This window comes from Magallana gigas, chromosome 8 (assembly GCF_963853765.1).
Source record: "Magallana gigas chromosome 8, xbMagGiga1.1, whole genome shotgun sequence".
Taxonomy (NCBI): Eukaryota; Metazoa; Mollusca; class Bivalvia; order Ostreida; family Ostreidae; genus Magallana; species Magallana gigas.
In genome coordinates, this window is record NC_088860.1 from 20,484,836 (window position 1) to 20,619,975 (window position 135,140).

A 135,140-nucleotide genomic window follows, 5' to 3' on the forward strand; every position below is an offset into this window, starting at 1 on the left:
ATCCCGGCAAAAAATTCATTTTCTTGTGTTGGACTTGATGGGCTGTTCATACAACTGAATTATAAGATAGATGAAGATAAAAAAAAATTGGTAGATCGGATTTATATACATTGTAAAATATAAAAACATTCAAAGGAAAAACAGAGCAATGATTTTTTTGGAGTTAGGAGATTATATTCCTCAGCTGTAGCTTCTACTAGATATAACTTTCTTCATCCTTACATGTTGCGTCTCAGTACTTGGCAGTATAATAAAGGTTATTTAATTATATAATTATGACTGTTATACTATTAGGTTTGTAGTTTTTAAGTTGATGTTTCTGCTTCTAAAATAGGTCAAAACAAAAACAGATGTGTCCTTGGATATCTATGTTATTGGGTCCTAGTTGCTCAGTAGCATTAGTTTTATGCTTCAGATACAAGGTAAGGGTGCATTAAGTTATACATGTATCATGCACAAACATCGTTTGATAACAATAAAGATACATAAAGATATACTTTCATGACTTTCTTTGTTACCAAGGTAATCATGGATGCCTGTTAGACGCTGGTTTTGGTCATATAAAGAAGCCGTGTGCGAGAACAGACTGTGGTATTCTAAGGGTTATAGAGCTGTCATCAAAGTCAAACAGGACTTCAGGGACTCCAACAGTACAACACTACATATTTAGTGTAGATGTTCCAGTAATGTATATGATAATAACCTTGTTAGAACACTTTCCACTTTATATACAACAAAGAGTTCATTAAGAAGTGTACTTTTTTCAAACGTAGTATATATAAATAACAAGAAATCATATTGACGCAAGCGTCAAATGGGCCGCAAAAAATATAATTGTTGTATGAATCATTGGTTGTTTACATAAAAAACACAACAAAGAGGAAAATAAAAGTTGGTTGTACTAATTTTTATATAATTATTAATAATTTATAATATACTTTCAGCAACTTGTTTTGAAGTTTAACATTTTACTATTATCATAAAGAATAGAGTTCGTTACTGAAAGCATTTCTAACGGTAATCGTATGATCATTGCCATAGTATGAAGTAATGGAGAACACGTTGATTTGTACATTACTCTAATACAAAGTTCAACTCATCATTTTTCTCTTGGAGATTATGTATTTCAAACCATTTTGGTTTTTTATTGTTGCATTGTATTGAATTAAAACTTAATGCATTAGTTTATATGATTTCAATGGACAACATGATAAAATAAAAATGGATTACTTCAAATTTTCCAGTCAATTCAAAATTTCATTTTATATGTCATATTTTTGCGTAAATAATTGATATGTATGTCATTTCGTGATATTTTCTACCACATTTTACATGGAGATGTAATAAATACACATACAAAGTCATTTTATTTGACACGGCACATAGAAATTCAAATAATTACATCATTTACATAAAATTTAATGACATTCAGGTTTTTAGTATGTCCTGCATACCTATCCCGAGGCATTGTTTTGAAAAGAATAAAGAACTCCGAAATTTTCCGAATAGATTATAGTCTCGATAAAAACGCGCCAAGCACGACAGTCTACTAAGTATGACCTATTTTTCATTTACGAGTAAAACAAAAATATGTAATATTTTTTAAAAGGCATAAAACATATTTCTACAAGCAAATTTATTTTTAATTCATAAAAAGAAGCTAGGTGAGAACCTAGTAAGTTGCAAGAACTTGTGTTCGAACCCTTTGTATATTACATATACAATAAAATATGTTCAAACATTAGAAGCATAATATTAATTCTATTAAAAAAGAACTAACCCGCAGAAACTCAGTAACAATACTTAAATGTATATCAAATAACGGACCGCCTTCCGGCGGCCCGTAATATATGTAATTTAGTAACTATCGAGAAATTCGATTTTTAACCGATAAAAACAAATTGAGAGAAATGGTACTCAAAATAGAGAAAATTTAATATCATTTCAGAAAAAGACGTATTGCGAAAAAATATATTAAGGCAAAAGTCAAAGTGAGAGAAAACAATCAAATTTTGACAAGTACAAAAACAAAGAATCACATCAGGCAATAAAATGGCGTTTTACAAACAAAATTTGGTTAGAGGAATGGTTCTAAAATACGAAATATGTACATGTACCCTGTTATGTCAACAGATGAATTCGTAATACATCATTTTTTTCATTCGAGTTGATATTATGTCATTACTATGATCTTTCAATGGAAGATTTATTTAAAATCATCACCTTCAAGCATTGCCTACAAGGGAAAAAAACTATCGAAATTGCTTGCATTATAAAGTGCTTTTTTTTTTTTACTAAAAATAAAGTTCATTTATTTCCCTAATCAACAATATGTATGGTTAAAATTGTGAAAATCTGTTTATAGCTATAGAGCAATAGTCATATTGGTCATTATTTAATCATGCTAAAGGTGAATTGCCGCAAAGCATGAAGCGTAGACAGCAAAACATGCAACAGCTTTAAACAACCAATGGTAGCCAATCAAAACACGCGAAACTTGAACAAGAAGCACATCGTAACAGCGCCCACTAACAGATTAAGATGTCTACTGTATGTAGAAGCTTTGGAAATACACGGTGCTGCAGTAACAGATGACGCCCTCTTGGTTTCATCAATCCATTGGTTGATGTTTTTCGTTAAAATATCAAGGGGAAGGGCTCCATCTTTAAGAATGATAGAATGAAAGTCTTTGATGTCGAACTTCGATCCTGCCAAAATGAAAATAAATAAAAGGATCAAGCAAAAATGATAATGCAACATGATCATTAATCAAAAAAAACCCAAACATTAGTAATTTATTGTTTTGAATTTTTGTTTAGTTTAATAAAATGTTTGTATTGGAAAAGTTCAGCTTTATAATTTAAAAATACATCGTATCTTTGTCCAGATATTTGTTTGTTGTTGTTTTTTATGGTTGTGTTCATTAATTTTTTGGGGACAGGGGTAAAAAAAAAATGATTTCTCAGTGACAGTATAAGGGCGTACCAAGCGTACATCTCCCTTAAAGTTCATGTCAACGAACATGACATGCGTTTTTTTTTATGAAAAAAATAATCGTTACATAGATGCTGATATTGCCAGAATTGAAGAGATAAATCGAGGCATGTACAAATTACCCAAATCTTTCTGTGCCTTTGCCCGTAGTTCCTTTATTTTCAGTTCGCCAATCTTGTATCCGCACGCTTGGCCTGGCCATGTTAAGTATCTATCCACCTCGGTAGTTATTGATTGCTCACTGTACGCGGTGTAATTCAACATGAATTCTATTGCCCTATCCCTAGTCCAACTGCAATAAAAAAAATCTATCTAATCCTTTTTACCATACAATATTTGGAAATGCTATTTGATTTAAATCAATTTTAGGCAAGCAAAAAAAAAACCAACTCAGAAAATACTCAAACAACGTGAGAAATTGTAACTAAAAAATAGGTAAACTCTTTCGTGAGGTATGGATGCAGTGCTAAAAGATCCTGGCAAAGCTGAGGCTCAGTTAGTCCAAATGTTACTGAATGATTTAACTGATTCAAATTTCAGGCTATCGAGCAAAATTTTAAATACGCATACCTGTGTTTTCATATTGTAAAGAAGTATTGAGCAATATTGAACGGAAGGTTTGATATGATAATATAAAGGAATCAAAAATGTCATTTCAAGAAGCTGGTTCGAATATTGGATAATTAAACCAGTTTTTAAAAACATTTGTAATATCTACGATGAATCTATCCGAGTAACGTGTGAAACAAAAGTACAGAAATCGGCATAAAAATCTGGGTAAAGTATACTCAAGTTGATTTAGTTGGGATAAAGTATTTTGCTTTGAAATATGCATTTTCCTGACGGTTAAAGTTGAAGAAATAAACATTTTGCAATTCAACTTGATAACTTTATTAACATGCAACCTAAAACATCTAGTTATATGAGTATCATAATGCATTAAAATACATTCATTTTCATCTATATACTAAGTGCATAATTTTTCAAACAATGATGACAATGCATAATAAGTCATTGAATACATGTACTCACTTGAAGTGATGCAGTCCGGTATCAACCACAAGACGACAAGCTCTGAAGATTTCCGATCCATACCTACCCATACTGTAGAAAAAGGAGTAACGTTTAACTTCTATTACTAACGTTTTGCAAAATGCACACAGGTAAGGCTCGATTTCGTAAATTTTGAACAATCTATGGTTAAAACGGCCTTCACGTCTGTGATTCATTGTATTAGCAACTTAATGATTGGATAAAGCTAGATTACAGTTACATGGAGTTTGTATTTATATCATCTTTTATTTTCATATACTAAAGATACAGGACTTTCATAGGATCAACCTCTGCCACTTAGTAAAGTGAAAGTCCTGAAAAGTTGACTGAATGGCAGAGCTTCAGTCACAGTCTAGTTAGCTTTCAGTCACCTTCACTTGACTGAATGTCAGAGTTTCATCTTGTGTTTTCTTATATGGATAGAGTTACTTACAGTTCATAGTCATCCTCGTACAATCCCATTTCTTCACCTAGAGATTCAGCATACAAAGCCCATCCCTTGATGAAATTAGACAAAATATACATTATGAATCCATGCATTCTATTTCATGCAGATTTTCATCCTTCATTCATGTAAATAAACACTTCGACAGGCATCGTCACAATTTTGGGCAAATTTCGTTTTCCTTTTTTTTTTATCGTTTCTTTTTTATTGTCTTTTCGTCCTGCGTAAAGTTATAAGCAAGATACAGAGCTATAAATTCATTCTTTTTTATGTAAACAAGGCTAGTGCCAATTCTTTGTTACAATAATTCATTACAGCTTCAAAGTTCTTCCTTAGGCCGAGTTTTCTATCAAATATAAATGAACATTCCCTGACACTCAAATTTTGGTTGACTGGTAGAATTGCCGTTTTAAAGCTTTGTTAACATTAAGAGTGTTGAGTTGTCGTGGCTATATAGAAAATATTTGTTTGAACCTAAATTTGTCGGATGCTTTTCTTTTCTATTGAATAGCTTAGGGCCAAAAATATATTATTTAAAATTTAAGGCAGATCTGAGGAATAATATGCCGACCATCAAACATCCGTAACAAAAATATTTAATTGAAAAATTTTTATAGCTTGGTTCAAACTGCATGTAATCTGATTAGATAACCTTAACAAATACCATGTACTTCAATGATTATCATTTATATGGCCATTATTCTTACTTAATGAATTACGCAATTACTAAGCAGAATAATTTTTACTGTCATGAGATGGTCTGTTCTAAAAGGCAATTTGCATAAAACTGCATTTCAATTATTTTAAACATATTTTCCAATCAACTTCTACTAAATATACTAAAAAAAAAATTTAACTTTGAATAAACTGTTGTTCATATTAATATGTTCGAGTGAGTACCTCAACATATGCTGTGTAAAATGGAACTTCATAAGGAACAGTAAATAGATAGCCAGCCATGTACTTTCTATAGTCAGGTATTTTTACTGTGGATGCAACACTAATCTGCAATTCAAACAAACATACAATTAGTCTTACCTCAAGATATGCAGTATAAAATGGGGGTAGAAAGGGCGGTTGGAAGTATTTATCATCAAGATTATATCTGCGGTATGCGGGACCAACGTTTGTGGACTGCACACTCCCCTGTGAAAACAACTCATGAATTAACGAGGCTGGATGGTCATCATTTTAAAATCGTTTTCTACCTCCGACAAATAAGAGTTTTCCTTTGTTGACGACCCAACTTCCTTTAACTCTCTCTTAGATATATGAAAAAAAGGAAATCGAAGATTTTTCGACTAAGTTCCTGTAAAACTCATTTACCGGAAAAAGAAAGGGGCAATCATTATGCTTTCACAAATATAGAGGTCTCTGTTACAGTAATCAGGGGAGAGTTTACTTAAGAAATCAATTATCAATTTTAAGTTATGCATATCAAGATGTAAATAAGGGTTGGTCACGTGCATAGCCTACAATAAAATCTGCTGTAAAGCATGATCTCTGTTAATAATTGTTAAGAATCGCATTTAATCTGCACCACATGCTAACCAATGCATGATGGCTTGTACATGCAGTAACAAAATATAGCTGTTGACTATGCTAATGATAATCTGTAATTCATTTAATATGTGATAGCTGATAACCTATTTGTAGTGATCATAATTTATTTAATGTAACAGTTGAATTACCGGTAAATGATTGGTTCTCATTAATGCGGCATTCCAGTTTCATTTTTCGCGGGCATCACTTTCGTTGGTTTATTTAAAATTACAGTTTCAATGATAAATTAAATAGTAGCCAATGGTCTTATCAATATATCAATGTTTTAAAGGCCGAACATTTTAACACTCCGAAAATTGGTATTCAACGAATTTTGATAAAACCACAGGATTCAGTTTCTCATTATTTTATATTTACATCTACCGAGTATGATTCCCTCTATTTCTTACGGAAACTTTTGTTAATTCATAGCGCTATAGAAACTTTAGAACCGAAATCGTCACGCCCCGTTTATCGATTGGTCGAAGCCTACAGCAACTGAAACTGACAGGAAATCGAAAGGATTGAAATCTACACGTCCCGTTTATCGATTGGTCAAAACCTATCGCGACCTAAGAATAATCACGGACTACATAACATAATCATGATGATGTCAGACTCAAATTCCCATAGAAGACGATTAGGCTGTATCTTTTAACCAACGTACTGATGTACATTAACAGTAATTTAGTTTAAGATGTAAATATAAACATTAAAATGCTTTTCTCGCTGATTTATGCGGGTTATGAAGGTAGCGACCATTGCATATTTTTTTTTGTTATACTTTCATGTTAAATACTGAAATCTGATTGGTTAAGACGCAGTTAATAATATTTTCTATTACCCTCAGCGTTAGCAACGCACTTAGCAACGGGTAACATTATACAAATATTGACTGGGGTTGAGGGCAACATTGATTATATTAGCCCCCGAGGGACGAAATATTGCCCGACGCGAAGCGGAGGGCAATATTTTCGTCCAAAGGGGGCTAATATAATCAATGTTGCCCGAAAACACAGTCAACATTTGTTTTGTTATATGAAGAAACAAACCAAAATTTAAGAAATTAATTGAAAACAGATCGCCGTAATTTTCTCAGCTCAACAAAGAATTCACGAATTCAATTTTGTGCAAAGTTCATTTCCAAAATATCCTCAGCATCAAACGGTCACTTGTGATATTCCGCCGACCGTAAGAATTTACATACAGATGTTCTACCTGATTTTACTTCACAGTAATTCGCAAATCCTTATATCCGTTATGATAGCAAACCGTTGCATTGCGCGTTCGTTGTTTACTTGCCTTGACTGACTGTCTATTATGACGTCACCTTGTTTTGGAGTCGCGAAGAATTATTTACGTCACCGTTTACGAATCAACAAATCAGAGGCGATTATTTGAAATAGAGGGAATGTTCTCTAGATATTATTCCTAGCCGGTCAATATCTAAAAAATATTGACCGGTCGATATTTTTCGGACGAGCTGATATTACAATTATTGACTATTCGTCTATATAGAGTTATATAGTGAGAATATACTACTGAATATAACAATAAAAAATGTTACATGCGCGAAAATTATGCGCGTACGGTTCGCTGTAGAATTCACGTTATTCCTATATAAAAGCAGTAAAATTTTCTGAAAAATTAAGACATTCAGTATAACAAAATAAATAGTGCCTGTTTGGGAGGATAACAGTTGAAATTGACACCCCTCGAAAACCATTGTCAACCTCCGCTTCGCGTCGGTTGACAATGGTTTTCTCGGGGTGTCAATTTCAACTGTTACCTCCCAAACAGGCACTATTTATATAACATTACTCGCTAACGCGGGTTATGTATTTTTTCTGCAAAGTCGCCACCTTCATATCCTGCATGTATCACCAATGAAAGCATTTTATTTTTTAAGTAAATGCTGACTTGGATCTGAACAGTCACTACTGGAAAATCTAACTTATTTTTAAATGACGCCTTGTAATAACATTACATACAAGTACTCATTATAAAAAGTAAAAGAACCTTGCCCCACCGTCACCGATGTTTTAAAATCACTCAACTCAGTCCATAACTCAAATCATTTAGAGAAAAAGTGCATAAATTCGAGGTCAAAACTCTGACATCTTTTTAAGACTGCATGAAGTTTAACTTGAAAAAAAAGTTGGTGACGGTGGATCCTGGCACACCATTAACTATAACAAAAAACTTACCTTTAAATGAAAGCTTCAATTTGTATATATTTTAAAGGATAGAGCAGACTTTATACTAATAAATGACCAAGAGCTTCATTAAGCGGTTACAGCCCACTTACCTGCAAATGATGGCCTGGAATTGTCTCGTGGAGAAGTAACGCCATGAAGTCTATGGTTACACTGTAAAATTTCAAAGATGTCTTTTGTACTTCACAATGATATCACCAGTTTGTGATTTAAGTAAAATAATCGATCTTATATTAGTCGTTTCTTTTCCTTCATACATTTTGAATGGAAATTTCTAAAATGGTTTTGAATCTTTTTCTAAAGATAATTTGATAGTCGTAGCAGAAGTGTCTTTGATAAAATTTGATTAAACAATGCTCTTGATTAGCTTTAAAAAGCTACATTTTGCATTTGCATAAATAAATGTGGGACTATGTGTGAATTCACCTAAATTCAACAATAAATCATGACGATATATATGATACTACAATGACAAATTTGAAAAACATCTGAATTTAAAACACCGTAATTACTACTTCATGTACTAAGGGGCTTACGACTTTTCGGGATGGAACACATTGACTTGAAACGTGCCAGGCCGTGATCCGTCAGGGGGTCCGGCCAAATACTGACCATCGATGCCATCGATGGGGTTGGGTTGTACGCTGTAACGTGAACACAAAAGTGCAAACAATATGTTATTACTAAGAAAATGTTCTATAATTTGAATTTGTATTGCAGTACTAATACTTGGAAATGGCCAAGAAAATGTTCACTTACTCAACCGGTAAATTGGGAAGGTCCTTAAAGAACTTTGGCAACTGGGGCTCAATCTTATTTTTAATTCGATCTTTGTACCATTTAATAATTTCTTGCTATAATAAGAAATAAAGAAAAATAGTTACATCAATCCATGATTTATTCATCGATAGCTTTGTTTTTTTAATGACATGTATGTTAACTAATAACTAATTATCATTACTAAGTTTAACAACATATTGCATTTTTTTTTACTTTAAAACATTTGAGATAATCCAAACATCAACATCTTGGTTGTAGCAGGGAATACATATTGTATGGAAAATTTTTTGAAGATATTATTTAAATACGTATATTTAAATACGAATAAGGGAAACCAATAATCCACTTGTATTTTATTTCACATTTGTTGATAATTTTGGGATAAAAAAAAAAACAACTTTACTACCATGTATGCCTTATATTCTAAAAAAAAATATTATTTGTAATTCTTACCCCATTCTGTAGATAGAAACTTTGATTTTGTCTAACGTTCGCGAAAAATTCCTTAACTGAGCCTTGATGGTTAAGTTTCACCATAATCTATAAGAAATTAAAATGTAAAATACAAGGAAAAAACTTCGACTGAAATAAAGATAAAATCATTCAGACTGTAATTAACAATATTAGGTTTGCTAAAGTGAACGTTTGAAACATGTTAAAAATTGGAAAAACTGCTGAAAAAAACCCACTTGTTTATCATATTTTATTCACAGAAGAACAATGGATACCTTTTTCATTTCCGATGAGATTCTTTCTACTTCCTTGCGACCTTTTTCATGAACCTCATCTGGTGTTATATCTAGAGACAAATGCCATCGCAGACATGCTTTGTAAAATTCGGTTCCATTATCCCAGCTGTTGACCCCGAAATTTGGTCTTAGATGTTTAAAATATGTCTATTTGAAATATAGATAACTGTTATTTTTTTCAGTTGAATAACATGAGAGAGAGAGAGAGAGAGAGAGAGAGAGAGAGAGAGAGAGAGAGAGAGAGAGAGAGAGAGAGAGAGAGAGAGAGAGGGGTGGGGGTCAATGTATATGTTATTTAATTTATTACTTTTGATTCTGCAAGTTTGCTCACTTAAATATGAAAATACTAAAAGTTAATAATTCTTACAAAAACCGTTATGTATCACCATGTGCATCAGTAACATGAGAGAGAGAGAGAGAGAGAGAGAGAGAGAGAGAGAGAGAGAGAGAGAGAGAGAGAGAGAGAGAATACAATACGTTTTCTGTTATTACCACAAGGGCCAAGCCCGTTTTTACATTAATTTCAATGTAACCATAAATAAAGAAGGGTCGAACTCTGACCCAAATAAAAAACTACCAGCTAGCTTCAAAGCCTAATAAATCAATTAATTTTTAAAACACTCGCAATATGCATGTATTTTTCGGAGAAGTAAAAATAAACTGGCGACTTCGAGAGAATAATGACGTATATCTCCGCTATTTTAAGACCCATCAACTTGAAATTCGGCTGTATCTATGACATTTCCTCTCCGAAAAATACATGCATATTGCGAGTGTTTTAAAAATTAATTGATCTATTAAGGCTTTTGAAGCGAGCTGGTAGTTTTTTATTTGGGTCAGAGTTCGACCCCTTTCTTTATTTATGGTTACATTGAAATTAATGTTAAAACGGGCTTGGCCCCTGTGGTTATTACCACCATTCCACTTACTTGATTAAAGTACTGTTTTAAATGTCTATACTTGTCTATTATTTTAGATACTGCTGCTTGTGCCTTTCTGTCTAGATCTTGTCTAAAATTTATGTTATAAATTAAAACAGGACATAAAAACAGTCAATAAAATAAATTTGAATAAAAAAATGTCTATTCGACCCAAAGATTATTTTGTCTTAAATTCTATAGCAAAAAATGAGAGCCAAACTGGTTCTTCACACCTTCTTTAAATTCTTGCTTTACTCGAATACTGGTTTTGATAAAGGATATGAAGTATTTAAACATACAGTTTATCTTTATTGACAGATCTTCAACGAAGCATTCGTTGCACATTTTACTGCGAAACCAATTAATAGTACTTGCTTTTTGTTTTCATCAATACTCGACTTTGGCAAACGATCCTTAAAAGGTAAGTACATTGGAAAAGTGGTTGGTTGTGCATTTTTCAAAACATCGTCAATTTGCCCTGGGATTCTGTTCTGAAATTTTATATATAGACTGTTAAGACTGTGTGATATTGCACTACCTGTCTGTTTCCTACGCATACAAGAAAATACATGTCAATGTGTAAAGGGACCTAGGCACCATTTGAGATCAAAACTTTATTTTTTGTGTTTAAAATTGTCAAGTTACAAGCAAGATACAGACGTGAGCGATCTTTGTTATGTAAACAAATCTGGAGTCTTATATTTGTTAACAAATAATGCAAAATACAGAAATTACCATTTCTTAAACAAAATGACTCGTGGCAAATATGATAAACTGATTCAATGTGTTCATGATTAATATCATCAAAAAAGGCCATATTTTATTGGAACTCATAACAATATCACAAGACTCGAGGTTTGTTTACATATAGACATAAATAAGTCTCTCTCTGATGATCATGTCAACAAAATTATCATCGCGTTGGGTACCATGTTGAAACAATTATCTATCATGTTCGCTTTATTATATTCATGCTTGCAGAAAGAGATTGTTTACTCGTATGTTGATAAAAATAGGTAGCATTTTGACATAAATAAGTAGATATCTACATTGTTCGTATGTCATTGTTGGCATGTCAACAAAACAATTGTTGCATCTTGCATGAAAGACGCAAGATGTCAGATAATATTGTTAGTATGTAAATTCTTAATTTTGGAACTTTTTCTCTTTTAAAAAAAAATTCAATTAATCCTCCATGTCAAGAAATGTATTTTGCATGTAATCTTATCATTTTTTTCAAATCCACACCCTCTTCTTGCATGTTTTATAAATTATCTTGCGTGTAAGTGTCGGAAATATGCCACAATAATTTTGTAATTATTTTCCAAAATAGGAAAAAGAACTTACAACAGAAACCAAATGGTAAGTATGTTTTTTCTCAATTGCTTTATTCATTCTTTCTATCATTTCGTCTATCTGAAATAAAAAGAAAAACTCTTCATAATCCATTTCTCTTACTCTCATCACCACTGATAATCATTATGACTAAATCTGACTATTGTCGTTAACCCTGTATTAGAATATTTCAAAATTCCAAATATCTTTTTATCTCATTTCATCAAACGTGCCTGGCTGCACATTTCCGGGGAAAAAATTGGGTTGACAATGTTCACACAGATTCTTTACACACTTGCAGATGTACATGTAAACCTGCCTGTTTCGGATAATCTTCCAGACGTTTCAAGTAGTTTTCAAAATCACCAACTGTGTCAAAAGGAGTTATACTCTGTAGATAGGAAGGATCGATTTGCGGGCCCTCTAGAAAGTTGATTGGATTGAGGGCATTGTAACTGTAAATGGAAATCGGATAAATGAGAGAGAGAGAGAGAGAGAGAGAGAGAGAGAGAGAGAGAGAGAGAGAGAGAGAGAGAGAGTATGCCAAAATCAACCACCCAATTCCATTCTTTGAAAATAATTCATGTAATTCAGTTACTAAAAGCATTTTTCGGAGTAAATACGCCACTACCAAGGTAGCACGTTAGCATCCGCTTAAGATGCAGTTTTGTAAAAAGAAAATTATACTCATCAAATTATAAATTATTGCCTAGAATGCATATATTTCAGTAAACTGAGAATCCACTGTAGTATACTTTGTATTTATTTAAATTAAAAAAAAATCTTTATTTCGTTTGATCCATTCTTATTTGAAGTAATGATATATTAAGAAGGGGGGTGAGTACTCACTCTCTCCATTTGTATCCGTTGATCATGGTTGTTAATGTATCCTTGAAGATGTCATAGTCCGTCTTCTGTTTCGGCGAGAGCTGATTGTAGACTACATTGTTCATTAGGCCATTCAGCAAATTAGTCGACTTAGTCTAATAGAGACAACAAAACCGGAAATTATGGGAAAAACAGGAAATTATGGGAAAAACAGGAAATTATGGGAAACAGGAAATTATGGGAAAAACAGGAAATTATGGGGAAAACAGGAAATAATGGGAAACAGGAAATTATGGGAAAAACAGGAAATTATGGGAAAAACAGGAAATTACGAGGAAATGGCATCTGCGAATTCGAAATTCTGATGGTCAATGGTTACAAAACAAAAACTGATATTGTATAAAGAGAGCATTTAATTGGGTTTTTTTTAATTTCTCAAATACTGTTAATATATTAAAGTATATTGCATAAACAATTTTTTTTCTCGCTAAGTTCATGCTTTGTCCCTCATTACCCCTTCCTGTTTAAAATTGGCACCCAACAAAAGATAATCCACAACATAAGCTCTCTTAAATTAATGTATTTCTTAATGGATACTTTGATAAACGTTCTAATAGTGATAGGATATATACAAATTCCTCGTCGAATCCGTTGTATGCGAATGTCTCCGTTTTATCGTTGTATTTGTGAAACTTCATGGCCGTGGAGTACTCGGGAGACCTCTGGAGACGCCATTCCCCGTAGTCTTTCTGTAGGTCATCCAAGGTATTTGGAACACATACATCTTCATAAATAAAGATAAGAGTCACACAACCGGTGATTCTTGTCATCATGTTAACGCGGTCAATGGATTTACTGGTGGAATTTATTTTTAAAAGTCAAACTTACAAGACGTTGTACTAAACAAACTGAAAACAAGGTTCATGGGCACAACATGTGATTGAACCATTTTTTAAAACTAGACCTTGGAATTGGATTAGGAGGTACCTATCTATTTTTTGCATCAAAACAAGTTTGAAATGACGCTGATTTCAAGAAAAATATGCAGAAATTGCGTAATTTTAGCTCAAAATCCAAACAAATCTTTTTGATTTCAAAGAGCCATGGTTTAGTGCCTGCAATGAAAGCGACAGACCTTCATCACATACACGTACACGTAAGTGTCACGACTATCCAAAGTCCAAGCTCCTGTTCAAGTGGTTATAGCAAAATTCGCGGACATGTGTGTGTGAACATTATTACTGAAAGTATCCATTCTTACCTCTATTTTGTAACCAGTGTTCATATGATTATTAACCTTTCGTTTATTTTTGAAAGGTATACACATATATGATTTTCTCTAAACATTTCCTTAGAACTGAATGAGATTATTCAATCAACATTCGGTTATCCATTCGCGGAAATGTTTTAGATTTAAAAGTAAATGTTGGAGGGGGACCGAGGGGCTGAACTTGGAGAGAAAGAGAGTATGATACCCCATTTAAATGAAAACGTGTGTATGGGTGTTATATTTTTTATGCCCCCCCCCCCCATTTGACTTTTTAAAACATACATTTTTGTTATACCCCTGTAAAACAGTGACTATAAAACTCTATACGAAAAAAAGTCAAGCATTTTGACTGTTGGACTGGAACTGTTAGGTTGGAACTGTTAAAATCGACTGTTAAAAAAGACTGTTGACCGGTGACGTCACATTCCGCGAAAACGTGTTATTGGTTAGAAGGGGTATAACAAAACAGTCGTTGACTGTGTCTCGGGCAACAGTTGATCTGTCGGACCGGCTCGCAAAACTGTTGCCCGTGGCCTTAGGCCTTGGGCAACAGTTTGCGAGCCGGTCCGACAGATCAACTGTTGCCCTCGACCCAAGTCAACAACTGTATACTGCTACCTTGGATCATATAGAATTTGCCGCCTACCGCCCCATCTGCCATTGGTGCGTGCGCATTATCTAAAGATTATTTCACACGTTGCTAGTGTGCGCACGTAGCTGTTTTAAGACATTGCAATGCCGAAGCAGAGAAAAATATAAAATATATGAAAGGCGTTCAGATCTACAAAACATGCATTAATTTTAAATTCTTATACAGGTGTAAGTGCATTTTGTTTATTTTCAATATTAAAAACAATTTGTCTGCGGTTTCCGCTAATGGAACTAGATGGAATATTAAATTCATGTTATACGTTCATGTTATGAAGTTTGGACTAAAATTATAAAGGTTTCTTTTTTAAAATTTGAAATTTAAGAAACAGATTTGAAATAATTTTGGAGAATATACGAGAATACTATCGATAATTTTCGCAAAATTACAACATCAAAAAGTTAAAAAATCAATTAATTATTAAATAAACCAAATATGGTAAAATCTTACATTTTTTGGCAAAACATAATCAAATATTCAGAATAAAAAGAAAAAAGTTCATTACCTAATCTGAAAAGAACAACAATCACCAGTAATTGAAATCTCAAATCCATTTCGATCAATTACCTGCAAAAATAAAGTTACACTCTTTCTGAATTTGAAATGCTCTACACCACAAAGCACAATTAATGTACTCCATTTAACGATTATACCTACATGTACATTGAGTGTTTTAAACATTCAAGTAAAACGTTTCTTGAAAATGTCGATTGTTCGCTCTGACGGTCTGAAATGAGCACTTTAAAATTGTACCCAGCAACGGTTTGGGTTCTGAAATATGTGCTCTAGAAAAGTAAACTTACTTTTATCTGATGGAAGAGAGACATACATCGTACACTTGACCTTAAATAGATATATAGGACATTGGGGTGTTTTCTAAACTATCCTACCGATCAGATTCAAGTTTGTGCTACATGTAATAACGTTATATCTGTTATGCCTATTTGTCGTTAGAATTTCACCGAGAGTGCATTTGTTTGAATTTTAAATTTGATAGCGTATTTTTTCTAGGGCAGAATTGGAATTCATTATTGCATAAATTCGGTTTCCATGCAACATAAATATTGCCATTAACTTGAGGAAACAAAAATGTCAACCGTCGGGAATGAATCACGTTAAGCTTGTGTGTTAGTCTTCATGAAAGAGCTCGGGAGATTAATGGTTTCAGCATTGCATAATGAAGCCACTTGTTCTCTTTTTCATTATCTACTGTGGATTTTTTATCCCCTATTTGCTGCAAACCTGTAGCGCCATAATGGGAAATGGGAACATGTAGGCTGAAGGACAATGCTCCATTTTTCTTTTCGGGAGACAGTATCAGCAAACCATCTCTGAGCTAGAAAAAAACCAATAGATATTACATTTTTAAATGTTAAATTAAACTTTAATTAAAGTGTGCAGGTAAAAATAGCACTATTCACTTTGACACATTTGACGAGACCATTCAGTTCATAGGAAGCACTTCTATTACTATTCCCCTTATCAGAAAAGATATTAATACGCGTACGTTACATGCAAAGTAACATTCATTGTTTTTAATATGTTTGTTTCGACATCCATACATTTTTGGGGCAAAAAGAATTAAGTCAACATACCATACTAGATCACAGGGGCTCGTCACGAAGTTTTTTCAACCTTTTATATATACCACCTCTATACTATAAAATACACAAGGGAGGAATCAAAACTCGGAAAAATCGCTACCTCCCGATTTCGGTCGCCTCGAATTAATTCTTCTCGGACGTTAAACCCTGCACTCTAGGTATCATTAGATCGGGAAAGGACCATAGTTTTTAGGAATACCTGCAAAATTTAAACATCGGCAACAATTTTAGAAGTTTTCACGCATTTTCTTCCAGTTTACTCTCCGGTGACACTTTCTTCGATCAGATGTTGCGCTCTCATTGGTCAATTCAATGTTGCTCAAGATAACTCGTACGCGGACTTGTATTTTAGAGGGATTTTCAAACGATATTCAAACTTGCTTTGATGCAAGAAATACATAGTCACGTCCTACCGAATGTCCGATGTATGGTTAAAATATTTCTACATAAATATGAAAATTAATACATATACTCACCACGTAATAAGAACTTCTTCACTCACCATTTGAATATCCCTCTAAAATACGAGTCAACGTACGATTTATCTTGATCAACAAAATTAACCAATGAAAGCGCATGAATAAATTTGGTGCGCAACATCTGATCGAAGAAAGTGTCACCGGAGAGTAAACTGGAAGAAAATGCGTGAAAACTTTTAAAATTGTTGCCGATGTTTAAATTTTGCAGGTATTCCTAAAAACTATGGTCCTTTCCCGATCTAATGATACCTAGAGTGCAGGGTTTAACGTCCGAGAAGAATTAATTCGAGGCGACCGAAATCGGGAGGTAGCGATTTTTCCGAGTTTTGATTCCTCCCTTGTGTATTTTATAGTATAGAGGTGGTATATATAAAAGGTTGAAAAAACTTCGTGACGAGCCCCTGTGACTAGATGAATAATTACAACACAAGGTATTTAACTCCGAATTTCCACCACATGAAATACCAAAGAAAGCATTTTATTGTTTAAATATACATTATATAATTCAATCACAGTCATGTGACGTTAACTGTTTTTCGGCAAATGATAAAAATGTTCACTACCTAAAAAGTTTATATAACTAACGGCGCATGTGGTTATTTTTCTCTTTTACTAGAAAAAAATATAATTAATATAACTTCAAGTGACTGTAAGTGTAAAGCATTCTGTAAGGTATAACCTTTTGGAATGAAAAGGCTTTTTTGGGGAAATAGGGCTGTTGCTGCGATTTCAAAAAAAAAAAAAAAAATTTCAGATGATAAGATTTTACCTCAGCCATTTTTTTCTACAATAATGCACGTTTTATTATCGAACTGGTGTGTGATGATGACAAAATTGTTAATCTAAACAATACAAAATCGAATAAATTGCATAAGTAAACAAACAAAAATAAAGTAGACTTTTTGGAACACGCTGAAATTGCAATACTGATATTGAACAAGACTTCAAGAGATTGAAATAAAAGAACTTGATCTAATATCTAAGGACTTTTCTGTAGAGAGATGATTTTTCTTAATTATATTTTGTGACCGTTGGGGAAATGTTTATATTTTTTCAATATATAATCAAAGCACATGCTATGTAGTCTCAAAACTGAGTTGTCTTTCGTAGCTCTCATGTAAGTAATTGTTACGTGACCATAATTACCATAATAAAAACGTGACCATTATTAAAGACTAGCGAGTCTTATAACCATTGAAAAATTACATAGTCAAATAAAAATGAAGCATTAAAGATAAAAAATAAACTGACTTTTTAATAATCTTATGCATGTAGGTATTATAAAGATCAATAGCTTTGAGGTTTTTTTAAAGAGTATGTCAGTATTTGAGGAGAGAGAGAGAGAGAGAGAGAGAGATAGAGAGAGAGAGAGAGTCACTAGAACTACATATGATTTACTCTTCAGAGGGAAAATTGACGAGGAAAATTTTCAAAGAACTATATATGATAAGAGTTAAATTTGGCCCCCATAATTCGCCATTTTTAAGTGTTTCGGGTACAATAAAATGTTAACTAATTTTTTAGAAGAGTTGATATAAAATATATCTTTCATCTATTTATTTGATTTGTTTGCACTCACTGGCAGTATATGACGTCAGAAGTGACGCCATTTCTATAATTCAATCAAAATCAGCCAAAAATTGACATTTTTCTTGTCTATTTACGAATGGGAAATATAGAGAGCATGCTTGAACAAGGAAAATATTTTTGTCACTTATTAGTCTTGGCTAGATACATCTCTGATTAAAATATTTCATTTGTTCAAGAATGCGCTCTATGTTTTCGGAAGGAAAAAATGCTTGAAAACAAGCTGTTTTACGCTAAAAATGCAAAAATGGCGGGAAAAGGTTGTCTTTACAATGTCATAATTCTAAATTGTGGGCACTTGAACCAAAATGAATATTATGTAAACACATCACATACGTATCTGTACTAAGAAAACAAAGAATGATAGTAAAATGATAATGTTCATCTTAAGGGGCCATTTTAGGCCCTTATCATATATAGTCCTTTCAGTTTTAAAAAAAAAGTCGCATCCGAGATGTTTCTTTTTATATTTTTTCCAGATCTACTTTTTGTCTTGACTACAGGGACATGTGAAATATCATTGGGCTCGACTTTTCCTACTTGTCATGTATACATATACATGAACATGTTTTGGTGCAAATAACGTCAAGGGACAGTGGAAGACTGTAATCATATTTCATTTTAAAACGCATTTAAAGCATGGTACAAAGGCTACATATTGATGTAATGTGTTCAATGATGCTAAGTTTCTGACAAATTAATATTGTTCGGTATAGAAGCAGTTTCCTGGAGAGTACTTTATTATGGGGAATGGCATACTATAGGAAATTGTTCTGGTCTATTGCTCTTGTCTTATGCCTTGCATTGGAGTATCATACAATAAGTAGTTCATTTCATAGTAAATGTAGGTACATTTATACTAGAATAACATCATTGAAGAATAATAAAAACAGTTACTCTGTCTTTTTGAGAAACTGTAAAAAAAGAACAATGTTTTTTAAAATTCGTTTTCATAACATTTATTTACAACAATTATTGGTACAGAAATATACAAATGTTATTAACAGAAACAAAAGTACTGTAGAATCGATCACTGCTCCGCTTCAATACACTGATTTTGATGCATGAAATTCAGTTCATGTTGAAAAGTAAAAAATAAAAATCCTGCATACATAGGTTAAAAATTTAAACATTATTTAATTATACATACCATTGCATATTATGCGAGATACTATGTACATTACATATCTATGCAAACCAAAACATTTTATAATGAAATAATGTATATAAAAATAGCATACACTTCAAGATGGCTCCAATCACATTATACGCGTGTACTTATAGAAATAAAGAATTGAGTATCAAGTCCGGTTTAAATTAGTCATAAAAGATAACAAGAGGCCCAGGGGCCACATCGCTCACCTGAGCAACAATTGCCTTAATTCTGATCAAATTAGCATTACAGTATCAAAATATCTTGACAACTAAGTACAGTAGATCTTGCTAAAAAAAATAGAAAATCTGTCAATTTTTATCCACCTCTTTTTTGGGGTAAATACCAAGCCCCTTTTGTTGTTGTACCTGTAAGAAGATTTTTCTCTATTTCAATTTACCCCCCCCCCCCCTCCATTTCGTGGCCCCCCTTTTCTCTAAGGAATCATGGTTTCATCAAACTTAAATCTGCATAACCTGTGCTTTCACACTAAGTACTGAGTTTTGGACCGAAAACTTTCCCAGAATATTTTTAAAGATTTTTCTCTATATATTCCTATGTAAAAATTCAAACTGCCGTCACGGCCCAGCCCTATCACTAGGGACTGTGATTTTGCAAACTTGAATTTACACTATCCGAGGATGCCTCTACACAAGATTAGGCTTTTCTGGCCAAATAGTCTTTAAAAAGAAGATATTAAAGATTTTCTCTATATATTCCTATGCCCCATTGTGGCCTCACCATACCCCATGACTATTATTTAAACAAACTTGAATCTTTACGATCTTGGGATGCTTCCACTTAAATTTGGGCTTTCCTGGCCTTATAGTTTTGAGAAGAAGATTTTTAAAGATTTTCTCTCTATATAAAAATTTATCCCCCATTGTGGCCCCGCCCTACCCCCAGGGACCATGATTTGAACAAACTTGAATCTACATTATCTGAGGATGGTTACAATTTGAGCTTTCTTGGCCATAAAGTTTTGAAAAGAAATTTTTTTAAAGATTTTCTCTATATATTCCTATATAAAAATTTATCCCCTAATTGTGGCCCCACCCTACCTCTGGGGACCATGATTTGAACAAACTTGAATCTACACTATCTGAGGATGCTTCCACTCAAATTTAAGCTTTTCTGGCTTTATAGTTTTTGAGAAGAAGATTTTTAAAAAAAATTTCGATATATTCCTATGTAAAACTTGATCCCCTAATTGTGGCCCCACCCTACCCCCGGGGACCATAATTTGAACAAACTTGAATCTACACTACCTGAGGATGCTTCCATTTTAATTTGAGCTTTTCTGGCCTGATAGTTTTTTAGAAGAAGATTTTTAAAGATTTTGTCTATATATTTCTATGTAAAACTTGATCCCCTAATTGTGGCCCCACCCTACCCCTGGGGACCATGATTTGAACAAACTTGAATCTACACTATCTGAGGATGCTTCCACTCAAATTTAAGCTTTTCTGACCTTATAGTTTTTGAGAAGAAGATTTTTAAAGATTTTCTCTGTATATTCCTTTGTAAAACATGACCCCCCATTGTGGCCCCACCCTACCCCTGGGGACCATGATTTGAACAAACTTGAATCTACACTACCTGAGGAAGCTTCCACTTTGATTTGAGCTTCTCTGGCCTAATAATGTTTTAGAAGAAGATTTTTAAAGATTTTCTCTATATATTCCTAAGTAAAACTTGATCCCCCCATTGAGGCCCCACCCTACCCCCGGGGACCATGATTTGAACAAACTTGAATCTACACTATCTGAGGAGGCTCCCATTTTTATTTTAAGCTTTTCTGGCCTGATAGTTTTTTAGAAGAAGATTTTTAAGGATTTTGTCTATATATTTCTATGTAAAACTTGATCCCCCCATTGTGGCCCCTCCCTACCCCTGGGGACCATAATTTGAACAAACTTGAATCTACACTACCTGAGGATGCCGCCACACAAGTTTGAGCTTTTCAGGCCGAATAGTTTTTGAGAAGAAGATTTTTGAAAAATACCAACAAATTTTCAATAATTCTCAATTATCTCCCCTTTAAAGAGGGCGTGGCCCTTCATTTGAACAAACTTGAATCCCCTTCACCTAGTGGTGCTTTGTGCCAAATTTGGTTGAAATCAGCCCAGTGGTTCTTGAGAAGAAGATGAAAATGTGAAAAGTTTACAACGCCAACGACGACAACGACGACAGACAACGGACAAATTGTGATCAGAAAAGCTCACTTGAGCCTTTGGCTCAGGTGAGCTAAAAAGCAATTCCACGCAATTACAACTAGCATGTTGATGTAAATAAGAACACAGGTTAAATGAATGACAATTAAAAAAACCTCTCAAAATCAATTTTTACAAACAATGTCCTGTTTTAAAGGAAGTTTTTGAAAATCTAGAATGGATGGACTAATATTTTCTCCCTGTATCAAAGATGCCCTCTGAAATCTGGAAAATCGCCTGGCTCTCATGAAATTGGACGACTCTTCCCGTGGAACTTCCCCTCGGCACTTTGAAGAAGAAAATCCAGATGTTAGAAAAAGGGAAAAATATGCACGGCACACAAACATGTAAAACATCAAAAAAATTTGAAAAAAAATACAGATTTCAAACCAGACAAAAGTAGTGAAAACAAGTGAACAGAATATTCACTTGGATTTCAGCTAGACTTGTGAATGACGATCATATTGTGGAATACTAGAAATATAGTATAAAAATATCTTTTTAAAAGATAGACAGATAAATGGCTGGAACTAGAGCGTCTGAAATTATAGTCAATAATCTGCATGATAAAGTCAAACATTTATTAATCGGCCGAGACGTTTGAAAAATCGTAAACAATTGTCTGGCTTGTTTCGTACAACGGAATGTCATCCTTGGATTTGTCTGTAGACTCCCGTTGCCGATATGATTTGTTAGAATATGGAATGGTACTGAAAGTTGAGCTTGAGCGCAAAATTTTAGACATGGTTTTACGCCTGCAACGATTCAAGAAGTCACAACCGCTAAAAGAGCCGCCGTGTCTGTTGCGACGTCTAGATGACGACGAGTAGCAAGACTTGAAGCAAACATCAACACAGGAATTTACCTCTTTACGGAATGATTCGTTCATCCAGCAGTAAACGAAAGGGTTATAACAAGTACTGCTGATAGCGATCCAGTGGAAAACGAAAAACACCGTACTGTCGTATCGAAAGACCGTGGCGTCAGGATGAAAATCCGTCAGAATATGGTATAAATTTAGTGGCATCCAACACAGCGCAAATATGACCACTACGGTTATTAATAGTTTTATGCTTTTACGCTTGGCCCGGTTCTGGGATCGTTGCTGGGAATGCGTTACTGCTCCCAAATGTGTTCTCCGCCACAATTTTCTCACTATTCGTCCGTAAGAGAAACCGATAATAGTCAGAGGAATGAAATATTGAATAATCGTGGTCGTTAGTGTTAAAGTCATTTCAAATTCTGCTTTGGGTTCTGGAAACACTGCTCTGCATCTTTTTACAAATCTAGACACGAAAGAGACTTCGGTAACCTCGGTGTAAATTCCATAGGGTAGAGACAAGAAAAAGGAAATTACCCAGATCAAAACGAGAATAACAATTCCCGTGCGTTTTGTAATCCTTGGTTTCAATGGGTATAGAAGTACATATTGGCGATCGAGTGCTATCGCCGTGAGCGTAAATGTGGATACATATACAGATATCATCAAGGAAAAGTTCACCAGATGGCAAATGAAGTCACCAAAAGGCCATTCATCCAACACATTTCTCGCAATGGTGAAGGGAACGTTCAGACACGTAACAAACAAATCTGAGATCGCCATGTTTGCAATGAAGAAATTGGTCACGGTGTACATTCTCCTATTCCGCATTATGACGTAACACACTATACTGTTCCCGAATAAGGAAATACAGATTAGAATAGCGTATGCCGTGATTAAAATGATACTACCCACGACATGTCTTGTTGTGTCCCTTTGTAAGACGGTGACGTTTGTCTCGTTTGTCGGTAGTTTCATGTGTAGATTGAAAGCGGCCACGGCAGACAGGTTCTCAGACCTGTTCACGAAGCCTTTTAGAAAGTCTTCTATATGTTGAATATGGTCGTAATAATCCATAATGGAAACAGTTATCTTTGTGACCACTCTTCTATCCTTTGCACTACTCAGTGTTCAAACATGATGTCTTTCTTAGATCATGCCAACGTTCTTTGGAATATTTTTTTAAACAGGTGGTTTCAATATCTGCTTCACCTGAAATGAAATAAACACTTTGTTACATACATAAATATATCACCTGATAGGTGCTGCATCGAACCTATACAGGTGCACGTAATCCTTTTAAAAACTAATTTTAAAATTCATTGGATTAATAAATAAACTTCAATTAACTTAGTGTAATTGTCCCATAGATTATATTGAAAACAAAGAAATATTTTTGTCACACGTTGTTCCGTTTTCCTCTCAAGGGTTTTGATATATTTTCCGTGACGAAAAAATGAATTAAGAATTTGTCAGTCTTAGTTATTTCGTGGTAAGGAGATCAAGGGACTAGAAAGTATCGTTAATGAATACAGATCGATTATTAATAAAACATTACGGACGATAATGTGTCGAAAAATCAAAACAAAACTACGATGTCATTTTGTCCTGTCAGAAGAGACAGTTCATAATTCATCATCTCAAAAAGAGTGCATGAATGGAAAAGCATGACGTGTTATGGTTCACCTATTAAAGAGTTTATTACATCATCAATTAATAATTTTTCATACCATACCTTATAATTATCAACTAATTAAAAAAATGGAGCTCGGTTTCAGATGGTTAAATGCTATTCATCATATTTATTTTGGTTTTGTTAACATTTAAATACATTTATTTTCAAAACTTCAAACTGGAATACAAGTTGTTGAGCTATATATAAAATACATAACACATTACTCTCTGGTTCGCACATGTATATTTAAACAATGCTTTTGTACGAAAATTTATTATGTATATACGATGTTATTATGATTTATTTAAAAATATGCTTATTTTATTTTTCTTTTGTTTTTTTTTCAAGATTGATACAGACATGAAATATACAGCGCCTTATCGGTGGAACAAGCCATTGAAACAAAATATGGATGAGCACTTCAACTGTTCAGAAAACTTGATTGTTTATAAAAAAAAAATAAAAATCGACAACTGACTATATTACTAGAAATTCCAAATTTAAGCCACACTGTCAACATAAAAAAGTGAGGAAAAAGGTAATTGAAGTTGGATTTTTTTCAACTGAAATATGCACTTGAATGCATTTAAAATACGACTTTCAAATATATAAAATACTGTCTTGGGGGGGGGGGGGGGGGGGGGGGTTATGATTCCGAACAGTCAGATCAAATCTACATCAAACGTTTTATAGAGATTAGGGTGAAATCAACCTTACTTTTTGTTATTATCATAAAATTCTCCTTATTGTTGTTGCCACGAAAGATATGAAGATTTTTTTATCTTGCAAACCACTCCGAACAATTCGTTTTATAATTGTAAAGGCCTTTCATGCGTAAGCAATTTATACTGGAATTAATATCGGAAGTATTCCACGAACCACCTTAAAATGATCTAGGAAATATTGAAGTATTAATTCTAGAAGGTTTTAATCTACATTAAAGAGTCTTAAGAAACTTGCCTTAAGATATTGCCCTGCAATCTACATAGAAAAGTTGATTGCAAGCTTTTATATATATATATATATATATATATATATATATATATATATATATATATATATATATATATATATATATATATATATATATATATATATATATATATATATATATATATATCTCAGAAGGTCTTTTTATTTTAAGCTATATTGTTTAACATACATGTAGCTATGTAGCTGTTAATGTGAACGGAATATTTTATTCGTATGAATAATTCATTCATTTGGGGGGGGGGGGGGCTTATACAGGAAGGATCAATTCAAAATTTTTGTAAATGACATTTTTATGATATAATGCATGTAAGCTGTGGTTTGGAAAAAGCTGCGTAACCGATTTTCTGTAGAAAGTTTAAGTTGGTTCTTTCAGGTATGTTCACGGAACGAAGGGTTAATGATATGTTATGTTCACAGAACTAAATACTTATTATATACTTTTTATTTGAAAAGAAACAATATAAAAATATATTAAACTTTTAAATTTCTCGATGGAGGTATTATAACTTCATGTATTTTCTTAATGATGTCATTAACCTTTCAAGTAGAACCCGCCTTACTCTTTAAAGTGAGATCTTTTATTAAATAAATATTTCATTTAATGCAACTGCGTCATTGAAACGCATTTTTAATTTGCATGATGTAACAACATCTCATCAGGAGAATTAGCTGCTTAAAATCGTTAATATGCATTAATGTGCAAGCGATTTATTTCTGCGTGAGCAGAGCAGAATGCCTGTGAAAGAACTTTCGTGTAACGAGGGTAGAAGGAACCTGGGGAGAATTTATTATACATGGCTGCCGCCGTGAAAACGATTTAAAGACGGGTGCCAAATGTTTGATCTAATAGAGATTGAAGACAAGAATAACAATGAAAAGCATTGCTGTGAATTCAAGAAAATGTGGGATTCTTTAAATCATCATCATCTCTCTCTCTCTCTCTCTCTCTCTCTCTCTCTCTCTCTCTCTCTCTCTCTCTCTCTCTGAGATTTAAATTTATTATTTAAATTAAGAAAGTGGGTGGATGGGTTAGGGATGAAGAGATGGAATAAAATTACTGGGGTTGAGGAACATGTAAGTGGAAAATACCATCCATCTCTCTCTCTCTCTCTCTCTCTCTCTCTCTCTCTCTCTCTCTCTCTCTCTCTCTCATCTGTGCGGGTGAATGAGGAATTAGGGGATTGGAGGGCTAATTGTTATTGGGCTTGAGGTAAGTGGGAAATACCACTGGTAAAAAAATTGGAAAAGGGGGAAAACATACCGACAGGTCCGAAGGAAAATGGATGAAATTAAATAGTTAAGTACAAATATTATACCACTGACAGCCTATTGATTTTCTTTTGCTAAAAATGAGTTACAACTGTTACATTAATGTTATTTTAGACTTGGTCTCAGCTGGAACAGACATTTTCACACCATTGTTTGATTTTTAGCTGGTCCCCAGAGCAACCGGTTCGTGTATCGCCGTATTTCTTGCTGTCAATGGGGACGGGAATAGCCAATGGGCAGAAGATGGTCATTTTAAATGCAGCAAAACCTCTAAATCAAATACCAGTATATATCTAAGAAAAATTTGGTCACTATCAAATTGATATTCTACGTAGTATAACTATCATTATTTAGGTTCGTGTTGGTCGCGTTATATATCACCCGTATTCCGGTAGATTTGTTATCTTTCAAATGTGACTAAACCCCGGATATTATTCCAGGAATAACCATGCTAAAATCGGTTTTCTGTAAGTGTCAATGTGTGTTATTGGATACATATCCATTAATGATCACATTTGTTTTTATCTAACAGATATATATGCTCCTGATTTTATTCAAATAAAGAAGCATTACAATCACCAACCTGGGACAAAGGCAGACATATATATCACTTTAAAAAGATTAATGTTAATCTCTTTAAGGACAGAGCCCAACATATTAGACAAGTCTCTTTGAACGAATGCCATAACTTGAAAATACCGTAAATCCGGTGTTTTGTTTTTTGCGTGTTCCAAAATTTGCAAAATGGAGAAAATGTGTAGTATTTTTTTTATTTGCGTCAGTCATGTTTTTGCGATTTTAAAAGTTTCTCGTGAAAAATGATACAGATTATAAAATCTGCCCATTCAATATTTTGCGATTCAAAAGAGATCGCGAAAAAGCAAAAATTAGATCATCGCGAAAAATACCGGATATACGGTAGACTATTTTTGTATTCATAAGCCCGAAATATTAGACACGATCTCTTTTGAACGAAACTTTTATAAGCTTATTACATGTACACATCATATTTAAATGAAATCCAGCCCTAAGACTTGGAGCATTGGATGAAACTTAGTTAAATAAAATACCGACGTCCCATGTCAATGTATGCGTGAGCACGATAAAGATCCTTCACTCCAATGGTCACGTGCTCCTGTTAATAATGACGCAATTACATCTGATGACAGATGCTGTATCCTTAATACATGTACTGTAGCAAATGTCCAAAGGGACATCGTCCAAAACGAGGCTAATCATCAGGTGAGTACGTCAGAGAATGGTCTTGAAAACAAAGCAATTACGCACCGATTACTATAAACCGAACCGTAGGTTTTAAATTGAATACTAGTACAATACGCAAAGGGTGATGAACTTAAACGTAATTAATGTATTAAATACATATAAAGAGCGTTGTGATACTATCATTGAATCTGAGAAATTGCATGCATCCTCCACTTTTTTGAAATTTGATTTAAACTCGTTAAACCGTATCTTTGTGTGAATAATGGCACTGAAGTCAATAATCTGATAAACATCTTGCGGTGAATCTTCAGGGATGAAATTATCACAATGGTTTATTATTTCTGCTAACAGTAGAATGCGATAATTATAGCACATTTTCCATAGAGAATTTTTTTTCTTAAAAAAAGGGGGCAACATCACTCTTAAAGCGCCACCGCTGATTGCTTGGGTTTAAAATTAACGACCAATTCAGCAAGATTTAACGTCATACGGCAGGTCTCAATCGGCGTAATTTCGAACAGAATAATCAAAAGCTGGAGTTTGCTCTTTCGTGATTTTTTTCTTCCAAAGACTTATCAAATAGCAGAGACATGTTCTTCTTACTACATGTAACTTGTTTTATCAACAAAGCATTATATGTAGAAATACATATACATGTAATATGAAAAATTATGAAGTCTATTTATTTTTGATTTTGAGAAATAACTGATATCTTGCAAATGGTTATATCAATACATATCTTCTTGATTAAAATAACTATTTAATTAGTGTTTTAAAATGATAATATTTCAGTGTAGCCATTGGCAATATCATCAGTCTAGAGGACTTTGCCAGCTATATCTATGGACGATTTTAGAGCTTAATTTACTGGGTGGGTGTAAATACAAAATTTACAACATGATGTCGTAAATTTTGTATTTACACCCACCCAGTAAATTTAATATTTACAACATGACAGTATCCTTATACATGTATTGAAGTTAAGCCGAGAAAAACAACTCCATTATAAGTGTAGTATGTAGTCCCTTTGCGGAAATGAACCCATTTTTATTTATTACATATAGAAAATTAAATTTTTTGGACCCCCCTCCCCCTCCCCTTTCTTTAAGGATTTTAAAGTTTTGTTTGTCTGGTTTATTTGTTGTTGTTGTTTTTTGGTTGTTTTGGGTTTTTTTTTATATGTCTCCCCTTTATCAAATAAAGCAAAGTGTCTGTAGTTGAGGTTTTACATAATACCATCTACCATAAAAATCACATGGGATGCTTGCGGCATTTTTTTATTCGCTGATGCCAGACCGCAACCAGATTTTAATCAAATCCTTAGTAAAAGCAAACATTGGGGTGCTGTTACCGTTAAAAACAAATTTCATTTTAAAGAGAAATAGATTGGGTACAAGGCTCTGAGAAAAACAAACTAATATCGTTATACACCTACAAAACTCTTTCAGAGTCAGACTAGAGACTCCTTTACAGAGATAATGATCTAAGTGATAATAGTGCTTGAAACAATGAGTTAAAGTAATTATTTGTTGTCTGGTGACATTTATAATGTCGAACTGCTGGAAATATATACCAAATAACCCTTCAGCCCAAATCATCATTCTATAATCATCATTCAATATACAACAATTTAACCAAAATATAACAGACAGGCAATGTACATGACATTCATTCAAGCAAAAAGCCAATAGACCACAACATTAACGCCTCCAAAATTCATTTCTTTTTCCTTCATAAATCTCGTAACTCCCACTGGGACCACATTATGGCATTAAGATCTGGATTCAACCATTTATTATATAAGGAAGAACTCTCAGGTATCAAGGTAGTATTGTAATCGAGATGCTGACGTTTGAGAGAGAAAAAATGCATTTTTAAAATTACCAAATGTAGAATTTTAAAACACTGATATAAAGTACAGTGTTCACTTTAACTTACATATAACATTTCTGTCTACCCAGATGTTTATCATGGAAATTTTTAATTATGATCTAATCACTATGTTAATATAAGTTATTGTCTATGCATATCTACGAAAAATAGCAAAGTTGTTAAAGTCCACAGTCAGCAGCAAACAACAGGCATGTTATAACGGGAGGGGGTGGTCCCCCACTTTTTTCTCAAAGCAAGGAATTATCTGAAAATTATTTGTATAGTGTTAAATTCAATTTTTTAAAAGTTGTTTAAAGTTGGAATTTCCAACTTTTATCTTGGAAACTCCAACTTTAAAATTGGCTTTTCCAACTTTTAAGTTGGGATATTGCAGAAAAAAATCCGAACGTGGCTCCTAAAATTCTAAATATAGGTTTTTTCATGTTGATTTTAATGACCGGTTATTATAAAAATCCGCGTAACATCTGTATAAGGTATTATAATAGTCCTCTGCTTAGTAACTAAAGAACTGGGCTTGGTATTGATCAGATAGATAAACACAAAAAAAAAAGATATCTTGAAGTAAGAAGTATATGACTTTGTTCTAAATCACTTATATTTACATGCGCATTAAAGAATACAAGACCATTCTAACTTGATTGCTTCTATACAGTTTCCAGTTCACGCCAAAACTTAATGTAGCTACCATCAATCTTACCAGCTGGATATCTGTAAAAACTTCTTAACTATTTGTTTCTTTTGTCATGTCAATTAATAATCATACCATCTTCTGAGCCATTGACTCCAGAGAGCTTCCCTTCAGGTAACGGTTCATTTGTGTCACTATCATTGATACAAAGGAACCGTTTCTGTGTGAATTGATGAGCATCTTTATTTTTATGACAGTCATTAGTGTGGCGTGTACAATTGCCAGGCAACCATACAATACCTGATAGATAATTGCTTCATTGTTCAGGTCACGATTCGCTGCCGTTAACGATTCTGCCACTGCTGTCTCAAGTTTGCCTATTGCATATTTACCCTACACCCATTGGAAAAGAATTTCTATTTCATTTGCACTGAGTATCCATGATTACTTATTGATATTTTTTAAGGGATTGGGTGGGTTGATGTAACAGGTTCATTTAAATTTTAAACCTCTCCCCAAAATAATTAAAAAGTTCAAAATGTTCGTAAATGAAAAGAAATGAAAAGGCCAAATCGTAAGAAGTTACGGGGAGGGGAGGGGGCGTCCCGAGCTTGAACCAGAAGGTAGATTCCTACAAATATTCTGGGGATCTAACTACTGATGTCATATACTTTCAGTTTTGGTGTGGGGGTGGAGAGGGTGCTATGGTGTTTATGTCTCATACGTTTACATTGCAGACTCATTAACTTTGCAAATTCCAGACTGGACCTCCACCTTCTTGATGCGCATGTGCCAAACATTAAACTTGTAAAAACATAAATGATGATTGGAAGACTGTTCGATATGCTATTTGATAACAAAACTCAAAAGGGCTGATCATCAACGCAAACCCAATTTAATTTCATCATCAACGCAATTCAATTTAATTTCAAATCAATATGTCTCCCAATTGCTTTGGTGTTAATGACATACTTTCAAAAGCAATTGAAAACACCTGAGTGGGTATCAATGAGTGAAGATTGATACCATCTCTCTCTGGGGCACATTTTGTATGTACAGGTCAAATACTTAGTATTATGCACATCTGTTTTTAAATTGAAAATATTTTTATAAAGAATAGACTCTTTCATAACGCAAAGTGTTTCTAGCATATGTAAACTACACATCGTAATTTATCATGGCTGATAAACTGATTGATAGTCTACGAAAATGGCTGAAAGGTAATTGATGATCTGCTCACAGACAGAGACCTTGGTAATTTACATTAAACTGTCCAAGATCAGATGATGGTGAATGAAAATAGCCGAGTATTTCAATAAACTACATTTAGACGTCGTTCACATTTCAGTTAACCGAAATTTCATCGCTAGCAAGATAATAATTTCATTGTCGTGAATTTATTTGTAGATATTTTTTTCTTCTTTTTTTTCCAATTATTGAACAATTGCTTCTTTATCTCTCTCTGTTTGATGTTGGTTGTCTTTTATTGCTGAACAACACGACAAGGTTATGGTCACTAAATATTTTTGTCAAGGTTTAATCATATTATTCTTACCATAACACGAATTATTTGTTCTTTAAATTGCAATTATATGTATGTAAATACAAGTCTCATTAATTATTTGTTTCAGGGTATGGCGGTTACAGTGGTTGTGTCTTTGATCAGAACATGTGCAAAAACGCCTTCTTTTACTTCCGCAGTCAATCAATTTCGATTGCACACAACATCACGGTATCCTAGCTAAAATGAAAAAAAAAAGTAAATAAATATTCGGTGACATAATTAATACCATACTTGCGACCATGCATGCATTTTTGGGGCACTTTTAATGATTGAATGAATGCCGCATGTTTTTAATCAGTCAAATCCACTGAGGAAATAATACACGAGGGATGTTGATTCGTGTGCAAGTAAGTCAGAAAGCGCATTTAAAAAAATAACCCTCCAACTTCAGTCCCTAACCCCCCCCCCCCCCCCCCAAGCACACAAGCGCACTGCCCATAAATGTTCACGTTTAAAGTCAGTAAAAACAACAGTATAGTTTTGATTTCCACTTTAGACAAGATATATTTTCACATTTTCCAATGAAACCCTGTCCATTATTTTGTACTCTCTACAAAGCATTAGGAACTGAAAATTTAAAAAAAAAACCCAAAAAACCGAAGCTCTTTAAGTTGTCTTGAGATGAAATATACAGATATGAAAAAAAATCAAATGTCATTTATTATGCATACGATATCTCGTTTGAGCAATTAATTAGAACAACATTGTTAAGTTTGAATTCATTTATAATTTTCGATGAAAAAGTTCCTACATTTACTAATTGTCTTACAAAGCAAGTTATTGAAAAGGCTTTCTAACATCATTATATAAATATATAAAGTTTTGACTTACAACTTACAGTATCGATACAAAGCCTTTGTTTAATCGATTACGAAGAACATTGCATAATGACAATTTTCTCCCTAAAGATTCTGTTAATTCGGTAATTTGTTTTGCCAATTCGTGTTCAATAAGGGAACAAATGAGGTCCAAAGATATGTTTGCAAGATATAACAAATTCTGCACAGAGGTACTTTTAAGTTCTGCTGTCACGAAAGGCTCAGACACGACATAAAAAAAAAACTCTCATAGCTCAGCGGCTCTGGATAACGAGCAATACCTAAATTTGAAAATCATCGTCCTCTAGTAACGACTACAAAAAACTTCATGTAGGGAGAGGGCTAAAATGCCTGCTGCCCAAACCCCATCAATATATTATATTGAATGAAATATTGTTTGAATAAATGTATACTACAAACAAGGTTGATTTGAATCAAATCACTCATCAATCAATTAATAAAAGGAATCAGTTCGTTCAATTATTGTTCTGAAGGAAGTCAGTTGCAAGCTGTTTTATTATCAAACCACGAGAAATGTGGTGTCTATCGTCGTTGGTTGCATGTTTTAATCTATAGCTAAGGACCATGAGGATGTACTTCCCTAAAATAAGTCGATGGCAGCAAAAAGCCATTCATTTACCGAAACGGTTAATCAAGAGACAATCACCCAAAATATTCAAACGAAAAATCAACCAGAGAACGTCTGTGCAAATATCAGGCTAAAAGCAAACATTATTTTATCTTCATTAACTTGTATCACCTTACATTAATCTTTGTGTCCAAAGGACGCCACTGTCCTTTAGCTAAGCTAAAGCTATTGTTTGGTCGATAATTTGCCGAAATACATTCGCACGCTCTTTAATAATAAACCATGCATGTAGATAAGGAAAGGTTAGTTGGGTTTTTTTTATTCCGAACGTTCTGATTCTAAAACCAAACAGAACATTTTGTTGACTAAAATATCCAGCAAAGGAATTTTTAGGTCCTTGACTTTGTAAGTTATAGCTGTTCATTCTCCATTATGACTCTTATCTTATGTAACTAAAATTGCTCAAGATTATTAATTCTGACAGAAATGTTAACTACCGATTTTATTGCGTTTGTTTTTTAAATGTTCTGTTTCTGACGTGTTTTGTGAAACGAATTACGGTTATATTATTTTGTTTTTATTACATCGGCTTTAATTTACCAACAGTTGCTATGATAACACTTGTCCTACAATGTATATGTACATTGTATACAAACTAGATTGGGGACAACATTGCTTACAGTTGCATGTGTGTGATTCCACGATAGACGAAATATTCTCCGACGCGAATATATGATATTTTCATTTTTAACATATAGTATCATGAAATATAATTTATTGAATTATTTTGGAAACATTTCTCCCATTTTGTTCTTAGACGGTCAAAATCAAAACAATTTTGACCAACCAAGATTAATATTTCGGAAGAGCTAACGTTTCAATTGTTGACCGTTCTTCGATATATAAATGCATAGTGCGAATATATTACTAAATGTACATGTACATGTCGTAACAATAAAGATCAAACAGCATACACGGTGATAACTGCCAACCACAATGCACTGAAGTCAAATAAAGACACGCTAACTCCCCTTATCGCGATAAATAACCGTCTGGCTTATGAGGGCTTTATATGGTCCTGGCTATTTTTTAATCAATTAATAAATAATATCCTTAAGTAGAAGAGATCTGTATGCAGGTATAGTAAAAAAAAATTCAATTTTCAAAGCCAAAATATATTGGATTTTTCTTCTTCATTAAATGTTAGTTCATCGCAAAAAAGCCCCATAACTAAATATTTTGACCACCCATCCTCCAAATGCATCGAACCCGCTGTGCTTTAAATAAAGGAATCTCAAAGCTTGGTTTAATCATTATATTTATTTTATCGCATGTTTGAAAATCGTTGACTGACAGTGTACCAAAGTGCTTTCGATTTATATTAAACAAATTACATTTGGGAATTCTTTTTTCACAAACAAGCACCTAATGCATGTACCATTATAATGATCTGATGTAGTAGGCTTCATTATTAAAAAAAATCGGATTAATTTTGAGAAAATCTCACTGCAATGATGCGCTACTTCAAAATTCTTATTCGGTTGGAGACTGGTATTATTATAGATTACGAAATCTGAGGTACGCCTGGTACAAAACACTAGGTACGAATTAATCTGATCCTTTAGCAGATAATGTAGTGCATTATGTACATACAGCATACAAAACAATTGGAAATGTTAATCGTAAATGGAAAACTCTAATCTCTCGGAATTAAATTGAACGAATTCACAACTCTGAGATTAGTTTTCTGCCTGCTGCTGTTTGAATTGCGGGTGTTTAATCGAAATTTTAATGTAGGAGCCTATAATTTCGTTTTATAAAAAAGAATGCGGTTAGAGAAAATGCCAAAACGAAAAAAAAAATCACATATTGAACAAGTGGTTCACAGAAATATGATACAACACATACGGTTGAAAAAATTGTCATTGTTGGCTTATGTTCCTCACGGAACGACAGGCCTAAGTAAGTAAATAAGTAATACGGTTTAAAAAGGAGGCACTGCATTTTATAATAACGTACGGTCTTGTCGCCCGAACGCAGGTCTAGATGTACAAGTAGAGTGTATAGATTACTGTATTTAATGATAAGGTGCTGGATTCATTACGACTTCTTAAAAAGTGAATCATCTTTTTCCCTTTTTAATGGCTAAGCATGAAATCAATTGTTAAGAAAATTTTTAGAAAAATTGTCGACATTTTATATGAAATCATGTGAAAAGTAATCTGGATTTCTATTTACAACTTAATCTTTTAAAGAAGATGAAAATCAGTACTTTTCTGAAAAAATGTAATCAAGTTGAACTTGCATCGACAGACAAGGTAAAAAATCTAAATTTTTAACATATTTGCGTCATATTGCATTGAAAATGAAAGTTCAAAACACATACCAGTATTTTTCATTAAAAAAAACACCAATTACGATAGATCTTATATTAATTAAATCAAACTTTTATTGTAACGAGCATTATTTAAGGCCTAGGAATTCCTATCTCAAACAGACGCCTGTAGGCTTTTATTCACTAGATATTAATCCTAACAGATCGCTGAAATATTATACCATTGTTTAATTTTGATTATTAATTGAATGAAAATTTAATAAACTCAAGGCATTGAAAATTAATTTAGCTAAGACAAAGTTATGTCTTACAGAGTTTTCTAAATGTGCTTATCTCAAATTCACGTAAAATGGATAACTATGTAGTCTTAATTGCATTTGAAATAGATTTAGTTAATACATAATAAAGTTCTGTCAATTTTTTATTTAAAAAAAAGATATAGAGAATATCTTAAAAATACGTTTACCTGTGTTTAGTAACAAGACAAATCTATGTATGTACATGAATTTGCATGATTAAGGTGAGCGCATACACTTTTTTTTATTCATATTCTTATTAGTAAGAAAATGTTTTTGATATAAGTGAAAAAGAATAAATTTACAACAGCAACAAAAATAAGACAAAAGGCATTTATCTTAAGATGTTCTCCAAACAGTTAATCAGAAGATTTTGTATCATTGTAACTGTGCTTATTAAGTAAAGTTAAATTCCGTCGTTGCGTTTTCGTATTTTATCAAAAGGCTACTTATAACAGTATAGGAATGTAATAAATGTATAAATGCCGTAATAGCCGAGATCTCCAATACCATTACATGTACTTTTCTTGTATACAAATTTTTCAATTCTTTTCAAAACAATATCCTAATAAAGACACTAGGTTTCACATTTTTCTGTACATTCTGTTTCGAGTTCAGTAAAATTCACGCAAACACCTTTTTAAAAAAAAACATTTAAAAAATTTATAGACTGTAATATCCTACCTTCCTTTTTTTGCGCCAATATCACAAGTATCCTAACTCTACGTACAAAACACAACTATCGCGGACGGCAACTCGGCAATCTTGTTGTGGTCGCCTTTGCAGTCTACATTTCACCAATAATCATTTTATGCTTAGCTATAAGAGCCCCCAACTTTAGAAGTTCCCTTGATAGAATCTTTAATAATTGAATCCATGCGTATAATTATGCTCCTTTCTAATGCACCGAACCGACACAGAATATATGCCGTGCAGAATAAAAACTCAAGTTTTTAGTATTCTCTCGCTTTCTTTTAATGTGTTAATAGATGTCGAATTAGACCAGGTCGATGAAGGCATTCCGTTCATTCATTTAACGAGAGAGAGAGAGAGAGAGAGAGAGAGAGAGAGAGAGAGAGAGAGTATGGGGTGTGGGGGTCTGTGTCTACATTTAATTTATTTTCTTTGAGATAACCTATATCTCGGTTAACGTTAGAATTAGATTACATGAATCTATTAATCAGACATCAGTACAATCAAGTATGCACATATATACATATAATTAAATAGGGGGATGTACAAATTCATTTTTGGTTCAAGAAATCAAGGTTAATTGATTAATTCATTTTATTCTCCACTGTGATTATTAAAGTCCACATCATATCGTCGCAAGATGGCGGCAATTGACTTCAAATACAAACCAATGATTAACATAATTTAATTTTTGAAGTACAAGCGCCTACCCTGAAACTTCAACATTTGCGGCTTTCGCGCACTTGGCATATACAAATGTACCAATTTTCCTTTCAGAATAACTGAAAACAACCAGTTGCATTTATATGCCCATGCATGCAGTTATTCCGATTAATTTTAAAAAGTTTTTAGAAAACAAAGTCATAACCCTGAGGTCAAACTATTTTACAGTAGCAAACAACGTTTTCTGCAAGATTGTTTTGCAAAAATTAAAGCAAGTTTTCTGCTAGCGCATTCTCTATCACGGTGCAATGTTAATTTTCTGTTTAACCGTGCATGTAGCAACTACCTTGCGGATAAGATTGGCACCTGACGTCATTTTTTTTATAATTTGATATAAAAGATTATTCCATGTACTACATGTATAATTCAAACTGTAACTGATATTACATGTATCACGAATGATCTTATTATAAAAAGAGATATTTCAACGTCCAGCACCTGTGGTCACCAGACAAAATTAAACGCATACTGGAAGCATGTTTAATTTTTTTTCAATCTTTTTTCTATGCATAAACATATATTGTACATGTAAACATAGAATCGTACATGCATAAAACAGTCTCTCTCTCTCTCTCTCTCTCTCTCTCTCTCTCTCTCTCTCTCTCTCTCTCTCTCTCTCTCTCTCTCTCTCTCTCTCTGTGTGTACAGTAGACTTAAGCGCCCGATCTGCTGCTGGTACTGTCATGTTGTAAATTATGAATTTACCGGGTTGTTGTAAATTTGTATTTAGACCCATCCAGTAAATTCAAAAGTTACAACATGACAGTACGAACCCCGCGGACGACAAGCCCAATTTGGCTTTCTCCTATGTGATGGAGTAATAGGTTCCTAGAAAAGATTATTAGGTCCTTCTTCTAAAGAGTTTAAATCGATGTTTCATAAGATTTGTCATGATTTAGACTCTCTGTGTTACAGAGACGTGATTGGTATATGACTATATACATGTATAAATGCTCCAAATATTCAATAACGAGCGGCGAACAAAAAACCCAAAACAGACGTATATGTAAAGTAACCGTTGTTCCATTTTTTTATGGATATTTCTCGAGGATTGTTAAGAAGTTTATGAGCATTTACGATTGTCATTTACACTTAAAAAGCAAGTGGTCCCTGTGATTGTTTTGTTTCGGATCTGAAGCACAAAATGATTTACAGAATTTCTTCCCTACGAAGACATTCTTAATAAAAAGTGGAAGATGTACGACTAAAACTCATGGAATCATTTGCTTTTAATCACAATTTCCCAATCTATTATTTTAGAGAAAAATCTTAGCTCAATTTTTTTTTTTTTAAAGTTAAAGATTATATAAAGATTGATGAAATTACGTCAATGACATCGACCAAGCACCTACAAGATGCTTAATAGATTTAAACTCATTTCATATCATAATACTTTTCATAAAGTAACGAAATTCCAAGTGTGTCTAGCACTTCACAAGATGAAAACATTGTTAATAGAAATTGCATAAATTCCTGTCTTGAATGTTTTGCAGCACAATTTTCCTGCTTTTTGTCGTTATGACAATAAGTGATTCTCTAGAAAATGACAAAATTATGGATTGTTTCCTACAGAGACTATCATTATTATTATTTTTTTATCATGAAATACACTTTCATTGCAGGGACATCTGACAAGGACATCAGATTTTAGTTTTACTACTTCGTAATCTTAATGGCTGTAAATTGGTTGGCACATCGTGGGGAAACGATTGCAGATCATTGAATGCACAATACACATCAAATCCATTAGGCTTATTGCTCGGTTATATGAAACTGCAATGTGAAAAGATTTGATAACCTTTTTTTTTTTTTAATTTAACGTTAAATTAATTGATTTCATCTCAATCTATTGAGGAGTTTTTTTTAACTAAAACTTGTTTTCTTTTCTACATTGAATTGATACGAGGGTTATAATCGTGGTGCAATACAATGTTTTTAAATCATCGTTTACATAACATTTGTTTAATTAAGTTCTATTATTTCTTCTTAATCTTTTATTATTTCAGATAACACGTTTTTAAATTTTATTTACGTAATAAAATGATTTAAAATCATCAATTTTGATAATATCAACACATACAATTTAAGAATAAGTTTGGGGGTAAAGTTTGTCAGTGACGAGCCAGAATCATTTTATCAGAAGGCAAATCTAAATTAATTGAGGTTAAGTTTCATGAAATTGAACCTGTCTCATTATATTACACAAATAACACAATGAAAGAATTGTGCTTCAAATTTCATGCACGTTTATACATTATGATCTCCTCTGACGAAGTTATCATCCACAAAAATGAGGCATTGTTATTAAGACATAATAGAAAACAGGCAAATAAAAAATCAACTTCGTGGGATAAAAAAAAATGGTTAGAGTAATGAATTGGTGATATTGGCTGAAACTATACAGTCAATTACTCATTTTTTCTGTCCCCAATTATGGTACAGCTCTGCTCCTACAGTAAATTCTCCATGGATATAACTCGATAAACAATGGCCAAATCGTTTTTCTGTGTATATTAACGCTCAGTGTAATTGTTTCTATAAATGATTAACATAGGATCGGATGTTTTCTCCTTCAGATTGCCTTAGGGTAGGCACTTATTTGACTTGAACGTTAAGGTAAAGAGACACTTTATCTAAATCCGACTCATACGCACTGGTCTGCTTTTTGGAATTAACCGTATATTCACGCCAACGTTGAACGTTGACGCACTGAATACTTTTCTAGTATTGCTTTATAATCCAATGAAGTCACAATGCAAAAACAAAGGATAAACATTAATGGATATGATGATATAAAAACACGAGCCCACAATGTCCAATTTATCTCAGTCGTACTGATTTTATGTTAAAAAAAAAATGTAAACGATTGTCTTTTTGCTGATTTGTTTAAAGAATGTTGTCGGACACTGGGGTTTCAAAAGCTAAAAACATCGTTTATTAATATAATACACGCATGAACTGTGGTTTGTTTTTTTGAAACCAAACAATGCACGTTACCAAACAAGTGAAAAGCTGTCAATGTGACAGCAAACCGGGTTTTCTTTTATGTGAACTGTATCCATAATCCATGTCAACCCGTATCGAGTGAAATGGAGTACCCTATATGCAACATTTTGCCAAAAAATGACCAAGTTCAAAAGCTAGTATTTTTTTCATAAATAATCAGTAATCAAAATCCTAGCAATATGCACACCTCTGATATATGTACAATTGATATGCAAAAGAACAACTTCCTATCTTGAGAACTGTAGGAGGAGTTATCCGTACAATGAGGGTACCCTTTTGGCAGCCTCCCGCCATTTTCACCATTTTAAGGTCAGACGACACGTTCCTCAAGAATCATTTTTGTATCTCATCGTAATAAAGAGTTCCAATAAAAAATATTAATTTATGATTATTTTAAAAATGATTCAAATTTAATTGTATGTGGTTATGTGTCTAGATAGCCGAGTGGTTAGAAACGTGGCCGCTCACTGCCAGAAGCGTATCGGTTCTAGAGGTCGTGAGTTCAAAGCCCCGCCCCGGCCGAGATAGAGTTCCAATATAGTGAATTTTGCTGTGCTGTATATGTATTTATTTTATATTTTTTATATCAGCAATTCAAGTGTATTTTCAAGAAGATTATATAGGAAATTGCATACTCTAGTATTTTGCAGAAATGTCTGGTAAGGTACCCTAATTTTTTGCAAGAAAGTTTGTCAAAATAGTAGTAAACCATCAACAAATTCCTGGAAAAAGTTATATAAAATTGAAGAACGTGTCGTCTAACCTTAATAACCGGATTTTTCCGTTGGAAAACCTGGTTAAAAATTGTAAGGTTGACCGTTCCTAATCCCTCCCGAAAGGAGTAAGTTTTACAAAGAGGCAAAGCAATTTAATTTAATATCGTTTATTGAATTCTTGATGATAATAATTAGTTTTTTATAATGTTTTAAAGTATTTTCACAATGTGTGCTTGAAGATAATGTATCTCAGTCCAAAACTATCGCAAGTGTTTGTGTGCAATTTTGTTTGTGATGCAGCGCAGCTCTACTGCACGTAAGTTCTCTATAGTTATAGATCTGAAGCTGCCTTAATCTTCTCCCAATACGCCGACCACATCCCCCTAAATGTAATATATTTTGGAGATTTTGATAAAAGACAATCTTGTTTCAAATGCATAGAACCATTCTGCTTTTCATTGGTATACTGATATGTTGACTTTTATTGGTTTATGGAATTGGTTAACTAATATTTCTGACTCTAAGGGCAGCCTTCACTGTTTTGGCTCAATGTCGTATCTGGATGAATGGGTAAATACATGCTTACCACAAGAGTAACTTTTGAGTTGGTTCCATCTGTTAGTAATATTCGATGCACACAAAAGAAATTCAAAACTCATTAGGCCTGTATGTGCGTAATATAAATCTCACAGCAGTACAATAATTTAAGAATGCCATAAAACAGGACGTCAAGGATCTTTCAATTGTACAGGTCATGGAAATGGTACCACTAACCATGAACCCCAATAACACCAAAATGACACATTTACCATTTCAATATTCAGTACATCTCCCAAATCTGAAATTGATCGTAGCCATTTATATCAATGTATTTTATAACCAAAATATGACCCTCTCGTTGTAATGAGTACATGTACCAAAATCTCCACGAAAAATTTAAACAATGGGAACGATGAACTATGCATGTTATAATTAGGCAAAACAGTTCCTTATGGATCAAGTAAAGTAGGTCTGTAGACGTAATCGGGACATTTTTTATCTTATTATTTTTTTCTTAGTGGGTATAGTACATTAAACTTCTTGGATTCATAATTGCCATAATCTTTCGCACACTAGCACAAATTCCACATTATGAGTAAAGGTCTTCTATTACGTTCTCACGAGAGAAGCGTTAGTGAAAATATAAAAACTCGAACATTTGAAGCCTTTTCGGAAAATGTGTTATCTTTTAGATATAGTCTGCGATAATAATGATTATTTCATCGCTTGTAACAATGCTTTGTAAACCGGGGCTTGATAAGAATTTATGGCATACTTCTTAACCTTTCTGAATTAGTAATTGGAATAGGTTCCTGACTTCTGCTATTGATCCCGCTAGGATTAGACATTATACCACGTCTGCGAGTGATGGATCCAGACGAGAAATTTGTTCATACTCATATCCTAAGAGTAAAAATCGCTGCAGTTTGATGTATTTTTAATTTTTCAAATAATTAACTTTAGGAAGCTGGGTGGTCAGCAAATTGAAAGTCAGATTTTTTTTTTTTTTTTTTAAATATGCATATTAAAAATCATTTGATAAAGAAAAAATCCATATATTATAGCTTTGAAATCTGAATATTTTGCTTTATTTTCAAACAGTGTTCTTCTCTTTAAGGAGATTAATATAGTGCTGAAATGGCCACAACCATTAAGCCCTATAGCGTACATTAAAAAAAATCCCTCATTTTAAGCAGTGATTCAATTTTCATTAGGACGTATGTAGAAAAAAGTTGGCTTTTTAGAATCGACAGTTTAGGAGGAATGGCTACGATTTGAGATGAACATTTTCAAGTTTTACTTATTTTATCTTTATTGCTCACAATATTTTAATACGGTATTGTTAATGTGTAACCAACACAAGAATGATGATAACACTGAAAATCAAAAATCAAGATTTTGCATAATTTAATTGAAGAGATTGAGAGAATGAGAACTTCGAGGGTGAAAAAAACCCCATTTTGAAATCAAATTATTCAGATAGGTCTGTACTTAACCTTTTGGTTTGGCTGAAATGGACATATTTTTAATATTCTATTACAATGGAACTGGGTACAAGTTTTATGTAGGTGTATCGCCCTCTACTTAAAACTTATCAAGGCTGAGCATTATATCTTTATATATTTCTTACGACGAAATACCAATGTTCTGAAAGACTAAGAATATCTTTTCTTCTTTATAGTGTATAGCATGGTCTGAAATGTTCTTGACGTCACATGACGTGCATATTTCTTCGAATGAGGTTCAAGACCGAGTAGCTTCTAGATCGGCCTCGGGACCCCTCGGGATGACAGTCAGTCGACGAAGATGACGTGTAATTACTGGGTATGAGGAAAACGAATTCCGCAGGAGATATTGAACAGACTCAGTGTGACAAAGATCAATAAATTATCCCGAAGGTAATGATTTCTGGTTTAAATAAAAAAAACCCCGTCAAAATCAAAGACGCGGTGGGATTCATTAAATGAAAGGCACCTGGTGCAAACTATTATTTAAATTCAACTTTAAAAAGTTGTGATGAATGTTGATTTATTGATGGGTTCTAAAATGATTAAAATGGTTTTCACAATATTTTTTTTAAGAAACCCCCACCCTACCCATTTCCTGTCAGGTGTTGTTTATTAGATAATATAACTAAACTCGATCAAAGAAATGTATATCATTCAGAACGTCTGATATTTAAATTTAAAACATAAAAATGTTATTTTTTTTTACATTTTAAGGACTTTAAAACGTTTGAAGACGAAAGTTGATATTCTTTGTTGACGTTTATGATGCTTGTTTCGGGGGAAAAAATGCATTTTATTATTTCATCATTTTCTAGAGATTTCAAAATACGTTTAGAATTTTTACCACACCTTCTATGACGATTGATGTTTCATAAAGCGAGTTATCTTTATGCTTTTAATCGGCATTTATCTTTCATGCAATCATTTTGAATGCAGCATAAAATAGATTTCAGGGATATTTAGGATAGAAATATTACATCAAATGAGAGAGAGAGAGAGAGAGAGAGAGAGAGAGAGAGAGAGAGAGAGAGAGAGAGAGAGAGAGATTGTATCGACCACAATTATCACAGAAAATAGACCCAGTCATTATGCTCTCTTTGGGGGGAATAATCTTAATGCCATTATTAAGCTTGATCTCCACAAAACCCCTCACTAAATCTCAAAAAAGGGGAAAAAATTCAAACCCGAGAACGCCTTCTTAATTTACTCAAGAGAACAGAGGAAAATTGCAAGAAAAAAGTTCCCCATTTCTCTTTGATTGTTTAAAGGTTATCGATTTCCCGTATATTAATGAACATGATGGAAAAATAAAGGATTTGACCATAGTATGTTGGCTTAACTACTCAACTTTAATTAATGATTGCTAAAAAATAGTTTTTCTGCGAAGGATGACAAAATTTAGAACGACTGCTCTTGATCATCACTAATTCACAGAATTTTCCATAACTTGTCACTTTGTTTTACATGTTTCTTCTTTCGGAAAAGCCAGATTAATGAAAGGAGAATAGCAATCTCTGCGAATTTTTCCCAAATGAAGTTCAAGTTCGAAGTGACAGGTATAATTATGTCATTACATTACAGTATGCTGTGAAAATACATTTACTTTTAGGCATTGTATTAATGACTTAATAAAATCAAGTCAGATATATTTCTGTCCTTAGAGTATTAGATAATTATTTAGAACCCATCGTTGGAAAGCTTTGCATCCGTTTACTGATCGTGGGCCTATTCGCATTTTTATCTCGTTCTTTTAAATATTTATCACTCTCAATTCACCAATGAGTGTGCGAAACACCTTGGGTTTTTGGAGGTCTAAAATCGGCGATCATGTTATGAAACATGATACATGTGAAAACATTAACAGGATTGGTAAAATTTCCTTCACGAAAGTGTGAACAAGCCAATCGGATTGGAACATAATTCTAAATTACTCATGAAAATTTTTTTGAACAAAAAGATTTTTTGCAATTCCATATAATTATTCTCGGATTAAAGACACACTCTGCTTGAATATATAATATAAACCCTTGAAAATAAACTCGACTTCTTGAGCCAGTGTTCATCGTAGACTATCGGCGTGAAAGGTTGTAGGAATAGAATAATTGCAATAAAATGTTATACATTCAATTAGAACCATTTTAACAAGAGCTTGGACTTTGGGTAGTTGTGTCAAACAGCAATGTGAAGTAGACCTGTCGATTTCACAGCTGGCCACTCAGCCATGGCTCTTTGAAATCAGCAAGATTTGTCTAGCTTTTGAGCTAAAACTACGCAATCGGTGCATATTTCACTTGAAACCGCGTCATTTTTAACTTGTTTTGACACAAGAAATAGATAGCTACGTCCAACCGATAGTCCAAGGTCTTGTTAAAATGGTTCTATTCATCTAGGAACTATTGTTATTGCGATCAAGAGTATTTGTTTAACAAACATTACTTGCATAATATGTATAGTTGCAAAAAATGCTTTGTAATCGTAGTAATATTAGTTTTCCGGGTCGGGGCCATGCGTCTTACGATATGATTAACTACATGGCTGTTCATCGGACTGCATATCCATAACCGTTCACGTTTTTGTCCTTCTTAATTAGCACAATTTCGACCCTTTTTAACAGCCAATTTAACACATAGTTGCCTAAGGAAAGCCAAATAAATGAGAATCCAACTAGTTTTATACATCAGAAAGAGTGGGTTTCTGTAATCCGAGGAAAGGAAATGGATGTACCTGAATTAGAATTTGAAATGTACGATAGTGAAAAACATGTTGCATAGTCGTCTAAAACCCAAAGGCTTCACAAAGGGAATGCGAGGCTTGCATTCCGGTGATTTTACATGTACTTTTTCTGGAGATAAATAATTCCATATTTTTCTAATTCAGTTTCACGTTTGTGTTGATTTTTCAAACATAATTTTTTAAATACAGAAGCAATTTTTAAAAAATAAATTTAAAACTCTCTTTATATGAATGAAAGAAAGCCTTTATTTATCAAATCTTAAACATTTTATTCATTCAGAACTTTTTAGAACATGTACAACTTAATCATTTGGATCATAGTTTGCATTACAGTATCATTAAAAAAGATTTTTTTTTAATTCTCCAACACAAATAAAAAATGAATAAAGAGAAGTCTAATGTACAAATACATTCATTATGGATACTGAAATGGAAAAGCAGAGCAACAAATTTACTAGGTCAGAATATACAATATACAATCCTTCATTATTCTAAAAAAGGCATGCCATGATGCGGATTGGTTTTGTGATAATGAATAAATTTATATGGACTTGTTTAGTCCTCAGAATTTTGATAATGTGTTCGATTTATCATCCGTATCCATACACTGTATGTATTGTTACAAATTTCAAATGATACATGATAATGTTTGGATTTACTAGACTAAGTACTGTAAAGGCACATATATTCGTTGGGTTAAAATTTCGTTGTTTTTAAACCAACTACAATTTCATTGGGATTTAATTTTGTCATATTGTAATTTCTAAAATGTATTTATTTACGTATCAACTCTGTATTTATGAATACTTGGGTTAAAAATTCGTCATGGATTTAATTTCGTTGATAAATACTGCCAACGAAAATAACGAAATTAATTCCTCAACGAATATTTCTTCTTCTACAGTATTTAGAATCTTTTGGCTGATTTTTCTCCCGCTTGTTGGATTGTTTTTCATTCTTTTTAAAAGAATCGAGAGGGCGATATGTTCCAAATTTCACTGACTACAAATTACAATGAAAACACGTTCCAAATTTCACTGACTACAAATTACAATGAAAACACGTTCCAGCCAGATATTTGCAATTTTTACTTAATGCCTACGAATATAATGCTATCAAGACACCTAAACAACGCTAGTTTAACCTTTAATAAAACTATAAAACATCAGTATCAATGCAGTGATTGATTTGTTTACAAACTTTGGCGACATAATTGACTTTTATGAAAACTCCATGAAGACAGAAAAGAGACAAGCTCCATATCTCTGATTCTCGAATGTGGTTTAATATCGATTTCAAGGCTAGCAAACCGGAAATACGGAAGCTTTTTCCGACAAATCACTTCCGGATTCAGGGTAGAAAACTGTCGCTTTTATTGACAGCAATTCTAATCGCCATTTTCCGATAATGACTGAAATTAGATGTATCGTGAAATATATTGAAGAATTCTGGTGAAGTCTCTTGGGTAATAGAAGTATGTTCTAAAGAGTAACATTTTAGCTGTTCAATTTAAATCCCATGTATATACCCGTTGCATGGCTGTTTTTCCTATTGTGAAAATGTCATCAATAACTTGATTATAATAAATTAATTGTTTTCTGATTTTTTTTCAGTTGTCATTGTCTGTCTTACAGATGAAGTAAAATCGGGGTTAGACCCATCAAGATTGAATAAAACAAGACCACTTGTCGGGGAGAGAGATTAAAAACCAGAGATCATGAGATCATCGAACTTATGGACGAAATTACAAAAAAGTTTTGGTATTTTCATATTTTAAGGGTTAAAAATCCACCAATATTAGTATTCATGAATCAGTATGTTTATTAATGCATTGAATTGGTTACTTAATCTTTTGCATAAAAAAATATCAAGGTTATAGATGAATGATGATGATGGTGATGATGATGATTTTACCACCATGTACATGTATCTTTAATTTAGCTCATTGCAGCTGGTTGTCTAGTTCGGCGCCGCTATGAAAAAAATAACCAAAGAAAAACGCGAAACGATTATTTACCAGTAAAGTTTGCTCTAGTTTGTTTTAGGGGATTCATATATTAATCCTTTGGAAATTAACAAGTCAAAATTTTAACTTCAGCATGGATGAATGTTTCAGAGCCTAAGGATTTTATCAAAAATAGAGACGTCAATGTTTTAACCCTTTTATGACACGGTTGTTGGTGTAATCTACAATTGGGTCGCGTGAACAAGAAACCTTAAGCCAATTGCAACACTCTCTCAATCGTAAAATTATTTTTTTTATTTTCCCAGTGTTATTGTTCGATTCATTCTAATAACGGAGAGTAACGCCTAAATGGCGCTTGGGTAGGTTAATTTCTTTGTCTAGATGCCATTTTCTTCTTCCCGACATGACTAGCAAAAATTCTTGATCAGACTCGTCATGAATGATTGCATATTAACTGTTTCTTTAAAAATAGTTGTTTGTCGTCATGCATTTTGCCATTTTCTCAAATTTTGTGATACCAATTAAAACAAACTAAACTCTTCTAAACATTAAAAACCCAATGTCATGTCACTCAATTAACGGAATTACAATGTTCCTAACAGTTGTTAAAAATGATGGACGAGTATTTTGACACATTTGTTATTTCTGAATTTACCTGGTGGGTGTAAATACAAAATTTACAATACGATGTATTTTGTATTTACACCCACCCAGTACATTTATCATTAACAGTATGATTATATAACGCCCACATTATACATGTACATGAAGTAAACACAAAAATATGACACCATTTAGGTTTTATATGCCATTAATTTTTTTCACATTAACTACACCAAGCAAACATACGTAGAATAGTAATGAAATTGGAGGTATTTCAACAACATCATTAGTAAATAATGAACAATCCCTTTTGTTTAAAAAACCGGAATTCACGAGAGAATAGTGTAAAGAAAATTAACATCAGTATTTTCGAAAATATAAAACATTTTCAAAAGGTTGACTATGCATTAAAGAACAAAGCTTTATGTTGATGCATAAGAGTGCAATTGAAATGAAAACGTAAATTGATAGGAAAAAGTGTTTATCCCACCGGAGCCTGAAAGACATTGAATGGAAATGACACTCGATACATGTATAAACCGGTAATTTCTGTTTTGGTATTATAATTATCCGCCAGTTTCTGCTGCCAAGGAAAGAATATTCAGAAAATCCAACAAGGCAGAAATTGTTATTAGAAGGTTTCTGATCATATAGGATCCCTAAATATAAAGAGTAGTACGAAACAAGATGTCACGACTCGGAAAGGTACTGTGTGTGTTGACGAATCTTAAAATGTACATGTATTTGTATATGTGTCGTCAGTACCAGTAAAAAGGATTTAAAACTTTGTCCTCCATACGAAAGACAAACTATAAGCTCTGATTATTCCAATATTTTAAGCAAAAGATTTTTTGTCAGCTTGAAAAGCTAAAAACACATGATTGTACACTGTAGCTTATGATTGGAAACGAGGCTCGAACTCATTTGTAGTAAACACACGTTTCCTTTGCAAAAGTACTACCAAAGCAATAACAATGTCAATGATGATTTGTTTTAAATAAGCCCCTATTTTATGTTTGCGTTTGCAGTTTTTTTTTCTTAGATACATTGAATAGTCCAAATCTCAAGATACTGTACTTCCATCTAAACCAATATCACAATACATGTACTGGTTTCACTCACTGATGTCACCTCAGGTTTACGTTATAATCGAAGTTTCCAGATTTGGAACGATTGAGTTAATTACGCGTCGTTTCCCTTTCTTTTTTGGACAGAAATGTATAACAATCAATATAGTACAGTAGGTGCGGGTGATATAAGTTTTGTATTCGTGGAAATAACTTCTCTCAAGGGACACCGTTGTGAATAAACTTCCAGAAAATGGTAAACAAGAGAGAAGGTTGCTCTATTGTTCTTTGTGTTAATTCTTTTGGTATTAATAAGAAGTTTTACCTAGAGTCCCATGGGCCACATCGCTCACCCGAGGAATATAAGCCACAACTCTGATCTAAGTAGCTTTTGGGAATCAACTACAATATATCTTATCATTTTAGTAGAGTATAACTTATTTATTTTGAGTAAAAAGATTTTCAAATCCTTTCCTTTATCTTCATTCATTAATCATTATTTCAACAATAAGAATAAATACTATATTATCATGCTTAAATAAATAATAATAATACAAATTGTTGTATTTTATTGGTTGTCTTGGGGGGAGTGGGGGGGTAGGATTTTTACAGATCTTCTTCATATATATATTCATACGCTGGTGTTTAAACATCTTCAAAGATCCCGTAATAGTTTAGAGGTCATACATGTCGCTTGAACAAGTATATTCCAATACTAAACTTTGAAATTTTCTTTGGGACCAGTTTTTGTCTAGAGTTTACAGTTTGATCAATTTGAACTGGGATATTGCATAGTTATTTAATGCTGACAAATATAGTGCACGGCGTTTTAAATTCTAATAACACAATTTTATTTTTCATTCTGTAATTTGATGAATTCACTTTTGGTATTCTAAGAAATTCATCAATTGAATTCATTTAACTGTCAAAAAATATTTACATCAATGAAATATAAATCAGCGTAAGTATAATATCAGGTCGTGATCCGGTTTGAAGTTGTTTTTTTTGTTTTTTGGGGAAAATACTGAAGGAAAACTGGAAATATTCATTCACATCAGATTTGGTGATTGGGTCTTCTGTGTTATACGTAAATATCACTCAAATCAATCGATGCAATTTAATAGGGGGAAAAAGTGAATGTAAATATTCTCATATAAATTCATCGTTTGGCTGTTGATAAATGACACATATGTTTATCAAACAGAATGCTATCATCAATCTGCAAAAAATAACTATGCGGGGACTGCTCGGAAATTTTGAAATGAACATCTAATCTTACTCCTAAGGTAAAACAGATGAAGTTAATTATTACGTCACATACTGCCAATGAGTGCAAATACAGAAAAATGGATGAAAAACATATTTTGTATCCACTCTTCTACAATAACAAAATAATCAATCACACCTTGTAAAGAAGTTAATATATTTCATATAGATATTAGATATACTTAAAAACCCAACTGGCTGTGCGTGGGATAGCCACATTCCAACAGAAACTAACCCCCGAGGATTAATTTTGCTAAACAATAATAATTTAATTTCCTTAAGAGAGTTTCATGTTAGGCTGTCCCACTCACAACCAGTCGGAAAGTATAATATACTTATTATGTTATCAATATCTGAATTAACTAGAGTTGATTAACATTTATTTTGATTAACAAACTAAATGAAACAAATGATTGATTTTTACATTTATACCGGGTTTATGTTCAAAGCACTATCAACACACGACATTGCTGTGGAACTCTTTCGGGAAGGGAAATGTCAATCATTGTGAGCAATGAAGTATGTAAGTAAACAGGCAAGAGTAAGCGTATTGATGTCATGACAATACTACACAATCTTATTAAGATATAAATGATTATAATTGCACCCAACATCTACTATCATATACTATACACCGTTTTGACGGATATGTAACTAAGATTTTTTAGCAAACAGTAACAAACTAGACATGCATGATTTTCCACTGACATGCGCAGTGGGGTAAACTTAGATGCGAACTTTCTTCATCAATATTCATGGAAAGGCATCACATTCCTAATTACAAGTAACATATATTTCTTTGTCATTTATATTACAATAATTTGTTTCTAATACTTTGTGGATAGCATTTAATTCATACAACTGAACCTTTTTCTTAAATTCACACAATCGAAAATCATGAATTTTTTTTTTTATCGCCGGTATAACCTTGGCCCTGATATTAAATAACAGTTATAATTGCGTTTTCATACCGACATAATGGGGATAAAATAGATATACAAGTCTGGAGGCACTAACAATGTTACTGACGCATTGTAATTCGTTAATTTCCGTAAACATTTTTAATGGATGACGGTGCGATTAAGAACAATGGCTGACTGATCTGATCAATGTTGTTGAACGCTTTATTCGTTATACTGAAATTCAAAGGAACTTCGTTATGGGGAGAAAGACCATAGTGACTATAGGGACCTCGCTTTTATCAAGACATTCAATCATCGTGATACATGGCTTTTGCACTTTCACGTTAGTTCCGGTTGAAAAGACAAGGCGTGAACTCGAGATCCGTGTTCTGCAGCATTCTTGCATATATCACGTGTGGGATTTGAAATATACATGTATTAAATATATAAAATAATTGCTAATAAGCTTACATTGCAATTGTGTGATACAAAGTGTTTTTCTATCAAATAAGCTGAAGTTTTGTCTTTTTTGGTCGATGGTCCTCACTCTAATTTTTGCAAAATCTAAACACAGAAATAGATGTAATTTCATATTTTGCATTCTGTCCAAAAATTGTACATATAATAGCGTTTTGTGATATGTGAAACAACTTTTCCAGGCGACGAGCAATGACGCCTAAATGTAAGATTTTCTAGTTTTTCAAAGGAAATACATGTACTAAAGTTACCCTCATTGCTTTTAATTTCCTCTAAAATGTTAAAATTAACGGAAGGGTCGAATTCTACATATTTTGGAGTTAAATACCTTGTTTTATAATAATTAGACTCCAAGGCAGTTGTTTGTTTACAAGTTAATAGTTGACACGCTAACAGAGAAAGAAAATAAATGTTTTGTAAAAAAAAAAAAAAAATGCGGATCTGCCTATAATGGGCAAATATAGCATTACGCATGCACGGAACTTGTCTTTCGTAATAAAGGGTCATTATTTAATTATATTATAGTCGCTTTGACAACTAGTTATGTACATTCGAATTCTGCGAAGGACTTGTAAATTGCTATACCTCTACTTCGAAAGCGTGTAAACTGCTAATCAACTTCTGTAGACTGCAAGTGAACACATTGATCACGTGACATAACTTTTGTGACGTATATACCCTGCCGTGACCTCGCCTGTAGCGAAATGAACTTGAAACCTATTTCAAGATTATTATAGCAACCAAGCCATAATTATATAAAAACGTTATTCTTGAACTTTTGCTTTTTGGTACAATGAGTTTTGATGAACTTAGAACCATTTTAACAAGACATTGGACTTTCAGTAGGACGTAGCTATCTAATTCTTGCGTCAAAACAAGTTAATGACGCGGTTTCAAGCAAAATATGCACCGATTGTGTAGTCTTGGCTCAAAAGCCGGACAAATCTCAAATCTTGTTGATTTCATAGAGCCATGGCTGAGTGGCCGACATTGAAATAGACAGGCCTACGTCACATTGCTGTTTAACACAACTACCCAAAGTCCAAGCTCTTGTTAAAATGGTTCTAATACCTATACAATGAGCTCGCCTTCCAAGAAATCAACTAGATTTTGGACAACAGAAAAATTACATGTAAATTAGCCACGCATTATGATTAGATAGTTATAAATTACAGTTTAATTCAGGCTCTTTTTAATTGAATTGGTGGCGTACAGACCAGCTGATTGAACATGACTGATTAAGTTATGGTTGACTTGAAAAGAGTGTAGTTACGATAGTGATAAATCAATCGTTCAAGACAACTTTCCTACTTTATTGTCAGTATATTGGAGAAATCAAATGATTAATGTCGCGGGATAAAAAGCGTACTTCATATAGTTTGGAAGGGGGGGGGGTGTTAAGGAACTAGTACCAAAAGATTATCCGACATCGATTATTTCACGTAAATATAAAAGACTAGATGTAAACATCATCATATCTTAATATCTTCATATTAAGGGCACAGTGACCTTCTTTCTCTTTTTATAATTATTTATAGTTCATTTGCTAATTTTGTATAAATCTTTGGTACGTTGAAGCCTACAATTGGTCAGTTGAGGCATCTACGATCATAGGATATTGTCTAAATAAAAAGAAGGCTTCTTTTAATATATTGTTATTTTTTATGTATTGTATTTTGTCAAAACTTAGCCTTTGGGAATATTTGTGAGTTTTACAATATTTTAGAAGAGCTTTGTGTTTAAGTAAAATTAAAAAAGATACAAGAACTATTGTTCAGGTGAGCGATGTGGCCCATGAACTTCTTGTTTTTCTCTTAAAATTTTTTTATAGCATTAATTGTTGTACCTCTGCAATATTTTGTCCTGCTTTTCACCATCACCTTTTTAACCATAATTATTAGCGCAAAGAGAAAAACCCGCAAAGTTTTAATAAAAATAAAAATGTAACTACATTTTTTCGGGCAATTTATTAAACATATTCCTTTTAGTCCCTTAAGATGTTATCTTTAGACGTGCCTCTCAACCTTGAATCTGTGAATCTAGTTTTGATCTCTCGATGGCTGCTTCTTAATACGCCTAACCCTCGAAAGTGTTGGCGTTTGTCTGCCTTGATTAAATTTAGAAAGCGCTATCGAGTATAAATCTATCAAATATCCAAGTAAGCTAAGTCAAGATAGTTTATTAATAATTATTTTTCTGTCATCTAATAAGAAAAACATGCAGTAATTTTTATTTTTGGATATATTCAAGAAATATATGGTTGGTTATAATACGTGAAATCTCCATTGATCTACGAAGGGTCGACGTTATGGCGGATCTTATCGCATTAATTTCATTATTACACTTAGACAAGAAACACGGGCAGTGCAGTAAAATAGCTTTATTACATAAGACGGCATGACTTTCAGAGTTTCCGTGGTAATTTATTAGATTAATGCCTATTTGGATTTTTCCAAAAGTAGCCACGGTTATCTTTAAAGTGTTTGTTCATTCGCTATCGTAGGTATTTTAAACCCCATTATGGAATCACTGGTGGATTTGGAGCTAACTTTGTATTTTCCTCCCAATTATTGATTCCAAATTTTTGTGCGTCTGTTTAGTTTTATATGCATTGCTATGTACGTACAAAACTATCTCAATTACGGCATAAAGCACTTGACTTTTCGAGATACTAGTACATTGACTACCATTACAAAAGCCGTGCTATATACATGTTCTTTTAAACGTATGGTTTTAAATAACTTGAAATTATCGAAGCTATGTTATGATTCCGTAGTTTTTTAAAACACCAGCTGTTGCCCGTCAGTCCTTCTACTCATTTGTAACATTTATAAACTATGAACTACTAAATTTCAAATTTTGACTAAAAACGTCTTTGGTTGAAGGGCCTTCAAATTTCATAGGGAATTGGGGGGGGGGGGGGGGGGGGGGTACGATAAGAAATTTTTTTTTTAAAAAGGCGTGTTTCAAAAACTTCTCAAGTATCATTTTGCCAGGTCGTGTTTAAAACTTGCTTAAACTACATATTTGCTCCTATTTGCTGTATCCAAAACAATTGTTTAAAACCTGATCTTCGGGGTTAAATCAGATTTAAACCCAAATTTGGATTCAATGTTCATCATAAAACTAACAAGAGACCCATGGGCCACATCGCTCACATGAGCAACAATAATCAGCTTAAAGAGTCATAATACAAAATATCTGGACAATGTGGTATTATACATCAAGGACCTGTATAATTAAAACTCCATTTCCCCTGAATATTCTTATGTTTATAATCAAGTCCCTTTTCTATCATGATGATTTTATAGCCATATCAAATGTTGAGCATTGCAGTTCTCAAAAAGATCTTAAACAATTGTTTACATACGGGTTATAAACCTACATCAAACTCTGAACCTCTTGTGAGGCCCAAGAATCATCCAGGGGCCAAAGTTTAAACAATTTTAAAGAATCGGCAATACGTAAAAATGCTTGCATATAAGTAAATTCATACATAATAACATTTCAGTTTTTGTGAATAATTAAAATGTTTTCCTTTATACAACTGATCCCCAAAGTGGCCTCACCCTACTCCTAAAGATTTTGATTTTAACGAATTTGAATCTACACTATCTGAAGTTGTTTTCACTAAAGTTACAGCTTTTCTAGGCAAATGTTTTTTTTAAAGTAAATGATTTTATTATTTTTATCTATATATTCCTCTGTAAAAATTTGTCCCCCCCCCCCCCCCGATGTGATTCCACCCTACCCTCGGGAATCATAATTTGAACAAGTTTGAATCTTCACTACCTGACGATGCTTTCAACTTTCCTGGCTGATTGGTTTCTGAGAAGAAGATTTTTAAAGACTTCTTTATAAATTCTATTCTTATGTAAAAATTCGACCCTTTATTGTGGAACCACCCTACCCTGGAGGGCGTAATTTTCACAACTTTGAATCTACGCTACCTGAGGATACTTCCACACAAGTTTCAGCTTTCCTGTCCAAATGGTTATTAAGAGGCAGATTTTTAAAGAGTTACTCTCTACATATTCCTATGAAAAAAATCGACCTCCCATTGTAGCCTCACCTTACCCCCAGGGGTCATGATTTTCATAAGTTTGAATCTAAACTACCTGGGGATGCTTCCACACAAGTTTCAGCTTTCCTGGCTGAATGGTTACTGAGAAGAAGATTTTTACAGATTTACTCTATATATTCCTATGTAAATTTCGACCCCCCCCCCCCCCCAGTGGCCCTATCCTACCCCCGGGGGTCATGATTTTCACAACTTTGAATCTACACTACCTGAGGATGCTTTCACAATAGTTTCAGCTCTCCTTGTCAAATGATTTTTAAGAAGAAGATTGAAAAATTCGCAAAAAATTTCAATAATTCATAATTATCTGCAATTGTAAAAAAGCGTGATCCTTGATTTTCACAACTTTGAATCCCCTTTGCCTAATGGTGCTTTGTGCCAAGTTCGGTTGAAATTGGTCCAGTGGTTCTGGAGAAGATGTTGAAAATGTGAAAAATTTACAGACGGACGACAGACAAAATGTGACCGGAAGAGCTCACCTGAGCTTTCAGCTCATGTGTGCTAAAAAGGGATTACCTTTTTAAATAACGTCTGATGAAGAATGCAGAATCTTCAGTTTTTAAGGTTCTTGTAGAAGCAATCATAGACAAGTAATTCCAAGTTTGTACCATCTACCCTGGGGTTAGGGGAGGGGGTTATGTGATGTGTTGATGGTTCCAATTATGCAAAAAAAAAAAAACAACCCAATTTCAGTTTGAATAAAATTACTGAGGATCGTGGAGATATAAGAAAAAGTACTTGGACGCGTTATAGTTCTTAATGCTTTTATAATTTATAATAAGTAATAAAAATTAAAATAATAATATTTATTTCGTAATAGACGAGGACAATCATGGGTTATATCCATCGGAACATAACTCAGCATTTTCCGTTAAGTTTTTTCTCGAGTTGACGGAAAAGGCTGAGTGATATTCCGATAGTGGTAACCATTGACCAGAGGAAGGAAATCAATTTTACTTCTACATGACAAAAAAACCCCTAGTTATTCATGTAAAGAAAATACACCAGAAGGAAATAACGACTCTTATGGAAGGTAGTCAAACAAAGGTGATCAAATTCATGAAAAAGTTCCAAGTTCGATAAAATTACTTTGGATCAATGAGAGGTCACTGTTTGGGGAAGAAAAAAAAGGAGGGAAAGTTTGACTATACAACATTAGTGATAAGTATAGGTGAATTCATTTTTGGGAAATAATAAAAAAGAAAGTTAGCATGAATTTTTCCAAGTTTTTTTTTCAAGCAATCACGGTTAAGGATCAGAGAAGGACCACAAAACATAACCCAGTCACATATATACCATTAAATTATGATAATTAAAAAAAAGCCACGTATAGAAGAATGTCACAACTTATTCTTTTTTAAATTTATTTGACTCGACATAAAAATTATTTTGGAAAATACACTAATTGCAATATCTTTTTCAATGACTGTATATTCTGGACTTTCTAGGCGGCGAATTGATGTATAAATATACATGTAATTCATCGTCTACATGTTTGCCTAATACTTAATTTAACTGAACTGATGGCATATTGAAATGCTCGCTTCGTAGTAAAACTCGTAAACTAGTATATAATTAGGGTGTTGTCTGCTGTTTTCGGTGGAAAAAGAAAAGAAAAAAGATAATTTCATTTTCTTTGTTGATTTTTAATGTTAAAGGGGCATGGTTACGATTTTGATCAAAAATTATTTTTCCGATTTTAATGTTTACAATGTTTTAGAAAAGCACTTACAAAGGGCAACTAAAATCTGAGTGTCATTCGTTAAGTGATGATCAAGTTACAGAGCTTAATTGCAATTCATTGCTATATACATGTAAATAAAGCTTTTGTTTACATTTTGAATGCTGAAGTGAAAATTCAAATTTTAGACTTAAAAGGAATGTGTTAATCAGTAGGAACTGTTTATTTATGCTTTAAATGAATAAGAAGATAGACAAATCAGCTTGAAAAAGATTTGTTACTGGTATATTGAACCTATGTAAACAAAAACAGGGCACGAGCCTTCAAGTTGTTTAAATGACAAAGAATTGTGAGCCCTGTGTCTTGCTTATGACTTAACGACTGACTCTCAAATTTCATTTGATCATTAGAAATGCTTTCCTAAAGCATTGTAAATAATGAAAACAGAAAAATAGAATTTGACCAAAATCGTGACCATGCCCTTTAATAAAAAATAAAATGTAAACCTATAGAAATATTGTGCACACATGTACCATATAAAAATGGTTAATGGCATGAATTTCTACATGTATATGTATCTATTTTTTGTGCATTTTGATTTAACATATTGCACGTTTTTAAAAAAAAATAAATATAAATTGTAACGTTTATTTTTCCGTTTAACCCATAGGTTTAAGGAAATAGATAATTTTTTCTTAAATTTCGATGTGTTTTTATAATTTTTTATTGACCCAGTTTTGAGTATATGATTATTAATAAGTACTTTAGGAATGCTTAAACATACACAATTTTAGTTTTCAATTTCAACAAAATTGTGTGCATGCATGAAAACTAATAACCTTTAAAGACATAATCAACTAGTTTGTTAGGTATTCTTACAGATGTTTAAATGACTGTTCCCTTGACTGATGATATTGAAATTTTCATTTATTATGTTGTTTAAAATTAATATTTTAAAGATGAGAGCAGAAATTCGTTAAAAGAGAAAAGAAAAGTCTATTGTTTGGGTGTTACGGTGGCTCGTGTTAATACCTAATAAATGGTGTTGTTCTGTTGTGCACTTTAGATGTATGAGATGAATGCATGCATGATAATATGGGAACGCGGGTGAATGAATATGTGGTTTAAAAAAAAGTTTAATGTATGCACGGCATTTCCAGGGATAGGTATTCAGGATTGTTGGGATAAACACGGTGATAAGCAATTATACATATGAACAATTTTATGGTGCATGCAATAAAAGAGTGACAATTCAAATACAAGTACGTTTTTATTTTTCAATTGATTACGAATATATTTACGTACGAGTTAGTTTGTGGTAGGGAAAAGAAGAGCCTTTCCGGTTTACTCGAGTAAGGACATTTTCTTAATACTCTTTTAATTTTAGGGAATATATTATTCCATTATGCACGTTTTCAAAGTAATATATTAATTTTATACAACTTAATTATGCATCGTTCTTTTTATTTTAATGGTCCCTGTGATATCAAAAGGATCAATGTTGTACGGCGTTACTCGATTTGCACTCTAGATAGACTTCCAGTCACGAGTTACGGAAAGTAAAGTGAAGTAACTTCAAATACTCGCGGTGTATGTGAATGACCATGCTAATTTATACTACAACAATAAATTGTTTATACTGCAGTCCGCGAGTGTTGATATTGACTATGATCGTCGTTTGTTCATTGTTGTTTGCAATGGCAATTTGTGTCGTAATGCAAACTTTTTAACGTTAACGTTACCCTCTGAATAGTTCGAAAATACATAAGTATTTGCAAGTTTTTAAAGAAGAGTAAGACTATTTTATTTACAATGTATTGCTTTCTTTATAGGACATGTACATGTAGTATAGCAGTGGCGTTGGAAGCAAATTGAAAGGGGGGCTAGACTCATCAGAAATCCTAGAAGTAAAAAAAAAAGCGGGTTATGGTTATGCCTAACTTTGCAAAAAAAATTGTAGCCCCCCCCCCCCCCCCCCCCCATTCTGATGCCTATGCATCGATTTAAAGCACCTTTATTTTCTATTAAAGTACCTTTATTTTCTTTTAAAGTTACTATGGTGATCGAATGATCAATGCATCTAGAGTAACCACACCACAGGCAGTGTAATCATGGATGACCAAATAATCAGGGATTCCAAGTCTTTGGTAAATCTTGTGCATTTGTTTAAAGATTTGACTTGAATACATGTATATTGTCATTAAATGCACATTGATACCACTGCTTGAAATGAAATTTCAAATCACCAGAGTACAGTGCATATGATATATTGCATTTTATTTTATTATGAATCAGTAACTATTTCAAAAAATTTTATGTATTGTCCAGTAACTTAATTTGAAAAAAAATGAAAGTACATTTTTAGAAGTAAAGTCCAAGAAATGCCCCCATAGATTTATTCTTTAGTACTTTTAAATACATGCAATGACAGCATTAGTAAGAAAATTTTTTTAAAAAATATATTGTAAAGTTTGAAGAATTATAATTAAGACAGTAATTTTTTCTGAACTGGATAGGTTTTTGGAAACTGTTAAAATGAAAAACTGGTTCTCATACATATACATTTCTTCACTTTCTATTTAATAATATTTGAACAACCATATAAACAAATATAAATTTAATTTTCTCTTAATTTAATGCTATTCTTTTTAATTGTGATTTAATGCAATTGAGGTCCCTTTTCAGTGCGAGAAATTTCTCAAGAACAACTATGAAGTACTTATTTTGGCGGCACACAAAACGGGGACCTCAAAAACTTTCCTCGAAGGAACTGATAAGGGAAGAAAATTTGCAGAAAGTTTCATCTCCCTTATGAATAAATTCTCCAGCTTCTGTTATGAAGGTATGACATTTACTAATACAGTCAAACTTCGTTTTCTCGAACTAGATGGAATTGTTTAAATAGTTTGAGATATCTGAGTATTTGAGATATCAAGGGTAAAATACTTAAAAATAAAGTGGTTAGGACTTACAAATTACATTGACATACATGTATCTATTGTCTTTGAGATATCAGTGTTCGAGATATCGAAGTTTAACTGTATGTCATTTTATATTGTAGAAAGAATCTACATTCTTGTAACAATGAGTAGACCAACAAAAAGTAGTTGGGAATTTTTTCATTCCAAACCTAGATATTTTTTTCGTATACATGTAGTACCGTGAAATGCTTTTAAAGTTCATCTGCATTAATTTACACTATGCACAGAATTTTAGCATTTTTTTCCCTTTATGTGTGGTATAGAACTTTTGCATTGATTTTTAAGGGTATTAATAAATGCTGATTAAATTCTCAGGAACTTCCAAGTTAAGTAAGGAGGAACATACCTATGCCTCACAAACATCATTAAGGAATGGGGTCACTGATGTCAGTAGAACCCTTAAGATTAAAGAAGAAATTGAAGGTAAAACATCTACTTGATTCATTATTAAATATGAATTGGTGAATATATGTATTTACAATGACATTATCTCAAAGCCAATGTTGCATTCATTAAAAGACCTTAGACCAACCCTTGAAATTTTATAAAATGTAAAACATCAACTTTCAAATGTGTACTACTGTACCAGTGAAAAAGCAAATTTTGTCTATTTATGGAAGTGAAAATGATGAAAATATATATGTCAATTGTCATGTCATAAATCAATTTTACTTCATGAAAGTATGAAGGAGCCAATTGAACAGGGCATGAATTCATGAAATTGAGAAAAACTTTTGGATTAAAGTTGGTTAGCATATGTGAGACTGGCTTTAGGCTTCAAAGTCAGAATATTGAGAAACAATCTGATAACTACCATTCTGAGGGATGAATATAAGATTTATAACATTGACTTTTTGACATTTTCATTTTGTAGAATAGGCCAGATACTTCTAGGGAGAAAATATTTTACTTTCTAAGTACATATAGTATAATGTTCACAAAATGGAAGACAAGCCAAGAAATGTTCATTAAAATTTCCATTATCAAATAACAATTTTTAACTACATGTACCTGGTGAAAATTTTGGCACTTTGAATTGTTTGCTCAAATCAAAGGTTTTACCATAATTGTAGATGGTTTTTTGTGTATAATAATGTTGCAAGAAAAAAGGTTTGTATGCAATGGACTTTAGAGATCATGCAAAATTATAGAGCTCTTGCAAAAGTTAATTATTCAGAGTAAGCATTTTATCTGAAAAAAAAAAAACCCACCACAACAACGATGTAAGTACCAGCACACATATATGGTAAAGCATAGAAATATACAATTAAGAACCTGTGTATGTAGATCATGAAATCCATTTCAGACCCCCCTGAAGATTCAGAGCCACCAGCAGTGTTTGGCAGACATGGCCGTAAAATCAAAGTCCCAAAATGGAAAGAGGATTACTACTACCCAACAGCTCCAACAAAAAGGGCACACAACTCTGACCAGGAGAAAATCATTCCAGCTAAAAAATGTGAGATGATGTCCTTTGAAAAGTGTGGATGTTCAATTTTTGTTGCTCTTTGTTTGTTTGTTATCTGATATTGGGCAAACTAAATATCACTGAGATTGTTATTTAGATTGCAGGATTGATGATTTTCTCATAGAAAGGTTACAAGTTATTAAAAATAATAATTGATGTGATTTACTCTTTAATAGATGAATAGTCAATCAAACTATATGTAAAGAGAAAAAATAGTTTATTAAAGAGAGAGATTTTTAACAAATGTAAACAAAGGCTGATAAGGCCTGAAAGGTGAGAGAGATACCTATTTAAGATAAGGCATTTAATGTAAGAAGACATTTCAGTACTCCAAGGCTTACATACTCAAATATTGAACAGAACTAAAGGTTCTTTTCTGAGACTATAGTTACATTCAATATGACCAGTTAAAGTACATGCACATATATATGTTTAGCTGTATAGCTACATGTATAATGTGTAACTGTTTCAAGAAAAGCTACAAAATTTTATTATATCATTTGAATGTGTTTTGTAGGTATTAAATCAAAGGACTTTGACTCCAGAAAAGAAAATGATGTAAAAGGGGCCATGGTGAAAGGTAGAAAACACAAGTCAAACAATCACAAACACTCAGGAAAACCCACAGATAAACTTAAGGGAGATAAATCAATTCCAGATGAACAGAAAATTCAGACTCCAGAGGCCAGCAACCCAATGTTGATCACTGCCTACACCTGCTGTTTTTGTAGTGAAATTTTCAGCTGTCAAGAGGACATGGATAAGCATGAAAAGACTCACACTGTGAAAATGTCTTGCCAGTTGTGTCCAGAGGTATTTGTAAAGGCAGAGGATATCTTTTTTCATTTGAATAAATTCCACAGCGAAAACTTCTGCTTCTGGTGCAACTTGTACAAAGATGACTCAGTTGAAATGAAGGAGCATAAAACCGGTTGTCCACCAGAGGGAGAATCTAAAAGGAAGTGCCATTTTTGCTCCACAGTCTGCAGCTTGGGTAACCAGTTTGAAGACCATGTCATCAATTGTCACGGATTGAAAGATCAATGGTGCTCCCATTGTGGCAAATGTTTTTCCTCCCTGCTTGCTCTGCATGACCACCAGAAGGAGCACAAATCATCTAAAGAAAACCGGTGCGAAGAATGCAGAAAAGACTTTGGAACAGCACAAGATTTGATTGATCATGTGATAAAAGAACATATTAGTGCTGGGACTGATACTAAAGTGTCCTCTGCTGCAGTTGAAGGATCCTCAGTTGGAAATATCAACAGACAGCAAGAAAACAGTCAGGATGAAAATGATGAAACTAAATGTAGAAACATGTCAACAGATACTGATGGCAAAAAAGAGCAATCTAGTGTAGAGTCTGATGATGAGAAATGTAGCGATGATGATAATGATGATTATGATGATGTTGATGTTGATGATGATTATATCAAAGAGGAAGAAGATAGTGATTCAGATTTTACAGAAGCAACAAACACAACCAGAGTCTCAAACAGAAATAAGTCAACAAAATCTGTTAAAAATTCAAGAAAAAGGCTCCTTAGCTCAAAATTTTTCAAGAACTCAAAGCAAAGCACAAAGAGGAGACACAGAGTGGTTAAAGAAAAAGTGAACTTGTCAATCACATGCAGACTATGCAACTTAACATTTGCAAATAAGTACACAGAACTTAGACACCTAATGGAAAGCCATAAAGACAAATTCTGTCTTTGGTGTGATGTCACTTTTGAAAATGATACAGAATTAGAAGCTCACAACAGAATTTGCACAGAGGACACTCAATTAACAAGGAAAAAATGTCACGTGTGTCCCAAAAAGTTATTAAACAAGGAGAGATTTGAGAGTCATTTCACTGTAGTTCACGGACAGGAGCACCGCTGTGAGCAATGCAGTAGCACTTTTGCTTCGAGTTATCTGTTGTTGCGTCACAAAAGAAATCATGGTCCAGACGAGGAACATCCATGTCCCAAGTGTGCGAAGGTGTTCAGTAGGAAGAAGAACATGGAGAAACACCTGCGAGAGGTGCATAGAGTGAAGAGGCCAAAAATTGTGAAAGAGGTTTTCCCGTGTGAATGTCATGTCTGTCAATCTGGGTTCCACTCTAGAACTGAGCTTGCCGAGCACATTAAAGTTTCACATATGGATGAAATCAATGAGAAAATTGTCGACAATCCCAGATTCACTATCAACTTCCATGAGAATTACTTCTTGTGCAAGAAATGTGGCAAGAACTTTCCCAATGAAGACGAACAGGCCATCCACTTAGCAAGCCATCTTGGGGTTCTTAATAAAGACACATCATTCGTTTGTGATGTATGTGGCGATATCTTTATGAAGAAAAGCTTATTCAATGCACATAGGGCGAGGCATTCGAGTACCAAACTATTCCCTTGTACCAAATGTGACAAGAAGTTCCATGTCCGCTCCGCTCTTCACTCCCACCTTCAGACCCACAGAACTCACAAAGAATTCGTGTGTGATATCTGTGGGAGCGCATTTAAAAGCAAACCGAGTCTTAGAATGCATACGAAGAGGCATAATATGGACCGGTGTCATGTGTGCAAGTATTGCAATCAAACCTTCCGATGCTATGACGGTCTGAAATATCACTGGGTGGTGTACCATCCTGAGGAAGTTAAGAAAAGAAAGCTGACTGTCTTTCCGTGTCCACATTGCGAAAAGGTTCTGGCCACCAAAACTCAGCTTGATAGGCACATGGCCAAACATGGCGTCAACAAAATCCACAGGTGTGACATCTGCTTCAACAGATACTGTACGGTGGCGCAATTAAATGCTCACGTTAAAAACACCCACTCTCGCCAGGACAACATATTCTGCCATGCTTGTGATCTCTACTTTCACATTCCATCCAAAATGCTCCGACACATGAAGACACACAAACACAACGAAAACTGTTCCAAGAGGGGAATAGATCGTGGCCTCTTCTACGAGATGCTGGCAAAAATAGAAAAGGACATGGTTGATTCAGTTGAACTCACGCAGTACAGAGCTGCCAAGAGCAGCACTAAATACCGTGCATTGTATAAGTCTATTGGCAGGGAAGTGGCGGACTCGGAAGCAGACGCCAAGAATGAACTAACGGGATTGTTGACCAGCGGTGAACCCACAGAAACAGTGACGCTGGACCTCTCTAATGTTCAGTACATCTCACAACTGCCTAAAGAAGTTCTACAAGAAGTGGAGATATCTGATCATAACTTGAAGCCGAATACCGAAGTGTTTGTTGTGTATGACCAGGGGACCGGAAGTGACGACGTCAGGAACTTGGGCCTTGACGCCCAGGCCGTAGAGACGCTACAGTCCATACTTAGTCTTAGTAACCAACAGTGAAATCAGTTCGTAAAGGGGGGATGTGTTAGGTTTGCAAACTTTTTTTTCCAGTTTTTCAAATGTCAATCCAGCATTTAAAATTTCATCTTCCAAAGTCAAGGTTTTTTTATCCGCACCGCTTAGAAACCCTTGACTTGGGAAGATGTTAAATTTGCTTTATCAACTTTTTCAAATGATAAAATCATTTAGATCTTTGTATATTTTTATATTGCCGTTGTAATTCTTTTTTCACCTGCATTCAGTCTTAATGAGCAATTTGTTTTGCATATCGTTATTTCAATTTAACAATTCAGTTTTAATTTAAAAACGAAACAGTATTTCAATGTTATGCACACATACATTGATACTCATGTGTATGCCAACTATTCTTCGTTAATAAAAGTTAATAAGGAAACCGAACACATGTTATTCTGTTTAGATAAACATTTATTGAAACCACACATATTTAGTGATTCCTTTGGTTTAAATTTGGATAGCATAGAAAAACGAAAAACTTCATTCGCCGAGAAAAGACAAACTGTTTGCAACGAACGATAATTCTCTCATATATTATGAAAAAGGTTAATGATAGTATCAAGAGTTATCTCTCTTTTTACAATTAGATACGTGTACTTGATAAACATTTTGTTTTCTTCGATCATGAGAGTTCAATTTCAAAAAAAGCAAATACTTATCTAGTTTTTTATTTTGTTATACATTGTATCCTCCATATAACTTTGGTTTAGTTAGTGTACATGTACTGTACATGGTTACAATTGAACTATCCTGTACGTACTGGTAGGAGTACAGTGATGTCAATGTGTGTGTATAAATCCAATGTATATACACACACTCGACGTACCAGTCACCATCCACGTAGTATAAAATCGGTAATTTATAACTTTTGTCCAAGTGCAATCTTATTGCATTTGTCCATGATCAAGATAAACTTATTTGAATAAAAACTCTTTAAAATCATCCTTGCACTTACAAGTTTGTAAACTTGTAGTAAAGATACCAATAGATATAGAGGTCAGTGGCTTCCGGTCTGAAAAAAAGTCGTCCATCCAAAGTTTTCATTCAGACCGGGAGCTACGTACAAATTTGCAGCTATAATGGATATCTGTTAAACTTGCTCTGATCCAAAAGATAAAAAGATAAACGTCTTGCCTGATCAACTTGAAATTGGACAGACCTACAGTTATGGTTCTTCGTCACCTTACGACTAAGTACATGTAAATTACAAATTTATGTGGCATCATGATATAGGAATGCAGTTATTTTTTGACACATCGATCACCATAAAATTGATCAAAATTATTAGCTTGATTGTGGTTTCTAGTACTTACCCGACTTTATGATTCGTGAAGTTTTGTTGTTTGGACAATTATTATACATGTGACCCGGGCGGTAAATAGCACACCTATAATCAATTTATTTAATATATACATGTACGAAAAACTTGAAACATACAACATTGACAATTATCTCACGGTAAAATTACTTATATAAAGGTTATTTAATACATAACATTGAATTGTTAATTTATAAATAAGAAAATCATAGAATATATTTTATTACATTTATATAAATACATGTAAGTACTGAATTACACAAGCATTACCAGACACCGACAGCTATCATTCCAGAACAATCTCACGCTAAATTTTAATATAATTCAATCCCATCTCAAGGTACATGTAAAACGAAGTGTGCGTGGGCCCCTGGTAAATGTAGGGGGAAAATGGGTTATTAGTTGAATTTAGAATGTTGTCAAACTGGTAGTCGAATGAATGGGCGGCGGAAAAGACATTCATGCAAAACGAACAGTTTATTTTTAAAAACGAGCTAACATACGAAACAGACCTACTGCCTCTTTTGCAAAATCAAAAGACACCGATGCAAAACTAGTAATCACCGATGCAAAACCAACAGTCATGCACTGAATTAACGCTAAATGTAGTGCAGAGAGGTATCAGGAGAAATGGTACCCTGGAGAAAACGCACACTTGAATTACAGGGAAGGTTTTCATTTGCGGATCAGTTTTTTTCCCAGGGAGAAGGGGGGGGGGGGGTCCGAGGGATATTTAAGATTGCCACGGATGGAGTGGTGGTGATTGGGGGGGGGGGGTCCAAGCCATGTATTCGGTAATTTTACGGTGTAAATTTAAGAAATTTTATTTTTCCAGGAGTGGAGGGGGCGGACTTCAGCTTATCTACATTGCAAAGACTTTTAGCTCTGTATTATTTCGTTTGTAACTTGACTTTCAAAGTTTGTTCAAGTTTATAAAGCATCAATTTACCATTCTAGACATAAAAATTTGAAAAATTTAATTTTAATTTTTTTAGCCGCAAATCGTGTCCAATTTTGAGTCACTTTAAGAAATTGATTCTGAAATTATATTTGCAATGGAATTATTTTTATATATGCTGTCATATACAAAGAATTTTAAATATTTATTGTAAATAATCGAGACATTAGAATGAACTCGCACCAAAATAAAATCAAAAACAAAAAACGCGCTATCGTCTACTAATTGTAACGGGGCTATCTATGGGGTTTGTCCCATAGATAATCCGAGTTCGGAAGGATAAAAAGAATAACAAGAATTTTGGGGTTTAAAACGTTGTATTTTTATAAATAACAAACTTGCAAAACAAACGTAAAAGACATGAAACTATATCAACTAAAATCCAAGAATGTGTTTATTGCCATTATTGTAGATAGAAATTTAGGCTCCAAACCCTTCTTTTTTTTCTTCAACTGGTTTAATTAACTGCTGTGTGTATACTCGGCCATTGCAGGTACGAAGCATCGGGGGGGGGGGGGGGGGGGGGGCAATGGAGGCCTGCAATTCTCACCTTTTCTTTCGCAGCAAGCATATTTTTTCTTAAATTAACATTAAAAAACCGAATTATCAAGGAGTTGGTCCCCACTTTTTTCGGAGCATGTAGAAACTGAAAAACTGAAAGCAAAAATAATGAAAACTAGACACGATCTCGTTGCGAGCAACGAGGAGGTCTTCCTTCTGATTTTAGAATTTGAGATACATGTTCGATCTTGATTTTGCTATTTAACAGCTAAACATGATTTAGAATAGAAAAACGGGGTCTACATTCTAGGGACCAGATACTATTTAGTTTCAGGGATAAGAGCTTTGTTCAACAAGTGTTTAGAAGGTCGTCACCGTTCTTGAGATATCTGAGAAAAAAAAGTTTTAGGGGCCAGTCCCTTACCTCCTTATTGGAGCCGCTGAACCAAATTTTGAAGGTTGCATTTTGTAAAGTACATCATTTTGAGCATCTTTTCTTCTACACTGCATTTCAAAATATATTCCTTTTTGAGATATAGCTGGTCATAGTTTATGGACTCATGACCCCTAAAAAATTCTTATTCCATATAACATATGAATAAATCATTACATTACTTGGATACAGAACTGTAAGATAAACATATTTGCTCCTATAGCCTTTCATTAAATTTCCCTCAGTAAAGAGCTACAGTTAAAAATTTTTAGAGCCCTTTAGTTCCCTAATTCTAGGGGCCAGCCCCTTTTTTATATCAAATAAAAGGTCATTTAAATCTCAACACATTTTGTGCAACAACTGTTTAGAAATTCGTTACCGTTTTTGAGAGATGTGGGAAAGAATGTTTAAGGGACTGATCCCTTAACTCCTTATAGGGGCCGTTTAACGAAATTTTGAAAATTGCATATTATTTAGTACATCATTCTGAGCATCTTTTCTTCTTTACTGCATTTCAAAATATTTTTCCTTTCTGAGATATTGGTGATCAAAATTCTATACCTTTTGCTCCTAAAACCCCCTAATTACGTAACACATGACAAAATCATTACATTGCTTTGATACATAATGGTAAGATAAACATATTTGCTTCTATAACCGTTCACAAAATATCCCTCAGTAAAGGGCTACAGATGAAAGACTTTAGAGCCCTTTGGTCCCCTAATGTTAGGAGGCAGCCCCTTTATCTCGATATCAAATAAAAGGTCATTTAAATCTCAATACATTTTGTTCAACAACTGTTTAGAAATTCGTAACCGTTCTTGAGATATATTGGAAAGAACATTTTAGGGGCTGATCCCTGAACTCCTTATAGGGACCGTTTAACGAAATTTTGAAAATTGCATATGATTTAATACATTATTTTGAGCATCTTTTCTTCTATACTGCATTTCAAAATATTTTTCCTTTCTGAGATATATGTGATCAAAATTCTGGACTCTTGGCCCCTAAAAACCCCTAATTACGTAACACATGATAAAATCATTACATTGCTTGGATACATAACTGTGAGATAATCATATTTGCTTCTATAACCGTTCACAAAATATCCCTCAGTAAAGGGCTATGAATAAAAGACTTTAGAGCCCTTTGGTCCCCTAATTTTAGGGGTCAGTCCCTTTTTCTTGATATCAAATAAAACGTCATTTAAATCTCAATACATTTTGTTCAACAAGTGTTTAGAAATTCGTTACCGTTCTTGAGATATATGGGAAAAAACATTTTAGGGGCCGATCCCTTAACTCCTTATAGGGGCCGTTTAACGAAATTTTGAAAATTGCATATGATTTAATTCATCATTCTGAGCATCTTTTCTTCTATACTGCATTTCAAAATATTTTTCCTTTCTGAGATATATGTGATCAAAATTCTGGACTTTTGGCCCCTAAAAACCCTAATTACGTAACACATGATAAAATCATTACATTGCTTGGATACATAACTGTGAGATAAACATATTTGCTTCTATAACTGTTCACAAAATATCCCTCAGTAAAGGGCTACATATGAAAGACTTTAGAGCCCTTTGGTCTCCTAATGTTAGGGGCCAGCCCCTTTTTCTCGATATCAAATGAAAGGCCTAGTAAATATAAACTTTTTTTGCATTACATGTGTTAACAAATTATTTTTCAGAAAAGAGATAAACTAAGAAAACCAGTAAAAATTACGACTTTTTTTAGTCTCAATTTTCGGGACCAGGCGAGCTTTAACGCGTTTTGAGCATGACAAATATGAATGCCAAATTGCACATCTACAATCCCTTGTCTACAATCCCTGAAAGTTTGAACTCAATATCTTTTACCGTTTAGGAAGAGATCCCTGGACAAGCCGACCCTCTGAAAATCACTAAAACGTCATTTTCTCAAGAACAGAAATGACGTCATCAAAATAAAAAAATGTATATTAAGTTCGAACTAATATCTATTAGATCTGAAAGTTTCACGAAAATCGGTTCAGCCATTTTCGAGAAATCGCCTGCACAAATTTTGTAAGAAAAAAAAATAATAATAGGGAAAAAGAAACCGAACGAAAACAATAAGGTCTTCCGTTGGAAAACGGAAGACCTTAATAACAGTGAAACACATACTTCTCCCCCTCAACGGATTTGCGGGGGGGGGGGGGGTTTGCAGGGGGGGGGGGGGGGGTTGTCAATGCATTTAGGACGAGTCTGTAACCCCAACCCCCCCCTCCAAAAACGATGCTACGTGACTGTATTATGTAATTATATAATGTGATTATGTACACAATGACACAAACATAAATGTACAAAATTTAATGTTTATTGAATAATTGTATTACATTGGAACAGTTTTTATAAGAATTTTAATTTTTGTTATGATTTCTATATTTTACGTTTTCTCTCGGAGATAACGCATCAACTGATGAATGCGGTTTCTCCGGGCTACGTTTTCTCCAGGGTACGATTCCCCCTTGATACCTCTCCGCACGCTATCTAGCGTTAATTCAGTGCATGACTGTTGGGTTTGCATTGGTGATCGTTTGTTTTGCATCGGGGTCTCTTGGTTTTGAAAAATTAATGATTTGTTTTAAGCTAATGTTTGTTTTTTACATTGTTTTTGAAAATAGGTTGTTCGTTTTGCAATAGCGTCTATTTTTTTTACCCTTTCCCCGCCCATGGTCAAATAAAAATAAACGATTACATGTGCATGGAAAATCTCACCTGGAGATGTAAATAAAGCACACACATACAAACAGAAACAATTACGTGTACAAAAATTAAATATTAACTAGACACGATCTCGTTGCGAGCAACGAGGAGGTCTTCCGTCTGATTTTAGAATTTGTTCTATCTTGATTTTGCTATTTAACAGTTAAACATGATTTAGAATAAAAAAAAAACCAGGGTCTACATTCTAGGGGGCCAGATACTATTTTGTTACAGGTGTAAGAGCTTTGTTCAACAAGTGTTTAGAATTCGTCACTGTTCTTGAGATATCTTAGAAGAAAAAGTTTTAGGGGCCGGTCCCTTATCTCCTTATTGGAGCCGCTGAGCCAAATTTTGAAGATTGCATGTTGTTAAGTACATCATTTTTAGCATCTTTTCTTCTAAACTGCATTTCAAAATATTTTTTCTTTTTGAGATATAGGTGGTCATAGTTTTGGACTCTTGACCTCTAAAAAAACCCTCATTACATAACACATGACATTACATTGCTTGGATACATAATTGTAAGATAAACATAGTTGCTTCTATAGCCTTTCACAAAATATCCCTCAGTAAAGAGCTACAGATGAAAGACTTAAGAGCCCTTTGGTCCCCTAATTTGAGGGGCCAGCCCCTTTTTCTTGATATCAAATGAAAGGTCATTTAAATTTCAACACATTTTGTTTAACAATTGTTAAGAGATTTGTTACCGTTCTTGAGATATATAGGAAAGAACGTTTCAGGGGCCGATCCCTTAACTCCTTATAGGGGCAATTAAACGAAATTTTGAAAATTGCATATTATTTAGTACATCATTTTGACTATCTTTACTTCTATACTTTATATCAAAATATATTTCCTTTTTGAGATATGGGTGATCAAAATTCTGGAGATTTTGGCCCCTTAAAACCCCTAATCACGTAACACATGATAAAATCATTACATTGCTTGGATAAATAACTGTAAGATAAACATATTTGCTTCTATAACTGTTCACAAAATATCCCTCAGTAAAGGGCTACAGATAAAAGACTTTGGAGCCCTTTGGTCCCCTAATTTGAGGGGCCAGCCCCTTTTTCTTGATATCAAATAAAATGTCATTTAAATCTCAACACATTTTGTTCAACAAGTGTTTAGAAATTTGTTACCGTTCTTGAGATATAAAGGAAAGAACGTTTTAGGGGCCGATCCCCTAACTCCTTATAGGGGCAATTTAACGAAATTTTGAAAATTGCATATATATTATTTAGTACATCATTTTGAGCATCTTTACTTCTATACTTTATTTCAAAATATTTTTCCCTTCTGAGATATGGGTGATCAAAATTCTGGACTTTTGACCCTTAAAAACCCCTAATTACGTAACACATGATAAAAATCATTACATTTATTGGATACATAACTGTAAGATAAACATATTTGCTTCTATAACCGTTCATAAAATATCACTCAGTAAAGGGCTACAGATGAAAGACTTTAGAGCCCTTTGGTCCCTTAATTTGAGGGGCCAGCCCCTTTTTCTTGATATCAAATAAAAGGTCTTCTAAAAATTAATCTTTTTTGCTTTACAAGTGTTAACAAAATATTTTTCAGAAAAGAGACAAACTAAGAAAACCAGTAAAAATTACGACTTTTTTTAGTCTCAATTTTTGGGACCAGGCGAGCTTAAACGCCTTTTGAGCATGACAAATATGAACGCCAAATAGCACATCTACAATCTCTTGTCTACAATCCCTGAAAGTTTGAACTCATTATCTTTTACCGTTTAGGTGGAGATCCCTTGACAAGCCGACCCTCTGAAAATCGTTAAAACGTCATTTTCTCAAGAACGGAAATGACGTCATCAAAATAAAAAATTGTATATTAAGTTCGGATTAATATCTATTAGATCTGAAAGTTTCACGAAAATCGGCCCGGCCATTTTCGAGAAATCGCCTGCACAAATTTTGTAAGAAAAAAAATAATAACTAGACACGATCTCGTTGCGAGCAACGAGGAGGTCTTCCGTCCGATTTCTAGAAGAAAATATGACATCATCGACTTTGATTTTCGACAACAAAACATGATATTGAAAAAGGAGTGAAGTACTTACATGTATGCTTCATTACATCGCTTTTTATAAGTTCTATTACATTGCTTTTTTAAATGCTTGCATTTCCTCCAATCAAGATTGAAAATATTAATTTTGTTTATATCTGGTCCCTAAAAACCCTAATTGGGTAACGCAAGAGAAAATCATTATATTGTTAGGATATAGAAACGTATTATACCTAATCTAGAATTAATAACCTTTTACAAAATGGCTCTCATTAAAGGGCTATAGATAAAAACATTTTAAAATTAGAAAGGACATTTAATTCTGAAAGCATTTTGTCAACAAGTGTTTAAAAATTCGTAACCGTTCTAGAGGTATATGAGAAAGGGGCCGATCCCTTATCTCCTTATAGGGGCCGTTTGGCGAAATTTTGAAGATTGCATATGGTAAAGAACATCATTTTGAACAACTTTTCTTCTGTATTGCATTTCAAAATATTTTTTTCTTTCCGAGATATTGGTGATCAAAATTCTATACCTTTTGCTCCTAAACAACCTTTAATTACGTAATACATGGCAAAATCATTACATTGCTTGGATACATAACTGTGAGATAAACATATTTGCTTCTATAACCTTTCACAAAATATCTCTCAGTAAAGAGCTACAGATTAAAGACTTTAGAGCCCTTTGGTCCCCTTATTTGAGGGGCCAGCCCCTTTTTCTTGATATCAAATGAGAGGTCATTTAATTCTAAACAAATTTTATTCAACAAGTGTTTAGAAATGTGTTATCATTCTAGAGATAAATGAGAAAGAAGGTTTTAGGGACCGATCCCTTATCTCCTTATAGGGGCGTTTAACAAAAGTTTGAAGGTTGCATATTGTTAAGAACATTAATTTGAACAACTTTTCTTCTGTATTGCATTACAAAATATTTTTCCTTTCTTAGATATGGGTGATCAAAATTTTGGACTTTTGGCCCCTAAAAACCCTTAATTACGTAATACATGACAAAATCGTTACATTGCTTGCATACATAACTGTGAGATAAACATATTTGCTTCTATAACATTTTACAAAATATCTTTCATTAAAGGGCTACAGATTAAAGACTTTAAAGCCATTTGGTTCCCTAATTTTAGGGGCCAGCCCCTTTTTCTTGATATCAAATGAAAGGTCATTTAATTCTAAACAAATTTTGTTCAACAAGTGTTTGGAAATTTGTTACCATTCTGGAGATATATGAGAAAGAAGGTTTTAGAAGCCGATCCCTTATCTCCTTATAGGGGCCGTTTAACAAAATTTTGAAGGTTGCATATTGTTAAGAACATTAATTTGAACAACTTTTCTTCTGTGTTGCATACCAAAATATTTTTCCTTTCTGAGATATGGGTGATCGAAATTTTGGACTTTTGGTCCCTAAAAACTCTTAATTACGTAATACGTGACAAAATCATTACACTGCTTGGATACATAATTGTGAGATAAACATATCTGCCTCTATAACATTTCACAAAATATCTCTTAGTAAAGAGTTACAGATTAAAGACTTTAGAGACCTGTGGTTCCGTAATTTTAGGGGCCAGCCCCTTTTTCTTGATATCAAATGAAAGGTCTTGTATATATAAACTTTTTTTGCATTACATGTGTTAACAAAATATTTTTCAGAAAAGAGATAAACTAAGAAAACCATGAAAAATTACGACTTTTTTTAGTCTCAATTTTCGGGACCGGGCGAGCTTTAACGCCTTTTGAGCATGACAAATATGAATGCCAAATTGCACATCTACAATCTCTTGTCTACAATCCCTGAAAGTTTGAACTCAATATCTTTAATCGTTTAGGAGGAGATCCCTGGACAAGCCGACCCTCTGAAATCGCTAAAACGTCATTTTCTCAAGAACGGAAATGACGTCATCAAAATAAAAAAATGTATATTAAGTTCGGATTAATATCTATTAGATCTGAAAGTTTCACGAAAATCGGTTCAGCCATTTCCGAGAAATCGCCTGCACAAATTTTGTAAGAAAAAAAAAATAATAATTATAGGGAAAAAGAAACCGAACGAAAACAATAAGGTCTTCCGTTGGAAAACGGAAGTCCTTAATAATAGGGAAAAAGAAACCGAACGAAAACAATAAGGTCTTCCGTTGGAAAACGGAAGACCTTAATTACTTACACTGGTTACATACAGCCATCATATCTCGCATATAAACATACATTTTAACCTCATATCCCTCCTGCAATACAAGTTATTTCACCATCAAGATTCAAAAAATCTGTTTTGAAATATTCCTAGAAACCAGTTTCTCTTGTACGAAAAATTGTTATTTTGGACCAAGCCGAACTGTAGATTTTGATTTTGCAATATCTCAGTCGTACTTGCAAGAGTCAGGAACTGAATTTTTCCATCTGAATTTGTGCAGACATTTGTGATATATCATTGCTAGAATTTTTTATTTAAACATAATGTTTGAGTGCTGTGATTCCTCCACAAAGGTGCAATAATGCTCACATTAAAAGATTTAACACAAAAATAAAGTTATAGACATCGGTGGCCCGAAATGTTTATGTATACGTACATGTACGTTAATATCACAAATCATGAAATCAAGTAAACTTTAATTAATAGTCAAACGGCACCTCGAGAATGCTCGATATATCTTTTCCTGAGCGAACAGTCAAAGACGAGTTGATCAAGTCAGGATTGTACAGTCCAAATACGGGCCACAATGGTTTATTTAGGTCTATATTTTTGAATCGCAGAATAAATCTTCTGTTCTTGGCATCAACAACGACCCATTGACGTTGACGCGCGTCTAGCAGGAACCCGTATGTAGTCTTGAAGGAGGTTCCGGGAGGGGAATTTTCGGTGATAGGAGAGTGGTAAAATCGCTGACCGTTATTCCAACCTTGCAAACAAATCGTTTGGCAGATGTGACATTTTCTTGCGCAGACGACATAAGAAAACGCATGGTTGTCGATCGTGTAATGCTTGTCTACATCCGACTTCCGGCAGAGGCCTATCTCGAAAACAAGGTCCTGACGCAGGGAGCGTTTGATGAAGAAGCTGACGTTGACTTCAAAATAATATCTTCCAGTCCGCCCCAGGGACCGGTTGCCGATGGTTCCCCGGAAGTTCTGAAAAGCTTGGGACAAATTTCGCGGGGTGCGGTGACGGCTTTTCTGGTTATTCATGGTTTTTAAATTTTCCAGAACTTCGTTTTGTGGATGGGCTGCCAAGGGATCAAGATTGAGATCAGGACCTACGGATAACAAAATCAAATAATTGATATGATCTTCATTAGTTTCAGTTAAATCGCATTCCACTTATATAGGAAGAGTGTGTGTACAAGAAATAACTTACAAATGATTTCCCCGACGGCAGTTTTAAACTCACTGGAAGCCAAAGGTTTGCCTCTAGAGGTTGCAAGAGCTTGAAGATTTAGTTTCTCAACTTTAAAAAAAAATAAACATTAAGAATATGCATGTAAATATCATACCTAAAAAAACAAGGAACATTTCCAAACTTTCACAAAAAACAGATATTTACTTTCGTTCGCACCATATTTAATTTCTTGGCTGTCGCTGTCAATAGCATCTTTTGCTTCTTTTTTCTCGGTGGCGGCTATAATAGAAATAGAATTTAAAAAAAAAAAGTTTGTCTAGTTTAATGCATTAAGATTTAAAAGTTTATCAGAGCATGAACTCTGTAGTATTTACTGAGATAGGCTAAGCTGCTTTCGGATCCTATGTCGTCAATGCGTTTAGCTTTGAACACGTATCCCTCTGGTTCCAAAAGCATCCCCATTATTTTGACTAGAGCTCTATATTCCCCGGGTTTCGGCGCTGTAAACACCGCCTTGTAGCAGCCCTGTGACCGAGTCTTATCCAGGACCACAGCCTGGCTCCTGTGGTTCTTGCTGTCGAGTATCTCTACTTTGATGTCCAAATCGGCCTCGGACAATGGACGGCTGTGGTTATTGTTCATGGTGATCAGCAATGGAGACTGTTCCTTTCCTACTACGATGTCATGAACCTGCACACGAGTGTTTGGAAGGAACGTTGAGGACGTGGCGACGCTTACGCCGCCCATACTTTGACTGAAGTTAACAAAGTCGTCTCCCATGTTTGTAGCCTGAAATTGTATGTCTGCAGATGCGTGGGGTGGAAACACGTCGACGGGTTGATTCTTGAGTTGTGCCATTCGATTGAGAACCTGGTCCTTCATGACCAAGAACTCAACTGCATTGCTATATTGTAAAAGGTCATCGGTGAATTTGCAGGCTTGTTCTAGTTGTCCTTTTTGTTTGGTTAAATGATCGAGTCGGCCTTCAAGATCCTTCTTCTTTTCTTGGGACACGGAGGCTAGTTTCTCTTTCAACTCTTCTTTCCTTTTCTCAAGAATTTTGATACATTCACTGAACTGAGCCTCTATCTCCTCATCTATCGCGCTCTCTTTCAAATAGAGATTTTGTATGTTGTCTTCAATGAGTTCTATCGCTTCATCAGCAGAAGTCTTCTTGTGTTTGACGTCGAGCAGTTGTCCCTCTATAAGCCGTTTGTTCTCGACGTAAACATCGTTGATATCGCGGACTTCATGTCCGCCATTCTGTTGATGGCTCCTTACTACACAGACGCTGCAGACCGGCCTAGCACAACCTTTTGACGTGCAATAGAAAGAAAAGGGTTGACCTTCGTGACCTTCTACAGCACACGTCTGCTTGTTATGGAACTCCTCTAATGGAGAATTCTTCAGTTTCTCTGAAGATATCAGTTGATGTCGCCTCGTAAACTTTGTTCTTTGGTGAGCATCGGTGCATTTCTCGCACAGAAACTCGTCGCATTCTTTGCATCGCGTTGTCGCACGCTCCTTAACGGACGAAGTTCCGCATTCGTCACAAAGGTATTCCTCGTTCTTCTTCTGAATTCTGTAGCAATCTACGATGTGTTTTCGCGCGTTGTCGACAGGAAACCCACTTAAGTCGTTGTTAGATGCTTCGAACTTTTCTCGACACTCCGGACACTGAACTTCGTCCTTACTGGTCCGAGATTTCAGACACTGCGTGCAGCACGTGTGAAGACACGGAAGGACGTGAGGTGCGTGCAAATCCCCGTCGAAATATTCCTTACACTTAATGCACGTCAGACACTGTTCCATCATGTTGGAAGCCATTAATTAATTGATGGTAAATTATTTAGAAATGTGTAATTTTTGTTCACTGGAAATTCTCTTCTCCTCTTTTACTTTCTGTGAATTAAAAAGATTATATAGAATATTAATCTCATGAATATATTAACACACTGCATCTATTTTAACATGCGTGTACATGTAATTATAACTAAAGGTTTAACAGTTTATTTAATTTGCTGCATAAAATGCATAACACCATTTAAATAAAAGTATTCATGGTGTGAAAATGTTTATTCATTGTACATTTACAATATTTATATCATTGCAAAATGAAAACTTAAAATGTTTTAATTAGTTTGCGTTTTTTAAATATGAGATTTACATAAAGAAAATATGAGGAGTAAGAAATCAACAGTACTTTTTACTTATATCTAATTCATATATAAAATGTAATTTAAACTACTATTTCTTAACTTTAAACAACAAATTTTAAAAGATTTTAAGAAATAAATTAATAACAGAGAAATCAGTAAAACTTACCTTCCCTTACTGCAAGTTGTTAAATGCGACGCCAACCATGTAACTGTTTTAAACCAAAGATTCTATTGTTTTGGTTTTTTTTTTTAAAAGCAAAGTACATTAAAGTGTAATTGTGCAATATTTGCCCATTGTTAAAGAACATTAATGCGTCCCTTTTTTCCTAATGAACGAACCATTATGTACGTCTTTTTGAATATGTCGTGAGATATTTAAGAGAAAAGGCGATAAGAGACAATGGAATACGAGTGTTGACATAGTGCCGAGTCGCGGTCTTGTATATTTTATCTGTCAAATCGTCCTTTCATTTCGTATCTCCTTTCGGTAAACAAACAGGAGTTAAGAGTTACCGCCACTTAGAGCTATCACAATGTTAAATGAGAGACGTACGGTACATGTTAATCAAAGATTGATTACGATTTATGTGTATGGTAAAAGAAGTAATACATGTACCTGTGCAATTCTGCCTATTTGGTATTCCTCAATCAGTCTTTTTGATTTACATGTTACGGATTAGACTACCTTTGTACCTTTGAATCTTTTTTGAAAAACGGAATATAGTCAAATGGTGTGTCCTTTCAAGTTTCGTAGTGATGTTAAAATTAGAATATCCACGATGTGGACAATTTCGTTTTACAAATCCAAAGAGATTTATCACAAAAGAATAATTATACTATTCCGCAAGTTTTTGTACAAATTGATAATCGTACCAGAAAAAAAATCGAAGCGATGATGATCGTCTTCTAAAGTAGCCTTTGTACTGTTATCTTGATGAAGTAATTGAAAATCTTAAGAGTCACTTAACAACTAATGAATAAAAGATCATTATTCTAATTACTTTTCCAATACTGAAGTAGATCTTTCACCGAGCGAATCTTTATTGAAAATTATCTCTCCTCCATCTTAGTTTTACGGTCGGGCAATTTCTGATGCAGATTAAACCATGAAAAGATTTTAGGACATATTCCAAATACAGCTGCTATAGAAATATAGGAAATCGAGGAGAGGGAAAATTTTGTCATAATTCGTATAATTAAAAAAACAAAACACTTCGTGTTTAGGACTTAAAAATGAATTAAATTAATTGTTAAAATTTTGCTTAAATCAGAGTTTATCTATTAACATTGATAACAACATGTTAGAACTTGAAAAAACAGTGTCACTAAATCACAAAACACTCCTCTGCTGAATAATAGGAACGTTTGAAGACAATTTTAAAACATTCACGTAAAGTCTACAGACCCATTTATGGCATTCAATGTAACCATAGGTACTATGATGGAGAATATCGTGTTCAATTTTTGTTTTACGTCATTTGCTCCAAAAAAGAAACAGTCTCTTTATTTATTATCATATAATCATTGCCACAATTCCACAAAATTAGTGTGTCCCTCCTATTTGAAAGTACACGTGTTATTGTGAAAACTGTGCTGAAAAGGCGATATTTTCTCCATTGCGCTTTCTCGGAATTGAATCTCACGAAAAAAGTTTGATGATTTACGCTATTAAAATTTCATATTGCACATTATTCCCCGCGCACACATCATTTACACACAACGTATTTTCGATTAAATCAGTTTTTTGAAAGTGCATCCTCAAGAGGTTTCAGCTCTAAATTTAGAGCGTCATCCTTAGACTGCGATTTACTTTCTTTGTCACCGATTTTCTTGCTCTTCCTCTTGCAGCACTTGTTGGCAATGACGTCGCATCGGACGTTGGTCAAGTCCATCAGACAGATAGAACCCATGATCACGCTTAAAATAACCACGCCCAGCGATCCAATGCTGGTGGCGGAAACCCTGTGATCCGCCACGCTGATTTTGCTACGTCGGTGAGCGGAAGTGTTCTGCTTGTTCACTGTAAGTTCCTTTTTCAGTTTCTCGACTTTCTCTTCTATCGTTAACACAGAATCAGAAACATTTGTGACACTGGAGCATGGGCATTCACAAAGGATCTGGGAAGTTGTCCCAAGATCGGGGATTTCCTCGGTTGTGAGCTCGAGTTTCGAATTCGCTGTTGTTTCTATTGTCGTCTGCTCTGTTGTCGTCTGCTCTGATGTCATTTTGAATGGTTCAGTTGTCTCTTCTTGTGTCGTTGTTTCTGCACACAAGTCTGTGACAGTTGCCTGGTTGTTTGGTGTGTAGGATAAATTAAACGGATATCCTGTATAAAATATGTATACATACACATAATCAATATAAATATATTCACTCTATACTATTGTGTCATATAACAGTTTTCCACAATGTTTTATGATATATTTAACATTTTTCATTTCGCCTCTGATAACACTACGTATCGGTTTTGTATTTCAAAATCCAATAAATTCAAATGACGTATAATTGGGGCGCAAGCAGGGTTTGCTTATTCACATTCAAACATTTAATTGTACAATTGCTGAAAATTATATAAATATAAGTAATAAGGAATCATTCTTTGAATATTATGAGGTGATCATTTCGGTCGGGGCGTGATCAAATCTATCATAAAGTCCTTTGGGCTTTATTGGATTTAATCACACGCCGACCGAATTGATCACCTCACAATACTCAAAGAATGATTCCTTATTTCTTAAATAAAACCAGGAATGAAAAAAGTAGTTTTTGTAATTAGGAAACGTGGCTTTTCTTGATATGCAAGCTTTTACAGTTTTTAGATCAAAATTCAAAAAACGAGAAAGATACACAGACAGACACACAGACAGAGCAGAAAAGACGGACAGTCGGATTGATTGTTAACCTTGAGTTCACCATACAATACCGGAAAAAGCAGTTATAAGGATGAGAAAGATAGAGAGACAGACAGACCGACGAACAGACGGATTGATTGTAAACCTTGAGTTCCACAAAAAGTAAGTCCACCATACAATGTCGGAAAGAAGCAGATGTTGTAGGACGGATTCGACGTGTTCTTGTGAGATTTGATGACGTGGCAGATGGTAAAACTATCCAACGTCAGAAATCGTGCTTGGCATACCGACCCAAGGTTGCCACACAAACCAGTACATTCAAACCCATTGTTGGGAAACAAATAGATCGACTCCTCACAGGAAGTGACGCATGGAAGCTCTGTAAAACATTGAAATACATTGAAATTGTCAGACCTTGTTATCTCGATCGAAACAAAACTTTGAGATATACATGTATTGTCATATTCGAGATAAAAAGGTTGAAATATATTAACAACTGGGTTTTGCTTTTAAATTATCCCACTCTTAGTATTCATGAATGCCAAAATAATTTTTTTTTTGTCTTTTTTACAATATTATAGATAGTATATTATTTCCATGTAAATTATCAATGTCTTAAGTATAGCAAACAACAGTTGCTATAAAAAAAACTTGTCACGTCATACCATCCATTAGCTTTAGGCAAATAAAGTAATGCCCATTCTGGCACGGTACTCCAAACCAATTCTTGAGCACAAGGTCAGTGAAAGGTCGCCAGTAGGCATCGAACGCTACACAGGGGTCCTCTATGACGTACGTATGCCGATACGGGTCCGCCCACCATTCCGTGTAAGACACCTGTGAACAGTTGTCATGGTAGAGGTCAGACATGTTGCTGGGGTAGCGGGCATGGATGTCCATCCAGTACCTCACGTCGTGTGGTCTGCGGGGGAGGCCCACACTGGGGTCCCTAGGGATGTAAAATTGATGCCATCTTAATAAGTGCTAGCTGCAGATATGCATGTAGGTCCAGGTCTGAAAAATCCTGAATTTTTTTTATAATGCTTACATTAGATGTTTCCACATTGACCAGGCGTCTGAATCCTCCATAGACAGTAACCAGCGCTCATTGTTTCGGCAGACCTCCCGAGCCTCGTTCCAAGTGTTGTTGACCTCAAATACAGTGAATACAAGCCTCTGATTGGCCCATTGGGGTAAACACTCAGAAAGGGCTGTAACAAAGATTTTAGATCTATTACCAGTAGTTCTTGAGAATAAAAGAGTATCTAAAATACAATCATGACAACTCCTTTTGTGTTATCTAAATTCGTTCACTTTTGAGTCTTTATTTTGGAAATGTTCAATAATCTTTACATCATATAAGCAAACATATTTAAATGATGCACTATATGCATTGAATTGTCTGAATTGTACTCACCAACACAAAACAAAACTAAGATTATCCCATAATAGACAGTCTGCTGCATCTAGAAATGTTAAGGTGAAAACTATATGATTAGGATGACAATGACGATGATAATGATGGTGGTGGCACATATACATGTACTTTTAGGTGAAAGAGTCTGAGATGAGTGGTTGTGTAGACAAAGACAAAAATAATGATGATGATGATGATGATGATGGTTGTTAAATTAACGCCAATAAGGAGTAGGCAATGCATATAACATCCCAAGGAAGGGCTGGGTTGAACAGTATTTGTTTATATACATTGTATATATAGACACACTCTTTTTTACACGATAATCATTTTCACACATCTAAAGTTACTTCTTAAATAAAAATATTAACTTCTGAAAAATGAAAATAGTAAAAATAAAACAGGCTTAGGGTCTGGTCATACACAAGTACGGATTCATTGATTCAAGATCACGCATGCTCAAAGGATTATTAAATACTACTAAATTACGTTAACTATTAACAACCAAGATGTCATTCATATGGGCAGATGTCTTCCTAACAATGGATTTTATTGGGGGGGGGGGGGGTTCTTTAAGGTTTTTGTGAGTTTAAAAGCGAACATAGTCGTGGAAATAGTTTTTCCCTACACATCAGTTCTCACATGAAGAAAAAATAACATATTATCCTTTTTAAAAATGTTAAGTTGAAGCAATATTCCACTCTTTTTCATTTTACTGTACTGGTAGATATTTTAATCCAGTCTTGGTTAATGACATCTTCTCGTTAAAAAGATAAACGAAAACGATTTCCATCGTTAAGTAGTGCTGGATCTTTTCGTCATAAATATTTAATTCATGGAAATGACGCCATTATAGGGATCGATGCACACAACTATTTCTAATTTTCGTGCAAAAAACTCTTCAGCAAATCACAAAAGTGACACGTGATGACTTGATTTAAAGCGACTTGTCGATCAGACGACCAAATACTTTATTGATATTAAATGCACTGGGATGGGGAAACTTGACTGACTAAACCATGAATACAACCTGGGTCCTCGACTTTCTACCAAGGTGTTCTACCAGCCGAGATATCTGACTCGGGCGTTCGAACCGATTTGGCTGTCATCAGCCCTCCTTTTCGATTATTTTTTCCCGCGAAAACCGTCCCCGTCCCAGATTCTTCAGACCTTATAAGTAGGTTCTCTGTAATTGTTTCTTCGTATATCAAATATGAACTATTAATCAAAGAAAGTATCTTATTGTTTATGTTTAAATGTTCGCCTTTCTTCAAATCTCTTTTACTATACTAGTATTCATGTTAAATGAGTGAAAGTGTGTGAATTATCGTTTGACTTGTATTATTATACTTTTGACTTCAAAATCTGTTACTCTCAGGTATACAAGTAAGAATTAAGTTTAAGCAAGAGGCGTAACATATAACCAGTTAGATCTTCGTTAACATGTTTGATATTATCTTTCAGCCATAAAGCATGCTACATTATGTAAAAATAAGAAAAATTCCATGTCCCTTAGCGTTAGACTATACAAATGAAAGCTCTTCTCTCCAAGGAGATAAATTTAGTCCAAAAATGGCCACGACCATCCAATCCTCTGAATTTAGGAACTTTTTTTTTTATATCAAACAAAATAAATTCTCTTTCTGATCAATCAGCCGTGGATTTCAGTCAACCGAAGACTTAGTGAACACAGTCATTCATGTACTACAAGCAGCCATTTATAATTGTTAATCCTATAATAAACACTGTATGCTGCCACGGATGAATAGTATTTTTTTTAAATTAAGGTTTGTTGCTTAGGTTCCCGGAAACCACAAAAGTTCATCTACATCAATAATGGATCAATGTTATGGGAAAAAAACAGATGACTCAAAATATTGGTGTGTTGATGTCTGATAGTCATGGAAATGGAAATCAATTTTGGGCCAAACTCGCCCTTATTAATATATTGCATCACTAGTACATTGTGTAATATTTTTTCATCGAAAAAAAATGTCACTTGCAAAGAGTACGTAAGTAAAATGTATATGTTCCGATGCAAATTATCTGTTTTAGGACACAAAATTTCACATCTGATTTTGTTATTAATGAAGGCTGAAATTTCAAAACCAAAAACCCAACAAATATGAAAAATTGGAATCATCTACTATAACTTTCATTTCAGTTGAAAAAGGTATACATGACTGCTGCCTTATTTGCCCACTTGATTATACTGAAACCAATGCTTCCAATGAACATTTGCCAAAGCGTTGTACATGATAGAGGGAAACAATTTATAGTACATTGATATATACACCGTTTTGTCATATTAAGTATTTGATTCGCACTACAGTCTGTCCTAAGATAGTAATGCAACACATTTGGACGATTTTTAATAAAAATGTACATAAACCTGTGAAAGTAGTGCAATTGAAATCGATGAAAGGAAAAATATCCAAGATATCTTCATTAAAGCATTACCATTTTTCACCCGGAAAAAATGAATCATTGCAATTGAGCACTTTACATATAATAAGTTATCTGAACATCTCTGTTATTGGTCAACACGAAAGACAGCCAACCATGGAAAGAAAAATCGATGCAATAAATCGTTAATTGTCTACTAGAACCTTAATACATTCCAGACATGAATATACAAGGTGACTACTTCTTATTTTAAACCAAATTGTTCTATATCCAGCAGTGAGTCCTCTTTTTCAAACATGTTAATTGTATATAATTAAACAAGAACCATTTTAACAAGAGCTTGGACTTTGAGTAGTTGTGTGAAACAGCGATGTGACGTAGGCCTGTCTATTTCATTGCTGGCCACTCAGCCATTGCTCTTTGAAATCAACAAGATTTGTCTGGCTTTTGAGCTAAGACTACGCAATTGGTGCATATTTCACTTGAAACCGCGTCATTTATAACTTGTTTTGACGCAAGAAATAGAAAGCTTCGTCCAAACGAAAGTCCATAGTCTTGTTAAAATGGTTCTAAGTGATAACACTCTCTCTCTCTCTCTCTCTCTCTCTCTCTCTCTCTCTCTCTCGTTTGACTGAATGAGGTTAATCAACCTTGAATGCAACAGGGTTCCTAAATAAAGTTCTCAGCATGAAAATTCCATTTTTCATCAAAACGGCATTTTATCATTGATTAACACTGGCTAAAAACTAATTGATTAATGTTTTCCTTAGTAATGATTTGATCCGATACTTTATGGAAAGGAAATTAATATTTTTCTGAATAGATTTTATTTAATGAAGTTTATATGATGCCAGGTAGGACTGGCAAATGCATGTTATATGAAATTCGAAAAGTTTCAACAAAAGCTTGCTTCGTTTAACTTTTGAATCGGTTTTAGACGTTAAGGCATAAATAGTTTTCAAAACTTAGACATATTACTATCGATATCGTAAGTGAGAGTGAAGATGTTTATATGTCCTTAGTTAATCAAATGGTCATAGTCATTTCAAGAAGTTCTATGTATTAGATTATTGAAAATTGTTCAAAGAATTCTGCGTACAAATATTGAGCATTATTCAAATTAGATTAATTCTCAGATTTAAAGCATTGTGCGTCTCCATATTCAAATAGGCCTGATGATTTGCAATTCTATCAAAGAAAAATCAATTTAAAAAATATCAGTTGGATCTGGAGAATATTTCATTGAAATCCTGTCTCTTTTTTCTTTCTTTTTCTCTCTTTATTTTGCTGTATACTACAGCTTAAATGATAAATTTTAAAGCGGAAGTGTGTTTATTTTTGTTATCACCAGGTATATAAGGTGTATGAACGTGCAATACAACAATATGCCGATACGAAATAATATACCTAATCAACGAAAAATTAAGTGTGATACATTCCCCCCCCCCCCCCCCACTTTATAATAATTATTGGAAGTAGATACACACGCATGCTTATATGGTCATGTTCTGATGGCATATATCAGGTTTAACAGAAATTTGACATGCTAAGAACATTTTTATCAATTTGAATAATTAAAAACACAATCAAAATCTTAATTTATATATTCCCAAAAAGTAACTAACATGTGCATTTATTTTTATTTTTGCACAAAATTACAAAAAATTGAGTTTATTTGACAATTTTTAAAGATGTACCTTGGTGTACGTAGAACTAAATTTCTAATTCAGTATCATTAATAAACACTATATTTTATATTCATTTTAGATTGTTTTAATTCACACTTGGTTAAAATCATTAAAAATTGATATACAAATTCTAGCAGAGACAGCTCATACTTTTTATGATTCGCCTAATTGACTGAAATATCACTAAAATATTTCAGATTTTAATTAAATTTTAAAAAGAAAAAGAGTTTACCAACCTTATCCATGCACTGGCAACTATACATTCCACAACTCCATGAAGTCAGTTCGGAAATCAAGGATTCTTTAGTCCCATATCGGAAGGAAATCTTTGAACTAAAACACCATCATGATGCCATATTATATGTTTTAACCAACACAAATTTATTTTTTAACTAGAGTGACGAGGCTAAATGTGGAGTTCACTTCGGGAATCATTTCATTACTGACAAAACCAACGCACCCTAACGGTCACCTGCTATTGGCGTGCTAATTATTTTTCTTTCTGTAAATCAGACACCCAAGAGTACGTATTGTTGATTGTCATTAGTTCATTACGGTTTGCTCGATGGCTTAATCTGCAAGACTGACAGATCGAGTTCGACTTTTAGTATGAAGCTGCCCCCGGAACGAGCATTGACTTAGCGGTGTATTGATATAACTGCTGGTACATAAAGTTGTATTAATTAACAACAATTGTTGCAAGAGGTAATTGTAGGAAATGAGAGAGCAGTAGAATATAGTCTTAATCCTCTCATCAAATCTTAATGGTTTTAATCTTCTAGCCCGTTAAACATTTTCAATAAAGCCGCTCAAATTTAACTTTATAGTACGGATACATGTATTTATTAATGATATAGTTTGAGTATCCAAATATATTGCTTTTCCTGTAAACAAAAAGAAATCAATTCTTCTGAATTTATAGTTCATAGTCTGAGTATTTCTGTATTTTACATTCAGTAGATTCGCCATCAATTATAATCGTTGTGTTTATTTCAGGTGGGGGAAAATATTAAACTAACTGAAACATGGAATACTCTAATAAGTAAACTGTAAGGAGAATGGATACTATAATTATCAATGACGTCATTACTATCCTTCTGAACGAAGTCGCAAAAGGTATTTACAGCCCTCATGGCTCAGTGGTTAGAGCATTGGTCTCGTAAACCAGGGGTCGTGAGTTCGACTCTCACTGAGGGCATTTGATTTTTTTTTTCATATCAATCTATCTTACAAAATATTTAATAAAATGGAGCATGTAGACCCCAATCAAAGATATTGATTTGTCACCATCGATGTAACTAGGAATACCATATTTATTACAAGATCATACACACAATCATACAAGAGATACATTGAATATCTAGACTACAATTGTAAGTATAAAAGCAAACGTTCTTCACAACATTTTTTCTGAATCATTATTTCATACAGATATTATGAATAATTATATGGTCTTGGATTAATATCTATGCTTTTCAGCCAACAGTCTTTACAAGTGAAAAGCTGATCGCTGATCGTATTTTAAAAATGTCAACAATCCAATTTTATCCAAAAAATAATCAACGAGGATAGTTAATCGTTGCAAAGTCATGAAATATTTGTGCCTCCAAATGTAGAGGAATTTCTGGAATTTTGACTATTTTGTAATATGTGATTTTTACCTTGAACAGATGCCATTGGAGACAAGCTAGGCCCTAGTAAGTTGATTGTTGGTTAATGACCATTAACCACCTAGTCTTTTTTTAACAACAGAGGTCAAAGCATATATTTTTAAAAATATGTGAATACATCAGTCATGAAAAAAAATCGTCATGTGTATAAATATTAGATATCGATACAATTGTAATTATGGTTAACTTTGCTCTTTCAATGTAAGTGTAAAACAAAAAGACAAATAACATATACACATGTATATTGTAATAATAATGTAGTAAGCTTCCTACAATGTTGGAACAATGGTGGACACAAAGAAACTCGGAATGATTATATATAAGGTTCACTTCGACACAAATAATTCACCAATTTATGTAAGTCTTATCTTGCGCATGCGTTAAACTGTGATGAATCTTGGCAAGACTGTCTTTAAATCCTGTAGCGATATTGGCTTTCCTCTGCACAATGCATTCATTGTAACTTCTGATTCGTTGAAGCTGTAAAAAAAATCATTGGAATAAATTTCTTAGAATAATAAAATAATTATGTACAGTGTATATTGAAACTTTAATTATTAATGTAGAATGAATACATCTGAAATATTTTACTTCTATCTATTGATACACTAATAACTGACAATGAAATCAAAATTAAACTGTAATGAGAGGCCTATGTGCAACATTACTCATCTGAGCAACGATATCCAACTTTTGATCAAAGTAACAACCTCGTTAAAATACAATTACTTCATTAAAACATTTCACAGGTGTTGAAGGAGGGGTGATGTAATTTATGCTCAAACAAAACTGAAACTTTTATATATCAGCTTACTACATCAGTCTAGATTTCACACATTGTATCTTCATCTTCTTCAGAAGAGAATAAGTTTTTGCACTCAATTTTGAGACCCAAATTTGAGAGACGGACAAACCGAGAGACGACGACCTACATCTTTATCGATAAATCCCTGCTATGTTCTAGTTAATTTAGCGATCGTGAGCCTACAAATGCAGTATTGTTTTCTTTTTTAAAAAATTGAAATTTTCCAACTTTGAAATGACAATATGTAATGTAAGTAACGTTTCTTAATGAACTACAATTCTCTAAAGATGCGCTGAAACATATCAATGAGATTTTTAATTGCTGACTTAGAGAAATTAATACTCACTTAAGAACAAGGAGACCGTGTCACAAAAGGGTCGTAAATCGTACGTAGTACGTAAGTGTGACGTAGGCAAGTGCTTTAACTTTTCATGAAAGCGAAGTACAGTATATATAGAATGGTGAAATGTGGTTCTAATCAATTACAGAGAGGTAAAGACTCACTCAAGATCCTGCTCGATGAGCAACACAGAGACATCGACGTTCTCCTCAGAGTCGCAGATGGCCAGGTCGACCAGTCCATGTTTCAGGGCAGTGATAAAGGCCTCATAGTTACTGCCGGTCAGTAACACTCCCAGCCTCAGCTTGGAGGAACCACTTCTCCTGCCTTAAACATACAACAAGTTTAAATGAACAGATTGGTAGCCATATGTATGGAACTGAATATTGTACATGAATAAAATAATTGGTTGTGAAATTAAACACGGTTATATTTATGCAATTTAATTTCGCACATATTTTATAAACTTGAACCCGTATTAAATTTTGTAATTTATCTGCTCAATGCTTGTGTTATGTTAACTCATTTTACCCTCTCAGGTTTGTTTATTACTGCTAATACTCAATCAGCTACAATTTTAAGAATACTATAATATAATAATATGTAATGATGACGATGTTTATGATTATGATTGTAGCAGCAAGATCGAAGAAAAAATAATACAATACCAGCAAATGACCTCGGATGAGCTTGCGCTGGCGGCTCGCAATTATAAGATCCCGGTGTATTCTTACAAGAAAACATCGGTGGACAATTATTTTGCCCTGCACACTCATCAATGTCTTCTGTGCAGTTCAGACCCGTATATCCTGCTGAACACCTGCAGTAAAATTGGCCGGAATAAGGAATACATGTAGCTCCATTGAAACATTTCGGGGGATAGCAAGGATCAGTTTCGGTGCAGTTGTCACCCAGCCACCCATCTGCGCATGCGCAAGAGTATGTTTGGTTATGGTTTGTACAGCTTCCGTTGTTTGCGCACGGAGTCTGACTACAGAAGTCTTCCATCTGACACCTGTCTCCATACCACCCAGCTTTACAGCTACAGTTGTAGGTATTGTTGGAAATGGAACATGATCCGTGGACACACGGGTCAGGGGCACAGAAATCGGTCTGGTTACAGTTAGGTCCGGTAAAACCAAACGAACAGACGCATGTGTAGTTCTGAGACCCGGTTGCATTAAGCGAACACGATCCGTTATTCTGACAGGGATCGGACTCACAGTAATCAATGATTTCGCATGCCTTTCCAGCGTAACCCGATGGGCAAGCGCACTTAAAACCATTTAGTTCGTTGCTGCAATTTCCAGAGTGTTGACATGGCTGGCTGTTACAGAAGTCCTTCTGTTCACAATTTGATCCTAAATATCCACTTGAACAATTACATGCATGAGATCCGTTGAAGGCCCTGCACGTTCCGTTGTTTCCACAAGGGGATGATAGACACGGATTATGACAACGGAATCCGTCCTCTTCGTTGGTACATCGGTAGCCATTGGTACATGGATTGGAATTACAGTTATCCACCAGATCACACTTTTCGCCCGCCCAATTTGATTCACAGTTACACACCGTTCTAGAAGAATTCGCATCAATAGAACAGTTACCGTGGATGCATGGATTAGGATTGCAAGACAGACAATCGAAGCCACCCATTCTGTTAATACACTGTTCTCCACTTTTGCAACTGCTTGTGCTATTTGCGCATTCGTCAACATCATCTTCACAAGCTAAACCGGACCAGCTTGAAGAGCACTCGCAAGTAAATTCATTTTTGTCTTCCTTGCAGGTACCGTTGTTCCTACACGGATGATACAAGCAGAAGCTTTCATATTGACACATTTTACCATGGTACCTGGGATCACAATTGCACCAAAAGTCATTTATTTGGTCTTGGCATGTTGCATTGTGTTCACAAGGGTTGGAAGCACACTCATTTATATTGGTTTCACAATGGTCGCCGCTATAACCAGCCGTGCAATTGCACTGAAAACTCCCTGGTGAGTTTTCACAGTTTCCATTGGTTGAACAATTTTCATGCATACATTCGTCGATATCAAGCTCACAATTGATCCCTTCCCATCCCAGTAGACAGGAACATGAGTAGGCACCAATGAGATCGGTACAGTTTCCGTTTTGACATGGACTGCTGGAGCATTCGTTGGTTTCATTCGCGCAAAATTTACCCACAAATCCAATCGAACAATTACAAAAGAAATCGTCTACGAGATCCACACACGTGGCGTTGTTTTGACACGTGACATTTTGACAGTCATCGATATTCATACTGCAGTTATCGCCTGTGTAACCTTTGGCACAGTGACATTCATATGTGCCGTTCATGTTCACGCAGGTTGAGTTGAACTGGCAAGGGTTGTTCTGGCACTCATCGATGTCTTGATCGCATGACGGGGAAGTCCATCCAGGTTCACAATTACACATGTAACTACCCGGGGTATTGGAACAGTTGCCATGTTTGCAAGTATCGTTCTGACATTCATCGATGTCCGTTTTGCAGTCGAATCCCGTCCACCCTTCAGTACAATGGCATATTACTTCGGACTTGTTCTGGATACACGTGCCATTGTTTTTACATGGTTCGTAACTACAAAAATTTGTGTACTGGCATTTGTCACCAAAAAAATTTGGAGTACAGTCGCAGCGGAAGCCTCCTATTATATCAGTGCAGCTTCCGCCATGCATACATGGTAAGCTAAGACATTCGTTGAAATCACTCTCGCAATTCTTTCCGTAGAACCCACTGGTACAATTACACGTGTAGTCGCCCATTTCATTTGTGCACGTGGCATTGTTTTGACAAATATTTTCTGCACATTCATTTATATCATTTTCGCATATGGTACCATTCCATCCTTTCGGGCATTTGCAGGAAAAACTGTTGATTTCATCCATGCATGTTGCCTGATTTTTACATGGAGAACTTTTACATTCGTCTATCTCACTGTCGCAAAAACGACCCGAATATCCTGGTCTGCACTGGCAGGTAAAGTCGTTAATCCCGTCCACACAAGTAGCGCCATTTTTACACTGTGACGTTGCACATTCGTCAATGTTCGTTTCGCAGTTATACCCCGTGATACCGATCGGGCAAGTACAATTGTAAAACCCATCGAAATCCATACACGTTCCGTTATTCTTGCAAGGATGAGAATTGCATTCATTTATCTCCGTTTCACATTTTTCACCGGTCCATCCTTTTTCGCAGAGACAGCTGAAGTTACCGGCGGTATTCGAACAGTTTCCTCTTACGCACGGCGTTTGGAGGCATTCGTCAATGTCAATGTCGCATCTTGGACCCGTCCATCCTGTCGAACAGATACACAGGTACCCACCCTGGCGATTTTCACACCGGATATTATGAACACACATGACGGTAGTGTTGCACTCGTCGATGTCGACGGAACAGCGCGGGCCCGTCCAGCCCGACTCACAGAAACACTTGTGTCCGGTCGGGCTGTTCTTGTCTTCAAAACTTACTCCATGTTCACACAGTTTCTGAACAACTGAGCAATTTTCACCAGTCCAACCTGGAAAAAAAATTCAATTTTTTGTCGTCTCCGAAAAATGAGTTAAATGTATATTAGAGGAAGAGAAGTTTCTTTTATTACTGACATTTCTAAATAGTTTGGACTGATTTACTAGTAATTAATCTCATTCCCGGATTTCTTTATAAACTCTATACATATACATTTAATCATCTGGGATTTTAAATAATTCTGCCCTGGTTATACTTGTATCAAATTTAACACGTGCTTACCTAAGTTGCAAATGAGGGTACCGTTGGAATCACAGTATCCGGTTCTGTTTTCTGGTGTGAAACATAGCGTGTCACATTTTTCACCATAATAATGATCGTCACACATTACAGAGCCATTTCTGTCACACATTCCATGCAATGGCGGCTTACAGTATATGGTGCAGTTCTCTCCAAAGTAGTTGTCATTGCATACAATGGTGCCATTTGTGTCGCAATGCATATGTTGCAAACCGGAAGGAACTAAGCAATGAGTGCTACATGCAGGCCCAAAAAAATTCGGAGCACAGGATGGGACGCCATCTTTATCGCAGACTAAATGGCCATCGGGAGATGAATTACATTCGTAATAACGGTATGAGATCTTCACTCTGTAAACATATTTATTTTTAATTTATAGATTATTTTAACATTCTCTTACAATACTGGATATACGTTCATGTAGTCGCAGAATAGTTTTTTTTTCCATAAAAAAATCCATCATTTTTTCTCTTCAAATTCACATGAATCGTCAAACATTTCTTTACAAAGTCGAGAATTTTCTTTTGACCGCTTTGCTAATTGAACAGTCACCCACAGTTGCTTCCATTTTTGTTTGAATGAAGAATGACTGATTACTTACTGTTGCACTCATATTACTGTCCGAGATAATACTGATTTCTTTACCTTGCGCCCGTATTTTTCTTGTCCGGGGTAATATTACTGCTTACTTATTCGGAGAATTATAATTATTGCTTAACGTACCTTGCACCCGTATTTTTGTCCGGACTATTACTGATTACTTTACTTCGAGCCCGTATTTTTGTACGGGGTATCATTAATTCTTACTTTACCTTGTGCTCGTATTTTTGTCCGGGCTATTACAGTTAACGTTTACCTTGCGCCCGAATTTTTGTCCGAGCTATTACTGATTACCTTGCGCTCGAATTTGTGTCCGGGATATTTCTGTTTACCTTGCGCCCGTATATTTGTCCGGGCTATTACTGATTTCTTTACCTTGCGCTCGTATTTTTGTCCGGGCTATTGCTGATTACCTTGCGCCCGTATATTTGTCCGGGCTATTACTGATTTCTTTACCTTGCGCCCGTATTTTTATCCGGGCTATTACTGATGATTTCCACCGCCTCCTTGGCACTATCCGTGGTGGCACTGGTGAAATGTTGCTGGGTTTCAAAAATGGTCTCAAAATGGGAACCGATGTCATAGAATTTTACCTGAATATTGTACTGATCCTTTGCCTGTAAAATCACATAAGTTTTTGTTTTTAAATTATCATATGACATAATTTCTTTTAGAATCAACTTACTATGTACACCTGTAGAAAGTTTACTCAAATATATTTGCTAACAATTTAGTTATAGGTTCTAACATATAATTTTGATTTTTTTTTAATGTAAGATTGAAAAATGTCCCTAGAATGTGTTAATTGAAAATAGGCATTGTCACTTGTAAAATTGTGGTGCTTGGTTACCTTGCAATTTTGTCATCTAACATTTGAAAACAAGTTTGAGATTGCATACTATTTAAGTACATGTACTAAAACACTAATCATTTACTTACCGCCCATGTTGGAATGCTTAGTATAATCGGGTTGCTCAGATTTCCAACTTTATCGGTAAAATTCATCGCTTGGTTTTGACCGAGGAGACTGCTTATTGCTTCTCCTACACACGTCTTGTCTGAACTTTTGCTGTATGCAAAGATTGTACATGTTAAAGATAAAGATATATAGATTTGTCGCTGCCTTGTATCTGAGTATGAAAATTAAATATATCACCAAAACTTATCCGATAAACATTGATTTATTAACATTATTTAATTTAAAATATTATTTGTGAAGTGTTAAGATTATGTTGTTCATACAACATATACATATAACAGTACTATAGAATTTTGCTTTAAAACAGCTTTAGGGAATACTAGTATTCGTTATTTTTAATCGTTTTTAGATCAATATATCTTTTTGACCCTGTGACTTCATGTTGAGCTGCTAACAAAAGAACAGTCTTTTAAATAAATACACCTACCGTTGCAAGATTGAGATGTAAATAAAGTCGTAGAATAAAATCACACTAAACATTAAGATCTCCGCTTTGATATTTCAGAAATAAAGGAGTGGTTTACAACCTTTAGTAGAACATGTACAATGTGTCCTGCACAGAATTATGTCAGATTGAGATGTGTTAAGTTCCCTATGTATAAGTCGTAAATTACGAAACATTTCAATCATATTCAAAAGTTGATCCAAGTTCTGTTGATAAAACACCTTCGCTACCAATTCTTATATCTAATACCGATTCTTGTGATGAGAATTAGAAAGTCGAATCCTTGGCTAGCGAAGAATTTGAATCAGTTTAATTTCTTACAGCACAAACATTTCCATTAATCAACATTTATGCAAAATGTATGTCTATCTTATCGATTAAATATTTTCATTTTTTTTTACTTACAATAAACAAATACGGACAAACGGAGAACAGGCGACAGGACAAGATGTCGTCAATGGTTCCCGATGACAACATATGACGTCATGATTGAGTCCATGGTTCAGAGTTACAAGATTTTTTGGATTCTCGTAGGATTGTACAGATACGGCAAAATATGTTGTACCGCATGCCAGCTATAAAAATAACGGAGGAAAATAGAATTCAAAGCGGCATGCCAATATTTAGTTTAATACTCATATCTTAGACCTACCCCTGTACTTGCCCCAGCAAAAAGTATGGATCTAAGTATGAACGGAATTTATTGTAGAGTTTATAAAATTTACAAAATTACTGGCGTTTGCTCGAGTGCAAAATTATTTCAGCATTTGTTTACGTGATTTATAAAAAAAATCTTCAATGCATGTGTACAGTTTTATGTACAAGAATAGTATAATAATATCAATCTGAAAATGCTGGATTGCCTTTTCTCTCAAATTTTGATTGTAATTCACTGTGATCTGTAAAACTCACGAGACTGAAATAAACACGACCCATTTATGATTGGTCGAAAGTTGCGTCAACCCAGGATAATAATAATCATGATGATGTCCGACTGAAATTCCCATATAAGACGACGTAGCTATTTCTATTGTTAAACATACTGACGTATATCAACAAAAAAATAGCTTACTTTACTTACTCTTTACGACCAATTCATTAATTTGTTTAAAAAAAAATAGATGTAGATATCGATATAAGCAATAAAATAATCTTTTAATGATTCATGCGGGTTTTTTTTTCAATGTCGCTACCTTCATATTCCGTATGAATCAAAGAAAGCATTTTATTGTTTAAATAAATCTTGAAACTATTTCATAAATTTCGAATTATATCAATTATCAATATTTAAAACGTTCAAACTAGAAAGATACACTAACTCTTTAACATGGTTTCTTGAAACGTACTCAATTTCTACACGATTTGTATATAACTATTCAGATTTTCAGCCAGAGCAACAAATAAATAAAATACATGTATAACTTAAAGCTTATTCAATAGCCCCAACTGTTTCTTACACCAAAGAAATTAGCCAATAATGACAACTCTTCATTGAGTTTTTACTTAAATAATTTAGATATTAGTACTTAATTGGTACATTTTATACATAAAAACAAAATGTTGCATAAATCCCCAATTTCAGAAGAGAAAACTTGTGGCATGTACAACTTGTATTTTTATAGGTATTAAACATATTATTGGCAATAATATGTTTGGTTAAGTTCATAGAAACCAATACATATCTAAGAAAAACCAAATGAAAAACCCGTTAAGTAATTCATAAAATTAATAATTACATTTGTAAGAGTTAAAGGTAAAAAAAAGTTGCAAACTGAATAATTTATGGGTTTTTTTTACTTAACCATGTAAGAATGTCATCTTTTGCAGTAGAGTTATAATATTTGCGCCTGCAAATTATTTCGTAAAGTATTGAAAATATAAACCCACCTTTGGTATAAAACCGAACAAGAAAGCCGTAGTCAGCAAAAGTTCCTTCATCTTTCACCAGAACCAACGATTGATAATTTGAGTGAACGTTGTTTAGAAGAATAAATTCAACTCTCACTATCTTATCTCTCTCAAACAAAGGATCAAATGACGCAAGTCAATTCAAAATCACCTATCGATTTTCTTTATAATCTCGGTCATTCTAAACTTTATTTTGAGTTGTTTATGTATACGACTCAGTCCCAACAGTCTAGCTTAGATTAAACTTTTGGCCCCCACATACCATTTTCGATTGGATGTCCACACGTTCTCCAGATAAATGTACTTAAATATGTTTCTTTTCTTGTTTTGTCAACCAAATGACATCGGAAATGCAGCCAGCACTAGTTGACTCTAATTTCTGAGTGACTTGTTTATACAATACACTCATTGAACTGAATTTAACTTTGTAAAAAAAAATATTAAGGATAAGCATTTATAATTTTCGCACCACTTGTTTTTCACTTTGGTTTTTAGAGGTATGTTACCCGCGTAGTCCCATAGATAACCAGGTGGTCGGGTCATTTTGAATTAAGGAAGTGAAATTCCTGACTGAGAGTACAATCAGTCCCTAAGACACCGGATTGGCGTTATCTTGGTCAGTATTGTATATTTTGATAGAATATTTACCCAGGATTTCTACGGGTAAAGCAAGTACAGACTTATACAGATCATTGACATTTGACATAGAAGATTCCAGTCATGTAAAATTCGTTCTGAATTTTTTATTTTAAAAACACTTGACGATTTCCATTAAGCAGAGAGAAAAATCGTCTTATCAACTGCCATTTTGATAAGTCTTCGACATCTGCATTTGTTGTGGTTTGTTGTGGGAAATTATAAGCATAAGCTTATTTCTAGACTATATATTAAATGGCTTCGAGTATTGAACTATTGGATGCCATCTTCTGACACGTGACGTAGTCGTTTGGATATCTGCAATCGGAATATGTCAGCCTTTCCTATTTAAAAACGGAATGAGTTGTCCGTATCAGTCTTGAGATACCTGAATATTCTAGTATTCAAAAGCAACATCCGAAATTACGAAAAAGAGAAATGGTAAAAGCAATCGGTTTGAGTTTTGGTCGATGACAAGGAGGTGAATATGTTATTTTATGGGATAAAATGATAATTATGTTTTCTCAAAAAAGAGCAAATATTTTTTCCTATCGTTAAAAATAAGAAAGGAAAAAAAAGTGATATTATTTTATGTTATTTATGCATTAACAGTCTGTTGCAATGTACCAATGAACTACCTACATAGCTTACTGTATCTTTACGTCGTATGTAATACAGGGCAGTTATCAGCAAGCATGGGGTTCTTATACGAGTACGTAGCAAGTAGTAACAGTGCTGATAGAAGGACATAGAGTTCCGTATGTATTTTTTCTTCAATATTGTAACTGTGTTTTGTTCAGTCTTAGACGTGCCTGAATAAGTCTTTCCGTGCTTTGTACAGTTTTCAACAATGGTAATACAGAGTTGCAAGAGCCGGATCCACAAAGAGCCGAAACCATAAGAGCCGGAGTCATAAGAGTTATAGCTTCTAGAGCCAAGTTGTATGAGCCGGAGCCTTTCTTACTTATGCAGTCCAAGGGAGCAGCTAGCGCTCGATCTATGAGCCGAGCCTGGAGACTCGGAGACACAGCATCCGATCATTCTTTACATACTTGATCTACAAGCAGTCGAGTTGGTATCAATCATTATTTGCATAAGTTGAATTAAACTATTGGGTCCTCGGAAAGATAACTGATGGCCTTAATCCGCTTTTATATAATATAGCTGTTTCAAGATTTATTGGGTTGCACGTGTACTTTTAAATAATACGTTTATCTAAAAGATAGAAACCGAGTGGAATAAAGACAGGAACTCCATTTCTGATGATTCTGTTTGTGCATGGTGTCAAAATAACAGAATGAAACTCCCCGACCCTGGAATATAATAAAATACAGTAAATACAAGAACGATAACCCTTGATGCAAATTCTGCGTGCATGACCTGATATTGAATTTATAATAAAATTTAACAAAAACAATTTTAAACGCAAATTCTAATTAACTATTATCTTTCTTTTTAGCTTATTATAAATATGCTCAACTCATATAAAGTATCTGTTTAACACAAACTGAATAATTTTAAAAAACATGTAAGTCATGCAAATCAGTTGAACTACATGTACATGAACAAAACATATAGACAAGTTATGTATATAAACTCAAATTAAATTAAATTATGAACAATATTTAAATGCAACATATATATATATATATATATATATATATATATATATATATATATATATATATATATATATATAATATATATATATATATATATATATATATATATATATATGTGTGTGTGTGTGTGTGTGTGTGTGTGTGTGTGTGTGTGTGTGTAACAGTCCTCGCATAGAACAAATAAGTCAAGGCTGTTGAGGGTTCGACTTGGCTTTTTGTATTAAGAATTTTGACCCTGTAACAATTGTATAACATATATCAGGCATAAAATAACATAAAATAGACATATTACTATAATTGAATTTTGATATACAATATCAGTATTATCAATAATAATTAAATCAATTACAAGGGAGATAACTTTATCCTCCCAATATAAGAACATTACATAAAATATTATATAAATAGTGCCTGATTGGGAGGGTAACAGTTGAAATTGACACCCCGAGAAAACCATTGTCAACCGACGCGAAGCGGAGGTTGACAATGGTTTTCGAGGGGTGTCAATTTCAACTGTTATCCTCCCAAACAGGCACTATTTATTTTGTTAACGTTATACTGAATGTCTTTTTTAAAATTTTTAAGAAAATTTTACTGCTTTTATATAGGAATAACGTGAATTCTACAGCGAACCGTACGCGCATAATTTTCGCGCATGTAATATTTTTTAATGTTACCCGTTGCCAAGTGCGTTGCTAACGCTGAGGGTAATAGTAAATATTATTAACTGCGTCTTAACCAATCAGATTTCAGTATTTAACATGAAAGTATAACAAATTAATCATACCATTCTGTGGGAAAGGGCCTTTATCAAAAATCTGATTATTGCCATATGATGTAATGTCATGTGAATCTGTAAATTTAGATATGATAGATACCTTGTTTTTGTAATAAATCAATATTTACATATAAAAAATCACACAAGTAACTTTATCGTTGATGTCTCACTCTCACATTACATTTATTCAGGAGAATTATGTGATAAGGAAATTATCTATTGCAGAATTACTGGATAAACATTTTAATAAATTAATTAGATATATCGTTAGTATTAATAATAAAAATATTAACTTACCAATACAGAGGATATGTCAGTCTTATATCAGTATAAGGTTGTTGTCAGGTCTGCCATAAATATACTGTGACTGCCCAAATCAAGATCATGACAAAGAGTTACTGTAACCAAAATCTAAGAACTTTTGGAGGGAAAACCTTACTAACAAATCCAAACACAGAATAGGAAACTTAAACACCAGTAGGATTAAAAGACATATCTATTATTTGGCCAATACTTAATTATATACCTCAAGCAGTTTCACTGACCAGCCAAGCATTATGCTTGACTGCATACAAATGTACTTACTGCAGTGCTTAAGTAATATCAAAGACTACCCAGGCTGATGTAAGTAAAATCTTTTTAAATAATAACCTTGATATACACAGCATAATTATATTACTAGAATACATTATAGTAACAATACACTTATCATTTATTTAAGGTCTTCCGTTTCCAACGGAAGACCTTATAGTTTTCGTACTGTTTCTTATTATTATTATTTTTTTCCCAAAATTTTGTGCACGCGATATCTCGAAAACTATTCGGCCGATTTCCACCATTTTTTCACAGATGATTGCCAGTGGTTATAATTCTAGAAGTTTTTTGAAATTTTGAAATCGGCACTTCCGGTTCCGATTTACGGCCGATTTTGTCAGTTTTTACGACCCATTTTGTGCAGACATAAACTCAGAGACTATCAGAGATAGGAATATGAAATTTTCAGGATAGGTAGACCATAGGTTAAAGTTGTGCACAATGTAGTTTTTTAGCGCCAGTGGCGCCATTCCTATGAGCTCGCCTAGGCTCGAAAATTGGGTACGAATTTCGAATCAAATTTTTCATACGTTTTGATCTGTATCTTTTTATGAGTTGATATTTTGTTAAAACAGATATAACAAAAGTGGTAGATAATCAAAAGTCCTTTCCAACAAAATCAAGAAATAGGGGCTGGCCCCTTAAATTAGGGGCCAAGACACTCATAAACTCTATTACAAATAACTTCAAAACGATAAAGATTTTGTAATGCATTACAGAAGCAAAGTTGTTGACCGTAACAATATCTATCAGGCAAGATCTTTGCCACGCCCATTTATTACGTAATTAGGGATTTTTAGGGGCCAAAGTACTAAAACTTTGACACAATTTATCTAGAAAAATAGACATATTTTGTTAAGCATTGTTGAAGAGAAAATGCTTGCATTGATGTATTTAATCGATTCCAGTAATCAAAACACCAATGTCTGTCCCCATTAAGGATCTAGAGGGCTGGCCCCTAAAATATTCAATCATCTGTATCTAAAAAATGAACAACAATTCTAGATAAGTGTAAGAACAAAAAATGTTCGTATTCGTGAGACCGTTCAAATGAACTCAAGAAAATAGGACTGGCCCCTTAAATTAGGGGCCAAGATACTCGTAAAGTCTATTACAAATAACTTAAAAACGATCAAGATTTTGTAATGCATTATAGAAACAAAGTTGTTGGTCGTAACAATATCACTTTGTAAAACTAATTTCTAAACCAATTAATAACGTAATTAGGGATTTTAGGGGACTAAAATCTTAAACCTTAAATGTGCTGTATGTGAAAAAGCAAAACGCTTTGTTAAGCATTTCAAGGGATATTGACAATCGTATGCATTATCTGAAAGGGAGTGGTTGAGGGGGAAATTTGAAATTTCATTTATATTTTAATCGTATCGTTTAAAAATTGAACGGAAGACCTACTCGTTACTCGTAACGAGATCGTATCTAGTATATTATATATAATGATTCTGCCACATTTATTATCATATCATACCTCCCATGAGGTGCAAAGGTCATGGGAACTTCTACCAGTATAGCGTGTATAGGTTGTAGAACGTGTATATGTCAAAACTTAATGTGAAACTACATATATATCAAGCAATGTGCTATAAGACAATACTTAACTGCACATGCTTAAATATCATAAATAAAATTCTTATTTTTAACCCTTTATATTGTGCACGCGCTATTTTAAATAATATGAAAATGTAATATCATTTACTGCGTCAGAAAAAATGAAGTCAGCGCATCAAAAATATTGGAAAGTTGTTCTTAACCTCATCTAACGAAAAGAAAATTCTTGCATATGCATACTTGCCAACCTCCAACATGTGAAAATCTGGTCATGACCAGATTTGGAAAGTAAAAAATCTGGTCATAGCGCGTAACGACATTCACGACATATTTACCATGCATTTCATAGGTATATACAATAGAAATATGTGTTAAAAACTTATGTGTAATGCTTTATTGCAAAGAAGCATTTTAACTAACAGTTGCTGATTTTGAATTTTGCAAAGTGATCTGACACAGAAAATGGTAGGTTGTGTTCAGCTAAAAAAAATGCAAAAAGAGTTTCTGCTACATTAACCTTGCTTTTGAACTCTGTAAATGATGGCATGAAAGTTGTAAGTGACTTGGAAGAGTTATGTGTATTAAAAAGCATCCTATACATGACTTAGCGTTTTTGAATGTTTAGTCAGATCATTTTGGGCACAAAATCCAATATTCAAATGTGCGTTATATAGAACATAAAAGCCTCGTTTTGTACTCGATTACTTTGTTTTACTTATGGGAATTCATTTTCCCAGATATGTTGATAGGTACAAAAATATCGTTTTCTTTTTGTTGGTTTTGATTCCGCTGGCCCCGATGAAGACCTTTTCTTATTGGAAGCCATCACACTTAATGATTTAAACCTTCGCTTAGTCAAAACAACTCACGATAATAATTACACATAATGTGTCTGTTATAGCCATCGGCATTGTTTACGCGTTACGTAAATCCAAGCTCAGCTTGGGTTCATAACTGGAAGTCAAACGCGCAACGTAATTTACGAACCAAATCCGGAAATCGGGAGATTTTCGGGTTGTTTGACAAAAATCGGGTGAAAAGCATGACCCGCCGGGTCATAAAAAATAATCGGGTGAAGGGTTGAAAAATCGGGTGTGACCCGACGAAATCGGGTCAGTTGGCAAGTATGCATATGCTATAAAATTTGATTTTGCTGCATCTCAGGACTTTCAGTACTTTGATGACTCCCTGAGGCAGTCAGTGCCATTCCAAGTTTTAATTTCACCTGAGTTGATCGCTTATCGCTGTCAATATATATTAAGATCCCGATTGAAAAAATAATAATAAGGTCAAAAGGGGCCAGGGGGCCGGACCCCCCCCCCCCCCCTTCCCCAATCTTTCCAATTCAATTCAAGGGTTTCTGATCTGCAACACTTTTCACAAAGGTGAAGATCAGAAACCCTTGAATTGGGAAGATGTGGCCTCACCAGTCAGGGTAGCACAAGTCTTAGATTGGACTTTTAATCGGGATCGAGGTGCTCTTTTGAAAGTAGTCGATAAACTTAGGGGGGAATTATATTAGTTTCTGTTTGACATTGATGTTTCCGGTCACTATGCCGGTCACCACGCTACTTGTGCAGTGTTTGTTGTAGTGGAGGCGGCGTCGTCTTACGAACTGTCATTAGATGGAGACCACGTGTTTTTCTTCATGATTGTAGTGGTACTTGCTGCTAAGGATAAGGTAAAGTCATTCTTATTCATTTTTGGATGTTACAACATTATGCTCCTACTTTTGCGGTTTCCTTAGAAAAGTTGAAGAACATGTACTGTAGTGTTGTACATGTGCTACAAGGCCACAAGCGCTTGTTCCATACACAGCATGGCAGTTTCCTGTGTTTTATTCACCACTTAATGTGGTATTTGAGATAGGAAACCAAGTGACATCTGCCCAAAACTAAAACAAGCGGATGTATTACAGCACCTATACAGTACTGATATAGTCCCATACATGTAAATATCTACATATATGGCCAGAAATTAGTCCTGACTTTTACCCCTTTCTATTTGTAACCAGTAACATTGGTTACATCGGTAACAATGTTTAATTATGAATGATTTTCAAACTTTGATGTATCTGTGACTGGTTACAGTGGTTACTGGTAACATTGGTTACAAGACAGAGTTAGGTTTGGGTTAGGGTAAGGATTAGGGTTAGGGTTAGGGTTAGGATTAGGATTAGGGTTAGTTTAAGGTTAGGGTTAGTTTAGGGTTAGGATTAGGGTTAGTTTAGGGTTAGGGTTAGGATTAGGGTTAGGTAACCATTGTAACCAATGTTACCAATGTAACCAATTTAAAAAAGACCCCCTGTAAATCATGAAAATGACTGTCACCTCTGTTACCCTATGTCACAAAGAGAATATAGCTGTTACCATTGTAACCAAATAAAATAAGACCCCCTGCTAAACAGAAAAAGGCTTGTCACCTCTGTTACCTCTTGTCACCAATAGAATATAGCTGTAACCATTGTAACACATAAAATAAGACCCCCTGCTTAACAGAAAAAGGCTCGTCACCTCTGTTACCTTTTGTCACAAAGAGAATATAGCTGTAACCATTGTAACCATTGTAACCACATACAATAAGACCCCCTGCTAAACAGAAAAGGCTCGTCTCCTCTGTTACCTTTTGTCACCAATAGAATATAGCTGTAACCATTGTTACTGGATGAAATTAAACCATCCAGCGGAAAGAAAATAATCAGTTTTGTCATATATGTTACTTTTGTCACCAGAAAACAGTGCCTTGTTACTGGTTACAAATGAAATGGGGTAAAAGTCAGGACTAATTTCTGGCCATATCTAATGTAAATACATGCATGTACTGCTAATCCTTTAATCATGCATGTCTTCAAATTGTAGACAATATGAATTTTCTGTCCTTATGTATGGCATGCTTAATTCAAATGATAGTGTTCCATATAGTGAATAGTAGATTTACTGACAGCTGTAATCGACATGTACAGTTTATAATAACTTTTTTCATCTGTTTGTCTGTTGCTGTAAAACTTAAATTTAACGGTTGTAAAATGTAACGTTAGTTAATGAAATAAATGAATGCTTTTCTTCAGCTCTTCTGTGACTGTAATTAAACATTAAATATGAATTCAACCCAGTAATTAAGATTTAATTTAATAAAGGCAAAGAGTTATTAAATCATAGTTTCATAAATCATGAAATTTTATCTGTCAGATAAACTATGTATAACATTCATTAATACTACTGCACATAGCTGCAGGTCTGTTAATAGCTCTCCGTCTGAAAAAAATGGATGGACATGACTACGTGGGAATTACAGTGCCACCCATTGAAATAATTGTATATATTTATTGCGCACAAAAATGTGTGCTAGTTTTGGACAAATTAACCTTATTTATCGAAAATTCTGTGAAAGCAATTAGTACCATTGAATTCTTCATGTAATTTACTACTGATTTGTCCCTCTACTTGAGTGGTGCTATATATATGTAAATTTTGAAATTACCAAATTGAAAAAAGTTCCTCTAAATTTGATTACACAGTAACCCAATTTGTGCTCTCATATATTGCAGCTTGCCCTTCCATCTCCATGAAGATGCAGCATTATAATAGAATTAAATCATATTTTCAACGCAAAGGTTAGTTTTTATTATCAATATTAGTTTTGTTAATAATTAGTTGGACATGTAATGCATAAAAACTGTTTGATTCCACATGATTAATATTAGTGATGGAACATCATTTTAACTCACATTATTAGTTGTTTTTTTTCATTTATTTTAAAACTAAAAACATTTGGAAAGGTTGGATGAAACCATATAACAAATACAACAATCATAAGTAAATTCAGATTCCTTTTCATGTGTATCATATGTTTTATATTGGTCTTTGATATACTGTAAAAGTGGTAATTTACGCGTTGGGGAAATTTACACAAGTTTCGCAGTAAGCAGAAAGAAATCTGTGTAAAATCCCCCCCCCCCCAATCCGCGTATGGTAAAAAACTCAAACAAGTGTGGTCAATCACCATCCGCGTATTCAACACCTATGTGTATTGTTTGATCAAAGAAAGTGCGTACATGTATTTATTACTTAACCATCAGCATAAATAACCACTTTTACAATTTTTATACAAATATTTTGGCATTCTCTCACCAGAGGTCTTGCTACACAGGCTTCGCTTACACCTCTGTCAACGCCCGATGTACAAGATTCTTGTACAAACTTAAACGATGGGCAAAATGTAATTAAAATCTATGTAATTATTCCTTTTGTCTAATATGAATATGAATAATTAAATTTAAATTTTAACACCGTTATTTATTTATATTTTGACGTTACCGGGAGAACTATTTTGCTGAGGTAAACATTAAAATATGATCACATGATCTATTTTGACAGATGTTTGAAAAATCAGTTTCTGTACTCTACCGATTTAGCGATGATTTTACATAAATCAGCAGTAATGTCATCTCATGTGATGTTTTTAAAAATGTCCTCAAAGTCATCTCCCTTCGATGACTTCCCTTCAAGCTGATTGTACAGAAGAAGCGAATCAACAATGCCATGTGCTCGCCATGCTTGTTTTGATCATGTGACAGACTATTTTTCCGGCATTGACAGAGGTGTAAGCAAAGCTTGTGTAGCACGACCTCTGATGAGAGAATGGTATATTGGTAGAAGGAATACAAAATGATATTAGAGAGAATACCTGGGTGCTAAGTTATTTGCTTTTCCTTTCATAAAATTTTTTGGTTGCTAAACATTTGTAATAAAGATTTCTGTAATTAATAAAATAGATGAGATTTTTTTATCGTATAAGGAGGAATATTACATACATTCCCTTAAAACTCTTCAATATTTTGCAACTACGAGGGTTGTTCGGAAATTATTGAGACATTTACTCTTACTCCCATGGGAAAAAAGATGAATCATTGAAATTTAACCAGAAAAAGTATGTCTTTTATTAATGTACACATTTTGAAGTTAATTACATCATTTTTTTATTCCTGGTAAGCTAACAAAGTTGCCTACTTCCAATGACCTGGCGCAACCACAAACTCATTGTAACTTCATTTTAACAATTTTACTTGGTCCTGTGTTAAAAACACCTCACAAACGAATTGAAAACATGAATTATTATTCATTTTTCATATTTTCTTTATATTTTAAAATGGCAACAGTTGTATATATTTTCCTTTCTTGATTTTTTGTGAAAAAATTCTCAAAATTCAACTTACTGTGAAACGTCTCTTACATTCATTCCTTACATATCTAAGAAATGTTAAAATCTGTTTGTGTGAAAAAAGTAATATTTAGTCCCCTTGTTTTAATTTTAGTTAAACAAACAGTAAATAAACTCCAATTTACTGAAGCTTTTGACCTCTTTCCATCGTATAGTTTTTAGCTCACCGAGACGAAGTCAAGGAGAGCTTATGCTATACCCTCTGCGTCGGCGTCGGCGTCCGGACCTGGTTAAAGTATTTGTTGCAGGTCCTGTATCTAAGCTATTACTTGTCCTATCTTCACCAAACTTGCATGGATGATGCATCTGGACCTACTTATGGACTTGAAAGACTTGGATGCTGAATCTGGGTCCTAAATTTCAGATGCTGGAGGAGGTTAAGGTTGTTGGACCAGGTTAAAGTTTTTGTTGCAGGTGCCCTTTGATAGCAGTATCTTAGTTACTGCTGGTCTGTACTTCACCAAACTTGCATGGATGGTGTGCCTTATGATACTGATGCACCAGACAGGCTTGAGTGCTGAATCTGAGCTATAGGTTTCGGATGCTGGAGGAGGTTAAGGTTTTTGGAGCAGGTTAAAGTTTTTGTTGCGGGTGCCCATTGATAGCAATATCTAAGTTACTACTGGTCCTAACTTCACCAAACTTGTATGGATGATGCGTCTTATGATACTGATGCACCTGACAAGCTTGAATGCTGAATCTGAGCAATAGGTTTCGGATGCTGGAAGAGGTTAAGGTTTTTAGAGCTGGTTAAAGTTTTTGTTGCAGGTGCCCTCTGATGATTAATCTTATTTACTACTGGTCCTAACTTCACCAAACTTGTATGGATGGTGCGTCTTATGATACTGATGCACCTGACAAGCTTGAATGCTGAATCTGAGCAATAGGTTTCGGATGCTGGAAGAGGTTAAGGTTTTTAGAGCTGGTTAAGTTTTTGTTGCAGGTGCCCTCTGATGATTATATCTTAGTTACTACTGGTCCTAACTTCACCAAACTTGTATGGATGGTGCGTCTTATGATACTGATGCACCTGACAAGCTTGAATGCTGAATCTGAGCAATAGGTTTCGGATGCTGGAGGAGGTTAAGGTTTTAAGAACTGGTTAGATAAAGTTTTTGAAACAGGTGCCCTCTGATGATGATATCTTAGTTATTACTTGTCTTTACTTCACCAGACTTCCATGGATGGTGTGTCTTATGATACTGATGCACCTGACAGGCTTGAATGCATAGTCTGGTTTCGGATGCTGGATAAAGTTAAGTTTTTAGGAACAGGTCACATGTTTAATAGATGATAGTACTATTTCAAACTTGCATAGTTGATTTAACTGTAATATGAATGAATCGCAGAGGTAGCTTAAGATGCAGAGCTTGATCTCCATTATCAAGGATGCTAAAAAATAAATCTTAGTTATTACTGGTCCTAACTTCACCAAACTTGAATGGATGGTGTGTCTTATGATACAGATGCACCTGACAGGCATGGATGCTGAATCTGAGCCATAGGTTGCGGATGCTGGAGGAAGTTAAGGTTTTAATTGCTAGTGCCCTCTGATGATGATATCTTAGTTATTACTGGTCCAAACTTCACCAAAATTGCATGGATGATGCGTCTTATGATACAAATGCACCTGATGGGCTTGAATGCTGAATCTGAGCCATAGGTTTCGGATGCTGGATGAGGTTTAGTTTTTTGGAACAGGTCACATGTTTTATAGATGATAGCTTGCATAGTTGATTTAACTTTATTATAAATTAAATGCAGAGGTTGCTTCAGAAGCAGAGCTTGATCTCCATTATCAAGGATGCTAAAGAAATCTCCTACCTCACTCAAACCAGCTCGATAGATAGATGTGTTTGTTGATAAATGATATAACATGATTCCTATGATAAAGTATTGTATGATATGAAACAATATTGTTTGATATGATACAATATGATATCATATGTTATATTATAAAAAGTTATACGATATGATATTGTATCAATTTTTTTGATATTTTATGATATGATTATGTATCATGATATTGTTATGTATAGTATTGTATATTATGATACAATATTGTATAATATTATATTGTATTTTAAATTTATTATTTTATCACATGATACAATTACATAAGATATTGCAAAATATTATATTGTATCCTATGATACAATATTGTATATTCTATAATATTGTATCATACAATATTGTATAATATGATATTGGTTTCAGTAATATAGAATTATATCACATGAAATTGTATTATATGATATTGTTATATTATATAATATGGTATCATACGATATTGTATGATATGATATTGGTTTATATGATATATTATCATATCACATGAAATTGTATTATATGATATTGTAATATATTTTATTGTGTCATATAATGCAATATGTATGATATAATAATGTATTTTATAATATTTTACGATATCACATAATATTGTATCATTTGATAAGATACAATGTTGGAATCAAATTATATTGTATGGAATCAAATTATATTGTATTATATGATATAATATCATATAATGTATCAAATATGTTTCAGTTTCATTCAATACAATATCATTCTATATTATACAATATAATATCATGTTTCAGTGTTATGATGTATTATGTAATATGATATTGTAATATGATACTATATTGTATTATATTTTATGATATTGTATTATGTGATCAAATACAATAAGGTATAACACAATACAATGTCATATCATACGTTACAATATCAAATCTCATTATTGTTTATTACGGTATTTTATTTATTATATGATATATATTATATTAGAAATATGACATGATGCAATATTTAATTTTATATCATTGTATTGATTAACATATTAACATATGATTATCATAAAAAAATTTATCAGATGATATACGATATTTTGTCAAAACAGAATCCATGAATATCCAAGATCATAAAGTATGATTTTCATATAAAATGATAAAGGTGGTCTTATGAAGGTGATGTCTCATAAGGGTGATGCTCCGTCTCGGTGAGCTTAGTAATCTATGATTACCTATGTTTAATACAAGCAATTTCTTGGCCAAAAAAGGTCTTCTTTCAAGATTTACACCGATTTTATGTATATTCGCTGCACCGCCTTGATGTCAAACTTCAACAAACCGTCTCAGCCAAATTTCAATAGCTGGGTACATATTTTAGTACTTTCTTCGTATTTCAACTCGAACACTGGTAAAACTTACACAAAAGTGAGTCACAATAAATAGCAAAATGAACATACCTAATTTGATTTCTTTTTTCAAGAATTGTAGGTCCAACCACACTTAAAATAAAGATTTTAAGTTTTTTAAACTCAATTTTGTGCCTGCGCCTGGTACTCCAACCACTGACTTGTTTCTGTACTAGCTGTCATAAACGAACTGTTAATTATTTTGTAATATTAATTTGGTTAATTATTTGTTTAGGGTTTCTTCAATTATAATGCCAATTTTCATTAAAATTCGTCACTTAGAGAGATATTTGTGTCAAGTCTCAATAATTTCTGAACAACCCTCGTATTTGACCTACCGTGATTCTTTAATGCTGTTCAATTTTAAATGTGAATATATTTTGATTAGAAATTGATTTTAATGAATTAGTGCAGTGTATTTAAACAAAATAAAAATCATACAAATATGCCTGCAAGTACCCTCGTATGAGTATAACTGGAACTTTCACATAAGATTACCAATATTACTTCACCACCACCCCTCTCTATCCTCCCCCTTTTCCCATTTGAATATAATAATTTTGATTGTGCCTTGAAATTAAGATTGGGTTATTCCCCTTGCAATATGGCAGTAACATTCAATCATTAGTGCAGCAGCATTTGATATGATGTATTGGAACCTGTGTCTGAAAAAACTATTGGTAAACAATAATATTTTGGGGTTTTGGATTTTGATGTTATACATTTTATTCGTAAACAGCTATTTTATAGCCATAATTTTTCGGTCACCTGAGTAAACTCTGGTGACCTATTGCTATCCGTTTTCGTCTGTCGTCGTGCGTTAACAATTTTACATTTTTAACTTCTTCTTAAAAACAACAAGGCTGATTGTTACCATTTTTGGTGTGAGGCATTTCTATGGCAAGAGGAATATAAATTGTGAAATTAATGGCTCAACCGTCCACGAGGCGCCACATGTAGGGCCAAATATGCAAAAAAAAAGCCAAATTTTCTAAAATCATCTTCTCTACTGCCACACATGTGAGGAAAAAATGGTTGATATTTATGATGTCCATGAGACCCTCTACCAAAATTGTGAAATTCATGACCCCTGGGTCAGGGGTTCATGCTCTAGGTTGGGGCCAAATTGGCCATATACATGTAGTTAAAATGTATTAAATCTTAGAAAATCTTCTTCTTTACTCCCATATGTATTTTTTAAAAACTAAATGCCTGGTTATGATGTCCATGAGGCCCACTACCAAAATTGTGAAATTCATGATCCCCTGGGTCAGGGGTTCAGGCTCTAGGGTGGGCCCAATATGGCCATATAGTAAAAATGTATTAAATCTTAGAAAGTCTTCTTCTCTACTACCATATATATTTGTTAAAAACTAAATGCCTGGTTATAATGTCCAAGAAGCCCTCTACCAAAATTGTGAAATTCATGACCCCTTTGTTAAGGGTTCAGGCTTTAGGGTGGGCCCAATATGGCCATATAGTAAAAATGTTTTAAAGAACTATATATGATAAGAGTTAAATTTGGCCCCCACAATTCGCCATTTTTTAAGTGTTTCGGGTACAATAAAATGTTAACTTATTTTTTAGAAGAGTTGATACAAAATATATTTTTCATCTATTTTTTTGATTTATTTGCACTCACTGGCAGTATATGACGTCAGAAGGGACGCCATTTCTATAATTCAATCAAACCCAAAAATTGACATTTTTCTTATCTATTTACGAATGGGAAATATAGAGCGCATGCTTGAACAAGGAAAAATTTTTTGTCACTTATTAGTCTTGGCTAGATACATCTCTGATTAAAATATTTTATTTGTTCAAGAATGCGCTCTATGTTTGCGGAAGGAAAAACTGCTTGAAAACAAGCTGTTTTACGCTAAAAATGCAAAAATGGCGGGAAAAGGTTGTCTTTACAATGTCATATTTCTAAATTGTGGGCACTTGAACCAAAATGAATATAATGTAAACACATCACATACATATCTGTACTAAGAAAACAAAGAATGATAGTAAAATGATGATGTTCATTTTAGGGGGCCATTTTAGGCCCTTATCATATATAGTCCTTTAAAAAATCTTCTTCTCTTCTCCCAAAATGTGGGCAAAAAACTGAATACATGGTTATGATGTCCACTAAGTCCTCTACCTAAATTGTGAAGTTCATGGCCCCTCGGTCAGGGGTTCAGGACATGGAGGGGCAATAAAGTGTTAATTCATATAATGTTTAAAAATTTTCTTCTCTATTCTCACGCATCTGTATTAAAAACTGACTTACAATTGTGTTTACCAGGAAGTCCTCTATTGAAATTTAATTTTCATGTCCCCTGGAGTATGGGTTTTGCCTCTAGGGCAGGGCCAAAATGGATGTATTGGTGTTAATACATATACATGTAATGTTAAAAAATTATCTTCTTTACTCCCACGCACCTGAAAAGAAAACTGAATTCATGATTTTGTAGACCAGATCTTTAAGTTTTTCACCAAAATTATAATTTGGTGAAACAGTTCTTTTTGAAAGATTTCAGCCAGGGAGGTGGTCGTCATTACAAAATAATTTTTCTACTCCAGAATGAAACCTAATTAATTAAATGCATGTATAAGACTCCTCAACAAGTTTGTGTATGGGTTATATACTACTCAGGTGACTGTTAAGGCCAACTGACCTCTTGTTTCCTTTTCTTTCTCATATATATAGGTAGACAACTCATAAAACTCGTAGCAATTTCCCTTGCCATCTGCCTGTTTTTGTGGAAGTTAAATTGTTTGCTATTCAAATTAGAAAATGTGATCTGCATTTCCATTACGGGGCGTTTGGCCAATGCCATGTTCCAGGAAGCCTTTGTGTTCACCTTTGCCAAAAACAAAGGAAAACCTATGGTCATCTTCAGCAGCGAAAACCCTCTTACTGATATCTTTACCTTGGAAGGGTTAAACTGGAAATACGATTCTACTCATTTATGTCGCTGTTATCCTAAATATTCTGACAGATGGGATTGTGCCTTTGACGACCAGTACGAAAAACTCCAGCTTTCTTCAAAAGATACCGTTCAAATGTTTGGATATTTTCAGTCATGGAAATATCTAAAAGGCTACGAGAGAGACATTAAAAAACTGTTTACCTTTCAGCCATCAATTAGGCAAAGAGCAGACAAACAGTTGCAGGGCATTATCAAGTCTTTCCAGGACAAGGGAGTAACAAAGAAGACAGTCTTGGTTGGAGTCCATATTCGACGAGGAGATTATGTGACGGAGAAAACATTTGTAAATTTCGGTTACAATGTAGCGACCGAAACTTACATTCATAATGCGGTGAAGTATTTCCAAGATAGATATCCTGACGTTCTGTTCATCGTCTGCGGAAATGACCTGCCTTGGGCAAGAGAGGTGATGCAGAAGTATGAGAGGACCTACTTTGTAGAGGGCAACTCCCCCTCCCAGGATATGGCCCTTCTCACAGGGACCCACCACACTTTGATGACCGTCGGAACCTTTGGGTGGTGGATCGGGTGGCTCACCAATGGCACCACCGTGTACTACAAGCACACTTACAGGGAAGGAACAGACTTCATGATGGAGTTCCATGGCGGAACCACCGACCACTTTCCTCCTCACTGGGTCGGCTTGGATTGATTATTGTTCCTCATTGTATGTAATGCTCAGCATCGTAGTCACTAGCCAGGTTATTATATAATCTTGTTAAATCAAATTTGTTTATGCATATCTAATGTAATGGCATTTGCATATGCATGTAGTTAATATGATCAAGAAATGTATTCTATAAGCTGATATTGCTTCCTCCGCAATAATCGTGATGGATGCTTGTCAGACTGCATCTCCATCATTATGTTAATGCTTTCAGATAGTTGCCGTGTGTCATTATACATAAAATTTTCCTCAAGCATCTTTTTTGCGACTATAGTCAAAAATTATACTCAGGGTTTTTATTAAAGACTATTTAAATTTTTTTTAAAAAGGTATGACTTTGAACCAAAGAACGAATTGTTTATTGTTTGAATAGAATGACGATGGCTAAAAAAGTGTTAGTCTTCCGTGTATTGTCTATTGATTATGATTAATGTGAGATGTTTCAACTAATGCTCAAGCCAAGATCTTTTGATGACCCTCTATTTAATACTCTTTCGATTGGATTTCTATTACAGAAAGATGTATTTAATAAGTTTATCTATATGTATAGTTTATTTTCAATGCAAGGAGTATGACTGTATGCCTCATTTTTTTAAAGGAAAAATTATTTAAAGAAATAGTTTTTGTATACTATGAATGAAAAACTTGGTCTTCCATAATGTTTAGAATATATGTCCTCAAAAGCAATAATTACAAGTATTGAAGGGTACAAATGTTCATTTGATGAATGTATGAAAACTTAAGGCAGTTTTGTTACAAAAAAAATACCATTGCCCATTGGTAATAACTTACTAAAAAATTCTTTATTTTTATTCAGGGCTCGACATTAACGCTTGTCCGCTTGTCCGGTACCAGTTAAAAAAATATGCGGACAAGTGAATATTGCTGGCCACTTGTCCCACTGGACAAGTGCATTTTTTATGTAAAGAAGTCTCCAACATTTAAAAAAAAGAAAGAAAGTTTTGAGATAAGTTTATCCTTAGTCTCGTTATAAGTTTATTGATTAGTTATTTTGAATTTCGATCCCGACATCAAATTGCAATGCAATTAAGTTACTCTTGATCGGGATTGAAGTTTACTAATTTCAAACAACTTTCAAGGTGTGGATCTTAGTTCTTACAAAGTACCAAACACATATGTTAAAAAAAGAAAGGAAGAAAAGGTAGCAAAGATAAAGGATTTTGAAAAGAAATGTAACTTATTTTAGGTTTCATTCATCATTGATAGACTATGATGACTTTCCATGTTTAGTTTAAAAAACAGCTGAGAAATCAATATAACAGTTACATGTATTTTTAAACCTGATGCTAAATTTAAAATGTCTTGTAATTTGCCATGACAAAGCTACAGCTGACAAATCATGTTTAATGTTATATAGAACAAATACATGTACATAATTATAGGAAAGAAACTTTAAGTTTCCATTTAAAAAGTCAGGTTATTAATTATAGCTAGAGTAATCAAATGATTTTATTTCAGTAATAGAGTACTGTAGTTTTCAAGTTGACAATATTTGATCTTTAATATTGAAAATTTTTCGGACAAGTGAAGTTGAAGTTTGGACAAGTAAATGTTTTGGTCACTTGTCCGAATGGACAAGTAGGAAAAAAAGTTAATGTAGAGCCCTGTTATTATGTTTTTGAATAAAAATCAAAAAACATGTTCATGACAACTCTTCACCAAACACAACTACTTTAATTTCATATCATATATTTGAAAGGGTGAAAAACACGAAAACCTTTTATATTTTGCATTTTCTTAAAAAAATTTTATTTACATGGAACATGTTCACGTCAACTGCACAAACACTCAGCTACATGTATTTTGACTTTCATATCAAATGCTTAGTAAACAAACATGTGATTATGTTATAAAAGCATTAACCTCTAGTCCATCCTCGAAATACCAATCTACATGTATTTTGACTTTCATATAACAAATGCTTAGTAAACATATATGTGATTATGTTATGAAAGCATAAACCTCTAGTCCATCCTCGAAATACCAATCTACATGTATTTTGACTTTCATATAACAAATGCTAAGTAAACATATATGTGATTATGTTATGAAAGCATAAACCTCTAGTCCATCCTCGAAATACCAATCTACATGTATTTTGACTTTCATATAACAAATGCTTAGTAAACATATATGTGATTATGTTATGAAAGCATAAACCTCTAGTCCATCCTCAAAATACATCAGCTGATTGCATTTTGCATCAAAATGTAAGGATACTTAATCAAAAGTGTGTTATTTCATAGATAATACTTAATTTCAATATTTATAGATGATTTAGAATAAAATGTGTAAACATTGTACAATTGTACATTTGATTGATTTGAAATAAGTATGATGTTAAAGAAATAATGTTTAACATGTTATTGTACAGTAATGTATAAAACACATACCGGTACATTTTTTTTTGGGGGGGGGGGGGGATTATCTGAATGTATGCATTCATTAACAATCATGTTACTGCAAACTATAAACCAACTTTTATTTGCGTGCCAGAAATTTTCGTCAGGTTAATGAGAGCCTCGTCACGAATATTGTTCGCTGCGTACCAGTCCTTTTCCTGTGGTTTTTATAACTTAGGCTTGGTCTCGTTCATTAGTAATCGCAAAACAGTTTATCGAGAGTTAATTGTGAAATAAAGTGCTGCAAATAGAAGTTGGTTTACAGTATATATGATATTTTTTCATTATTTTTATATTTGTTATCATATTTGAAGTTTGTGCAAGATATCTCTTTTTAAAGCAGTTATTATTTCAAGTTATCTTTTAGGGGAAAATACATGTATTTGCATTGTTTTATACCAAAAATAAAAATTTAACAGAAAATTTTACATTTGATTTACATGTTTTTCAGTTTCAAACTTGCTTAAGTACCTAAATGCATGGATCAAGAGAGCCCCCCATCCCATTTTCATGCAGGGAAAGATCCTTTTTAACAAGACCTTTGACCCTCTGTATGTACACATCTAGACATCTTATTGGTATGCACACCTCATTGTAATTACTAGGACCCTGCTCTGCTGGCACTCAATAGCGATCAGTCTGTCTGTCCATCTGTTCGACCGTCTCTTTATCCGAGATCGCTTGTCCAGAGCATATCTTCTCTTCCCTTGGCCCAATTCTTTACCAACAGAGTGCCTTTGGGTATAGAGTGTGCAATGACTCGAGCATATTCTTAGGTCAAAGGACTTAGGTTAAAGTCATAGCAGAATTATATGTAGCATCCTTTCACTGGGCATATCTTCTCTACCCTTTGTCCAATCTGGCTCATACCTCACGGAGTGTGTATGGTAAAAGGGAGTGCAGTGACCTTAAAAGAAGTTTGTAGGTGGAGGGTCAAGGTCATATTAGACCACACAATTTTTTTTTTTCCAGAGCATACAGTTTATATACTCTCCACTTAGCCCACTTTGGCTCATACTATACATACCAAGATCTTTTGACTAGAGGGTGTGTAATTTTATGCTGAAATGTGAAGGTTGTAGCAGAATCATGTGAAAAATCCCTGTCTGGAACATGTCTTCCTTCCCTTGCTTCAATCTGGCTCATACTTCACCTACATGGTGTCTTTGATCAAAGTGTGTGCAGTGACCTTGAATGAGGTTTGTAGGTCAAGGTCATATGAAATCACACAAAAATCCTATTTTGATGTAACTAAACGTGTAAAAATTATATGCCACCTGGAAAATTTCTAAGTTAAAAGTCAAAGTCAAAGCAAATTTCCAACTTATTGTCCAATGGACAATTATTGAAGCGGGGCCCTTTGAGATGGTCACCATCTCAGTGTTGTCTAGTTATTATCACATGCTGATTACAATTACAGCTTTAAAAAGAGGGTAAAATTAATATGCACTCATAACTACCGTGCAGCTTAGAGAGTAAAATTAATTTGAGTTCATTATACCCCCAGACAAAGTTGGGGTGTATATAGGAATCACCTTGTCTGTCCATCCATTTGTCTCTCTATCCTTCTGTGTGTGCAATCGTGTTCGATCCATATCTTATAAACATTGGAAGTTCTTACTTTACACAAAGATTGCTTATGACCTGAGGGTGTGTCATTATTTTGATTAAAGGTCACATTGGCAAGTTTAAGGTCACTGGAAGAAAAAGTGCAAAATTTGTGTCTCGTCTAGATCTTTCTTATGGAGAAACATTGAGAGTTCTTATTTCACAGAAAAATTTCTTATGACCAGAGGGTGTGTCATGACTTTGACCCAAGATCATTTGGGTAAGTTCAAGGTCACTGGAAGGAAAAATGCAAAATTTGTGTCATGTCTATTATTAATCTTTCTTATGGAGAATCATTGAAAGTTCTTACTAAACACAAAGATTTCTTATGACCTGAGGGTATGACATTATTTTTACACAAGAACATTTAAGCAAGTTTAAGGTCATTGGAAAGTAAAAGTTTATAATTCATGTCCGGTCAAATATCTTTCTGATAAAGAAAAATTGGACATTCCTACTGCATATAAAAATTGCTTATGACCTGAGGGTATGTCATGAACTTGACCCAGGTTCAGTTGTACAAGCTCAAGGTCACTGACAAGAAAATTGCATAATTCCTGTTTAGGCCAAATCTTGTAATGGTAAATTATTAGAACCTAAATTTTGACACGAAGATTGTTTGTGACCTGTAAAAATACCCTGATGTGAGTTTTGGTAATTTTTTGCAAGTTCGAGGTCACTTTAAGAAAAATGGTGCATCAATTACTTTTCAATAGAGAAATACTTGAGTTATCATATTTTCTTAGCGGGGGTATCATTTGTGAGCTTGCTCACAGTACCTATCGTTACAGTAGGCTCTCCTTGAAGAGTAAAAAGTCGTGCTATCATTGTAACAATTTCGGCTTAATAGAGTGATATTAATATGCGCTCATTACAATAGGCACAACTTGGAGAGTAAAATTTGTGATTACATGACCAATAGGCGCAGTGTAAAGAGTTATGACATTGCGCTCATTGATAGACGCGTCTTAGGAAGTGAAATTAATATGCACATGTTACAATAGCCGCAGCTTAGAGAGTGTTATTAAGCATAGGCGGATCTTTAAGACTAAAGAAGATGGGTGGATAAGGCGTGTAAAATGCCCATACACGGTCGGACAAGCTACCGAAAAATTAAGATATAGATAAATCTGATTTTTTTAAAAACAAAAATCATTCAAAACAACATATATTTAACGTATCATTGATTTTAAACCTATAAATATGTTCAATACTTGGAATATGTTGACTCAAACAGGCGTATACGTATCAAAACCTGCAAATACTGTCATATTTTAGAACTTCAAGGCATTTTCTTTTATAGAGTTGACCTGTGCTCCATATTTTTCTCATATTCTAAAATAATAAGGTCTATTGGAAAACAAACGGATTTCAATCAACAAAAACGTGGAGAGATGACCCACTATACATTAAAAATATCATTTTGTATCTCAACAGTTGAACGTTTTGAAAAAATAATACAAGTCCGTAATTTCGTGGTCAAAGTCACCCATAACGTTTAAACAGCCTACTTGGTTGTGTCTGAAATGGTCCAGTGGTTAGGGTACCTGACATAAGCTAACCTTATGTATCTAGGATTTTTATGTTATGTGTTCGATTCCACCAACATTTTTATGCCCCCCTTCGAAGAAGGGAGGGCATATTGCTTTGCTGCTGTCTGTCGGTCAGTCGGTCTGTCGGTCGGTTGGTCGGTCCACTAACAGTTTTCGTTCATTTTCTTCACAGAGGATGAACATGTTGAAATGAAATTTGGTATACAGCCTTATCTTGATAATATCTAGGTCAACTTCGAAACTGGGTACGATCGAACAATTTTCGACAGAGTTATGGCCCATGGACGTAGAGAAATTCCAGTTATTTGCAGTTTCCGCTCATTTTCTTCGCAGAGGATGAACATATTGAAATGAAATTTGGTATACAGGTTTATCTAAATAATATCTAGGCCAAGTTTGTTTTTGGGTATGACAGAGCAATTTTCAACAGAGTTATACTCCTTGGACTTAGATAAATTCTAGTTATTTGCAGTTTACGTTTATTTTCTTTGTGGATGTTTCCAAGGGAGGGGGGCATAAATGTTTCACAAACATCTCTTGTTTTCTTATCTTTTGTTAAATATATCAAAAACTGAATATAGTTAGAAATTGTGCTTTTGCAAACTTGTATTATAATTTGTCATAAATAGATTTAATTGGGAAAAATGAATTCAAAATTGTATTTCATTACTAAACCGAATGGGCATTTGCGCCATCTTATTCCCCCATCTTCTTAATAATAAACAGTATGCAACTCGGGGAGTAAAATTATTTTGTGTTCATTTCAATAGGCAAAGCTTGGATAGTAAAAGTGATATGCACTCATTAAAATAAGCTCAGTTCAGAGAGTAAAATTTGTTAATAACTGTTTTTTGTTAATTATTATAGTTTACACTTCTGGTTCCGGTTGTTCAAAGGTTGGTTAACTTGAACACTGTGTTATCTTGGTGTTATTTAGCGTGTTAAATTTAATCAAGTGATTAAGTGTTTTTCAAAGATATGTTTGTGTTAACCGTGACACTGTGTTAACTCTGTGTTAATTAACCTTAAAGTAGATACAGTGTTCTGTGATGTCACACTTTTTTGTAAAACTTTGAATTCTTTAAAAATTGTGCAAGGTAGTTTTAATTATTTTATGTGATTACAATCACATGGATGTAATTAGAATTATTGGTAGGTTCAAGATATTTTCGCACTTAATTTTATCCTAAATTTCCAAATTTTTATACATCTTATCTATGCAAAGGGGAAATAACTCTTTTTCTGACTTTTCTCTCAGTTGTATGTTTAAATGCTATTTATTTTTCTTATTCCAACGATTAATTTTAAAATATTTTTGTCATTTTAGTTTTCTGATAAAGTTCACATTAAAATTAAACAAGAAAAACAAATTTCTGCCTACAAGATTTTACTTTTAACCAAAAAAATTAAGGTTTTCTGATGCTAAAATATGCTTTAGTTTATGTTTATCTGGCATCTCAAAAAGTGTGATGACATGTATATTTTTTCTAACAATTGATGACATTAAAGTCTATTAAGTTGAAATCAGTTCGGTTTTTCAACTTTCCTCAGAGAAATTTACGAGTATGGAGTTACCTTAATCCACCCCCAGCTTTTGAACAACTGAATTCAATCACCGTGTTAGCTAATCTTTTGATAAAGATTTAACACAGTGTTATCCCTAACCAATGTGTTAAAGTTAACCACCTTTTGAATAACCGACCCCTGAACACAGATGGTTGTGTTAACTTTGGTTCACAGATGTGAAATAACATGCGCTCATAACAATAGGCGCGGCAGTTGGAGAGTAAAATTATTATGCGTTCATTACCAATAGACGTAGCTTGGAGAGTGAAATTTAAAATAAATGGAGACGCAGCTTAGAAAGTAAAATTAATTTGCGCTCGTGACAACAGAGATGCAATGTTGATTTCTATAAGCCACTGTCTGAACAAACGACAATACTTAAAGATTGAAACAGGGAGGTATGATGATTTAACACGTGATTGTCGAAAATGTGAATCTTGCAACTTAAATGTAATTGAAGATGAGTTCCATTTTTTACTTATTTGTCCATCACTTCGTAGTTTAAGAGATAAGTATATTAAAAAATACTACTCCCGAAAACCAAGTGTCTATAAAGTTAAAAAGTTATTATCTACCTCTAATACTAAAGAACTGTGTAATTTAGCCTAGGTAAATATTTATATTATGCAAACAAGCAACGAACTCTTCATGTGAATTATCCAAAATGATTATGTACACTTTGTTTATCTTACTGTTTATTTAATATGTATATGTCCATATGTATAACCTATGAGACATTTGTCTCTCGGAATAAAGAACTTGAACTTGTCTGAACAAACGACAATGAAAAAGTCAGACCTACGGTAGATTGTTGTTTGACCAATTTACCTAAATCCATTGTTTTGTTCAAACATCCTGATGTTAATTAAGGTACATGTCTTTACATACTTTTTACAATACGTGTATATGTGTCACTTTAAAATTATTTCAAAAATAATATTGGACTTTTTTTATAGCTCATGTTTTGGTGGACGCCTTTGGAAAAAAGCAATTATATTTTAAGTAGAAATCACGTTCTTTTTTTTTTTTTTACTAATATACATGTTCATATATGTGTGAGAAACATGCGTCTGTATATATTTTCTCCAATGAGCCTGTTCTGATTCATCAAAGCAATTGTGGACATTTAATACACCAGGAAACCTTAGAGCTCTTTCAGTTAAGAGATTCTTAAGAAGTATTTTTAGTTCTCTTCAACACATTGAAATAAAAGTGGCCCGTGAGTCACTAAACAAAAGGAAACAAATGCATATACATATATAATGGAATTGATTTATGTCAAACAAATGGAATTATACTGTATTAAATCGAATTACCTACTTACATTCTGTTAATTCGAATCAACAAGCACGTGGCAAATTAACTAGAGACATTAATGCAAAAGTGTCAAAGTAAAAAAAAATTATACCCGCCGTAAAACATTTTTTGTTTGTTTGAAATACATTGAATTGAAAATAAACAAAATATGAAGGCCTAGTGCAACCTTTGTGTTATTGCAATATTTTGAGAATCTTGCTGACATAAGGACAAAAAGAGGTCTGCTTAAAATCTGTACACGTATATGTTTTAATCATTTTTACATGTATATGAAGTGGCCGTAAACTCTGATTGAAAACCAATTGAAGTTATTGCTTTACATAAAAAAGTGTTAATTAACTTCTGTAAATACTTCGAGGCTTCGAAACTATAAGCATTAAAAACCCTTTTATGGTCAGCTCCCTTTCTTATATAAATTTAACAACATCAAGTCAAAAAAAAAAAAACCGCAATCCCAATAAAAAATAAATTTTTCCAGGATGTGACGCGGGAAGCACTGTTTTACATGTAAGTACAACACAATTTGTTCACGTTTATCTTGTAATGACTCAAATGAGTCGAATAATTTAAAAAAGATGATGTATTAAGATACATATATTACTTCATGACATAAAAAACATCCTTACGCAAAAACATAGAAAACAATCGATTTCAAGACAGTCTTTATTTTAGTCAAAGCCAAAACTAATTATCTTGCTGTCACTAAGACATTTCCTAAAAGTTTTGGTTACTTTTAATTGTTTTCTAAGTTACTACTAAGTCTAACAAAAATATTTTCGTTTAGAAAGAGCAATATTATACATGTATATCTTGAAAATAATTCTCTATTCTTTCTGATTGGATATCTATATATATTAAACTACAAAAACACCCGACATTTAAAGCAACTTCATTTTGAAAAGAGAACCAATGAATAATTATCCACTCTAAACTTTTTTTTGGTCATGTTGTTTCTCCAAGGCATTTTCTGCAGGTTAATTTTATAAAGTTAGAATGCAGCTTGAATGCAACAGCCACCAAATTATTATAGTTATATATATGCATGACACCACGCACATGCAGATATGTACCCCCTTGTATTATTTACTATGACCAGTGTAACAAAAGCTCCTGCTGTTCTAAACCAAGAAAAAAAAATTAAACCATCAACAGCTTAAGGTACCTTAACAATTTGAAAAGAAAGATAACTCTAGCTGTGATCAAAATAACCATTCTTATAAAATAAAAAATGTTGAATCAAAGAGACAGTTTTGATTACATGCTCTGCTATGTACATGCATTTTTCTCTTTTTGTTTTGCGATTCAACTGTACATGTGATGAAGGGTTTCTTGTCGCTGATTAACAACACAATGGATATCGATTCTAAGTTTATTTACTTAAGTAATTTCACGACCCTTGCTACTATTGTACCACTATAATCATATGATATGGTACCACTTAAACGAAGGTCACGAATAACTTCCTCTCTAGCCATTATCTGTCTTGCCATAAAACACCGCACATGAGAAGCCATCGACTTTGAAACACGATAAAGTAACTAAACACTAGTACTTTTATCAGCAAGTATCTATTATCAGCTCTAAACACCTTTACGCATGAATATTAAGTTCGAAAGAAAGCTGCTTCTTTTTTTCTTTTTTTCAGAATAATATTATATATTGTAGAAAACATTTTTAAATATCTGTTGTGTGGTCTAATAATCCTTTGTGAGTAATTTTTATCTTATATAACCATATTTAAAACGATTGTAATTTTAATTATACTTTAAAGGCAGGATGACGACCATTGTTCTCAAGTATATGAAGAAAACTGAACCATTTACCACATCCGGTACAGCGCGGTCTCATTTTACAGCGCGGGTAATAACTTTAGTGATGTCCTTATTACGCGCAAATGGAGGCTCTTTACTTTCCCTCTTGCATCTCGACCTAATTTCCGTGTCAGAGCCAGGATCGAGGGACACTGTTCTGTTCATTTATTGCGGGGATGTTATCTGAGATAAAGGTATATAGTTTTTAAATTAATATTACTGTAGTTCAACATTTTGAATAATTCAATGAGTTTATGCGAAAAAAAATAATTAGAGTTAAGAAAATTCATTTTTAAAGAAATTTCACCAGAGTTTTTGATCTTCATTGAGACATCCTTAATGTAAACTTAAGAGCTGATTAAAGTACCATCTTTTACAAAAATTTAGATTGTTATTGTAAATTAATTAGTTATGTGCAAATTTTGATTCCTAATAATCTAGTTTTTTGTAAAGGACAGTACTGTTATGATGACAAAGTACTTATTTTGGCAATATATGTATATTGTGTCACGTGAAAAAAAGGTGAATGTACATGTTTATAAATAAGGGAAAATGAATCATTTTTTGTGTTATATGAGATGATAAAACAAGGTCGGGCGTGATTAGATCCAATAAAAGCCCTCAAGCTTTATGATTGATTTGATCACGCGATTTTACCGTTTGATCCCCTCATAATATTCAAAGAATGTTTTCTTTTTACTTATATTCATATAATTTACAACAATTGTGCGATTGAAAATTTAAATAGTCATTTATAAATTGTATTGGATAATACATTACAAAATCGATTTGTAGTAGTATCAAAAACACTGGGAAAAGTAAGTATGTACCTGTATACGTACTTCAATTTTTATCTCTGGTATAGGTACATGTACATGTAAAGTTTACTTTGTGCAAGACTAGATTATGACAAAACAAGATAAAAATTGTTAACCCCATTAGGTCATGTCAAATTACATGTATTCTAGTCAAGCTTCTGACTGACGATGGTGCTTCAAGCGATTCCGTTATTAAAGGCGGATATGTATGATGTATACTATAAATTCGTCTTTACGATGCTTAACAACGTCTTGTTAACTTGCATACATACATACATGGTCCCCTTTATTTTCCCCCGAGAATGTGATTTTTCTACATTCATGTTCAGGGTATGTTTATTGGCCTGAATTCCTAATACTATGAAAATTTTAATAATTTTAATAACAGCAAAATCAAAACAAGTGAATTCAATATACTTAACAAATGTTTTTAGAAAGCAAACGAATACCTCAAAAAGTTATTGACATACTCAAAATCAGCACAATCTGAAAAGCAACGTTGCTTATTATATTTTTTTATTCTTAATCATTATGCAACAATTTTAAGATATGACATACAGTAAGACATAGTTTAAAAAAATATTTCCTGAACTAATATCAATATAAAATAAAGCATGTGACTCAAAGAGGGTATATGGGCAAGTAGCCAATAACCGAAAGGTCGCTGGTTCAAATTCCGCTCTCGGCACATGATAATGTGTGTTGTCGTCTTTATCTGCAAACACAAGCTGAAGTAGCCATCGTATCAAACACCAACCGAGATGTCTAATCGGTCAGAGAAATATAGGTACATTTATACATTCGTCAGTCCTACTATTTGCTCTATGGTTTGACCTCAGTCACTTTGGACAGGGACCCTCCCACTTCTGGCTCCAACCTTTATTTTTTTTTTTTTATAGAAATTTAATTTTCAAAGGATTCTCCAAACCATACAAAAATGTCTTGGAAACCAAGTTTGGACAGACAGACGGACCGACAGACAGACATAAAGACAGACGAAAGGATGGAAATAAAGACTATAAAGCCCAACCGGTTGTACAAACCAGAGACTGTTTACTGGTAATACGCTTTCTTTAAACGATTTGGGCTTGAGGTAAACCTCAGAGCCTCGAAAATGGGCGACGCAAGGGCAGTCTGTTCGGTTTCCTTTACTCGGTGGGGCCTCAAAAGTGAGCAACACAAGACCAATCCGTTCAGGTTTCCTGACTCTGGGTCTAGTGGTGCCTCCTTAACTTCTAAAGACGTCACTCCTATGATAACACGAACCTTCACTGGGATCTCTCTGTCATAACCACAATCTTGTACAACATAAGAGAAAACCTCGGGTCGCTTTATACTGCAGACACGATTTTCATTGCATGTTCCGGACACACTTTTCAGTGCGAAGCTCTTAAACGTTTTACAACATCTTCATGATCTTTCTTCTATCTTATTCATATAGAAAGTTGATCTATTATCCCGTTTTTGGACATTGTATTCTCGTTGTTATCATCACAATGTCAGCGGTTCTCTGTTTAATTACAAAATGTAAACGAGTCATATACATTAGACAATTTCTAGCAAAAATGGAATTTTTGGCAACTGATTAAGCTTGAATAGAGCGCATATTTTTTCCATCTAGTGTCTTTTTTTCGTATTCTTATATTCGTGGGCATCAATTTACGTGGTACATGTATACAATGTATGTAATGTGTACTGTATTCAGTATTTTCATAGAACTGAGGAAACCTTTTAGACTGTATATTTTTTGTCACTGGAATTATGGAAGTAATACACTTACATAATTCCCTCACAAAGAGAGATAAAAATGGCAAACGTGTCTGTAAAATTTATAAACGACCTATTTAGTGTTTCTTAGTGCGTGAAATTTTAAAAGGTAATTTAATAAACAGACTTCTCAAGCATTTCAAAATGAAATTTGTGTAATTCACATGAAGTCTTATTTTTTTTTTTTTATTTCAAGTGTATCATTTTGTAGATATTTTTGCCATCAATCAATTACTATTATGATACTTTGTGCCCCACTGTTTGACAAAGTGAATTTTTTTTAAGGAAATAAAAAAATTCAAAAAAAAACAACTAACTACGTTTGCATGTTATTGAGAAAGCGTGTAACGGTCAACTAATAATAACCTAGCAATATTACATCTTGAAGTTTGCTAGCCACATGTTTTTGATAAGTGGTGCGGATTAGAAACCGTTGGGTAGCAAAGATGGCAGTACCAATTTAAAAAAAAAAATTCTACATTCTGATCTTGTGCAAAACAAAATAAAAAAGTAAATTGTTTTCCACTTTAACTTTCTCTAGCGCCGAACCTTACAGGGAAGAAAATCAAAGAAAGTCATTTTGTCAAGAGATGACTCCACTTATAAGAGCCTATACAAGCACCCATTATTCATAAGACTTTTCGGTGCATGTCTCTTCAAGGAAAATGTCTAGTGTTTGTAACGACGCATCCACCCTTCGATAGCAGTAGTCAATAGAAACTTTAAAAAATTTAATAAAGTAAGAGGCTTGTTCTCAATACGATTATACTAGCGGTTGGCGTATTTTATGATACAAGATACATGTGTATACATGTACATGTTTATCTTAAATTATCTCAAAGCAAAGCTTTAGCTATATAACGTAGCATAGCACACCACAGCACACTGTCAAAAAAAAAAACGAGTAATAAAATACGTTGAAAACTGTCCTTTCTGTCATTTCCTTTCTATGGGAATAACTTTTTGATGAGAATAGAAGTTCAGGCAGTTTATATACGTTCGCGACCAGATGACAGCATTCTAAGTGTCAAACAGTTTTTAAAAATATTCGTACACTTATATTTTAAACAAATATCATAAGATTTTTTTTTATAGAAACCGATGACGACTTATTTAATAATACCGGTTCAATAAGCGTTGAAATTGTGTATTACCGGTATACTATGCAAGCAAGTGTTATCAACGCAATACATGTGACCATGAACATTGCCAAATGATGCAATTTAAGTTGTTACACAATATTGCTTTTGTTTGTTTGTTGTTTTTTTGGGGGTTTTTTTTGGGGGGGGGGGGGGGGGGTTCCTAGGAAAAATGATTAACACACCATATGCCCATGTACAGCTCACCATCACTACATCCAAACAAGCAAACAAAAATTTATTTCTCGATCAAAATTTATCAGAACGTAACATTTACCTCGATTATGACATGTCCAATTGTGACAAGAAGCACACGGCGGTTGCGACTGGTCAGCATAGGATGCTCACTCCTCCTAGGCATCTGATCCTACATGTACCTCTATCTATTTGGAGGTCCGTGTTGCTCTGCTTTGAATCTGTATTTCGTTTTATGGATTTTTGAGATGGTTCACGGTTTGTTATTATCATTTTTTTCATATAATTTATTTATTCATGGAGTATGATTGTGACCAATAGTACGAAAGTTGTGACTTTCGGTTTATACAGGTAAGATTTTATACGTTAAACATATGGCACTATTAACGGTGATTGCAATCGATTGTAAAGAATGGTACATGTGTCTTTTACTTTTTTACAATTTTAATTGACTAATTAGTCATGGAATCATTGATTAATTAGTCAAAGACACATGTTTACTCCGAAACCTTGTAGCACTTTAAAATGATGCAGGTGAATGTAATAATCTAGATTGGAGTAGAAAAAAGTCCTTATCTACCAAAAAGATATAGCGACCATAGCAAACGAACGAGACGGTGGGATAAGCGATGTAAATGTTGTCCGAGACATCCATAATTAATTTTTTAATTCATTTTTTTATGTACATGTACGTGCAGATGCATATACGTATGTACTCTCTTATCAAATCATTAAACATTTATTTATTTATATCCATGTAGATAAGTGCATCTGCAAAATCTGTGTTAAATTAATATTTCTTTTTTCTTTTTCAGATGCCTCACTAAATCTGTCATAGGTAAAACCAAACCACTCCGTGATGGCAAATGTAAACAAGTCCTACTTTTTTGGACCGGATCAGGAACATGGATGGGGAAACACTTCTTATTTCACGTATTTCTCCGAGTTCAACAGATCTTGGCTCGGTTTACCTTACATTGAGGCAGTCGTGTTAATCATTCTTTTCATTTTTGCACTAATTGGAAACTTTGTCGTATTTTTCCAAATATTGAAAGTTAGAAGCACACGCACAGTCACCAACTACTTGATTTGTAATCTTGCCGTTGCAGACATTCTTTTTGTCTCCGGAAGTCCCTTGATTGCGGCTGCACGGTTGACCGGAACTTGGGTTTTGGGGACTTTCGTCTGCAAAATGTTGGTGTATGTTATGTTTGTTTGTGCATCTGTGATGATCTGGACAATGACAATTATAAGCATTGACAGATATATCTGCATTTTTAAAACATCTGCCAAGAAAATTACACCTAAAGTGGCAATATGTAGCATTCTACTTTTATGGATCCTGGATTTCCTTGCTTTTATTCCGCTCTCAATGTATTTCAATGTGAAACAGTTTCCGTTTGGTAATGAAGAAATCGAAATTTGTACACTTATGTGGCCAAATAATTCCAATATCCGCATATCCATGATTTTCACTGTCAGTGTCTGTTTAGTAGGATTTGTGATCCCTCTCGCCATTTTGGTGCTAAATTATTGCAGAATCCTTAGAAAATTTTGGAGATCTCGAAACGCCGTCAAAGCAATCACCACCAGATCTGTAAAGTCTCGAAAACAACGAGATATTCGGCTTGTTAAAAACTTGATACTGCTCGTATTCCTGTTTCTTGTGATGTGGTTGCCTATTTTCATAGTCTTTGTATTGATTCAAGCTGATGGGATGGCAGATGCCATGAACATTTCTTCGCAAGCACTTATTGGATCGCTGTGTCTTGCTCTCGGAAACGCTTGTGTTAATCCGTTTCTCTATGGAATAATGAACGACCGAGTCAAACGCAGAATTCTTAGAAATGTGTTTATGAAGAATCACAAAATACAGTTGGCGACATCTGAAAGTAAAACTGGAAATAGTGTTAGCAATATGGGCTATGAAGGGCCTAGTGTGACATCCTCATCTTGAACTGTTAAAATGTAGAGAAATTAATAATAGTATGCTCGTGAATGAAATTGTTCGTCGGAGTAGTAGCAATATTAGAGTCATTTTTACTCAAATTAGATCTTGCAATCATTTAAAAAAAAAGATCCATCTATATGTGTGCGCATGAGTGGTTGACAAAATTGTTTATAATGTGAATTACGAGAGACACTATTTCATATGTTTCGCAAGATATTATCAGTAAAAGAGTTATGAAGTTTTTAAACATTTACATGATACATGTATATTAATATGGCGTATTTTTAGTGAAGCACAATAATCAGATCTTATTTTTGCTTCAATATTTTATCTAAAGATAGGACCCTTACATTAATTATGCTGTGACAGTCTATATCAATCGCTTGACAAGTATACGAGAAATAGAAAATAAAATATTTTAACGTTTTTACGTGCCGTTAGAAAAAACACAAAAGATTTGAATACTAATAACTCCGCCAGAAATGGGTCACTTGACATCCATCTCGGTCTATGAAAGACATTGGTGACGACGAGAAAGATGGGTAAACCGTTAAGTTTGGTGGATTTGGCAAGGAAAGAAAGAAGACAGACTGATACAGATAGGAACAAAGGGAATATATCGTAATTGGAGACCATGTAGATTGATGGAAAATGAATTTAAGCCAAAATGAGCTTAAGTTTCTATAACGAAGTTGTAGGGGTTTTGCTAATCTAGTTCGTGTTGCATGTGTTCGATGTCTTTACTTTATAAGTTGTAAACCACAAGTGGATTTTTGTCTAGAAGAATATTTAAATAAGGAATAATTAAACACTCTCGGTACATGCATTCCTTAGAGAGAGTGGTATTTATTCCATTTTCCGTGTCGATGACGGTAAAAATTGTGTTTCACCATTATAACACATAATTAACAATCCACATCGTTCCACATAAATGAATATCGGAATAATAACGATTCGACTATCATCTGATATGAGAATTATCTATTTTAAGATATGCAAAACATGATTCTAAGTTGTAAACAAACTGCTCTTCCATCATGCCTTCAATGCTGGGTTTCCCGCACTCCTGTGCAGTGGCGTTACAAATGGCGGATCACATTAATATTCATCAGACGTGTATCAAAGAATACAGAAAGTTTAGAGACAAATACATGTTTAATGGGCCTAGAGTCGGTGAAACGTTTAAATATAAGAATAAAGATGTATATTTCTACTCAAACTCATGTCAGAAATTTTACTCCAAAAATTTAAATAAATACAATCAAATTATGCTTTCAAGTAATTGCATTTATGCATGATTACAGTACTGATTAGATCCAACCTAACAGAAAGTAAACTTAAACATTTCGGGGTGAACGCTGGGTTTACTACAGGTCTACTAGAGTGGACCCAGAGTAAATCCAGCGTAAACATAGTAAAGTAAACCCAGAGTGAACAAAGGGAGTAAACCCTGATTAGAAGTATACACCTGAAAGCAGACGCTACATGTGTATTTGGTATATACAAGGTGCATGAATTACAGGTGAAAGATGGTAAGATAAGAAACGGGTCTACCTCACACTTTAGTGCGTCCAAAAGGAAACCCTGAGTAAACCCGGGTAAAATCCGATTGAAATGGGAAAAAAACCCACAAATTTTCCAAAAGGAGACTCAGAGTAAACTCCAAGTAAACCCTGAAGGTAATCTCGGGGTTTAGTTCGGATTATGATGTCTGATTGGTTCTGATCGGTACTGTAAGTGTGGTTTACAGAAATTGTCAACAATTCAAATAATCCCACATTGACATCATTGCATGCCCATCAACTTTCAAATGTGACACTGAAATGGTACATCTTGTATATATTGTGTAATATCTTATTTATTTTGCTTGATTGTTACTTTATTTGTTGTAATTTATACTTATAAAAGAATAAATCTTAAAAAAGTACGAATCATCTCGTAAGTCTTGTACGTGTATCTTGGATGAAATTGCACAATGTTTGGGAGTTTGTTTGTTTTTGTTTTTTTAAGATTTATTCATTATATCAGTTTTACATCAAATAAAACAAACAGAGATAACATATCAACAAAATATAGAATATACTTATGGAAGTAGATTCTCTAAATTGATTTACAAAATTTTGGAAAATTCTATAGTCTACGAATGAATTGAGACTTTTTTTAAAAATCAGAAGCATAGAATAGAGTAGATACCTTTACATGGTTTAAAATATTGTAATTTGTTTCTTGTAAGGAATGTACCCGACAATACATCTTATATTTATAAATTCTGTATGCTATAAATGAAATGATGGTATTCAATGATACGATTTTTATATTTTGTTCATTAAAAAACCTAAAAGTACATGATTCAACTTAATATCAATTTTAAGTTAAACATTTAAAGCATTCCATATTTCAAATACATTATCACATTAAAAAATAAGATGCTTTGTATTTTCATTCTCCTGGCATATTTTGCATTGACTGTGGATTTCTTTATTCCATTTACTGTGGTTTCATTAATATTCAAGGGTATCAATTTTCGTGTATAAAGTGAAAATCACAGTTTCAAGGAGACGTAAATTCGTGGCCAATGAACCTATTAATACAAAATATTAGTAGAAATTGCAGTTCAATGAATATTTAATTTCAAGGATAAACTTAACAACGAAATCAACGAAAATTGGTATTCAACGAATATTGATGAAACCACAGTACTAAAATAAACATTGTTACAAAGAATATTATCAAGTTCTTGGTATAACCTACTGCATAGACCTAAACCCTATAGCCATGCATAAATTGAATTTTTTACCTAAACTATGTGAAATGAAAAAACTTGTTGCTTCTTGGTCGAAACGTCTGTTAAGCCCAGCTGGAAAAATAACTGTAATAAAATCTATTATTTTGCCAAAAATTATCCACTTAATTATTGCTCTTCCAAATCCTCCGTCTTGTTATATGAAGGAGTTAGAACAACTTTTTTTCAATTTTTTATGGAATAATAAACCTCCAAGAGTGGCAAAAAAATGTATTACACAAAACTATGAAAATGGTGGACTTAGAATGATAGATCTAAACAATTTATGTACAAGTTTAAAGATCACATGGATTCGTAGATTTCTAAATTATACTTCCTCTTGGAAATCACTATTACTCAGTACGTTGCCAAAAATTGAAAACATTTTTTTGTACGGAAATATGTTTACAAAAGTTTTGTCAAGTTGCTGTACAAACTTGTTTTGGAGAGATGTATTTGATGCTCTATTTAAATTTAGGAAAATTGTTGAAACCGAAGTGTCTGAATCTGTTGTTCAGCCAATCTGGTATAATGAAAATTTTAAAATTAACAACATTTTTTTTTATGAATGCTTGGCTCAAAAAGGTGTTCTGTATGTATATGATTTTTTAGTACTAATGGTCAAATACTGCAATATGAAGATTTTTGTGATAAATTTGATGTACTGATTCCATTTACAACCTATTATGGTATTAACAACAATATTAAAATGTTAAACTGCCTTACGATGTAAATACAATTATGTTCAACAATCCATATTATCCAGTTTTCTTAAAGCCAATTCTCAAAAACATAAAGGGTTCAAAAGAGATATATGATATAATCACAGCTACATCCTGGGAAAAACCAAAATATGAAACT

At 33.7% G+C, this 135,140-nt stretch overlaps 8 protein-coding genes and 1 non-coding gene across 18 annotated transcripts; 4 read left to right on the top strand and 5 right to left on the bottom strand.

Annotated features, from left to right (window-relative positions):
* Window positions 1-1,674: 1,674 nt before the first annotated feature.
* LOC105326090 (uncharacterized) lies at window positions 1,675-15,608 on the bottom strand. 5 transcript variants are annotated; one of them, XM_034472461.2, is made up of 18 exons: window positions 15,585-15,608; window positions 15,287-15,348; window positions 13,495-13,646; window positions 12,884-13,017; window positions 12,354-12,489; window positions 12,047-12,115; window positions 11,075-11,190; window positions 10,709-10,790; window positions 9,759-9,926; window positions 9,484-9,570; window positions 9,010-9,104; window positions 8,787-8,894; window positions 8,343-8,403; window positions 5,531-5,638; window positions 4,481-4,545; window positions 4,027-4,098; window positions 3,117-3,286; window positions 1,675-2,708 (listed from the first exon to the last, which is right to left on the bottom strand). In XM_034472461.2, the coding sequence occupies exons 2-18, from the start codon at window positions 15,333-15,335 to the stop codon at window positions 2,482-2,484; spliced, it is 1,899 nt and encodes a 632-aa protein (XP_034328352.2). In that variant the 5' UTR covers window positions 15,336-15,348; window positions 15,585-15,608; the 3' UTR covers window positions 1,675-2,481. The 5 variants fall into 5 exon arrangements, with proteins under 5 accessions (XP_034328352.2, XP_011424246.3, XP_065924193.1 ...); XM_011425944.4 differs by lacking the exon at window positions 15,585-15,608 and adding an exon at window positions 15,439-15,556; XM_066068121.1 differs by lacking the exon at window positions 15,585-15,608 and adding an exon at window positions 15,439-15,556 and having other exon boundaries at window positions 12,047-12,111; window positions 12,350-12,489.
* Window positions 15,609-21,855: 6,247 nt separating this feature from the next.
* LOC105326089 (G-protein coupled receptor 83) lies at window positions 21,856-36,851 on the bottom strand. Of its 2 annotated transcripts, none has more exons than XM_011425943.4 (3): window positions 36,606-36,850; window positions 22,683-23,849; window positions 21,856-22,104 (listed from the first exon to the last, which is right to left on the bottom strand). In XM_011425943.4, exons 2-3 carry the CDS (start codon window positions 23,712-23,714, stop codon window positions 21,943-21,945), a joined length of 1,194 nt encoding a protein of 397 aa, XP_011424245.3. In that variant the 5' UTR covers window positions 23,715-23,849; window positions 36,606-36,850; the 3' UTR covers window positions 21,856-21,942. The 2 variants fall into 2 exon arrangements, 1 of the variants encoding a protein (XP_011424245.3); XR_010708571.1 differs by having other exon boundaries at window positions 22,031-22,104; window positions 22,247-23,849; window positions 36,606-36,851.
* A 22,337-nt stretch (window positions 36,852-59,188) lies between these two features.
* LOC105326088 (zinc finger protein 11) lies at window positions 59,189-66,064 on the top strand. Its single transcript, XM_011425938.4, has 6 exons — window positions 59,189-59,235; window positions 59,935-60,030; window positions 60,569-60,725; window positions 61,180-61,287; window positions 62,171-62,323; window positions 62,850-66,064. The coding sequence occupies exons 2-6, from the start codon at window positions 59,995-59,997 to the stop codon at window positions 65,684-65,686; spliced, it is 3,291 nt and encodes a 1,096-aa protein (XP_011424240.3). The 5' UTR covers window positions 59,189-59,235; window positions 59,935-59,994; the 3' UTR covers window positions 65,687-66,064.
* Window positions 66,065-75,845: 9,781 nt separating this feature from the next.
* LOC105326086 (E3 ubiquitin-protein ligase TRIM45) lies at window positions 75,846-78,915 on the bottom strand. 2 transcript variants are annotated; one of them, XM_066069809.1, is made up of 4 exons: window positions 77,396-78,915; window positions 77,238-77,300; window positions 77,040-77,129; window positions 75,846-76,938 (listed from the first exon to the last, which is right to left on the bottom strand). In XM_066069809.1, the coding sequence occupies exons 1-4, from the start codon at window positions 78,846-78,848 to the stop codon at window positions 76,298-76,300; spliced, it is 2,247 nt and encodes a 748-aa protein (XP_065925881.1). In that variant the 5' UTR covers window positions 78,849-78,915; the 3' UTR covers window positions 75,846-76,297. The 2 variants fall into 2 exon arrangements, with proteins under 2 accessions (XP_065925881.1, XP_065925880.1); XM_066069808.1 differs by having other exon boundaries at window positions 77,226-77,300.
* A 1,568-nt stretch (window positions 78,916-80,483) lies between these two features.
* On the bottom strand, window positions 80,484-88,135 carry LOC105326085 (uncharacterized). Its single transcript, XM_066068483.1, has 6 exons — window positions 87,780-88,135; window positions 83,450-83,498; window positions 83,081-83,243; window positions 82,698-82,981; window positions 82,178-82,411; window positions 80,484-81,506 (listed from the first exon to the last, which is right to left on the bottom strand). Exons 1-6 carry the CDS (start codon window positions 87,804-87,806, stop codon window positions 80,917-80,919), a joined length of 1,347 nt encoding a protein of 448 aa, XP_065924555.1. The 5' UTR covers window positions 87,807-88,135; the 3' UTR covers window positions 80,484-80,916.
* Window positions 88,136-88,668: 533 nt separating this feature from the next.
* On the top strand, window positions 88,669-88,741 carry Trnat-cgu (transfer RNA threonine (anticodon CGU)). The gene has a single exon. It is a non-coding gene; the product is annotated as a tRNA-Thr (tRNA).
* A 187-nt stretch (window positions 88,742-88,928) lies between these two features.
* On the bottom strand, window positions 88,929-98,277 carry LOC105326084 (neurogenic locus Notch protein). Of its 2 annotated transcripts, XM_011425933.4 has the most exons (8): window positions 98,066-98,277; window positions 96,584-96,753; window positions 95,694-95,823; window positions 95,211-95,371; window positions 94,137-94,504; window positions 91,027-93,906; window positions 90,523-90,685; window positions 88,932-89,693 (listed from the first exon to the last, which is right to left on the bottom strand). In XM_011425933.4, the coding sequence occupies exons 1-8, from the start codon at window positions 98,114-98,116 to the stop codon at window positions 89,594-89,596; spliced, it is 4,023 nt and encodes a 1,340-aa protein (XP_011424235.3). In that variant the 5' UTR covers window positions 98,117-98,277; the 3' UTR covers window positions 88,932-89,593. The 2 variants fall into 2 exon arrangements, with proteins under 2 accessions (XP_065924556.1, XP_011424235.3); XM_066068484.1 differs by lacking the exons at window positions 95,211-95,371; window positions 95,694-95,823; window positions 96,584-96,753; window positions 98,066-98,277 and adding an exon at window positions 94,800-94,810 and having other exon boundaries at window positions 88,929-89,693.
* A 1,497-nt stretch (window positions 98,278-99,774) lies between these two features.
* On the top strand, window positions 99,775-116,157 carry LOC105326082 (galactoside alpha-(1,2)-fucosyltransferase 2). The gene is made up of 3 exons (XM_066068485.1): window positions 99,775-99,793; window positions 106,830-106,895; window positions 114,400-116,157. Exons 2-3 carry the CDS (start codon window positions 106,847-106,849, stop codon window positions 115,332-115,334), a joined length of 984 nt encoding a protein of 327 aa, XP_065924557.1. The 5' UTR covers window positions 99,775-99,793; window positions 106,830-106,846; the 3' UTR covers window positions 115,335-116,157.
* Window positions 116,158-125,581: 9,424 nt separating this feature from the next.
* On the top strand, window positions 125,582-132,409 carry LOC105326083 (free fatty acid receptor 4). Of its 3 annotated transcripts, none has more exons than XM_066069213.1 (2): window positions 125,582-125,821; window positions 130,362-132,409. In XM_066069213.1, the coding sequence occupies exon 2, from the start codon at window positions 130,406-130,408 to the stop codon at window positions 131,501-131,503; it is 1,098 nt and encodes a 365-aa protein (XP_065925285.1). In that variant the 5' UTR covers window positions 125,582-125,821; window positions 130,362-130,405; the 3' UTR covers window positions 131,504-132,409. The 3 variants fall into 3 exon arrangements, with proteins under 3 accessions (XP_065925285.1, XP_065925287.1, XP_065925286.1); XM_066069215.1 differs by lacking the exon at window positions 125,582-125,821 and adding an exon at window positions 129,580-129,804; XM_066069214.1 differs by lacking the exon at window positions 125,582-125,821 and adding an exon at window positions 129,759-129,897.
* The last annotated feature ends 2,731 nt before the right edge of the window (window positions 132,410-135,140 follow it).

Excerpts from the sequence above, each read along its gene's own strand:
- LOC105326090 (XM_034472461.2), bottom strand. The coding sequence starts at position 15,335 with ATGGATTTGAGATTTCAATTACTGGTGATTGTTGTTCTTTTCAGATTA. Across the intron at positions 12,116-12,353 it reads TGGAAGATTATCCGAAACAG|ATAGACGAAATGATAGAAAG; the intron begins GCAGGTTTACAT and ends TTTTTATTTCAG. Across the intron at positions 10,791-11,074 it reads AGTATTGATGAAAACAAAAA|ACAAGATCTAGACAGAAAGG; the intron begins GCAAGTACTATT and ends CATAAATTTTAG.
- LOC105326089 (XM_011425943.4), bottom strand. The coding sequence starts at position 23,714 with ATGGATTATTACGACCATATTCAACATATAGAAGACTTTCTAAAAGGC. Across the intron at positions 22,105-22,682 it reads ACGAATCATTCCGTAAAGAG|TGCCGAGGGGAAGTTCCACG; the intron begins GTAAATTCCTGT and ends TCTTCTTCAAAG.
- LOC105326088 (XM_011425938.4), top strand. The coding sequence starts at position 59,995 with ATGGATGACCAAATAATCAGGGATTCCAAGTCTTTG. Across the intron at positions 60,726-61,179 it reads CTCCAGCTTCTGTTATGAAG|GAACTTCCAAGTTAAGTAAG; the intron begins GTATGACATTTA and ends TTAAATTCTCAG. Across the intron at positions 61,288-62,170 it reads GATTAAAGAAGAAATTGAAG|ACCCCCCTGAAGATTCAGAG; the intron begins GTAAAACATCTA and ends AATCCATTTCAG.
- LOC105326086 (XM_066069808.1), bottom strand. The coding sequence starts at position 78,848 with ATGGCTTCCAACATGATGGAACAGTGTCTGACGTGCATTAAGTGTAAG. Across the intron at positions 77,301-77,395 it reads AAGCAGCTTAGCCTATCTCA|CCGCCACCGAGAAAAAAGAA; the intron begins GTAAATACTACA and ends TTTCTATTATAG. Across the intron at positions 76,939-77,039 it reads TGCCGTCGGGGAAATCATTT|GTCCTGATCTCAATCTTGAT; the intron begins GTAAGTTATTTC and ends TGTTATCCGTAG.
- LOC105326085 (XM_066068483.1), bottom strand. The coding sequence starts at position 87,806 with ATGTATAGTTGCCAGTGCATGGATAAG. Across the intron at positions 82,412-82,697 it reads TTGCCTAAAGCTAATGGATG|AGCTTCCATGCGTCACTTCC; the intron begins GTATGACGTGAC and ends AATGTTTTACAG. Across the intron at positions 81,507-82,177 it reads TACTTTTTGTGGAACTCAAG|GATATCCGTTTAATTTATCC; the intron begins GTTTACAATCAA and ends TATTTTATACAG.
- LOC105326084 (XM_011425933.4), bottom strand. The coding sequence starts at position 98,116 with ATGAAGGAACTTTTGCTGACTACGGCTTTCTTGTTCGGTTTTATACCA. Across the intron at positions 95,824-96,583 it reads TTTGTCCGTATTTGTTTATT|CAAAAGTTCAGACAAGACGT; the intron begins GTAAGTAAAAAA and ends CTTTGCATACAG. Across the intron at positions 95,372-95,693 it reads TAAGCATTCCAACATGGGCG|GCAAAGGATCAGTACAATAT; the intron begins GTAAGTAAATGA and ends GTGATTTTACAG.
- LOC105326082 (XM_066068485.1), top strand. The coding sequence starts at position 106,847 with ATGAAGATGCAGCATTATAATAGAATTAAATCATATTTTCAACGCAAA. Across the intron at positions 106,896-114,399 it reads ATCATATTTTCAACGCAAAG|GTAGACAACTCATAAAACTC; the intron begins GTTAGTTTTTAT and ends TCATATATATAG.
- LOC105326083 (XM_066069213.1), top strand. The coding sequence starts at position 130,406 with ATGGCAAATGTAAACAAGTCCTACTTTTTTGGACCGGATCAGGAACAT.